Source organism: Diadema setosum, chromosome 3, assembly GCF_964275005.1.
Source record: "Diadema setosum chromosome 3, eeDiaSeto1, whole genome shotgun sequence".
In the NCBI taxonomy this organism is placed as follows: Eukaryota; Metazoa; Echinodermata; class Echinoidea; order Diadematoida; family Diadematidae; genus Diadema; species Diadema setosum.
In genome coordinates this window covers 19,239,861-19,384,039 of record NC_092687.1, presented here as the reverse complement: position 1 = coordinate 19,384,039, position 144,179 = coordinate 19,239,861, and the positions used below count along the sequence as shown (strand labels likewise).

Below are 144,179 nucleotides of genomic sequence, written 5' to 3'. Positions count from 1 at the left end.
TCATTCTTAATAGTGACAGAACTGCGTACAAAACAAACATTTTCTTTTGAGCGTATCAGAAGCTGAATATTTCGAATCTACCATTTTATCGGACGATTAATACATGCCTGGATCGTAAAAGCACCAGAGACATCTATTTCGAGATTTAGAGAGTACATGTATCACGAATGAATGTGTTTGTAACATGACGAACCCACAGGCCTGATTTAATCTTCAAACGAGGTAGCAGCTGAGAAGGAAGACGGTGTGCAAATGATGGGCCTATAAAGTTCAATAAAGTTCAACAAAGTATTCGGGTGAGAGGAATTTTCACTGAAAACGCGGATTTAAAAAAAATCTAATTCATAGCGTTTGAAGGGAGATACTACACTTTCTGTTGTTTTTATGTTAATAAGATGATATTGATCATCTGAGTTAGATACCTTTGGTCTTTTAGGTGGTTTATAATATTGCAACTGCTGACCTGTGAGCATTTGTTTTTGTTTGTTTTCATGAAAGCCATCTTTCATTTTTCTGTATGTTATGAAAGAATTGTTCATATTAATACTTTGTGATCATTGAAGGTTGGCATAATTTTGAATTATTACACTGAGAGGAGTTGGAGTCTGAAAGTAGAATACCTATTCAAACTCAGCATTTGGCTGGTAGGAGGTGTTTACCCCCTACTGCGACCTTTCAAAGGCTGCGTCTAGGTCCTTTTTTCTTCACTTTGTACACAAGCAAAATTAGGAAGCAAAAATAGAAATCTACATGTACAAGCCACTGTTCCGCCGACGATACACACCTGCATAACTAATTTATCCAAGTGGCAATCCACATGAACAGATTTGTTGTTGTTGTTGTTGTTGTTGAAGCATGTACAAAGAATGTGCGTCCGGGGCCTCATTTCAGAAATAAAGATATACTAGAGTCAAGAGTTGCTATTGCTAGAGTCACACACGGCCGGGTCACATAACGGATTTGATCCGGGTGAAAAGGAGCCGGATTAGTCCCGGAATGGAGGGCAATTTATGCTATACAGTCACACACGGCCGGATTTCGAACCAGGTCCATAAGGAATTAAAACCGTATTGATCCGGTTCGAGCCGTAGAGACCGGCATTGACCCGCATCGTAACCCGTGTCAATTCCTGATGGATTCCGGGGGATACCCATACGGCGGTGAAAATTTTTTGGTCATGATCAAAATTTTCTCACGGATTTCATTTCCGTATTGATATCCGAATTGACCCGGTTCGAACCGCATTGACTCGCATCGACCCGCTGCAACCCGCAGCGTAAAACCGTACGGACCCTTGCCGTATACCGCATTGCCGTCATGCAACGGATGATGACAAGGTTTACATCCGGGTTGGTATGGGTCGAAGCGGGTTGACACGGGTCGATAGGGGTCGAAAAGGATTCAGATAAGGATCAAAGCGGATTTTTATACCGTTCGATAAGGGTCATTACGGGTTTCTACGGCTGGAACCGGGACGATACGGTTTTAATTTCTTATGGACCTGGTTCGAAATCCGACCGTGTGTGACTGTAGCATAAATTGCCCTCCATTCCGGGACTAATCCGGCTCCTTTTCACCGGGATCAAATCCGTTTTGTGACCCGGTTGTGTGTGACTGTAGCAATAGCAACTCTTGCTGGAATGGCAACTTCCAATGGCAACAGTTAACCAGGAAGCAGGATTCTTGTTATTTCCATGACAAATGACATTCCTGAAAGAGCTGCAAACATATCGACCTTTTATGAAATGGGGCCCAGGTGCTGTATCATATTGATATGAAAAAATATAAGTTTTTAATCATCAAAGAGCCTCATCCAGACAAGTATCTAACTAACTATAGGTTTTCCCACCCAATTTCATCAGATTTGCATTCCATTTATCGATGCGGTCATTCAAGTTCGAGTGAATTGGAATGATCACCGAGATCGACATTCAAAAAGGTACCCAGTTCATTCAATTTAATGTCATCAGCATGCGATTTCATGAGTTTCTCACACAAGGGTGTAAAAAGGGCATTCAAATTGAAAAATGCAATTGCAACGCATTCAAATTCGCATCAGCACCGAGGTGGAGAGCGTTAAGGAATTCAAATTCACGATAAGGCAAAGAATTACAAAGTATCGGCAGTCTTTTTCGTTGATGTTTTTATTCTTTGTAGTTACTCAGCTGTTTGAATATACAAACTAAATATACCTTGAAATATGATTTTTTACTCATACTAGCTAATAACTCGTCATAACCCCACTTTCAGACACATGTATTATTTTACACTTTATTCATACACGATTTTCGCCGCTGCTACATTACAGAGTATGTGTGAACATCTCGAATACGGACAGATTATTAGTGAATGAAGAATGACTTTGACAACTAGCAAAACTGGTGATATAACCCTTTATAACCCTTCAGCCTAGATAACATTATTTCTAATGTGTTTTTTTTTTTCCAATCAGGATTGCATATACTTTTCAATCTGCGTCGTATTCGTATAAAGGTGAATAAAAGCTAGTATAAGGCTACGGTCACAACCCCCAAAATCAGCCTGCTCGGCGACCGGTCGGCGAGTTTTTAGCCAAAACCGGTCGGACAACGACCGGCGACCGACCAGGCGCCACTGATTTTTGGGGCATCGGTCGGTCGCCGCTGAAGTTTTAGCGCGGAGTTAAAATTTCAGCGGCGACCGACCAGTTTTCACTCGCTGCCCAAAATACGGTCGGTGTCCGAGCGGGAATCGCCCAGGCACTTACCTAATAGAGCGGTCGCTGCCGAGCGATTTAGGGAACAAAAATAATAGAGACAAAAATGACAACAGCACAGTAGAAAACCAAGAGAATAGATCGAGCGGTTGCCGTCGAGCGACTTGGGGACTAAAAATGTTAAGATAAAAATGACAAGCACTGAAGGAAACCAGGGACTAGATGGAGAAGATAATCTAACGCTATGTGGAAGAAGCAGGGGGAGGAATAAAAGGCAAGGAAACCCCACCAACATCTCAGCAACCAACATGAGAGACATGGAAGTCAGAGGCAACCACTTTGGGGCAAAAGAGATGAAAGCTAAAAGTTAGTGTTGATATGTTGACGTTGTAAAATATGGTTTGGTTACCTTATCATTCATTTGGGGCGCTGTGGCATAGTGGATAAGACTCCCGACTCTCCCGACTCCCGATCGGAGGACCCGAGTTCGAATCCCGCCCAGTGCTTACGTCCTTGGACAAGATGATTTTACCCACCATGTCCTTCTCGACCCAGGTGTATAAATGGGTACCTGGCAACGCTAGGGTAATAATAATAATAGCAGGGCCCTCTGGTAGAGCAGTGGCAACACTGAAGAGGCTACCCTGGGTAAATAAGACCTTATTATTATTATTATTATTATTATTATTATTATTATTATTATTATTATTATTATTATTATTATTATTATTATTATTATTTAAGGCCTATTGATTGAAGAAGAAATGAATGACAAGAGATGGGGAAAATTAGAATATAAAATTGAATAGGAATAGAAAAATACTGTAAAAATTAGAAGATATTTTGGAGATTTTTTGAAAATATTTTGGAAAAATCTAATCTATTCTAAACTTTGTTCCATCTTGGGTGTTCCTTCCTTTTGTTTTATTTCCTAATTTCTAGTTATCTGTGGTATCACATAGCTGAGGTTGTTAATTGATAATTTAACTCTTAGATCTTTTTCCTCGAGTTTTATCTTAATTTATTAATTAATTAACACATCACAAATCACATATATAGGTACACTAATATACACAGGTAGCTCGAGAGAAATTTCCGGCAGAGACCGGCGGGTGGCCGTCGGTATATACGCCTAGGGGTCACCGGTAGATGACCTATCGATCACCCGTCGGTACCTGAGCGATTTCGTGAAAATCGGCCGGTGACCGGTGGGAGATCGTCCAGTTGCCGATGGGGCATCGCCCCGTGACTGCTCGGACTCTGCGCGATGCAGATCCCCATATTTCGCCAAAATTTTACTGAAAATCGATCGGTGACCGACGGGAAATCGACAGGGCACTGCTCGGCCATCGCTAGGGTTTTACAGCCTGCTCAGCATCTCCAAAAACTGCTGGGCGGTGCCAAAATTTCAGCAGCGACCAAGCAGGCTACAGATCGGTCGGTCGCCGCTCTGAGTTGTGACCGTAGCCTTAGTCTTGCATTGATTGGCAGAAACATTAAATACTGTCCTAATCTTTTGCTTTGTTCAAGTTGCAGCGTACACTGAAAGGATGTGTGTGTAAATCTTCGAAATGCATGGCCATATTGCTCCTCTTTTAAAAGAATTGTACTTATGTTACCAGTACGACAGAGAACCGCGATAAAATTCCATTGAATGTATGCGAAGAATTAAAGTGGCATAGTCAAAGATCCTGTATAACAGCAACATTATCCGCGGATGACCGAATCACTTTTCAGTCCTCTCTGGCACGAACTTCATGCCGTGTCCCGTTCATTCACACTCTTCGTGCCGTGTTCATGCAGGGTCCCAAACATGTGTGAGCATTAAAAACTGGGTTCAAAACTAATCTTTGATAGCCTTCCCCACATTAATAAAAGGACATGGGATAAACGAATGAAGTGGCAGTGGCTTCATTTGCATTATAAGTTTTCATCCTTATTGGCGCAGGGATCTTTGATTTCATCAGTGTTGGGATCGGTCCCTGAGATTTTGTGTTTCCTGGAATTTTTAGTTTTTCATCCTTATTGTCACAGAGACCTTTGATTTCATCAATGTTGGGATCGGTCCATGAGATTTTGTGTTGCCTGGAATTTTTGTTTCCATCATTTGGTGAGATCCTAGGGCTCGTTGCACCTGGTCCCTCGGTTTAATGTTTTCGAAGAATCTCATCTTTTATTTGCCCCATTTCGCGATCCTTTCGAACATTGCTTATACGTTGTATGATAAACAAGCAAGTACAAAATGAACTATAAAACTTACCTGGCATTACACCCTCTAGAAGCCTGAAGGTCAGAATTTTATAATGCTCACGATATGTCCCTTCTCCAGGCTACCCGCCTTGCAGCATATAGACGCTTAATGTCTCCCCGCGACGCCCCCGGGTACAAGCGGAAGGAAAAAGTAAAGTAAAGAAGAATTGAAAAAAAAAAAATATTTCTCTCTACAAATGAAATTTGTAAGATTGCAAGTGCTGATCTATAATCTTGTCAAACATGAGGGAGACATATTGAAGAAAACTCACACTTCAACCTTCACCCCTCTGCATAATAATCTCTTTCTTAAAATGATTGTGTACCTCGGTGATCCCGCTGGATCTCACTTACAAATTACTAAAGCTAGAATGATGACATCGTGCCTATTCACCCCATACCCCTTCCACTCCGCCATCCGCCATCCATCCAGTGAACAGTTTATGAACGTATCGGATTGTATGTTCACCGACATCGCAACGAAGACATCGACAGCGAGTTACTACAATCTGGGCCTCGTTTTAAGATTCAAGCGGGAGGACCTGAACGAGGTCTTCAAGGCCGTGAATTATGACTCCGCAGTAGCCATCCTGACGATGCTAAGAATGTGGAAGCGCAGACAGAAAGCGGGGGATAACGTTGGACAACTGCTCCGAGAAGCGCTGGAGAAGGCGCACATGGATAAAAAACTAAGAGATCAGTACTTGGTCGACGATTACAAGATGAATTGAAAAGTACGGGACGGGATTCCAACATAACGACAGTAGGAGTAATAATGATTATAACAATAATAACAAAAAAAATCTTCTGAATATGCTGACGAATGAAGTACATTTTGTGCAGGTGGAAGTCGAAAATTGTATCAACAAAGTGTAAAAAAAAAAAAAAAAAAAGATGTTAAGGCCTATAATCAACACAGTAGGAGTAGCCAAGGGAATGCAAACACGTAGGCCTACAATGTACAAAATTCTCATAGCTTTTAACCCTATTAAGCCCAAGCTATTTTGATCTAGAAAATGAGCTACATTGTGCCGCCCCTGTATTTTTTTATTTATTATTATTTGATTTATCATCGTCATATTCAACACATGGGTAGAACAACTCATACTCTACATGACCGTACATTTGAATTTTATCAAGGTCACTTATGGAGGGTGTTATTTCTTCTTTTTTCTTTTTCGTGGTCTGCAATTCGCTAGAGTTTCATGCTGTGGAAAAGGCTGTATGTATGTATATACCTTTTTAGATATAACTTTCTCTAAGGATGAAATAGGCTAACAAATCAGCAACATTATTGTTACTTGACCTGTTACAAAAATGATTCTCCTACTTCTCTTGTTAAAATCACCTATAAGGAAATTCCCAGTTAAAAGTTAAATATAATATTATCCCAACTGACAGGGGGTAACACAGACTGTTCAAGAACCTTATTTTCATATTGTACATTTTGACATTATACCACAGAACTTCTTTTTGGATAATGGATATCTATGTATAATATGCCTTATTTTCAGAAATCATTTTCTTGAAGGATAAACTAAATTAACAAATCAGCGACATCATCTGTCATAAGTCGGGAACAAGAAAGATTTACCTATGGTATGTTTTCGTTTGAATTACCTTTGAGGACATGTAAATATCCAAGCTGTAAATATCTGTGTCCTGATTGACAGTTGATTAGTACAGACTGGTCAAGAAAATTAATGTTCATGTTGTACATATTTATGTTTTACATCTTCTTGTACATTTGCACTGCATGATACCTGAGAGCTCCTTTTTAAATGTCAGTAATGACAACAGTTTTTGAATGCTCCTGGAATTATCTTTAAAAAAGCAAACAAACAAAAAACATAGACACAAAACCGAAAGAAAAAGCAAATTTGTCCACCTTATATTGCCTCGTTGGGTCTGATTAGCATCTACATGACGTGTTGCTTTTTTCTTGAAAGTAGGTTTTTACTTGGAAGGCAAACTGGAGTTCAACGATTGATAAAATCTGTTACGGCCATAGAGGGCGTGCTCCGAGTAGAAGTAGAGGGCACCTCTCTGTATTGATAATCTCTACAGATACACGGCTCCATTCAATTGGGCTCACATGGGTTTCCCCGTAGAGACGTGTGTTAAAATTCAAAATTAAAAAACATTCTGTAAAATTAATAGCTGGGAGAAATGAGGTGTTTATTCTTCACTAACCCGAAAAAAAGTGAGATACAATATACCCTTTCCATCCATCAAAATATTAATTTCCAAGGAGGGTTCTTCAGCTCAAATTCTGTCCAAGGGTTTGCAAAGCCACAGACTCTTCGAGTTCTTTTTACTAAAAAAAAAAAAAAAAAAAAAAAAAAAAAAAAAAAACAACAACAACAACAACAATAACAAAAAAACACTTATTTTCTGTACATGCACCCAATCAAATATACAGTCTCTACAAATTCCATGAGATGAGCTTTCACCTTCCAACCAAAATGCAGCTGTCAAATTAGTTTTTGCCAAACTGCATTTCTGATTTTTAGTTATTTTTTTTTCTTCATTTATTTTAGTATCTTTGGTACGATTTTGTGAAGCGGTCAGGGACATTCCATTATATTTACAGGTGTGAGCCCAATACCTGCTGGTCATGATGTTTTAGCTACAATTCCAATTACGCACACACAGTAATCAAAGATCCTTGGTTAATGGTACAACCCAGCACCTGCCACTCGGTAACACACAACATCTCCTCACATAGCACGTAGGTTAGCCTATAACATTTTGGTATGATCTAAGGCAATACATAATTAATGAACTGCCTATGAAAAATAAAAATATATAATTATTTCAAACAGCCCCCCCCCCCCCAAAAAAAAAAAAAAAAAATACACCCCCAAACAACACCTGTGCATTTAGCAAAAATGATAAAAATGGCTGGTTCCATGCATGCCCCATTCACTTTTTACCATTTCAGCTGGCTGTTGCATGCTTGTACAATCTTGTATAAGTTGATGACAAAATCTTCTTTACTCCTTGTGACCGTTTGCCAATATCGTGAGAAAAGAGAAAGAAAGAAAAAAAAAAACTTCTTATTCAAACTGTATAGGAACTGTTAACAGGAAAAGAAAGGCAATAATGTTATATTCAGCATTTTGTATGCGCTTTGTATAAGTTGCTGATGTGCCATTGAATGAAATGCTTGCACCTGGGTTTATACAGTGTCTTAGAATCTGACTGTTGAGCTCTCTGATCTTAGACTGTTTTACGAGTGTACATGTATTTTGGTCAGAGGAACGCATAGGATTGGAGTGTTTTGCTAGTAATGCGTGTGCATGGCTGCATGTTTGGTGTTGCGTGATCTGCCTAGGATACATCGCGGTGATAAAAGACGGAGTTCCTTCGGTCTGGCAACAGGCTCATCCACAACTGTACTTTTCTCTAGAACCAATCCTTGATTTGCATCCTATCGGAGAGACCCTCGTTGTGCAACAACAACAACACCTCCACCCCCTAATTAACCCCCCCAAACAGAAGACACCTCTTCTATGTTGATTTCTAGATCAAATATACACGAAGGGCATAGACAATTGAGACCCGTGTCAGGGGACGAACAGAAGAGACCGAGGGTCAAGAGACTGAACAGAATCTACACAACCTGTATAAAAAGAATCCTAATGCTCTTTTGCTTAATAAAGGTAGGAGATGGCTTCTTAAAATATTGCATAACATGATTGTCAGGGGTCCAGTAGACTGGTTCTGTAATGCATTAAGATTTGCTGCATGCTTTGTCTACAAAAGTTGCCCTTAACAACCACAATGCTTACCAGAGGCTTGCCCTACCTAGCAACAACTAAGTTAATTCCTGCCTGTGGAACTCAATGGGAGGTAGCGGGTGAATTAAATGCTTCGTTACTAGGCTGAGAGTCCATAATTGTAATACATTTACAGAAGCGGTCTATTTACAATGTGATGAGGGTCTGAGACGTTAGGCCATTTTGAATGAACACCTTGAAAGATTATAAAACTCAAATGCAAGTTTAGACTACTTTGTAATGCTTCATCATTTCAATCCTATAACATTTTGCACCCAAAAGATTAATGACACATTCTTTTTTTCCCCCCAATATGTCTGTACTCAGCAACAAAATTATGAACACTCACTAATGGTTATCAAAAAGGGTCTTAAAGATGTCAATACACTTTAGACTTAATGCTGACCTTAGTTTTCACTTTATTCAAAATGGTCTTTGTTGTAACACAGAAAGAGGCAAGTGCACAGATTATCAAACTTCAAGATCTCACAACACCAGTAAACAACTCCATACCATTCAACTACCACACATAACGTTCATCAAGACTAAATATTATTTCAGGTATTATGCATGCTAAATTAATGCCAATTTTACAGTTTATTCATCACTTTACATGCTACAATCCCATGTTTTCCTTTGGGTTATACACTGCACCATTAACTTTTTTTTTTTTTCATGCAATGTATTTGTTCTCTTACCAAAGCGGGGTGATTCGTCTCCACTTAAACACTGGCTCCCTCACATGAGAGTCATGACCCACAGTAGAAATTTGCGGAATAGACAAGAATTGACTGAAGTAGCTTGTATATAACACAGTGAGGCATGCGATCAGCCCTTTTCCATTTTTGTTAAGCTCTTCAAAATGACATTTAAACTATCTTTTGATATTTCGGAGGAAGCAAACAAATTTGGATGTATGTGTATTTTAAGAACTACATGTATGGATTAAAAATACTGTACATATATTTGTTTATAACTTTCCAATTTTATTCTAAGGGGAAAGATGAACTCTTTTTTTTTTCTTCTTCACATGAGTTTATATTTCCAAGCTGGTGCATTTACATATGCATTACCTGATGACTTTGGAAATATACATTTGAAAAACCTACTACACATTTCTATCATTGCTTGTACTTTCCAAATAGTCAAAGCAAAGTCTCAAAGAACACACTGTACTCTCATAAATTTTATCCATGTGATACTATTGATTTTGTAATTGTAGTTAGAAAGCAGATACTTCAAGTTCATGATTCTAATATCATTACTTCCTTCATAGTCTTAAACTTTTGTTTACTTTTATTTCTTCCTATATTTTTCTCAATTCATGTATCCTTTGCTTTGTCCTTTTGTTTTGGATGCTACAAAAAATCAGCTACTTGTATTTGGCTGCTATGCTCGACAGTTCTCTACTGAAAAAAAAAAAAAAACACATTTTATTCAAAATAGTTTCTCTCTAAAGGGTATCCAAATGAAAATAAAAACATAACATACAATTAAAAAAACAAACACACTCTCTGGTATGATTTCTTCATATCATTGACTGGTGAAGGAGGATTGATTTTGCTGTGACACACATTTTCCATAAACACCTGCCCAAGTTTATTCAGGACTACATGTAGTCTTCAACGGGCTGATCTCATGGTTGATGCTAAAGCTCCAGTACACAACCCTCGGCATAACCTTCTTAAAATGTGAATATCTATCTGTTCAACCATTTCAAAATGAGCTGGGAAACATGAACATGTACCATCCCATCTGGTATCACAACTAATCTAAGCATGAAACACAAATCACAGTCTAGATAATCAAACTTTGGATCAGGGGAAGAGTTTCAGGAAATGTGATATTTGATGAGGATAGACATGGAGAGTAATTTGTGGGTTCCATTTGAGGCAATCAACCCTTTTAAGTCCCAGAGATGACATTCATGTAGTTTGATGTTGTCATCACTGTTCATATATCTTGTTGGAGTTAAAGAAGATAAAGTCAGTTCAATTTATTTCAAATCTATTCAATTTCAGTTTTACTGCAAATAAAAAAGGAGCACAATGTCAGTCAGTCCACAGACTAATATTGCCATGCTTACAAAGAGAAGCTATGATTACAGGAAAGAAACATACACGTGTACATCCCATTTAAAAAGAGAAAGAAAAGAAACCTAACATTATGATACAGTACAAGATATATGATGAACAATAAGGGGAAAATATATTGTATTTGAGTCTTTAGTGGCTCACATGATGATTTTGTGTTTCTATTTTAGAATTTTCAAAGCTATCAATACCTTTACATTTTACTAGTTCTGAAATTGCGACATATTTTCAAGATTTTGGATGAGTTCCTCTCTATCTCTCAAATTGATGTTTCATTTTCCATAAATTACCTTTACATTTATTGAAGCTGACCAGTGCCATCAATCAGTCTCCAAAATAAGATATGCAGTAAAATACATACCTGGTAGTTAATACCAATGTGTAATGATGACAAAATGCTATTTTTTTCAAAATTAAAATTTTCACGCAATTTGATGGGTTTGTAGGCAACTTATCTCTCAAGGGTGCACTGAGTCAGATACACGTGTATGAAATACAACAGTAGTACCCTGATGATAATAATTCTGGTGCAATATGGGTGTGGTCAAATTGATACCATTGCTTGTCTATCAGTATATTGCCTTCTGGAGGGCTTTCCCAATCACCATTACCACATCCCACAACATCTCCAGCTGATCATCCTGGTATCAATGCCATGGGTGTGGTCACATTGACGCAGTCTCCATCACACATGTTCAGCATGTGCCCCAGTCACACTTGGCACAATCTCTGGCTGATCCTCTTGGTATAAATAAGTGTGTGGTCACGGTAGATGGAATCTCCTATCTATCAAACACATCCAGAATCATCCTCTTCAGCTCCATCAAGGCATCCTCCTCCACCACACTCTGGATCATGTCATCCAGGAGCTCCGATCTGGAGAGGTACTCCTGGAAGTCATGCACACTCCTCCCCATCCTGCTGGTATAATGTGGGTGTGGTCAAGGTTGATGGAGTCTCCTATCTAGTATCAAACACATCCAGAATTGTCCTCTTCAACTCCATCAAGGCATCCTCCTCCACGACACTCTGGATCATGTCATCCAGGAGCTCGGATCCGGAGAGGTACTCCTGGACATCGTGTACACTCCGCCCAATCCTGTGATCTGTGATGCGGTCCTGCTGGAAGTTGTAGGTGCGGATCTTCTCCGACCGTCCGGAGGACCCGACTTGGGAGTGGCGCAGGGTGCGCTCTGAGCTCTCCTGCTTGGCGAGGATGATGTTGTAGATGCGGGTCTGGAGCATCGTCATGGCGATGGACTTGTTCTTGTGCTGGGAACGCTCCTGTTGGCTCTCTGCTGTAATCCCTAGAGGCCAAACCACCATAGAAATACAAAATTGATACCATTGTTTGCTTTCAAGTGAAAGTAGTACACTTGTATATTGATAATCTCACAAATCTTTGATTACAGTCCATGCAGGAATTACCAAACACACTTTCTCTTGACTGTTCCTACAAATATCAACAGCATTCAAAATAGTAAATGTAGTGAAATTAAAGGACAAGTTCACCTTCATAAACATAAGGATTGAGAGTATGTAGCAATATTAGTAGAACACATCATTGAAAGTTTGAGGAAAATCGGACAATCCGTTTAAAAGTCATGAATTTTTGAAGTTTTTGTGCAGTAAGCGCTGGATGAGAAGACTACTGCAGTGTATGAATAACTTAGATGTGACATGCGTACAACAATATAAGGAAAATATAAAGAGAATTTCACAAAATTTCATCTTTTGAAAAAAAGTACACATTCCCTTGACTCGTTACTGATGTATGTTAGGGGTAATATTATTCCCCCTGCCTTTAGAAAGAGGCAAGTCAAGTGCTCTTTTATTATGCGAAAAAAAGTAAAAATATGTTGAATTTTCTTTACATTTTCTTTATACTGTTGTACGCATATGACTCACAAGCTGTAGTAGTCTCCTCATCCAGCGGTTCCAACACAAAAATTTTAAAAATTCATAACTTTTGCATCGATTGTCCAATTTTCCTCAAACTTTCACCGATGTGTTCTACTAATATTGCTGCATTCTCTCAATCCTTATGTTTATGAGGGTGAACTTGTCCTTTAAGGAGGATAGTGAAAAAGGCACATGTAAATGAACAGTGCAAACTAAAACTTAACTGAATCAACCTTTATTGTGCACACTCTTACTTGATCTTCAACAATTGCATCTCCTGGTAATGAATTTATAGCATGAAATTTGGCTGGAGATTATGCATGCCATTAAAACTAGATAGGACATGGGTAGACCTATCAGGAGCTGGAAATATGAATGTATGTAATATCTTATTTCATATAAACATGAAGAGTGGACAAAGTTTCCTTGACTTTCTTTTTTTTTTTTCATTTTTCCCCTCAGTTTGCCTAAAAGATATTGAGAGGCTTTTTGCTGCTTGTGTGTTCCTTTTTCTTTTTTTTTAATAAGCAACACAGAGACAGCATCTTTGCTGTTGCTGGTAACAAACCTGTGGGTATATGGGTGATCCTGACTGCACTGTCCGTGGTGTTGACGTGCTGGCCTCCCGCCCCACTGGCCTTCTTTGTCTCAATCTTCAAGTCTTTGGGGTCAAGCTTCAGGTCAATCTATCAAAGCAGATCAGAAGGAGAGTGAGATGACCATTACTGGTACATGGGTATGGTGCCAATTAGAACAAATTGAGATCCTTTTCAACATAAGGATGCTACACTGTACTTGCCAAGTCTGGTAATTATTTGTTACAAGGTTTTTAAGAAGAAACTGTAAAAAGCTGTAAAAAGTTTTGACAGACAGTGCACAACAGACAACATACAGCAGACGGCTGATGATGAATGATCGCAATACGTTTGTAGCTCATTGGGGCCTTTGGCTGAAGTGAACTAACAACAACAAGTATTTTGCTTCAAATGACAATGATACAAGGAGGGTGGTACTTGTCTAGAAACAATGACCTGCTCATTTTTTTTTGGGGGGTGAATCGGTCGCAAGACTGATTTTTCTGACCATTTAATGACATGACATGACACACCAAGATCATGGTTGAAATAGCCTTTACTTCTTCAATCCATAAACTACTAGCTCCTGAAATTATTGCAAACTTTGTACATGCTCCAAAAGGTTTCAGAAGGCTATGCAATAAGGTTGGGTGTGCAATTCATCACTGATATTGAAGGTCACTTATTGGATTGCTCTTGTTGCTATGATAACGACTGATGCACACAGCCTTCATCACCTCCTTTGGTTGCGGTAGCACTGCTATCGTCATGGTGCTCGTGTGGACACGCCCCTGCCTCTCTGTTTTTGGGACCCGTTGCACACGATGCACACCCCCCTCGTGGCGCATGAGTCGGTAAGCCCCCTCCCCACTGACGCTCACTGAAGCGTGTCTCAAGCCACCTGATTAATATTCAAATGAAATGAGTGAAGTTTAAAACAAACACACAAACAAACAAAAAATATCTCATGGGATAGTCTATTGTCTATGTTTGGGTGTTTATTGGGTGGGACTGGCAAAGGCATATGTGACCCTGCACCACAAAACCAACAAAAAGTCAGCAGTCATGAATTTTCAGTTAAGGGCACATTCTGAAAGAGCAGACTCTGAGCTTTTAAGTGATATATAACTCAATTCAATTAGACTCCCCTAACCTACCTGAATACTGGAAAGAAAGCACACACTCTGAAAAACTGTGAACTGAGAAGAGAGGCTCCGAAGTACACAGTCTATTCAAACGCTTAATCTTTACCAAGCCATGCTAGCTGTGCTGTGAAAGGGACAAAACACAGGATGTAAACCACCGGAGCAACAACAATGAAGGGATTATCAGATTAAGCTGAAATTGAGCATGTTCTATCAACACATTCTGCCCATGATTAATGCTAACTTGCAAAGCAGTAGCGTCATCTTTTCAAAAGTTATTCGACTTAAAAATGAAGAGGGTGCAGAGGAATTCAAGAAATAAAAAGCGCCTCTAAGACATACCCGATCATTCTTCTCTCCCCCAAAAAAGGGTTGTAGAAAAATTGCTAAAAACACACTTTCCCATTCATTTTAAGATCCCAAACTGTAGAATAATGTAGAAGAAGGATAGCTCTTTCAGAAAATATGAATACTCAAAATTGACTTGGTTGAACCTTTTCACCTTTTTTTAGTCCTCATGTAAAATGAAGGGGTGCAAATGTTTGTTCGTTTTGTGATGCACGGTCACATATAGAATACAGTCTGACTATTCAACAAAATGGAAAATCTATCAACATTACATATGTATGTCTAAAAATTACCTACACTGTACCACTTACAAACTTGTACGAATTCTGCCTGGAAAGGAAAATAAGCAGTCATGCAACATTGCCATGGTGACAACGAGATGTACTGTTGACAGCCCCTTGGGGAAACCCTTTCTGTGCAAGAGACTTTGGACAGTGTGTACAAGGCTGTGGTGTTTTCTGTGCCAATCATTCAAAGCACACAAAGGATTATTTAGTATTCTTCTGAAGCCAAATGTCACAGGTGAGGACTCTGGACTGAAGACTAAAGGCCCTTGCTTGGAATGTGGCAAAGTTGTTTGTACTCTCCAGAAAGGATGGAAGCATTCCATCCTCCAAATAGATTTAATGGCAGCATCAGTGGTTTGACTAAAACAAGAGACAATTTCTTGCATACTGAAAATTACCATGTTATTCTCTGCAGTTTCACACCGACATGTATTAACACTAGGAGGTGTAAGAATGAGGGAAATTATACTGCCTTGTCGGTGAGGTTGTGAGAGGGAGATAAAAGTGAAAAGAAGTGAAATTATTTCATGTGTCATCACATTCCTCTTAAACAACCCTTTAAAGAGTAGTCCTGAGTATACTTGGGCAGGTATTTATGGGAAATGCATGTTATAGCACAATCAGTCCGTCCTCAACAGGTTAAGATTTAATAAACAAATTAATGTTTCTAAGTTCTTGGTTCCTTATTTTTTTTTTTGGCAAAAAATATGGTTCAAAGAGCCAGAAAATGATAATATCCTGTTGCATTCTAGAAAAATCATGATATATTTTCCCCAACTAATTGAGAATATATTGAGCAATTTTTTCTGTTCATTTTCTGGTTTTTGGCTCGTTTTTCAATTTATTTTTTTCCGTTTTGTTGTTTGTTACTTTTTTTTTTTAACAAAGGGAGTCACTGTACTACTGAACACACTTACTGTCCATTTAAAAGCTCAGCATTAGATCAGTTCTAATAAGCCTACAGTTGTACCAACATTAACCGCATCTCACTGTTTCACCTACCTATATCTGTAGTAAAGTACTCCAGTACATTGAACGTCCAGCCCTGAAAGTTCGCATAGCGCTGGTACATCTCAAACATGTCAGATGCAAACAGCATAGCCTCTTGACCTCCGACCCCAGCAGAGAATTCCATTAGGATGTCATTATCGTCTGTGTCCTCAGAAGGCATGAGTAGCTCAATGAGCTGCAGAAGAAGATCATGTGACCAGTGACTTGATAAAGCTGCCCAATAGTGCATCATGATTCTTATAATTTTTCATCATTTCATATTTTCTAGATTCTAAGCTTTCTCATAGCACATAAATTTGTCCCATTTTACTTCAAAGTCTACAATGAAAGCCAGAGAAGATGAAGACAGGGTTTTGAGAAATGGGTTTCAAAGTTTACAGCCTGCAGGTTCAAACACAATCCAGTAAAGTTCATGAATCAAAAGATAAAATGTCCTATCATTATTTTTTTTTATTATCAAAAATATCACTCATTGCACAATTTGAAATCTACTCTTTATACTCTTTATAACAATCAACCCCTGTAACAATTTGTTAATATAGGGTTGGATATTTAACAACATTGTGATGGCTGACTTACAATATGCATCAGCATCACATTTCAATGCTTCTGTCTTTCAGCAATCTCCACCCCCCAAACAAAACAAAACAAACAAACAAACAACAACAACCCCAACAAAACAGTATGGTTTTCAAGGGCAATTCTGCATTTGAAAGGTGGAAAGTCAACAGCAGTAATATCCGAAAAGCAAGGCTTGTCAAATACAGTATACTTAGCAATTTCACAAGGATTGGAGAACTTTTAACCCGTTCCATACTGAATTTTTGAATCCCCACAGACTTAACGCAAAGGTAACTAGGTTCTGGTAGGGAACGGGTTAATAGCACCATCATTGTCAAAGTTTATGCATTTCAAGGGGATCATTTGTAATTTTCAGTTTGCTCAAAATACTTAATGACTGCACTTGGAGCCTAAAAGCTACAGTGACTAGAGCATTTTCACATTTGTATCAATAAAGTGATTAAAACATTTCTATGGTATCCTGTTCATCATATCATACAGTGATTTAATCATCTACTGTAGAACATGATATATTCGTAGCATGAAATTTTTGCAAATTGGAGCCGACAGCCTTTGTCATGGCATGAAATCTTTTACAAATTGCCACTGGCATTCAATGCATAGTGAAGGCAAGAACATTTGCATGCACTTTAACTTTGCAAATCTTGACTCTCGCAAAATTCACAAAATTAAATGCACTCAAACATTCCTAGTTTTACAGTATAGAGCAATGGTAAACAGAAACTTCATTCAAATTGTAGAATGGCTGATAGTAGTCTACCTCCTCCTTGAGGACTTCAAACCGTGAGCAGAGTTCGGCCTTCTCAGAGACAGCCAGTTCCTGCATCTCTCTGTCCTGGCTGTTGGCAGGTGATCCTAGGGGTGATGGAGAAGTTTGAGATGATATCCTTGATTGGTTATATGGAGTTATGATTTGTTTCACATGGCTACTAGGGAAGCAATGAGTGCTTGGCAGCAGCTGACAGACTGGCTCCTCTATAGGGGAATACATAATGTATACGTACCCCATGTATACCAGGTACATGTAGATGAGGATTTGGTGACAGCAACAATATCAGTAGTTCACATCAGCAAAACATGAAAGTTATCAGACAATCTGTTAAAAGTTATGCATTTTTAAGTACATGTAATACATACTGCCATTGATGTAAGGGAAATATGTGACCCGCTACGACAAAGGGATCCGAAAGTCGGGGAAGGACAATTTTCTGAAAATGGCATGACATTATTCCCTTACTCTTCTACTTTAATTTCATACATAGCACAACTCATAAAAGTATTCGGCTGCGGAGATATCGATGTTTTTATTAGCACATGTCAGGTGGTTGTGGAAATCAGAGTTTCAAGAAAAACGCCTTCAAAGTTTTCCTTCCGACGCTATCATGGTCAAGGGGAGGCGAGACAGTTTTAACTGCTTGACAATAGAAGGCATGCTCCTAACGACCTCCGCGATGTTCATTCAAGCTTAGCGCCAGCAGTCTACGCATGACCAATCGGTAATCAGGATGCCACGCACTGACCAATAAGATCACTCCCTCGTTGCTAGGGGCGGAGTCTAGCTAAGGCGCTAAATCCATATCTTAGGACACATTTCTGTTACATTTAAAGTCGGAAAATCATGGCCCAGAAAAACGCTGATTTCTTACCTTTCCTTTGATCATTTAGCTTCGAAATTTCGGCAGATGATAGACAAAACATTAGACTACAAAATTATGCCAAAAACAGAAATCCGATTGTTTTGACCAATTTTTATGATGTGACTTCAAACTTGATTTTCTCGGCTCAGCCATCAGCGACTTTAGGATCCTTTTGTTGTAGCGGGTCACATATGAATAGGGTTCCACATACACTTATGTACATGTCCATTTTCATTTTTCAAGCATACTAAAAGAACACTTGACTTATCTCCCTGGGAAAAAGAGGGCTAACATTTCTCTCATCTTATGTTGAAAGAAGTCTAGGGAATGTGCACTTTTCATTATTACAACAACAACAACAACAACAACAACAACAACAACAACAACAACAACAACAACAACAACAACAACAACAACAACAACAGCAACAAAATGACATTTTGTGGAATTCTCTTTCTTGTTCATCTACTATGACACCAGAAACCCTTCTTATCCAATGATTCAATCAAGTCTTTTTTTTTTTTTTTTTTGTGAGGATTTTGTCGGATAATGTCGACTACTTTTTTTTTCCCCAAACTGAGATTTCAGTTCTAATCCATTGTCAACTTGAACCTGGTAGGCTTTGTGCAGAGTACACCTGGGAATTTCGGTTCCAAGACATTTGCTCTTGCTCCTATGAAACAAACCTGCATGCTAAGCCAAACATAAGGTCTACCCACACACAAAACCCTAACCCTAATCCTAATCCTAACATCAAACTAAAAACCTAATGCCCTATTACAACCCTAACCCCAAGTCCTTGGAGAAAATAAGACTGGAGCAATTGTCACAGGAGCAAATGCCGTGTCACCGGGAATTTCATCATCTACAAGTATTGAAGAACAGGTGAAAGTGCTTCATAGAAAAGATGTCCTTCAATACCTTCAATCATCTGATCAAGCTCCCTCAGCTCTTGCTCAGTGGCATTAAGCTCCTCCCACTTGTCAATGATGGGGGACAATTCAAATAGCTTTGCACGCATTTTCCTCTGCTGGGAGTCCGTTAACGTTTCTCCACCCTGTGTCAACAAAGCAAATGACATCACAAAAACTTCCCTGAGTCTTGTTTGGCTATCAATGCATCACTGTGTCAGAATGGAATACATTCATGACACAAACAATGCAACTCCAGCAGTGTGATGACAGTATAATATGTAGACTTCTGCATCATGCAGTACAAGTGAAGATAAAAATGCATTTCATTTGACAAGCTTTAAGAAAGGCACAAAGGCAGTACACCCAAGAGACACGAGTTACATCAGATAGATATACTTTACATTGTACATATATGTGGAAAGATAAACAAGGAACAATATCAAAAGTAGGAAAATAATACGATATTCGAAAATGATAAATAGAATATCATGTCAAAATAAATCTTCTAGTTGATAAAATACTATTGTACTACACTAGAACATATTTTGCGCATTTTATATTGTATCAAAGAAGTGGGGATTGGTATGCCAGCATAGGCTCTGTATTGTAGTGCAAGTACGGCAAAAAGTGATTCCCTGATAAAGAGTCACATGACACAAGTTTCAAATGCTGTTGCTGCAATGTCATCCCCCACAGTAGCCTTTTGTCAAGGTCCTCTCGCTGTGTGGTGAACAGAGCCCAGCTGAGTGGGGTTGCGCGAGGGCCTTTTGAGATCTGCTTTGCATCCTTTTGTTAGCCCTTTGAATTACCGACTTTTGCTCCCGATTTCGGGAGCAAAAGTCGACCAATCGGCGTGTCTGTCTGCTCGAACCCGATTTGAATAGAGCGAATGCACGCCGCTGCCGCAGACTCACAGAACCCTTCACACAGAGTGTGTAGAGTTCCGTGGCAGACCTCCTCGGGTGGTCAGTGATGCATGCGAACAGGCATGACAACACCAAGGCTGAGGATGCGGGGAGCGCGCCATTCCATTGGTTGACCGGAACCCATTAAAACGAGTATTCAGAAGGGTTCATGTGTCATGAATAATAATGTGTGAAGCAGATCTCAAAAGGCCCTCGCGCTGGCGCGCTCGGCTGGGCGAGCAAACTACAGCGAGAGGGCCTTGACAAAAGGCTACCCCCACAGTCAAAACTATATTGCTTTATATCAGAGGTAATGTATTTTTGTTGCCACTCTCCAAAATATACCTACAGAACAAAGGGTAATTAAGGCGAAATTTCGTTTTTACACAACCAAAGAAAACTATTTACCTTGCGTGAGTGTTCGCCTACTGTCTGTAGGCTTCATCAGACTGGCGTTGACTCGCCGTAGATGGGGTGTAGGCAGTCTTACAGTCCGAGAGAATGGAAATGTACGCTGAAGATAATTTGTATTGCCCCTCATCACGATTCATATCATGTGTTCCCGCCCCCGTTGTATGTGGATCGCCTCTCTTATCCAACGTGTGAATTCATTGCTGTCTTTGGACACAATCTTGCTCTTTTTTCCCATTCTCTCGGACTGTAAGACTGCCTACACCCCATCTACGGCGAGTCAACGCCAGTCTGACGAAGCCTACAGACAGTAGGCGAAAGCTCACGCAAGGTAAATAGTTTTCTTTGGTTGTGTACAAACGAAATATCACCTTAATTAGAGAATTACCAATCAGATGAACTTCTTCCAAGGAGTACATAGGGTACCAGGTAGCATTCCTCTTGGACAGAAAATGAAGAATGGAAACTGATCATTTTCTAGGGGTGTTTTTTGTTTTGTTCTTTGTTTTGCTCTGTTTTTTATGACATGTCACCCTGATGAAATGGATATCTAGGAATCTATTTGCTGAAGTACACAGTGCAACAACTGATCAATTCAAGCAATCTTTCAAATGTAAATTACAGTAACAATCACTCTTTCAGACCTGTAGTTTTTCTGACAAGAGCTGGTGTTCATTTCTCAGGTGATCCATGTAGTATTTAAATTGCACACTGCTTGGTGAGAGGGGATCACCAGCCTCACTGTCAGATGAAGTTCCATACCACCGTTTCCTGCCACCACTATCACATTCAGAGTGGTGTCCTGTCTTAACGTTGTATCCACTGCACAGCGAATGGTATGCATTCCTCGAAATATGGTCAGGGATCCTTGCTTCTGATGTTTCACTCAGTTTCCCTGACTTGTTGATGGCCGGTTGCACACAAAACATTTTTATCTGCTTGTGTTTCCACTGTCTTGCTGTCAGTGAATTCTCAGAGTTAAGCAATCCCTGCATAACAGGGGTATCAGTCACACACTTTCTGTCTATAACAGCACAGAATATGGGCCTGCATCTCCACGAATACAAAAGTTTCAAGTGTTTCCACATTGTTCTTGGAGTTGAACTACTGGCTTTCTTTAAAACTCCTTCACAATCACACTTTATCACTTTTGCAAAACTGTCCTGAAATGTCCCAATTTTGCAGTCCTTGTGCTCTGTGGCTGGTTTAAGATGATAATCTCTAACACTACTGGACAGTCCAAGGTGTCGTGGAGGTCTAAACGTGGTCCAAAGATGGTGATTATTTGATAGAAGCCCTGAGAAGAATCTCAGCCGTTTTGCCATTTCTGATGTGTGAAGCCAGCTTCACGCCAATGGTAATATGCATCACTTGGCAGTCAGCAAGTCAAGAAATCAAGCCCATCTGGTGAAAGAAATAAAACAAGGATCAAACGAGTGAATTAAGCCCATCAATTTATAGACATTAAGAGACCAGTTTTCTAATTTGGTGATGTATCTATTTACACTGTATATAAATTCTAATCATTCATTGAGCACTATTATTTTAGATACTAGATCTAGATCTAACTTTACATGTAATTTATCAATCGATGATATTATTAACTGATTAGAATCTTAAGTTTCTAACTCTATAAATTTATTTCACCAGTGATGTTGTCCTCATCTGCTTCCACAGTGCATCCCCTTACTTCTGCAATTCCGTTGCATATTTCTTTATACAGCATGGTCAGGTACTTTGAAACGGTTACAGCTCGTTATTCCGAAGGCTCTTTATTCCTGAGATTCGTTATTCCGAAGGTTCATTGTTCCGAATTTCATTTTCGGATTAACAAATCTTTGGAGTAACGAACCTTCGGAATAACGCCACAAATTTTCGGATTAACGAACCCTTTTTCATTTTCGGATTAACGAACCTCTAGGTATAGGGAATTTGCGTGTTTCGGATTAACGACCCTTCGGAATAACGAACCTTCGGAATAACGAACAGCACCCCTTTGAAACCATGGGAGGTCATGCCTATATGTAGATGTACTCTAGTCTGCTACAAGTCTCTAGCTCTTTGATTGTGAGGCTGAGGTGAAGCCAGGCTAAGTACACACTAACCATAAGACCCCAAAACATATGGTAGGCATTCAACAACACATCAACCATGTACACTGTAAATTGAAACCGACACTCATCTGTTTATAGCACTGCGCGTAAAGAACGACAATGGCAATGCACGCACGAGACTACACACAGTGTTCATAAGCACTGGGTATATTACTGGAAAAAAAGATACCGTAATAACTTAATTAGCTTGAGCATAACAATGATAAAATTTACCGTATCTTATTAATACATGTCGGAAAAGCAGTTTGTGCACAATTCACTCATGTACAGTATTGGCAATGCCATGGAAGGTAGGAGTGTTGGTTTCAAATACAGCACCACTGAGTGTGGGGAAAATAACACCAAAATCTCTAATACCATTTGACAGGATAATGCTATTAAGTACTGGCTGTACTGCTTTGCTTTTATTTTGAAAGTTGGTATTCATCATGGACAGAATGTGTTGATAAAGCGTGCTCAATTTCAGCTTAGATCTACACCTTAACCTCATGCTCGAGTCATAATGAGTCATAATCTCTTCATTGTTATTGCTCTGTGGGGAGTGGTGGTTTACCTCCCGTTTCTTGTCCCATTTATCGCACAGCTAGCACAGTTTTGGAAAAAAAAAAGTAACGTTACTTGATTAGACCCTGTACTTCAGAGATTCTTGTCTCAGTTCATACTTTTCTGCTCTAGAGTGACTAGATTTCTAGACCATATCCGTTCTACCAAGTGTGGTGCTTTCTTTTCAATATTTAGAATAGGAGACTGCAACTGGAGTACTGGAGAGTGGAGAGTCCATTTGCATGATTTGATGACTTGAGCTATATTCATTACATCATTTTCAGATTTTAAAGCTTAGAGTCTGCTCTTTCAGAATCTTCCCTTAACTAAAAGTCTAAGTTTATGTCTGGCAACTTTTTGTTGGTTTTGTGATGCAGGGTCACATACATGTATATAAAACGTGTCGGGTTACAGCGCCCCGCCGCGCCGGCCGCCCCGTGTGGTTAGGCACTAACTATACACAGCCCAGTCGCTGTACATGGTACGTCGCGACAGGGCTGTACGCGCGCGACCACCAACCACTAGGAGAGCGACGTAATCGTATTACGATAGCTTTGAATTTTGATACTTAACATCATTTTTGTCACCTCAAACTCAATGAGTATACTTTTCAATATTTACTCTACATCTGATGCTATCAGTATTCAAATGTACGCAATGAAACTTACCGAAATTGATCATCATATCCAGCATGTCCACACGGTACACAATCTTTCACGCCAGGCCTAACTATACACAGCCCAGTCGCTGTACATGGTACGTCGCGACGTACCGACGGTCAGGAATTGCGCCAGAAAGTGTCATTTATTTGTTCCACGGACTTATCGCAAGTGGTCTCCATGGACCCAGTGTGGCGAACTATTCTTCTGTAATAGAAACATGCATTTAACGTGAGTAAAGTATTCTGTTTAAAGGAGAAAAGTATACATTTTCCTAAGTTTTGTAGTTGTGTTGAGGTTCCTCACTTTGAGGCTGCATGCAGCGCTCGTCAGACGCTGTTTTCGCATAGCGTAACAGCGTCTGGTCGGGCTAGTTAGGCACATACATAATGTACACACTAGTACCGACAGCAATATGAACGTATGGGACTCGAGTCTATGTCACCTCAGTTCGTAATATCATTTCAATATATTATGATGGACTAGAATGGTCTACCCCAGACTAAGAAAACATTTAAATATAGCTATAAAACTTCAAATCACATTTTCAGTATCAAATACTCACCCAGCACCTTGTGCCGAGTGATTTGCGATGTACGTTGTCACCTACCCGGAATAAATACTAATAATCTCTCGAACCTCGCATGGAGGTCGCCATCTTGCATATCCCATGATTCCTGAAACAGAATGGTACAACTTCTTATCCTTACGAAACCTCCCGGTTTACATAGAGACTTCAGCATAATGAGATTACAATCTTTCTAATTACGGATGATTGTTTATTGTAAGAGATCGTCGGGCGTAGTTGAGAGGACCCCAGAAATTTTATAGCTAATCTTGCTGTTCAAATCGGATATATCTTCTAGCTCATCTATCTCAAAGGTAAGACCAATAATCTCATGTTTCCTACATGAAGTAACAATAAAATAATGTTATCTCTTATTCGCATCGGCTGGTTCATGACTTATTAGTCACAATCGGACGATTTGCTCATCCTCAAACACTGTCACTGGCCCTACGCTTGACATTCCTGTCTCCCTCTCGGGCTCGCAGCCTAGCCGATCGGTCGGCGGGCCCTTGATGTGTTTGTCGGTCTGCCTACACAGAGGGGCAATGTGTGTGCAAGTGTGTACCACATATTGTGAAGTGTGATTCTTGCGTATGACAGTGTGTCATGGAATATGACCTTTCCATTGATGTTTTCACTACGAGTGCAGTGCGGAAAGGGGCCAACCGGGAGTGTAAGTGTACCTGTACACGTATCATATCCTCATCGACAGGCAGGTGGTAGTAGGAGCACAGCATTTAATAAGGCTCCATTGCCGTTGGCGTTGGCAAGGGCAAGTCCAGCGGATCTTGACCGAAAGGTCAGTCTGTATCTGGTCGTCACGGTATCTGGTCGAGTCGTCACGTCAGGGATATGTGTTCTGTTAACTCTTTGTTCCTCCATAATACATTGTATATAAATGTATTGTAAATGCATTCTCTTATTTTTATACACTCTAATTGTTAACCACATCCACACTGATTATCCATTTATTTTCATTCAATAGCCAACCTGCAATTAATGAGTTGGCACAGTTACTGTAGGGTTCTAGTGTGGTAGCCTTCAACACATTCTTGAAAGATAGGTAAAAAGCAATGCAAGGCCAAGGGCTATTATTGTGTAGTGATTTTTTTTTTCTCTCTCTCTTCTCTCCCTCTCTTTTTTTTTCTCTTTTTTTTTTTGTAATTAGAGATAATGTTGCAGAGAGCCATCATTCATGGGATATCTTTTTCCCCCCTTTGTGAGTGACTCCCCCCCCCCACCCCCATAAAAAAGAAGAGAGAAGAGAATAGAATATCCAAAAGAGGAAAATATCTGCATCATCCATCATTGAGTTCAAATGAGTTTTCCACCATACTATAGCTCAGACTTGACATTCTGCTGCATGACACAGAGATGTGAGAGTTTTTTTTTTTATTATTTATTTATTTATTTATTTATTTATTTATTTTGTTTACTCTGCCCAAAACCCACTTCTTGGGCAATTCAATTATAATTGCAAACTGTTCACACTTTAATGCACTTCATATTTTATGAAGAAAAGAAAAACAAGTTTCTGATTATTTTAACTTTTGTTTCTGCATGAAAGTACCCATACACCCCTGATGATCTTAGCCTGGCCAGCCTGGCCTTTCTTATTGCAAATCAGCACTTTTTGAAGATATTTTTTATTGAAGAAAAAGCGTAACATACAAACAAGAACAAAACAATGATGCATTATATGTAGCTTTCATTGAAATGTCACTTTTTTCATGTTAAATTGCTTCAAATTGGTAGGCCCAAATATTCACTGAAAAATGTCTTTGGCACTCAGATATGACAGTATTAATGGCTTCACAACAAGGTTCCAAACATTTTTAATTTCATTAGGAAGTTTGAACACCATTGTAGACATGTGCACAGCAAGGCTTCTACCAATCAAGTACCATATCAATTTTAAGTCGTTCTCAATTCAATTTTAAAAGGCCCTACAATCCTCGAAAATACACTACTTGTATGCATGTTTGAAAGTTCAAGCTACAGTGTAACATGCTACTCAGTGTAAACACATCTCTGTAATGATATGATATGCTCCACCTTTCGTGCAATAGTCTGCACTCTGCCATTTGGCTATTGTCCAAACATTTGGGAGCCTTGGGGATTATGATTGAAGCCTCTCAGTAATCCTTTAGACAGTCTAGTTGGGGAACTTTTCTGACATTGAAATTCCACACATTCTTCATGGCATCACACAGTACAAGTAGGCACACATACTGCAATGTGTTTACAAGTATGAGTATTTCAGTATTTTATATTATAAAACAAACACTGTGACCTATGCTTGGCTTACCTGTAAATCTACATCCCCCCAATATATGTACTGTATGCCATCTGTTCACCTGACACTGATTATTCTATTAAGTTTGTTTTGTTTGAGTGCTGCTCCCTCTGTTATCTAAAAGTGTAAATACTCCTTAAGATTCTTTTTATGAGGAGGTGGGGTGGGATGGGGGTAGGAAAAAGGAAATAAATATGTTTTTTAGCTTATTACTCAAGAAACCAGGGTACCTAGGTGTAGAAAGCCGGTAGTAGCACAAACTTGACAACAACAACAACAAAATAGTGTACACGTGTACAGTACGTTGTAAAACCAGAAATGTTTGCATGCATGCATTCTATTGCGAATTTGGTGAGCACTAGTGAGAGTCAAGATTCACAAAATTAAAATGCTCAGGAAAGATTGTGTCTACACTATGCATCAGAATGCCAGCTGGCAATTCGCGAAAATTTTGTGCACTGCGAAAAAGGCCGTCGGCTCTAATACTAAAGAAATTTCATGCGGCAAAAATATTTTGTTTCGCAGTAGATTTAAGATTCTTTAATTACTTTCGTTTTCATGTTTGTTATGTGCTTTAGGTTTCAAAGGTCAGAATTTTAAAGAATTCTGAGATTATAAATTTACTGTACGAATTGTATGATAAAGTTCTCTTTAAAAGATGATGTTCATTAACCTGAATAAAAAGTTTATCTCTGAAGTTTGAATGTTGATAAAAATCCTTGTATATAGGGGATGTAAAACACCTTTTGATACAATTCTTTACCATTGTATTCAAAGAAATACTGTGTGCCATTTGTACATGTGTATTTAGCGAGTCTAAATTTAGATTGTAAATAAGGACTTCCCGACGATTTCGCGAATGGTTAAATTCGCGATCTCAGAGTAATTACTGTACTGAACAGAGTATTATATACGTGTGTGTCATATTCATATCAGGATCAGAGTCATTCGTGTGTCTGTAATCTCGCGAATAGCACCTGACTCGCAAAATTCACGAAAATAAAAACTTCACAAAATATTTGCCGCATACAGTTTGCATATCAGTACTATATGAAAGAGGATCTACATGTACATGTAGGTAGATAGAGAGTGGAGAAGAAGGCTTGTACTACTTGTACATGTGTACATTCCTTTGGTTCCATACTACAGTACTTCTGAACAGTAAAAAGTTTGGAAATAATTGAAGAGGATCTAGATGAATGAAGAAATGAGAATTTGTAAGGAGTATTTTACTGACAATTGGTTTGAAGCAGGATCCTACATGTAGTAGACAGAGGGGAGAAGTGAGCAAGAATATTGTAAGAGAGATATATAGAGAGAGTGAGTTCTGAAAAGAACCTTGAAGATGAGTGCTGAAAATGTTACTTTTTTCAGAAAATAGGTCTTAAAGTGAGTTCCATTGAAGTGCACTCACTCACTTAACTTGTATGCTGTTGCTGTCATTCAAGAACGACAATAATCACATCTCCATGGCAACCATCGTGAAGGAATCATCTCATTAACTCAAAGCTTGGCACACTCAGTAAACGTGGCCTATTTGTCAATGTTGTTCCCACTGTATCAGTGCCATCTGACTGTTTTGAAAAATTCCAACATGCATGCTAGGGATTTTGTGAATGCACTGATTTGCCTTTTAAATGGAGAAATACATCATGTACAGTACTAGGCAGAATGAAGAGGCTCATCTGGTCACTGACTCTCATCAATTTCTTTATAATTGCATACAATTATTTACAATGTAAATTTTTAATGGAAAGCCTGTTTTATGTTCTGTCCTACCAAATCATTTACCTATCTAGGTTAAAGTGCAAGTTTTTCTTGTGCAAAGTCGGATTTGGAGTTATTACTTTTCGGAGCATGATGATGTGTCAAATATGATAAAACATAAAAATGGCAGAACTTATTTTGCATTTCAGTGTGTGTGTGTGTGTTTTTTTTTTTTTTTTGTAGTTGTAAAAATATGTATAATTCACACTAAAGAACCCCAAATGACAACAAAACATTTTAATCACATGGTCTACAGTGTATAATTTCAAAGAGTACACTATCAACAAAACATCAGAACAGTTCAAGCATTACACATGTGATTATCTCCCATTCATTAAATAGCTCTGCTTATAAAATACAATCAAAAGTGTGATTGCAAGTTTGATTTTGGTTCTTCTTTTGTCAGAGACTATTAAAAAAAGGGTATACATACGTGTACATACTTGTTTACATGACATGCAGGCAGACTACAGTTCCTGACAATTCCATGAGTGTTCAAATTCAGGATTGTGGAGTAATACTAGAAAATAACTGGAGTAGAAATGAACTATAAAGAGTAGAATTAGAGTATACTGTAGAAATTAACAGAGAAATGAATGCACGCACATTGCATGGTTCATGTTAGGATCAGATCGAGTTATTATTTTCATGTTGTTAAATTTGCAAATTGGACGCTTCTCATGACTCATGATAAAAACACCACAAAACATCTAAGTGTATGGCATGCACAGCAGTTTCATTTTAAAATATAAAGCTATTAATTCGTTTTTCAGGTGGTTGATATGAAATTTGATATGACACAGTCTACATGCCTGATTGAAGATGCAGTGAGTGTACAAGGTCTACATTTGTACAATGTATGTAGGGCAGTGCAGGACAGAGTTGACACTCCAGAATCAAAATTCATTATTGAAGTGTGAAGTATCCCCAAAGGAATAAGATAGTTGGCTTTGCACGAATGGTTTTTCTCCACTGCAGACTTCAGCAAAGTGCTGCATCTCACCATAGTTTCTACACACACCGTTAGGTGCCCAATGGGCTGAGATGGTTTGTGGCGAAGCTGGTTAAAAGACAAGATGGGAATCTTAGAGGAAAAAAAAAGGGATCACTCAGACATTGGAATGAAAATTGATATAACATTTTTTGATGTATACACAGTTGTAGTACTAGCATGTCAAAGTGCTGCATTATAACCCTAGCATATAAATGTACCTACACATAAATCAATGCATATATGTACAGATCTGTACATGTATGTATTTGCCTTTGTGTTGTTGTTGTTGTTGTTGTTGTTTTTTTTTTTTTGGAGGGGGAGGGTGGGGAGGAATATGAAACATATTATTTACATTGTGAGGGAGATTCAAAGAATGTGCTGTGCACTTTTAAAGCAGGAAGTGTGCCTTTTCTGCATTTGATTTCTGACTGATTGCAACAAAAATTTGATCCCTCCATAGCTCTCTGTTGTAGTCCTCTAAATTATACAGATCATGTACAGTGTACAATACATTGTGTGTGTGTGTGTGTGTGAATTGTATGTATACATGCTATGTTTTGCTCTGTACATAGTACATGTAAACTGTCTTTTTTTTTTAGGAGGAGGTGGGGGTCATAAACTGTAAATATTGTGCACTTCTTCTGAATGATACAATTTCTGACTGTGTGGAAACTGAATGTATAGCTGAGTAGAAGATCTATGGAAATCTAGGATGGAAAGAAAAAATACAGCGTATGCTCCAGAACTCATAATTTGTAACCTGTCAATAGATGATATTAAATTGAAGTGAGCATACAAATTGTAACTATGTCACACAGCTTTCCATTGTTGGCAGCGGAGTATACAGACCTTGAACAGATTCATTCACATGCCACTGATGTCTGCAGCGCTACAAAGCCATTTTAGAGGTTGATGAATGCACACATCAAACTGCATGATACAATATTTTGAAAGAGAAACTACACACTGTACACCATGCCTTTGCATTGTACCTAGTTTCATGTTAATCAGTGGGAAAGTTCATATTACATTATTAGAAATTATGATAAATATGCAACAATAATTAAAGGAAATAATCTATAGTGTGTATGATTTTATTTTAGAGGAAATACAAGTGTATGTCACTTCATGTTTAAGTTGATTTTTGACAGTGAAATCTGGAAATGTTTTTTTCTTCTTTTTTTCAATAGAAATCAAAATGGATGTACCTATATCTGTAGCTAGATTGAAATCAAAGCAAGCAAGGCTGAAGTAATTTGATTGTTTCACATTTGTTTCCATACAACAGTGTGACAAGTGACAATGTGAGCATGCCCCAATATATTAATTGCAAAAACAGGAGAAGTGTTTCAGTGATGACACAATTTCCTCAAAATGTAAAATCAGAAACATTTCCTGCATGAAACCTTCACAAATTAAAAACCAATACCCTTTTGTTCTGTTTTGTTTTGTTTCGTTTATGTTGTCGTCTTTTATTTATTTATTTATTTATATATATATATATATATATATATATATATATATATATTTTTTTTTTTTTTTTGGGGGGGGGGGGTGGGTGAGTCATAAAAATATTAAGTAGTAAATTTGGAGTCAATATGACATGATTGCTACAGTTGTACATGTAACTGAATCTTTATCCATCCCCATGACCTTCGTGTTGAAATATCTGTAGATACTGCCCAATGTGCAATCCATAATGAATAATACAATGCAGCCCCGAATAGATGTCAACATCATCTTTAATTCAAACATTATACCAGAGCTGTAGGAGAATTAGCGCCATGCGAGTTCCGATATGCACCTCTAATGTATGAATTCTGCATTGTAGCAACCAATTTCAGCGTGTTCCATCCACGCTGTCTTGTATGATTCATGCTTCTCCCAATAGCAGCTCTAGTCTTCCATCTTCAGACCTCGCAGTAGTTGATTTTGATTAAAAAAAAAAAAAAAAAAATCATACCTGGTATAGGGTGTTTTGTATTAAAGGCTTTTGATATCAGTTGGTAAAGCAATATTCACTTAAAAACTATTTGAGCAGTGCTTGCTAAAAGCTAAGTTGTTCTAAATCCCAGTTTGCATTATTTATGAACATTGACTGTAACTTAAATTTCATTGTAGATCATGAATTCCGTAAATAACCAAAATCATGTCTGATGTGACTGCCAGGTTTATTTACCGTTTGTCTATACAGTGTACTTGTCACGCTACTCCAAGAGGGCATTTTTGCAAGAGCCCCAGATACATTGTACATGTACGTACACTGTATGTACATTTACTCCCAGGCCTGTGCCTACAGTATGAGCTTTTGCACCAGTAATGTGCATTTGCCAAGCAATTCATCGTCTTCCTTTGACACTTGGCTATTAAGCAGGTATATGTAGTTACAATTGTACCCTGGACTGAATAGCAGAATCTACAATTGTGTACATTTCTACATTGTACTGTATATCAAAATACAGTGTATGCAGTAGAAGAATTGAGATTTCTAGGTATTTTCTTCTTCTTTTTTTTTAGTTTGTTATTTGCTATTTTTGCCTACATTCACACAGAATGTTTCTTTATTAATTTGTCATAATTGCTCTCAGAGAATGAAGGATACTCTGCCTTGCACTTCTTTAAACTTGGTGAACATTCCTACAGGTAATGTAGGCCTTATACAGGGTGGCCCAAAAAGAATGGAACACCTAAGGTCTTTAATTTCAGCAATATTACATTGTACATTGCAAATGTAGTTTGCACACTATTGGAAAGGCCATTCTTTTTCCAATAGAATGACACCAAGTTCTTTAATTTGGGTTAATGTGTTATGATTTTAGGACGATTTTTGTCAACCATTGCAATTTTCAAAATGTGATCATTTTGCACTCTCAGAGATTCCGAAACCAGCGCGAATTCGGCTGCCAAAGAACTGGTAGTATTCGCAATGATACTCACAATGACATTCACAGTATTCACAATGATACTGGGCAATAACAATTACGCCTTCCGCCCACATTCCACACCATGCTACTGGTTCTATGGCAAGCCGAATTCTCGCTGGTTTTGGTATCTCTGAGAGTGCAAAATGATCACATTTTGAAAATTGCAAGGGGTGACAAAAATGGTCCTAAAATCATAACGTATTTTAAACCAAAATTAAAGAATTTGGTGTCATTCTATTGTAGAAAAAGAATGGCCTTTCCAATAGTATGCAAAATAATGACATATTTGCAACAATATTGCTGGAATTAAAGATCTTAGGTGTTACATTCTTTCTGGGCCACCCTGTATATAGTTGACTCTCAAATCTCTAGTTGATGTGAAGAGTTTCAGCTATAGATACATTGTACAGATAAACAAATTCACACTGTTGGATGAAAAATTATATCAGGGTAATGAATACAGAGTTGTACAGCACTGTAATTGCATGAAGGCAGGTTTCCACAAATTTTGATGTACTGAACTCATTGTACAATACATTGTAGATTTGTTATGAATATTAAAGTATTTCTGAAAATCTTGTACATGTATTTGGACTATTGGGAAGTTTCCGGACAGATAAACAGTGGAGCTCCATACCAAATAATTCAAGTGCACAAGAAACTCCCCTCCCTCCCCCACACAGTTATCAATGTGTTTTCATTTTGCCTCACCATCCTGCCCCCCCCCCCCATTTACAGTAGTTCTGTCCAAAACACCTGCCTTATTCATTTGAGGTTCAGATAGCAGAGCTCATTAGCAGAAACACTGACAGTCTAGGTTTTAAAGGTACGTGTACTGTTTACCTTTTTGAGCAGTGATTGGGAAAAAAAAAAAGAATTCTGTGATCATATTTGGTGCAATATGTGTAGGTCAGTTGTACATCACAAAATCCTACAATATGAAGATTTTGCAATATCTATAGGCTAAAATGTAAGAATATGTATATCACAATATTTCTCACTAAACCATAACTGTACATAGGTCCTAAGGTGGTTTAGTCTAGAAACAATTTTATTTTAACTAACTGTCACATTTTGTATATTTAACAATACATTTTCAACAACATTGATTATACTGCTTAACTTCTACACTAGTTGTTTCTATATTATTCCTAACTCGTATTTCAGAACTACTTTGAAGCACTAAAGCTGGGTTTTTGTTTCATTTGCAAATGGTAAAACAATGCCTTTAAGGAGCATTCTTTATTCAGTGGCAGAAAAGGATGATCTATGTGTGTGGTTTACAACACAAAGATGGCAGTCATGCAAGGAGAATTATGTAAAGCCATAAATTGCAGTGCATTATTACAGTTTAAAGAGATTATGAATTTCTAAGTGCATTAACATGTCATGTCATATTCTGGGCACTGATTTCCTATGAGAGCTCAGGGAAAGTGTGGGTAATATGTTTTGGGAGAATCAAATTAGAGATTGTTTTGTTGTTGTTTTGTGAAAGAAACTTGTATTATTAGCATACATTGTCCCTTTCATGTTAGAGCAAGAAGAACTGTGATATCAAAGAAGTGCTAATAAGAAACACTGCACACAGTACAACAAACATAGACCCGCTGGGAGCACCCACTAGGTATGTATACTGTACATACAAGAGGTGTACTGTAAGTATTCACCCTATTCTGAGAGGAAAAGAAAATGATAATGTTTAACAAAATTGCATACATTGTATAATACATACGATGTGGAAATTACACCGTTTGTACTGTGTGTATATTGTAGTTTTGTAAAGAAATTAAAATCATATTTATAAATGAATGTTTTGAAGTTAAAAAGTAGGAAGTGTAAAAGGGAAAACATAAAAATAGAGGTAAAGAGAAAATTCATGTTGCTGAGTGGCCGAGCACTCAGGATATTAAAAATGGCTATCATTTTATTAAGTACTACCTTTATGAAACACTTGTCACTTGCCTTTTCCAAAGGCCGCGATATTATAAAGTTTTGCATTTTTTTTCCTAGTTTTGTTGATCATATTTCAATTATATTAGATGAATTTTATGCATTTTGAAGCAAGTGCACTCATGATTGGTTTCTCATTGTCTGGCTTTTTGTAGCTATGAGAAAATCATAAGTTGAAGCTTCTAGTAAAAAGAAAAAAAAATAGGCCAATTGGCACATTATCTTTAAGCTTTTTAAAAACCAAATCTAATCTATGAAGAAACAGGATACTACGTTGTACATGTATGTTTGAGACTACACATTACGTACTACTAGTGATATCACAACGGACCTGTCAAGCACTAGCTCAGCTCCCCCCCCCCCCATTTGCAATTAACCCCGTAATCAATATGTTACGAGCCACAAGCCATTGAGGCAAGTACAGAGGGACTACTACTACAGTTGTACATGTAGGCCACAGCCATAGATTTCAGTCGACTTTTGATATACTCATAATGAGTCCTTCTTTGTCCATTATCATTTAAGAGATGGATACAATGTAGCTCATCACTGTAGAAATGTTGGCAAATGCACATTTTTGTGGCCTGACCTTGTGTAGTCTGCAATTAATGTCATTAGCTACTGTACTAGATGGGTCAGAGGAGTGCTGCAGGGTGTGTGATGGTGCGTGACTGCTTTAAATGAATGGCTGTGGGTAATACCCCTTGATAATTGATGTTTAATTAATTTAATATCTGATGATACACAGCTTTGCACTGATGCTGAAATCAGAGCCAGCAAACATTAGAGCAGTGCACATGTTTAATGTACATGTAGTGAGCAGGCTGTACATCAAATAGACACATTATCAAAACAAAAAATATATCATCTCCTGACTTGTACACATGTATGCTACAGCGATATATGCACAAGTCCCTTCTCTATTGTGTAACTTTACACAATTGTAGTAAAGTCATAGAATTACACACACCACTGCTCCATATCAAATTCCTCCCATTCATTCAACTGGGGTGATTGTACTCAGCATTGAAATCAAATGCATATTCCCCAGCCACAACATTCCACTTCTATTTGATTGTGAAAAAGCTTTAAAGTATCATTCACACATGCACACACACTTTTTTTCAATAGGTACTTGGCTTGCATCCGCATGATGCAATAATACTCAAACACAATGATGCTTTGCTGCTCTTTTAATTTTCTAACATTGCCCATGGACGTTGGCCACGGCGTTTTCCTATTACACCATTGCTCCTCTGTAAAAATGGCATTTAGCCGCAGATCTAATGAACGTTGCAGATGAGATGTATCACCGCTCGGTGCCTGCAAGGCGGCAGCCACTGCTGATTACAAGGAGACAAGCAAAAAAAAAAAAAAATGCAAACAACAAAAACACATCCCACGGAGAACACAAGCTTGAGATTGGGGTTCCATGACACTGGTGTGTACCGTACTTCGGTATAAAAAAAACCTGCTGTGGTGGTATAGCTGTCTGTTTTCATGGATAGTAGAACTCTGTCTCTCTCGTTTGGATTCCCTCCCCCGCACTGCGGAGACTGCACAACGTGTTTTGGTAGCGACACATGATCGCCTTACTCCCAAAGGCTCTCCCATCTTCCCTGTACAATCTTGTGATGGATGTATTGGAATAGGGGTGCACTGAGGCGAATGTGTAATGTGGTTTATTCCAACAGGCCCTTCTTTACAGTACATTTTTGGCTGTATAATTTATAAAAATTGTCAAACATCACGATTCTTGAAGTTGGTACAGCAGCCCAATATCCAGATGTACACATTGTATGCATTGCACAGCATGTACACAATGTACCTATTCAGTACAAAGTACATGTATAGTACATTGTACAGCTTCCTGTGCATGCCAGTGTACATGTGTACTGTAATAGTGCCTTTATTACAAATTAAGTAATGCAGGTCATTTCCATGGCTATTTATGCTCACTTTATGTAGACCTGCTTGCCTATGAAGAAGAAAAATCACAACACCTGCTACAAACTAGAAATTCTGTGGAAAGCAGGATCCATAAAATCAGTAACAAAGCAAAAAAAAAAACAAAACAAAAAAAAAAACAACAAATACATTGTACCTGGACGGATTTACAAATTGTAACCAAATACTGTGCGTTATACCCAATACGCTTAATTATCAAAATGGGGTACATTACAAGGTAAAAACTTTGGATTTTTTTTTCTGAGTCTGCATCAATTTTTTAGGTATGTTTTTTGTCACATTTTCTGCCCTAATGTCGGACCAATTCTGTCATCAGATCCTAAAATAACCATTTTGTCATTATTGATATTTTGTTGCAATCATAATTACCAGTGCCCTGTTGGGCTATAATCATACTTTTTAAAGTCTACGCAAACAGAGTGTTTTTGATTATATTGTGTTTCTTTGCTTTTAAATGCTGCATTGTGACAAGTAAATTATATGTACATTGTAATTTTGATAGCATGGACTCTAGAATAAGGTTCTCCTCTCAAGATACAGAGCTTTCCTGTAGTGCATGAATTTTGGTGAGTAGTTGCTTTACAATCCTTTTTTCTATTTCTTTTTTTTTTAATGAATAAGTGCAGTCTTTTTGCCCATAGCTTGTGGCTATTGAGTACCTTGTAGACGCCACATTCTTCTCCAAATTTCATTTACTATGGTGGATGAGTAAAACCAATTTCTTGAAAGATCAGCAAAACTGCCACAAGCCTCACATTCAATTTCATTATTAAACTCAAATTGCAAGTCGGGCATGGTTCAATATTTGCTGGCGTTGGCGTAGATTCAATTTCCGTGAGATACTACGGCAGGCACTGTTCTACTTTCATTCTTAAAGGCACAGTTTTAAAAGTCCAAGTGCATACAAACTATTGAATACAATTATACATTGTACAATTATGTGAATTGACAGTCATGTATACAGGGTGAAGTGGGGTATTCTGTATAAAGTAGATTTTTTCTTCTCTCAGTGGGATACATTGTAGCATGCAATCGAACACAGAATTTACTCAAGTGGTACAAACTGTATATAGACATGACACAATTGTACATGGAGGGGGTATTTTGCAATAATGATTGATCAATTGCTAGGCAAGCTTTATTCTAATGCCACAGGTAATATACAAATCCCATTCTATATAATTCCTTAGACTTGGGTGTCCTGTGGTAAAAACAAAACCAAGACAAAACCCAAAACAAAAAACAACAACAATTTACAAAGCAAAAACAAATTCTACAGTTTGTAGATGAGTGTGTTGTCTGTAATAGTACAGTTTATGATTTACTTTACATGGACATGGCTGCTTAGTCAGTTTTAGCAGTAATTAGTAAGTCCATGATATTCTCAAATTAAGAGTTTATTTCAAGGCTGCATTCACAAATCCCAATAAAAGGCACTTGGATTGGTTTTCAGGTTTAGATTTCAAAAGCAATTTTCATCTAGTAAACTTTGAATTTCGCTTAGAATTGTGTGCTCTTGTAACATTTTGTAGAGTGGTTTCTTAGTATCTTGTAGAAAGTTAAAAGTTGAATCCTTACCTCAGCCAATACAATACCAATACTATCCTTTTAATGCCCTTTTTTAAACCCATTTAACGGGTGGATCCAGGAATTCCATAAAGGGGAGGCGCCTTTATAGCATAAAAGGGGGCACACGCGCCCCCATTTTTTTCTTTTTATTTCTTTTGTTTTAACAAAAAATAAAATGGGGGGGGGGTGGGCGCACCTGGTGCGCCCCCCCCCCCCCCCACTGGATCCACCACTGCATTTCAAGTCATACCTTTCTTTAATCCTTGGGTGCTTTTCTTTCTTTTCCATTTGTGAGATATAATGTTAAAGTGTGGTTGCCCCTTCCTCCCCCCCCCCCCCCAAAAAAAAAAAAAAAAATATATATGAAAACAAAACACATGAATTCTACATGCAGTCATCAGGTATACTTTGATACTCTCACATCATCATAAAGCAGATTTTTTAATTGGTAGAACACATCAATTTCTTAATCCCTTTCATTACATTTTCTACACAAAGAATAAAGAATGACTCATGAACTTGAATCTAAAACCCCTGAACTTCAAATCCATTTTTTCTGAAAACTACATGTAATGGTGTGCCTACAAATATGATGCTATCAGTTTGCCCTTTGGATGGATTTATGTTAACAGTACGTGTTAAAAAATGATTTTATGTATTTTATAAGTGTAATAATACATGATTTGTGAATATGAAAATCCCTTTTGCAAAAAAAAAAAAAAAAAAATTATCTTTAATATCTGGCTATTTTGTACAGGTGTAGATCTTCTGATGGAATCTTGATAAAATTTTCATGACTGCACACAATGTTCAATGCACAACTTTTACAATATGCATTATGATCTACAGGAGATGTTAATGTAGAGGCACCCATGTACAATGTACATTACATGATACAGTACCGTGTACAGTGTACAGTGTACACTACACCATGGACTTTGATAGCAGGCTGCTTATTTAAAGGCAACATACAATGTGCTTGCCCTTGGCAGGGAAATTCCCTGTTGAGCAATTAGGATATGATGGTAGAATCCAACACCTAATGTATTCATATGAATATGTTGGACCGACAAAAATGAGACAGAATGGGCATTGATTTCAATACACCTCTTTATTTTGTGTTACCTTACAAGTTGTATGTTTTAAATGAAATGCACACATTTAGAATATTTTCTTTGAAGTGGAGAGGAAAAGGACAAGATGTTTTGCTATGCAGTGGATTATAACTTTGAAAAGAGATGCTATATAGTGGATTATAAGTTTGAAACTTAGAGAGAGAAAAAACAAGTCAAAACAAAACAAAATACAATTATCAGCCCTCCCTTTTGCCTGTAGGTAGAACTTTCCTTCTAGTAGAAGCTGATTCTATCATTCATTTTCAGTTGATAGGAGGCTTTCATATGGCTCTGAGTTCACTCCAGTCACAAACTCATTTTCCTCCAGAAATGTCCCACTTTCACATTTCTCTCAAATTATAGATAAAACAATTATTCATTCAGTTGGAGGGGGTTGCACATCACATGAACCTGATTTTGTTTAAATTGTAGTATGTAGTGTATTATGCAAAAGGCGGTGTGATTGTGAATTCAATGCACATTTTACAGTCAGTACCTGATACCATGTACAACATTGAAGTATTTAAGTATCATACTGTACTTTATATATGTACTCATCACACATGTCTATAAACTCAGCAGGGCCTCTACAATTTTGTATGAATCACACAGTTGTCAAAGACTTGTATTGTTAGTAAATTGATGACATGCGTTCATTGACCACCTCGTTTGCATATTATTAGAGCCAGTAGTACATGTCATGGTCACACGGGGTGGAATATGCATGATGACCTGATCAATTCATCACTCCAATAATCCCCAGCTGCGGACCTCAGTACCAGTAGTCTTCTATTCAGACCCTGCTCGCAGTTTTTTTTTTTTTTTATTTTAAGAGCTCTTTTAATTATAATACAATACATGTTACAAACACTTTCTCAGAAACAGTCATTGCGTACAGTTTGCTTTGAACTTCAGAGACTGTATGTTCACAAAGATTCTTAACTGTTTGTTAGACTTGCAAGCAGATGAAAATAATAGCTTTTATAACAATATCCAATCTATTATTATTATTAGTATTGTTATTGTTATTATTATTATTATTATTATTATTATTATTATTATTATTATTGTTGTTATTATTATCAATATCATTATTATAGTTGAATGCATCTGTGAGAGGACCTTAGACTCTGTATTATTTATTCAAATGATTAGCATACAGTGTAAAATGTATGGCAGTGCATTGACTGGTTTATAGTACAATGACAGGGCAGGGAATCTCCCTGTCTGTGCTGTTTCCCTTGGCCTTCAGCCCACCCCCCCCCCTTTGCACACTAATAATAAATGTAGATGCAGAGTAAACATCAGTGTACACCACTGTGTAGTATTTACAGTGCGTACAGTGCAAGGCAATGCATTGTAGAATCCTCTGTATGACCTGTAAAGTACATTTAATATATTTAGCAATAATTTGGGCTGTGGATTTCTAACAATTTACATTTTAATAGTATTTTAAAAGTTCCTGTTCCCACAAGACCTTACAACAATTCACTTGCAAATTAAAAGAAATCTATACAAACCTACGTGCAGTTAAACAATGACTGTATCTCCCTAATGCAATATACCACAGTCTATATTGCTATGATAGTCATCTTTTGTCATGGGATCACTATTTAAAATCCAAATACACACATCAGATGATTGGCAAAGAAAAATGTAGAACTATCACTCCTCTCCTTTATTAAATATGAACGTGTACAGTATGTACTTAAAACATTACATCCTTGTTTATAGATGAATCAATTGTTAGATAATTACAAGGTCGGTAACACACAGGAGATAAAGGAAAGACTTTGGTTTAATGTTCGGAAATGAAGACTTGAAGCACCAAGGCTTTTTGAAACTTTCGCGTGAGTTATGGTGATTTACCCATGATATTGTCATCGATCGCGTTCTTTCCATTAATGGAAATTGCTGTAGTTATAACTTCTGTACATTATCATGATTACCAAACTACTGATTTTAGTATTATATGGTTTTCATGCTGTGTAATTGTTATAAACCATGAAGAAAATAGATGATTATGAGATATTCATGGTTTGGAATTCAGGAATGATACACCCAAAACACCCAATGAAACACAGGAAAATGAAGAAACATTAAAATAGAAAATATGCCCATCTGAGCTCCTGTGTCGGTGCCTGTCTTTTATATCTAATACTGTAGGTGTCATGTACATACAACGTATGTCACATGGGAGATGCACAATCAGGGAATGCTTGGCTTGATATCAAGAGCCAATATCCCCCACTGGGAAATGAAATTGTAGGTCAGTTTTCCCACCAATGACCAGTTTAATAAAATATTTTTGATTGCGTTTTGATATCAAATTGCGTATTAACCTGGGTGGTCATGAATATTGATAGGCCCTACACTTGATGATACATGGACATTAGTTTAAGGTCCATTCTATCGTGAAATATTGAATCTTTTTTTTTTTCATTCTGATTGAAAAACATGTCATTCATGAGCTTGTCAGCAGCTTTATTCAGTATTGAATACAATTTTGTAAATTTTGTTGTACTTGATCATTTTCTTTTGAAAGAAAAGCATGACATTTCGGCCAGAAATGTCCAGAATGTCAAAGCTGCACATCTGTAGCCTTTTAAAAGCCACTGAGATAGAGAAAGACACATTGAGGACAGAATTATGAAATGTTGTAGAAGACACTTTGTAGTGCATCATAATTTCTTTGCACACAAAGAAGATATCAAAGAGTCAGTGTGCCACAACCTGTCTTGCCAATGTACCCATTCATCTTTGTTCATAATGTTCTGTACATGTAGGGTGTTACAAGCCCACTTTGAATGCTGCATGCTTGGGGCAACAGAACTTTCACTGATGGGGCAAGTGTAAAGTGAATGGGTATCAGTTTCACATTTGAGAGTGCACAGACTCTTGCCAGATGAGCAGCATATACACTGTATGGGCTAGCAAGGGGAATATTCTGCATATTTATGTAATGCCCTGCTCAGACAAAATATGTGTAACTTTTAGTGTGGATGGCCATCATTCTCGGTGCACAACAACTGACCGCTGATTATGTCCACTGCTCTGCAACTTCCGCAGAAATCAATACTCCCATTGGAGTTAACCTTTGGGATAACGTCGGCAAGGACAGCCGTGGTGCAATATTGTGCCGACTCCGATGATGTTGTACAAATCACTTCATCCTGAAGTGGCAAATGAAACACATCACATCATTGGCTACTACTGTATATCGTACACTTCAATTGCCTTTTATTGGTTGTAAACTGTGTCGACTGTGATGTAATCGGCCTTGGTAAAGTACAGTGCAGTGTCCTATAAAAGACCACACCACACAAATAACACACACCTTCAGAAAGATCGTTGACTCTTTTTCTTAAAGAGGTTTCTCCCCTCTCGATGTTTTTAAAGACAATGATATTTGGGGTCTCTCTTATAGCTTCTTGAAGACTTGATAAATATGGAGTAATATCCACAAAGTGAAATATTGTCATAACTGGAGATGTACAACTTGTTATAACGAGCTTCAATTTGGACATGTACTGGTACTGTATACAGTACATATCTCACAAATTGCAGAACAAATTGCTTGCAAACTCAACATTGGGTATGAGAAAAAAAAAGCAGAAGAAGATATTACCCTTTAATGTGTTGTGGAGACTCTTGTACAAATCTGTAGGCTATTTACTTTCTGCTGGAGTTGACCTTTTTCTTCTGATTTCTTTTTTTTTTAAGGCATGTGTGTTCATTTGTTTGAAAAACATATTTGAGATAGCACATGGGTATCATGAGAGAGCTCTATACACTGAAGTAGAAGGGGGAAAAAAGCATTTTAAGCATCTTTCACTGATAAGAACACCATTGCATTAGGGCAAGTCCAAGATAATGTCCCCTCAGATGCTCAAAATTCATCTTGATTTTATCAAAAAGTTATTGATATCATCTTGTAGCCAAAGAGTTAAATCATATGTTTCCAGCAAAGAAAATATTGAATTATGCAAATTTATGCAAGAAATATGGCCTTGATTTGCATAAATCAAAAACAAACCTTACGTATGGGACAAATTATAAATATTCATCTAAAATCAGTTGAATTTGTCCTTGACCTAGTTCCTTTATGGACATGACCCCTGTATGAGTTAGTATAATCTGCAATTGGTAAGACAAGGTCAGCACATTAATTATGCAAATTATGCACTTTCCCAGAACATAGTGTCCCATACGTAAGGATTTGAGTATGTTTTTTTAAGTTTTTTCTGAAGATTTGTAACATTGACCAATCATACTTTAGGAAGTTCTAATTTATTCATTTCAACTCCAGATTAGCAAAACTAAATGAGGAAATTTAATTAGTCCTTCATCTTATAACTAATTAAAGTTTGCTTACGTATGGGACAAATGCCTTACGTATGGGACATTACATGCAAAGTGAATGGGAAAACCGCCTTTTGACATGGATGCTATATGTCCTTACATTTGTTTGGTTAATGGTTATCTTTGCACCTACTCTGAAGAATATGTCTATATATCTGCCTCTCCTACTCAGATGACCTCAGGGAGAGTGTAAGAACAGCATTATTGAGTCATTCTATGATTAAGAAAGGAAAATAAAGAATATTCATTTATACTTGTAATTTCTTATTTTCATTACAGGCTGTGCAGCTGGTCTTGAATTAACATTCCCCGTTAACATTTTGATATTGGACATTTTCTTAATTCAGTTATCATTTTCAACTTTACCTCTCTACAAAATGACTTTGTCCAAGAATGGGATTCTCTGAGTGTCATTTTAGGTGCAGTACACTGTTCAGCATGTACCACAGGTTGTACAGCCTCAAAAGCGAAATCAAAACAATTGTGCTTATGGCGCGCATCAATGACAACATTATAGGTCTTACTGAAAAGAAAAATCACTTAAGGTGTGAGCAGGTAACTTTGTCATTACTTGAGTTGATAGCAAAGGAAAAACCCTATGAGAGTACACTTGTACTTTTTATTTTGATATGATTGTTAATATTTCAACTGTTCACCCTCAGAATATGTCATGACTTATCAAGGTCATGAACATGATTTCTGAAAATCCTGTAAAATGAAGACTATAGTTTACATTTGCTATAAACCACAATATCAATACTGGTTCTGTGGTTGGAGTGCTAAAAACACAAATTACACAAACAAATAGGAAATTCAATTTTCTTTTCTATTTTGTGTTTGAAGAGACAGATGTGCTCTGAGACACCTTCATCAACTCATACTTACTTTGTACCCCACATCTACACAATTATCAACATACACTGCAATCTGGTAGTGTATGATCAAATGAGGTTATTAGAATTTATTCAAAATTGTAATTTGCAGATAAGTGAGTTACTTAAGTGTTTCAAATCTAGATTTGAATGTGCAAATGATAATCTTTCCTGTATCACTACACAAGCATGTATGTATGTACAAAGTAGCACAAATTTTGTCGTCTTTGGTTTCATAGACACGAAGCCAAGCAATTTGAAAAAAAAAAACAGAAACAGCATTGGTACATACATTCTTCTATCTCCTTAAAATCTAAAACTTTCATTAAAATTTGATTGATATTGCAGTTCAGCTAAAATTCACATGGCAAAACATGATGATTACAGAGCAAAATGAAGTACTCTTGTTGTTGTGTTTTGTGCTGCATTTCAAACAATTATAAAGCTTTATAAAAACTTAGACAACTTGCAAGGTAAGCCTAGAGCTACTGAAAGTACCCACTTCAAACTGTATCTGCAAATACATTGTACATGACATTTGATTCTAAAGTTGAAATTATCAAGACTACAAATTAGTTATTGTACATGTACATGTATGCTATATCAAGGTCACAAGCTAGAATTTGCTCATTTTTTTTTTCATTTGATGAAAAAATATTGACTAGAGTAATTACAAATGGGCTAGAAATAGAGTGTCAGTATACTATATCTGCATGTGTAGACATCATGAGGACAGTGTTAATGCATGACGGAATCCAAACTAAGACATTTAATTGTAAATTGATAATTACTTTTATTTGTTTTATTTTAGCTTTTGCTGGGTACCTGAACCGGGAAAGTACCCACTTAGAAGTCTATTTCATTTGTTACATGTTGTAGCATGATTTGTGGAACTAAATATGACACTATGGGGAAATTTAAAGTCATTCCCATGAATGCATTTGTGCACTAAAGACAAATGTCCCATACGTAAGTTGAGCCATGTCCCATACGTAAGGTGTACTTTCGTTAATTAAACCAACTTCATGAAAATATGCTTTATTCTTTTGCAGTGAAACTTTGCTGAAAGATACTTCAGTATTGTACCTTTCTTCACTTCCAAACAGAACTTGATCAGTAAGGTACTTTCAGAGAATTTTCAGTTCAAACTTTATTTTGAAAAATCCAGTTTTTCTCTGGTCCCATACGTAAGTTGGCATATTTTTCTTAATAAAATAATCAACCCAAGGTCAAATGACACCAAACTTAAACACAATATTCTTCTCAAGGATACCAGTCCTCCTGATGATAAACAATAAAATCCAAGTGCTCCTTCATTACTTTTCAGAGGTTTGAAATCTCTGAATGTCCCATACGTAAGGTGCGCGATATCTTGGACTTGCCCATTAACGTAGTAGGAGGTATTGTACACACACTGCTTTCTGCTTGCGCGCATGCAGTTAAAATGTGTACAATGTACAAATGTATGTGTGTATTTAATTGTATGTGTGTGTATGTATGCGATACACCATAGCCCGTCATGCAGCGCTGGCATCATCCAATATTTCACTGGCCCAGTGTTAATCCAATTGAAATGCCACCCTGCTCTGCACCCCTCTCTTCTCCCCCCATCTCTCTCCTACTCTCTCCCCCTTATTCTTCTCTCTCTCTCTCTGCCATGGTCTGGCTAGCTTGTCTCGTTTGATATATTTGGCAGGGGAAATTAGCCTGTATTGATTAGGCAAGGCCAATGCGATGCTGGTAAAGATAGCACACGCTATACTCATCTTTTCACTGTAGGTCACATACCCTACTCATGGACTGTATAACTTGTTTTTGTGCAATGAAGAAGGACTGAAATATTGTACAAATTTAGGAACAAAGCCCTGTGATGGTTTTTATTATTTAGGCCTACATTGTCATTATTTCAAAATCAATTTCACATACATAGGTTTCATTGTTTCGTAAAAGCGCATTATATAAAAAGGTACATGTTACAAATACAAGGGATGTATTAGTATTATTATCATTGTTTATTTTTTGTTGTTTTTTTTCTTTTAACTCACATAAAGTCTGGATAATGATGCTGGTTTACTATTCCAAATGATTTTCACTTTGACAATGACAAAGAGAATGAAATCAGATGAGCAAGTAGAATGACAGTGTCATCAGAATTTAATGATATGAAATAAAAGATGGTTTAATGGAATCTTAGAGTTTGATTTGTTTTCACCACAGGAATAATTTTTATGCACATATGAAGCTAGTAGGCATTGTTTTCATCTGCAAGAAGATTCATGTACTTTGCACTATAGAATTTACCAGAATTAAGAAAAAGAGAAAAATCATACAACATGTAAATAATGTACTTACAGGTGTATGTTGTTAAAACACTGATCAATGCACCAGGGGAGAAACATTCATTAAAGCCTGAAGTAAAGGAGCTCAACAATATCTTTAACAATGATTTCTTCTTCTTTTTTTTAACACAACACAATTTATCCAGTGTACACAGTTATTTTGTATTCAGCAAGCTGCATGGTATGTTTTCTTGAAATTATGTTTATTCATTCCATTTGTAAATATAGCATTTTTTAACAGTCTTTACCAGTTAATGCGTGGTTTTGTTTTTGTTTTTTTAATTATGTAGGTTTATCATCATAGCAATGAAAACTCTGCAATCTAGGAAAGGATGCCAATTTGATCGGTATCAATCCCATTGTGCACTGGCAGAGATAGATCTACTGTCTTGCATTATAAAAAAAGCAGAGTGCCTTACATCACAGTTTGATCTCCAGCCAGTGACTACTCAGTCAAATGTTCATATATCGTTCATACCATTATAGCCATCTGCCCACGTGCTGTTTTATAATGAGGTTGCCATTTGGCAGAGACCATTAAGGTGTCATGTCCGATGACAGACCAAGCTATCATACTACATTTTGTTGCACGATCTGCAATAGTCTTTTACCTCATTTTTTGTTTTGTTTTGTTTTGTTTTTTCTCTCCTTCTTTCTCTTTATCCCTTCTCTTCTCTGTCACTCTTGTCATAACCTAGTCCTTTGATTAAAAGGAAAAAGCTGGTATTAGGATTTGTATCATGTACATGATTGTATGTATGCACAATGCATTAACCCATTGAGGACGAGTCCCGAGTATACTCGGGCAGGTGTCTGTGGGAAATGCGTGCTGTAGCAAAATCAAATTGTCCTCAATGCGTTTACACTACCGCTAATTGAGGAACATTGTGGCCAAACAAATTCTAAAGATACTTTCATAAACAACTTTTTAAAAAAGATATGCTACTTAAAGACGTATTTATATAGGGCAGTGTAGCTGTAAACATATCATGTACCGCTACAATGAAACTTGTACAATATTCATGAATAGAAGGAGGGGGGGGGGGCGCAGATCAAGAAGGGGGGGGGGGGGAGAAGTACACAGTACATGTAACAACTGAGCTGATAACCTGGTGCAAATTTGATTAAACCAAAACTTTGAAACCCATCACTTTTGACCAGATTTCTGCATTCATTGGATCCAGCTTTTATGTTTTAATTAGACAATTTTCTTCTGTTGAATCCCCCCTCCCCCATTGTGGGTATTAAAAGCCTTGAGCTTGCAACACCAATCTGCATCACACCCAGTAGTTCTAAATGTAGATCAACTGGCATCATCATTAAATACAGATTGGACTGAAATCACTTGAGCACTACTGCAGCATCCATAGAGTAAATTGTATCCTAGCTAGCTGATGCTGCAAGGATGCTCATATAGTGCAGAATTACTCCACAGTAATGAGGCGGATGGGATTGGGGGATGGGGGGGGGGGGGATAGGGAGAGGGCATGGTGATGCGTCGCGCTTAATGAGCAGAAAACAGCGAGCCCCGCGATCCACCAGCCACCGTGCTCATATTTCGTGCCGGCACCCGGTGATGACGCTGCATGCATTGCTGGCTGGTGTGTCTGCATCTTTCCTACAGGGAGATGAGGAGTAATCACGTGTACCTGGAGCATCAAAAAGGTTACTCACCGATGCGTTCGCTGCATTCTCAGGGGGGTATGGAGAAAAGCGTGATTACAATCAGCACGTCGTATTCTAACATAGCAGGGTGCTTTCAAGCTACTAGCTCGCTAGCTGAGGGCAACTAAAAATCAGTGGTGGGCAAGGAACAAGATGGATACTGTGTGTACATTTTTAGATCCCATGGAAGACAACCTGCCAATGGGTAGTTCCGAGTACATGTACTCGTATGACATACTCTGTCCTGAAGGTGTCTTGAGTGTAATAGCCATATCAACTTATCCTCAATGGATAAAGTGTGGGGGCTTTACCCTACTGCCCATGTGTCCATGCTGGCAAACTTTGTTTTTTAACACCCTTCTGATCCATAGCCTTTCACTTAATACACATTGTACCTTACATGCTTTTTAGCTCACCTGAGCCAGAGGCTCAAGTGAGCTACATATTGCGATCGTTCTTCATCTGGTGTGCGTCGTCCGTCGTGCGTCGTGTGTAAACTTGTTACATTTTCATCTTCTTCTTGAGAACCCCATGACCGATTTTCACCAAACTTGGCAGGTAGCATCCCTAGGGGGAAAGGATCTTAATTTGTTCAAATGGGCACCATGCCCTACCTGGGGGGGGGGGGGGGGGGGGGGGGGGGCCAGAGGGGCCAAACGCCCCCCCCCCCTAGTGGGGCCCAAATTGTACAGTTTTAATGAACTTGTGATACTCAGGTGAGCGTGAGACCCCTGGGTCTCTTGTTTGCCTTGTTTGTCAGAATGGTCTCGTATTCAAGTAATGTGCAGTTTCAGATTAGTGTATTATGGGTACAGTTACAGTGTAGCAAATAATTAAGTTGTATATTTTGCAATCATTAAAGGAGATGGCTAGTTACTGATCAGTGGGAATCAGTGGGAATGCTGGGGGATGATTGTTCCAATCCTTGGGGGATGGTTATTCCAATCCTTGTGGGATTCATTTAAGAGTACTGTATCTACAGTTGTGTGAAAATTATTTGCTTCAGAATGGTCTCGTATTCAAGTAATGTGCAGTTTCAAATTAGTGTATTATGGGTACAGTTACAGTGTAGCAAATAATTAAGTTGTATATTTTGCAATCATTAAAGGGGATGGCTAATTACTGATCAGTGGGAATCAGTGGGAATGCTGGGGGATGGTTGTTCCAATCCTTGTGGGATTCATTTAAGAGTACATCTATTGTTGTGTGAAAATTATTTGCTTCAGAATGGTCTCGTATTCAAGTAATATGCAGTTTAATCGCCCCGTCACTGTACAGGCATGCTAACCTGGAAACATTAATGAATCCCACAAGGATTGGAACAATCATCCCCCAGCATTCCCACTGATTCCCACTGATCAGTTTACTAGCCATCCCCTTTAAGCAGTGGTTAGGCTGTCATTGTGTGTGTGCCTGTGTGTGTTTATTTTTATTTCATAAATTTCCCAATCTAATTTGTACTGGATGTGATTCTAAAGAAAACCTCTTTCTGCATTACCTTGTACAGTCTAAACCAATTGCCACTACAAATATCTTGGTATTGTAAAAGCTTGAGGAAAGTAACTCTATAGATGAAGCTTTGCAGTCACAACTGTCGTAGTAGCGACAGATTTGTTCTCTCCCAAAATTCACACTAAGCCAGCTCCTTCAACCTAATATATAAATTGAACTGTGATATTTGTTGGGCAATTGCCCAAATGTCATATATTTGGCAAATTAAGGCTTGTAAGATAATTTCCCCCAAGAGTTTAAATTGGCCGACCAAAAACCACAGCAAGGAAATGCAAATTTATTTTCTCTCGTCAAGATTATTTTCATCCCTTGAGAGGGTTTGAGATTGCATTCATGTTATAAAAGGGATGGTGTAGTTTTGGTTGGAATAAAATTGTAGGGCTTCAGGTTTCCAACCTTTTTTTTTTTTTGTGTGTGTGTGTGTGAGATGATGAGAAACCTTATTATGAAATTCATACTTGTTATATATGGAAGAGCATAAAAATCTAAGAGGAATTCAAAGTTTATTCAATGAAAATCGTTTCTGAAATGGCTGAGATATCCAAAGACAAAGAAGTCCTTATAAATGAAAGTTGGGACCCACCTTTTATTAGGGTCACTTTGTTTACTTTGTTTTTGGATATCTCAGCCATCTTAAAACTGATTTTCATCTTGGAAAATACACACATGTGGGTCATATTGAGTTCCTCTAGGATTGTGTGCTCTTCAATATTCCATACCCTACATGGTTTCTCTTCAAAACATTTCAAAACATTAAAATACAATCCCCATCTCGACCAAAACTACAGTTGTAATAATGTACCATCCCTTTAAGATATGATGTGACAGTTAGACATGTTCTTGATACGCATGTCATGAATATTGACCAGTCTATGGGATTTGGGGAAATACAGTGTAGAAATAACCACTGTGTGGTCTCCTGTGTATACTCTATGTGATCTAGATTGTCAGGGGGTTACTTAAAGCAGCAAAGTACAATAACATTGACGTAGATCTCACCATTTTTCAAAAGTGCCGCAAACTACACATGTAATGTCTAATACACATTGTACACTATACAAGATTATTACAGAACACAATATCTTTTTATGATGCATCTACATATGTACATGTACCTAATCTGTGATCACTTCAACATAATATCATCAGCTGAGAACCAGAAGGGCGCTATTGCATTATTTGAGCATTAAGATAAAAATGAAATCCAGTCTGTGTTCATGAAATAAAAAGTGAGGCATTGATCCTAATATACAGTGCTCTTATAGTTTTGATTTGAAACATTTTATTGAAAATTAAAGTAATCTACTTAAACACCATAATTTACAGTGTTGAAGAGACTGAGCTCTACAATAAGGGAGTTCACGGTTGCGATTTGTGCATGTGCAAAATAAAGGTCAAATGAGAATGTTTGTGTATTTGCCATTGACTTTCAAACTAAAAGAATCCTCAGGCAAATGAGGATTTGGAATGTTAAGTTGTGTGTTTCACCTTGTTAGAACGTACAGGTGAATGTGATTCATCAATAATGTTTAACAAAAGCTGCACACGCATTTCATTGACATTGATTACAAAGGTGGCATGCTTCAACAAAAAATGCTCTGTCACAGGTCCTTTCCATATTATTTGAAAGTCTGTGGTGTAGGGGTCAAATGAGACATGCGCTAACCATGAACTCCCTTATAGATACCAAAATAGATACCGAATTGCGGCCCTTCTGGTTCTCAGCAGACAATATTTTGGATTACAAGTGCTGTTTGTGCAAATGATTGACAAATTGCCCTACGTGCATCGACGTAAATAAGTGCTGTTTGTGTGCAAGTGATCTTCCTCCGAACCTGAATATCAAATCACAGGAGTTGTGTGGTGCTTCCTCTGCTAATTAGGAGATTACTAGGCTCTAAGTCATGACATAGTAGTTGTGCTGCATGTGCAATAAATATTTGTCGAGGTCTGTTTGTGAAATGCTATTGCTCTGCTGTGACCTTTTGATCAGAAGTGATAATCAGTGGCATGTGATGCAGTTTGTCAGATACTGTGTTTCTTCCTGTGTGTCACAGGCCCCCTTTCCGCACCAACTGAGGAAGGGGGGCGGGTCTTTGATAAGAAGTGACCGCCTATTTATAGACACATCATTGTACGTCCCAGACCTAGAGATACACTGTTCTTTAAACTGTATAGCTTCTACAGATTTTTATGAAATGTACACTGTACAATCTCAGGGATATCCATTGGTTTCCAGCTTTATTGTTCGTAGCTCACAGTTACAGTAACCTGTTGAGGACGGACTGATTTTGCTACATTACGCATTTTCCATACACCTGCCCGAGTATACTCAAGACCTGTCCTCAACAGGTTAAGGAATTATTTTTGAGCTGATTTTGTGTTTAAAGTTCAGACCTGCACTCTAGTTTGCTGCATGATGTTTGGCAGAATGTTTTATTTTGTACATGCATGGGCACTTCACCGTCAACGGATTCTGGACCCTTGCCCAAATGCCACTTTGAGGGAATGGTAGATTTTTTTTTGTACGTTAGACTGATTCATGCTGTACATGTACAGTACATGTAGGCCTACCTACATGAAGTACATTTGTAGATGTCTAAACATTAAAATGTCAAAATACTGTACATTACTATTCTGTATGTTTGACAGTAAATACACCTGAACATTGACTACACATTTTTCTTGAGCTGTATTTAATATAAAGTGTACATTTTCCGTGCATACTGTCACTTTCTGCCTCAAGTTGATCAAGTTCTCAAAACAAGAGGGCATTTATGAAGGTTTATTATCAATAAGGAACTAGTGTGCAGATACTGGCAAGGTCAGAGGAAGTGGTACACTGTATTCAACATTCTCTGAGAGGTTAAGGGTCATTTGCAATTTTTTTTGTGTGTGTGTGTGGTTTAATTTGTGCTGCACAAGTGCGTATACCATTCAAAACACTCTGAGTTGTTTGAATACAGACACTTGTAATGTCGTTGAAACATCAGAGCGTTCTTGCATGAAACTTGCTGTGACATTTTTAGCTTTAGTTTATTTCAAATTTGTGAAACTTCTATTGATATGTTTTAGTAGAGCTGGTTGTAGATTTTTAATCCAGAGCTGAAAATTGTATGCCAAGATGAAAAAGAAAAGAAAAAAATACTTTCTGTTTATGATTTCTAGTCAGTAGAAAGAAGAATACAGGTGGATGTCTTGAAAACAAAACAGACAATTTTATTGAAAGTCAATCAGTGGAGTGAAAATGAAATGAATTTATACTATATTTGATAACCTCATGATTTTATCTTTAATATTCTCTCTCATAATTCATTCCTGCTGACCAGATTGACGCCCGTGGTGCTCACTTGGGATGGAGGTGGGATCCACCGTGGTGGCGCTCTACGACTTCGACACGTCGGAGGCCGGCGAGCTGTCGCTCAAGGCGGGCGACCGCGTGGAGGTCACGTCGCGAGTCGACGACAACTGGTTGTCGGGCACGTGTGGTGGTCGTAGTGGCACCTTCCCCACAAACTTTGTCAGGCCTGCCGATGGGGGACCACCTGCTACACAGACAGATGGACAGGCAGACAAGACCTCATACACTGTTGTCGCCATAGAGGATTTTGACAGCACGGCGGATGGAGATCTGAGCTTTAAGAAAGGTGAAATGCAAAAAAGAAAAAAATAAATAATAGTGAATAAAAATCACCATGCTGAAATATTTGGATATACAAAATGTGTTTTTGTATAATGCAGTCATTTTGTTTAATGTGACCCGCTACTGCAAAAGGATCCGAAAGTCGGGGGAGGACAATTTTCTGAAAATGGCATGACATCATTCCCTTACTCTTCTACTTTAATTTCACATACATGTACTTGTATAGCACAACTCATAAAAGTATTATTAGCGCATGTCAAGTGGTTGAGGAAATCAGAGTTTCGAGAAAAACGCCTTCAAAGTTTTCCTTCCGACGGTGTCATGATCAAGGGGAGGCGAGACAGTTTTCACCACTTGACAATAGAAGGCATGCTCCTAGCGACCTCCGCGATGTTCATTCAAGCATAGCGCCAGCAGTCTACTCATGACCAATCAGTTATCAGGATGCCATGTACTGACCAATAAGATCACTCCCTCGTTGCTCGTGGTGGAGTAAACCGTGTTGCTAAATCCAAATCTTTGGACACGTTTCTGTTACGTTGAAAGTTGGAAAATCATGGCCCAGAAAAATGCTGATTTCTTGCCTTTCCTTTGATCATTTAGCATTGAAATTTTGGCAGATGATAGACAAAACATTAGACTACAAAGTTATGCCAAAAATAGAAATCCGATTGTTTTGACAAATTTTTATGATGTGACTTCAAACACGATTTTCTTGGCTCAGCCGTCAGCGACTTTAGGATCCTTTTGTTGTAGCGGGTCACAAATGTGTACCTTTCAAAACGTTCATGCTCTTTTGTATGTTGTGTGCATTACATATATTCTATCCCAATATTTATCTGCTCCAGTGGTCAACCTGCAACCCTATCTTTCTTCCAGTTCCACACCTACCCCCCCCCTCCTTTTTTTTTACCCTCAGAACTTTTTTACCCTCAGCAATCCGTCGTCTGGCAAGAAGGGGCGGCGTGAAGAGAATCTTGGGCCTCATCTACGAAGCAAAAAGTTCTGAGGGTAAAAAAAGAGCTTCCCAGTACACCTGTACACTGTATGCCTGAGACGTCATTAACGTAATGAAAAAAAAAAAAAAAGAAAGAAAAGAAAAGAAAGAAAATCCCTCTTCGGGATGATGTTTTAACACTTTGGTATTGGGGTACATGAGATGTTTGAAGTGTGTTGATTAGATTTTAACATTGGAATTCCACTTTGTGTGCATTACTACTGTAGTAATGGATGTTAAGCATTATATGGACTGTACTGGCAGAACACTTTCTTGATTACACCCCACCTCCCATTATCTTCCTGTGTGTTTCCCCAGGTGAAGAGATCACGGTATCTCGACAAGTAGATGATCACTGGATGGAGGGCAGTATAGGTAGCAGAGTCGGTATTTTCCCCAAGGCCTACGTCACTCAGGAGAGCTCCAAGCAAGACCACGTTCAGACGTCGGCAGTTTCAGGTTTGTTGGACACGTCGTGTGCGGCATGGCCCACCTGCTGTTGCTAACATAGTCTTGTATGCCGATCTGCTGCTGTTTCTGACAACTTGAAATAAAGTACTTTCTGTTCAGATACAGTAATGCAAAAAAATACAGCACATAATCAAAGCAAAAAAAAAAAAAAATGACATGTATTTAAATTCATCATTTTACTCTAAATTACCTTCATGTGAAAAAAAAGTCTATCAAAGTGGAGGAGTTATGGTCTAACTTCTGTCACAGATATTTGTGGACAATTAAAAAAAATATATCAGTCTGATATATTGCAGTCATAATCTTTATATCTGTCTTTTTCAGCATGTTGACTGCAGGCTGTCTTGGTTATTCTTCCATTTTACAGTAGATCTTGTTTTTAGATGTTATGTAAACTAATTTTTTGTGTCTTCTTTTGTTTTCCCTTGTGGTTCTCTGTTTCAAGGTGTACAAGCTGAAGCCGTACAGAATAACACAGGGCAGCTTAGTGACGAATTAACATTCACAATTGGTGATATCATCACTATCACAGAAAAGGTGGATGATGATTGGTTGCGAGGATCTCTTAACGGCAAAACAGGTGTTCTCCCTGCAATATGTGTGAAAGTGCTTGACTCAAATATACTGAATGGACCAAAGGACAGTGTTCTTGGTTTAGGGTCGAATGCCCTGACCAAGTCATTCCCGTTGAGCAGTACTAAGACTTCAGAACAGCCGTCAGCAAAAACTCTGTTCCCTTTCAGCGCGGAGCGTGACTGCGAGCTCAGTTTCATGGACGGGGAGAGGATTAACCTTCGGCGGCGGATCGACCAGAACTGGCTCGAAGGGGAGCTAGATGGGAATGTGGGGCTCTTTCCGGCCGAATTTGTGGAAATCGTCGTAGACATTCCACCGGGGTATGTCCCACCCGAAGTGAAACCAAAGAGCGGGGCCAAGCCAGTCGCCAGCGCTGGCCACTCAGTATTATCATCAGCTTCACAAGGGGATGTGGCGGTGGTCAAACCCCAACTCTTGGACGTCGGTCAAGGGAAGGGTTCACCTTCCATCAAGGGCAGGAGAGCCAAGGTGCTCTATGACTTCAATGCAGAAACAGAGCATGACCTGATGGCGAAGCAGGGAGACATTCTAACAATCGTGACAAAGCCGGACAATGAGTGGTATGAGGCCAAGCATCCCTCTGGAAAAGTGGGCTTCATTCCCATCGCATACGTGCAATTACTGGAGAAACCCAGGACTCCATCCTTCAAACGACAAGCGCCGCAACCACCTGGTGTGAAACCGTCCAAGAAAAGTGTGGCACCTAGCTTACCGCCAAATGCATCCTCTGATAAGAATGCTAATGAGGTGTTTCCGCTAAATGAACTCGATAATATGAGCTCCAAGAAGCCAAGCTTGCCAGCTAAACCTGTTCAGCCCAGCCAGACCTCCGGTGGAGGGGGAGGACTGGATGATCTGCTTTTCTTTGACCCACTGGTGGGTGGCGGTGAGCCGCCCATGCAACCTGCCCCACCCTCTTCCACTTCCACAGTGAGGGATCCCTCGCTCCCCCACGCCTTCAAACCAGGAGGCACTGCTTTCAAGCCAGTGTCATTTGCCGGTAAGACACCAGCAAACACTGCCACGGTTGCACCAATGTCGGCTGAGACGCAGAGTGCTGCGCCAACGCCTCCACCCCAGCCCACACGGGGGAACTCTCTCCTGGACATGAGCCCTGTGGACAAACCTATGTCCCCAATCCTGCAACCAATGGCGCCAGCGGCCTCCGGCGGTGACAATGAGTCCAGACCAGCTGTGACCAAACAGGAATCCCTCGACAGTCTTTCGAAGTTTGACATCCTGGCAGCCAGGCCTTTCGCCGCCACTAGTTCTAAGCAGATTCGGAGCGTGCAGCGACCGGTGCATAGGGGAGCCACATCAGGGGCCACAGATGCAAGCTCCACCATCCAACCGACTGCTGCACCTGTGGGTGGCTCAGAACCGGTGCCGCAGCCATCTCAGACAGGAGAAATGCTCACCGTGTCACAGGTCACCCAGGACCTTGATCGTGCTATGATGGAGGGAAGTTCTCCAGGTAATACCAATGCAACGTCAGCCCTCCTCACCCTCTCCCAGGTTAACTCTGACCTTGACATGGCCATGCAGGAAGGTAGAGATGTGCCTCCCAGTATCAATGCCACCTTTAGCAATGAGATGGACCCCTTCAGTCAAGTCGCAGCTTCAAGCCAGGAAGAGGAGTACCGGCCTCCAGTACCACCTCGACAGCCTTCCCCAAACCCATTTGCTGCGGCAGTTCAGGACCGGCAAGAAGAGCCGCTCCAGCAACCAGGGTCCTCGGCCAATCCCTTCTCCGCTGTCACACCCCCATTTGATGCCAATGAAGACTTTGTTTCTCCCTTCAATCCCAGCCAGGATATGCTGCCCTCGGATACTGCCCTTCCACGCGATGACAGCATCCCGTCTGACATGTCGGATGATGCCTTCGCCAACGGAATCAACTTCACCATCAACTCGCCACTCAGCGTGCCCCAGAACCCTCAGACTTCCACTGCCTTCAAGCTACCTCCACCCCCATCCCCGGGCAAGCGACCTGTTGCTCCGCCCAAACCCCAGAAATTTGACCCCAGGACTGCCGTGCCACGCCCCCGCCCCCGGACCAGCATAGAGAACATTGATACCGGCATCTTGTCACCCCCACCCCAGAAGCCGGTGCCCCCTCCGAAGCCGAGCCTGGACTTGCTGTCCTCTCAACCAGCTGTCAATCCAGAGCTTGCAAACTTTGAAGCTAGCATCCAGCAAATGTTTGACACCACCAAGTGGGAGACAGATGATTCAGATGTTGCCGAGCAACTGCCTCCGGTCACAAGAGGAGCCTCATTACTGGAGCAGGATCTAGGAGTCATTGGGCAAGGTAAGCAATGACAAGTCAGTGCTATTTGGATAGAAATAAATGAACCTTACCTGGAGAGATACTATGAAGTAGTTCCTAATTCTTACATGGAAATAGAAACCTAGTAAAACTAACCTACAGCCATAACTGCAGTTATTGATGTCACAGTTCATAACTAGAAAAGCACTGAGAGCACAGACCTCCGCCAAGCCAGCAACTCATTTCTACCCTTACATGCATGCAATTTCCGAAGAAAGAAGCCTTTTGTTTATGTCATTGCACAGTGCCTTGCCCGAGCAGAGCCGACACCTAAGTGGGAGTATGTGAACCTCCATTTTGCACAGCTTGAACCCAAAGTTCATTGACCTTATATGCCAAAAGAGGAAAAATCCTTCAAAAATCCATAAAAAATTCCCAGATCACCACCCAAATTGAATGAGGTGTTCATTGTGTCAATATCGACTTTTTATGCAAATTTCATTTTAATCTGTGCACAACTTTTTGAGTTATTTTGCAAACAGACAAATCAACCCCAATGATCACTTAACCTCCTCCTTCCTTGGCAGAGGTAATAAGTTCTGCTTAGTTGTGCAGAAGAATGATAAAACAATGAAGAGCACCAATTTGTGTGTAGCCACAGTGTTCATACTTTTCTGTGAAAAATGTTGCGTTCATGCAGTGTCTACAGAGCTTGCCTTACAAATTCATTGATGTTACAGTTGAATTTTTACACATTTCTGCCAATTGGCTTATGGAGTTACAAGTAAGGATTAAAAGTTTGTCTTAATATGTTGTACATATAGCTTGAGTATATGCAGCAATTTCAGTAGAATGCATCAATAAAAGTTTAAGGAAAATCAAACAATCTGTTCAAAAGTTATGAACTTTTGAAATTTCTGCACAGTCACTACTGGATGAGAAAACTACTTCTGAATCAGTTTATGATATAGTTTATGCTTACATTTGTTCATTTAAGAGCAAAAATTGAGTTTTTGCAGACACATGGAGGCATAATATATTAATTCTACAATGTAATGCCCATCTCCCTGTATGACTATCAAGTCTTGCAACAGCAGTCCAGCCAGAAGGGTCCCCAGACTCAAGCCGCTGTGGGAGATCTCCTGGGCATCGGAGGGGTTGTCGAGGAGACGCCAGCCGCATCCCAATCGAATAAACCGAGTCGACCGGCACCGGCCAGGCCAGCACAGCCAGGTAAAGCTTCTAGGTCCCTCACTCAATCTCTGAATTTCGGGATGTGAGAGTTCAAAGTTCATTTAATCTGATTTCAGATTTTTTTTTAGTGTGCCCAAAACCCACTTATCACTGACTTTCTGGCAAGTCAAATGCATTAAAGAGTTCACAGTTTAACCCGTTGCGGACGAGTCCCAAGTATACTCGGGCAAGTGTCTATGGGAAATGCGTGTTGTAGCAAAATCAGTCCATTCTCAATGAGTTATTCAAATTTTCTCTTTTTTTGTTCTTAAGTTTCAGATTTTGTTGTTCAGATTTTTAATTTTTTTTAATGCAAAATACTCTCACACCTCTGATGAACAGTACTGTATCATTCTGTGTGCTGTCAGTATTTTTTCAATATTCCATTGCTACACATTTTCTGTGGTGTATTGAATCCATGAGAAAATAAGTGATAGAGATGTGATAAATTTTCTAATGAGTATCTAATGAGATACACAGCTCACCTTGTGGTAAGGAACTGAATAGCAACAACACCTTTACAAAGGTAAGTGCAACAAAATTAATATTAACAAAAAATTCTGAGTTATTTTCACCACTTAATGAGAACCGCAACCTACTTTATCAGGACATATTCTAAAATGAAAAGATCAATTTTCCCTCATTGATATCTGAAATTTATAACTTGATCCAAACAAATAGCAACAAACTAGATTTCATTTTCCTAGCAAAGCAGACAATTCCAACCAATCCCAGGAAGATTCTGTACATCGCACAGTGAAAACATTTGCCGATTGGACGTAGTTAGGAGACTGTCCCATAGGGTGACATTGTGCTGATGAAGATATCTAGCTTCTACAAATGTACTAATGCATGCGCTTCATTCTCAAGCCCATTTTTTCCGGTACCCATAGCAGATGTGAACCGTTGCCTTGGATGTAAATTGTTACAAATATTGTGTGTGGTTTAATGTGATATACACGCTGTACATGCTGGGTTTTGTGTGGGGTCTAATAATTGTTTAGTTGTTCACCAGACAGTTATGCAGAGCTCCTGCTTAAGCAGGGGAAAAGAAAACAGAGAAAGAGAAAAAAAAAATGGGAAAGAAAAAAGTTAATGCAGATTTAGTGAAGAGAGATTTGATGATAACTCTTTTAAATGTTGCTGTACTTTGAATTACTTGGCAAGAAATACATTTCAATCTTTTTTGGTTATTCATGTACACTGTATCTTATCTCTTATCTGTGTCTGGGAAGTTAAGGTTATTGTTTGCACTTAATATCTGTGGAATTAAAGGGTATCTACTTTTTTTCTTTCTTGATATCATGTATTTATGTCTTTGTTTTAAGGCATGAAGTGTGGATGCACATGTAGAAGTTTTTTAGACAATTTCTTTTTTTGTGTGTGTGTTACAAAATATAGTCATACCTTTGAGTACACCACAGTGCAAAAATTCATATTCATACGCACCCACATTCATACACACCCAGATGCACACATATTTGTAAGATGCTTCAACCGGGGATATGATAGTTTGCTCAAGGTAACTTGGCATAATCTATTATTTGCTTCTGAAAAAAATAATGAAAAAGTAGTTTCTTTCTTCCGATAAATTGACTAGTTGAAATTGATAACCAGCTTCAGTTAACTAAAAAAAAAAAAAAATCAGGCTTCATGTCATGTATAGGTGTGTACGCGACAATCTAGGACTTGTACATGTACATAAACATTTTTCAAACTTCCCCATTTGCATAGTGTGAAGACATTTCGCCTACATACAGGTCATAAATATGTAAAACAAGCAAGATACAAATTTGTATAGTCTGTACCCTAAGGCCTCAAGAGGGCGCTTTTCCATAATGTGTACTCAGAACAAACGGGCATACAATTATTGTGTGCCTGGTGTGAAATGTATCCCTAGTTGCCTGGAGTGAAACACCACTACAATATCCTAGATTGAGGCAGTTTGTGAGGACACCCCCTCCCCCCACCCCCCCCCAACACACACACACACACACACACACACATTATATACCCAGTAAGATAGAGGAAAAAGAATAAAGAAAAAAGATGCTCAAACCTATTCCAACAAAGCGTGTTTGTATTCTGCCTGGCTTGAAACATACAATGTTCATTTTTTTTTTTTTTTTTCCCCTTGGTTAATTATTTCCATATTGAATAAGATTTGTTATAGACCCAGTATGCCTTTTGGAATTAGAGAACTTTTGAATTCATACAAAGTACCCTATTCAACCCATTGAGGACAAGTCCCGATTACACTCGGACAAGTGTCTATGGGAAATGAGTGTTGTAGCAGAATCAGCCCGCCCTCAATGGGTTAATGGTTGCACACATCTGAAGAACTGTTCACGCAAGGTCATTAAACACAAGCCATGAATGCTATGAATGTGACAACATGTGTAAATAGGAGTGTTGAACCATTGTCATTTATTCATTAGGTGATAATATGATTGCCAGATTTTCTGTAATTACATGCAGTACAAAAGGATAGTTGAAAGAATCTAATACATTATATATATATATATATATATATATATATATATATATATATATATATATATATGCGGCCAACTTCTTTTATAACAATGTCCTTAGGACCAGCATTTCGAAATTCCATTAATGGAACAAATTAGAGTATATAATTTTGAAGAAGTGTAGAAGATAATTTTGGAACCTGAATGTTTACTTCATTGTAACTGGAATTTCATTGTAACCCTGTTTCTTATAAACAGGAGTGCACTGTACAAATGACCACATTCTGTTTTCGGAGGCGGGGGGGGGGGGGGGGGGGGGGTGTTTATTGCTCTTTTATTTTTGTTGACTGGCTTGTAAAGCAGAATAAAATAAGTACAAATTTCATCTCTAATCTCCAGACTAATATTTGATTCCAAAGTATTGTTTTGAAGCAGCCTATAAAAATAATATAAATATATTTCATAGAATTTTGTAATTGGTGTGATGGTGTTTTTACTGAGAACTGTGATTGTGTGGAAATTGTCACCTATCATAGTACAATGTACTTCTCTTTAAAAGTTGTAATGATTAGATAATGACTAACTTGTAGCTTACAGTATTTGCAGTTTGTGAGTAAACATCATTGAAATAACTGATACATGGCAGGTTTCAACTTTGTATTTACACAGTATGGAGGACTTTAATCTAGATAGGTTGCCTGAAAGGTACATTGTAATAGACAGATCTAGTTTGCATGCCTGTTGAGATAAATGGACTATAACTAGTTTTGTTTCTTGTGAAGAGCTGTGTTGTACTGGAGTCACCTCCCTCAATGTGTCTTTTGAAGTGCTGTCATGCAAAGCACATTCCATACCAGTAATCTCTATATTGTTCAGACTCTGGAGAGTGATAGTATGCTTTTTAAAGTGAAGAAGGTGTAGGAGCTGTAAGCAGGAAATTCCCGCTAGACCGGCATTGTAATCTTGAGGTCCTGTTTCATTCGCCTCGTGCCTTGCTGCTGTTTCCACGCTCTTTGGCCGTGTCGAACATTTCGCATTCGCTTCACAGTGTGGTAAGTGACCGTCGGTGCGCAACTACAATGTATAACTGTGCTGCTTTGAGTTGTCCAGCCCTGAGGAAGTATGACTTGCTGCATGCGAATGTTGTTCCCGAAGTTTGTGCCAAAATGTCTCTACACAGGTAGCGCGTCTCTTCGGCTTGCTGTAAATTTTTTACCTACAGTTGAATGTATTGGTTTAGTATCAAAATGTGGCAATGCTGTGAGAAAGCAGGCAGACATTTTATATTATGCAGTCTACAAAGAAGGTTCTTGGTGCATACAGAAGAAACCCTCAATGATGTGTTATTATCACATTTTTGTCAATTTCCTCTTTTAGGACTTATACTGCAGTTTCAAGGATTTGGAGTTTTGCAATGGTTACTATACATATAGGGGCAAAAAAAAAATGGATAGATCTAAGACATTGCATGAAGTTTTATTATTTAGCAACAGATTCTTTCTCAATTATTGTTGCCAAAAAAAAAAAAAGAGCTGTCATGAGCTAATATATGTAGGCCTACAGTAGTTGCTGAAGGTTTAAGCAATGTAGCAGTTTTGTTTTCGTGTGTTTTTTGTATGTCTTTATGGTTGGTTAGCTTGTCGTTGCTGTTTCTTTTATAGGGTAAGATTCAGCCAGAAAATTAATACACGTACACGGATGATGTCATACAGTGTACACTGAAGTTAATTTTACAGTGCGTAACAATACTCAGGAGGTTGAGAAGTGTACAACGTAACTCTTGTCAAAAGGTTTACCTAAATCTGTGCTCTAACATCATTATGTGGAGATACTTGGTATTGAATGACAATTATTAGGCAGCAAAGCAACCATTGGGTTGTACACTCTACCTGTTTTTACTATCGTGGTGTAATATATGATTTTGAGTAGTATGATACAGTGCTCATTACTTACAGTTTACTGAACGGGTATGGTAAGATATTAACTGTTGAGGACGGGCTGATTTGCTACAACACGCATTTCCCATTATACTCGTCCGAGTATACTTGGGACTCGTCCTCAACGAGTTAAGTATAAATGATGATGTAAGTATATTCAGAATAAAATTGAATTGATTTGTTTAACATGGCTGCTGATGAACCAACTCATGCTTGTAATCTAGCAACCATGGAACCAGCAGCGTTAAGTTTCGTCTGAAGGACTAAAGCCCTGTTTTACCAGACCTTACACTGACAACGTCAGGACAATGTCCAGAGAACAAAATTCCTCCATGCCTCGGAAAATAAAACTGCAAGAGAGAACAAGGGGTATTTAAACAGACACACACCAAAAACCCTCTACGGGTAGGTTTCTAGGAAGGGGGGAGTGTCCACTGATGCGACTACCCCACCCTCCGACCAGTGGCATTTATTATTCCAAATTGTGCACATTTAGGTACTAGGCAATCATGTTAGTAAACAAAACTTGGTTACAAAATCCTGGTTTCATCTACATAGAGATCAGTGGTAACAATGTATGAATCCATGCACATGATTTGCGTGTGTTGCATCAATTATTCTCTCTGTCTGCAATATTGTGCATGCCATGAGTGCTAAAAGTATCAAGGGAATGTTACTGCGGGAGAGTTCTAACTAATAGAAGGGTTATCTGGGTAATTTGCCTTGCTGGCCAGGGTAAAATTTGGCAAAAGTTACCTGGACAATGCCCGAGCAACATTTTGCAAGGACCATTTTAACAGGCAGGGTATTTAAAAAAATTAATTAATAAAGAAATAAATATCTGGACGCTAACTGGACATTGTTGCCGTAACCTAATTTGAAAAGCTCTGTTAAAGGGTGTGTACAGTTCTGGTCGAGGTGAGGATTTAGCTTTTAACGTTTTGTGAGATATTCAGAAACCACTCTATGAGATGTCAAAGAGCATGCAGTTCTAAGGGGTATCAAAAGTTTATTAGATGAAAATCGGTTTTGAAATGGCTGAGATATCCAAAAACAAGGTGAAACAAAGAGATCCTAATAAAGTTGTGGCATGTCGCCTTTTATTATTAGCACTTTTTTGGATATCTCAGCCATTTGAAAACCAATTTTCATCAAATAAACGTTGAATCCTTCTTACAATTACATGCTCTTTCATATTTCATAAGAGGCTTTTCACTGTCTCACTTAGGAATGTTCAAATCATGAATCCCCACCTCAACCAGTACTGTACAGTCCCTTTAAAATGGGGCTCAAAGCAACGAGGATAAAGTGCTTTGCCTGGGTGGCACAACTGCTGTAGCCATAGGAATTGAACCAGTGAACCAGGATCCTTGTGATTGACAGTCTGTGGTCTTATCCACTGCACCTCAACAGCTCCTCTTAGTTTGATGGTTTGACAAATGAAATTGCCTGACTTTCACACTTCAGCCCTCACCATGACATTATGTGTATTTCCTGCTGCCGATAAACCGACTCTCAGAGTATTCTAAATGAGCTGAAGCCAAATCTCTGTATGAGAATGCTTCAAGTGGTAGTGATCCACAGAAAGAGATATTCTCGTCTGTTGAGAATAAGAAGGGCGTTAAGTGGTCTTGAACACTATGGGTTTAGTGGCAACTTGAATAACGCCCTTATCATTCTCAACCGACGTTCTGTACTTGATATTCATTGTCCCGTCAATCAGCTTTGATATGTGTCATTACTAAGTGAGCCAAGTTTCGGATTGTTTTCTTAACCAATCAAGGCCCAGTATCCCCATTTCAGTGGTTTTGTGATTTGCCTTTATTACCTCCGCCCAGGGAGGAGGTTATGTTTTCATTGCCGTTGGTACGTTTGTTTCGTGGTTAATTTGTTTGTCTGTGTGCAAAATAACTCAAAAAGTTGTGAAAGGATCTGGATGAAACTGGCAGGAAAGGTTGAGAAAGGTTTCCTTTAAACTGCTGTAAACTTGCAAATGAAGCAAAAATGGGGTCATCCCATGAGGCAGTGCCCAACCACCATACAGTGGATTGAAGCAAATATCCCTTTGAGATCAGCCCAAGTTTCTTAACCCATTGAGGACAGGCTGATTTTGCTATAACACACATTTTCCTTTGATAGACACCTGCCCGAGTATACCCGGGACTCGTCCTCAACAGGTTAACTTACAGCTTTGAAGTACTAAATTTTACTACCAGCCCGTGCTGGTGAAATTTGCAACCAATCAAACTAGCAAGTCTCTGATTGAAGAAAGTCGTGCATCATTGATGCCTGACACCGAGAGCCTGTGGGCGAATTTAGCAATTCTTATCTATCGGTTGATGTGACTAACAGAATTAACTAACTGAATTATTCAATAGGAGTGGGTGTGCCGGCTAGGCTTTCTATCAGCTCACGCGTGATCATTAAAAAAAAAAAAGGAGGAAAAAAAAAAAAACAGGTCCTTGTGCCGACATGCTTGGCTTTAGTAGATTCTTTGCTTATTCATCTTTGTCAGTGTCACCAATATGAGAGGCCTTTAGAGAAACAAGACTTCCCACATGTATGCAAACCCTTGAACGAGATCAGAAATAAAGTCATCCTTCAAAGCACTCTAGGCTTGCTATAAAATGTGAAGGCACATGTATATTTTCATGTGTTCAGTATACATGAATTTGTGGTGTATAAATCAAAAGAGCACACACATACAGTGTATTATAGAGAACAACTTGTAATGTGTGTCTAATGTATACATTGTATGTGTAATGCAGTGTTTGTCAAAAAAAAAAAAAAAAAAAAAAAGGCATAGAGGGGAAGGGGGGGCCGGGGGAGACAGGAAAGGAATGTGGTATAAACTTAATAGTTGAAAACAATCAGAGCTGAATAGACTTGATACAGGACCATGAACATTGATCATGATTGCTAACATTATAGTGGACAATATAATATAAAGCAATACCCAAAAAGAGAGGTTTTCGTACACTACAGTGTACACCTGTATGTCTTATGCTGTTGCTTAACCCTTTCTGTCTCAGGGACTTTGGACAGTGTGTACAATACTATGGGGTTTTCTGTGCCAATCAGCACTCAGAACACACAAAGGGTTAATGATGGCATACATCTTTCTCGTGTACTTCCTCACCTCTAACAGCCAAAAAGAAGGTTCCCCCAGGTAGACCTGGTCCACCCCGGTTAGGAACCAACAGCAGAAAAGATGAAGACACCATGCTTTCCCATCTCCGGCCAGATGGTGGTATGCTTCAAATTTATATTTTCAGTCTTCATTATTATTTTTTTTTCTCATGATAATGGTCTCTGCATTTCTATTACGTGTAGTATTACACTTTAGTATCATATATCCAAGTATTTTGACTCTTGAACCCTGGGTATGTGAAATATTAGTTTTGAAATGCATTTAAAAATGACACCTGTTCAGACATCTTAATTTTTATTATAAACAAAATTAACAAATAATGTTGTACATTTAGGTCAATGATTTACAATGTACCTGTTTCCAGGTATTTGCACTATTAGATTAAGATATTACCCGATAACTTTGTTCAATTGACTTTGTGTGAAATTTTCATCTGGAAAAAGAATGCAGGGGAAAAAAAAAATAAAGTAGATTCATATGCAATTTGATCAAGTCAAACGAAGTTGTATCTATTGTCAAGCTTTAAATGTGAGGGTAATAAGGGAAGCATCTTTTTATTAAAGATGTGTTTCTCCCTATCCCTTTTATCATTATAGCAGTGAATGGAGATGCGGATCATTCCATTTCACTAATGGAGACAAGGATATCCGAACTGACAGAAGAAATTGAAGTAAGTGAACAGAGGAATAAATTTCAGTTAATCTTGATGGGAACACTGCAGGAAACGTGTATTGCCCATGCATAAAATATTCATATCTTCAGTATTAAAATATCTTATCTACGTTTAGGCACAGCATTGATAACCTTGCAATGTGATGACAATGATGGCTACTGACACAAAGCTGAGTAATGTACAAAAAAAAAAAAAAAATGCTCAACGTTTCATGCATCACTGCACACCAGAATTATGATTGGATGTGATATAATGATTTAATATACCATAATATTCTGTATTTATGGTATACTTTATTTGAGCACAGAAAATAGCAAAAGTTGGCAATGTATCTGATAGATATGTGTGAGAAATGACTTCATCTTTATAATTTGATTTTGATTTGATTTAGAATCTGAATTATGAGTCATTTTACATACACTGTAGCAGGTAATGAAGCATCAAATGCCTGTAAGCGAGCAAGCAAGCAAGCAACCAAGGGAACATTATGACTGTATTCCATTCCTTCTGAAGGAATAGCCAGTGAGGATAAAGTGCCTGACATACACTGGTAGATGTAATCAATGTATCACTGCTGTCCAGGGACTTGAACCCGCAACCTCGTAATTTAGAGTCCCTTGTCATATCCACTGACCCCCAATAAGTCCTTTGTATATTAAGTGTACATTGTATGTAACCTGATAACATGAACTCTAATCTCTCTTTTGCTGTACATTCTCTGGTGTCCTCCCTACTGCAGAAGCAGAGGTTACAGAAGTCCAGTCTGGTGCGAGAGTGTGCGTTCGTCACCATGGAGACAGACAAGGCGGAGCTGCAGCAACAGGTGGCGGATGCGGAGGCAGAGATCGCCGAGAAGGAAAAAGAGCTCCGGTCCCTGCAGGGTGAGCGGTAGCGAGCGCCCTTGTAGGGCTCCATATGACATCCATCTTATTGTCAGTTTTTTAGTATTGATGATGATGAGAGGGCATTTGACACACCTCTCTCAAATGTGGGAGAAGGTGGGTTTGATAAAACCAAGTTAGCATTCTCATCAGTATACACAAGTAGTAGGAGTGTTTACTTTTCTTTAAAAAAGCAACTGTTATATATGGAATTCTCTTTTTATAATCGTTGCACTACTGTGACAACACAGAATGTTGTAGACTTATTGTAAACCTACTAAACTGGACTATTAAATGTGAAAATGCCACAACTCTTTCAAACTCCATAATTTTGGAATGCATATCAAATTTTTCTCAAACTTCACTGATGTACATGTATTCATTAAAAAAAAAAATTCTGTATTCACTGTCCACATCCTTGGGGGGGGGGGGGGAAATCACCTCAAAATTAGTCACCGAGTGCTGAGCCAAGTCAGGATCATGTTCACACTCTACTGTCCTTCAAATGCCAATCAGCTCAAATGTCCAGACTATTACAAAGTAATTTTCAAAAGACAGGGATTATGTTTGTCCCCTATAGAAAAAAAGCATTTATAAGTATGTATTGTTTGACTTACTTGGTTGTCTATTTCTGCATAGATGCATTTTATCATGTTTGTTTCTCATTTTCTCTTTTTAGGGGGTGGGGGGGGGGGAGTAGTGGAATGCTAATGAAATATACATTGTATATTTGCAAGTTGCAGCTGAGTTCATTAGCAACTAGAGAGGTTGCCTCGTAAATGTCTGTGTCAACTTTATATGGCATTTGTCACTGCTATTGACTAGGAAGTTTGACAACTGCAGCTTATCTTTTTTCGCACAGAGTTTATGACATGTTATTCACCTGATGATGTTGTTTGAAACAAACACAGCCTCTTGTAATAATTTGTTAAAGACTTCCTTCTCCTTTGCACTCAAGTGAGAGTTCAACTCCCGCAGAACCAATGCTTTCCAATGCCAATTAGTTTTGCACATCATACATTTGCTCATCAACATTCAAAAGACTTGGTGTGAAACTTACTAGGAACTTCTTTTGCTACAAATGTACATTGTAGCGTTGAGAGAAATGAATGTGATATATAATTCTTTGTAGGTATTCCCGGATTTCCACCAAACCTCATCCAAAGCTGATTTTAATCTGTACTGTGGTTCAACTGCCAATTGGCACAGCTTATCTGGAAACCAACTGTCAGTGAATATACTGTAAAGCCAGAAATATTTGTATTCATTTCGATTGCGCGAATTTCGCAAGAGCCAATGAAGATTTTGTGCACCAGTTAAAATACATGTGAAAGTTGTGGTCTACACTGTATGCATTGAATGCCAGTTACAATTCGTCAAAATTTCATGCCACAAAATTAAATATCTTTTTTTTGTAGTCTAATTCCCCTTTCAGTAGAGTCCCTATTGTATCACCATGGCCTTCCTGTTGGACTGAAGTGTATTGCTATGCTAGAGTGGACTTGCTAACCATATGAAGAGCAAAAACCGATAAGTCCATATTTGCCAAATGGAAATATTTGCGATTAAAGGTCAAGAAAAATAAAGAGAATAATAAGAACATTTTTGCTTCTTTTGACCATAACTTTAAAAATGTACCTCTATGTGTAGTGGCCGATACATCATTTGAAAGGTATTATTTTGTACTTTATGACAGAGACCGTACTTCAAAATCTTAAAAAATGGACTTATTGGTTTTTGCGAACAAACTCTTCATATTTTTTGTAGGTCAAGTTTTGATATTTTGTGTAATCCTGAATGCAGGATGGGTGAAAAGGCTTTTTAAATTACCAACTATAAAAAAAAAAAGAAGCAAAGTCTTGGCGCAGAGAGGGTGTAGGTGCTGCAGGCTCTTGTATCAAATTGATACATTCTCTAAAGGGATGGAATAGTTTTGGTTGTAGTCATTATGAAAGGTGGGTCTTACCTTTTGTTAGGACCACTTTGTTTTTGGATATCTCAGCCATTTTAAAACCAATATTAAAAACCACTGACAATATATGAAAGAGGGTACAATTCTAAGAGGAATTCAAAGTTTATTAGATGATAATTAGTTTTGAAATGGCTGAGATATCAAAAAAACAAGAACAAAGTGGTCCGAATAAGTGGCAGGTCCCACCTTTTATTCGGACCACAACCAAAACTATACCGTCCCTTTAAAAGCTCTTACATTGTAGGTTGGCAAAGTTCAGGAAGGGTTGTATACACACAAGCAATGACAGAGAAGACAATCAGTAAAGCGACAATCATTTTGGTAGCATTGTATGACTAATATAGAAAGAATAACTAAGATATTTGAGACAAATGGATCATGTTCTCTCTCACTTTCAATACATAAATCTCATATTTCACACATTCTCTCCTCCCTGAATCTCTCTCTATGTTTCCTAGACTCTGTCCATTGTCTAAATGCTCCTTTACCGCATACTTTTCATCTCTCTCTCACTTTCTATGGTGTCTTTCCATCATTCATTCACTCCACACTTCTCTGTCCTTCTGGTTTGCTTGATGTGTCTTTCCCTGTTCCTGTTAGAGCGTGGAAAAACTTACCGCATGTTTGTCAGTCTGAATACGACCAGCTCTGCAGGACTTGCTGAGACTGGAAACTGTCTTTAATACGTACATGAGGTGCTGCAGTAAATCTTATTTGTGGTCTGGTATCCTCTAGACTGGACTTTCGCAACTGTCTTCGTTGCTGGCCTGCCATCGTCATCAATCAAACGTCTCCAGGCTGTACAGAATGCTGCTGCATGCCTTCTTACAGGCACCGAGAAGTTTGACCATATCTCTCCAACACTCCATGAGATTCATTGGCTGCCTGTGCAATGGAGAATGCAGTCTGAGATCTTGCTGCTTACTTTTATATTCAAGGCTCTTCATAACTTGTCATCTAGCTACGTACATTGTATCTGCACTGATCAGTGTACATCAGTGGTGGCCAGGACTATAAAAAGTTATGCAGGACTGACTCTTCAAGTGTTAAATACCCACATAAAAACCTATGGGGATAGAGCCTTCTCCTCGGTTGTTCCACGTCTGTGGAATTCTCTACCAATTCAGCTTTGGAATTGTAACAGCCTTGATACCTTCAAATGTGAACTAAAGGGCCCACTGTCATATCCAGCAATTTTGTGAATATTGTGTGGCATAGTTGTGGGAGCCGGACACCTCTGAATGTTCTTTGTGCAGAAAAATGGCGCGATATAATGGTGTTCGCTATCATCTTCTTCATCATCATCAATGTGTCCGTCCATCCCTTTCTTATTGTCAGCACCAAGGTCAATATTTGTTCATCTGTTAATTTCTCTCTAAAGATACCACAAACTTGATATCTTTCTTCTTCAATTTTAGTTTGTCTGTCTGTCTCTTTTGTCTGTCTGTCTGTCTCTCTCTCTTTCATGCTCAGCACTGATTGCAATGTTCCTTTCTCTGTTGTTCATTTTCGTCTGAAGTTATTCCAAACTTTATCTCTTCTGTCTGTGTGTTTGTGAGTCTGTCTCTCTGTCTCTTTCTCCCACAATTCATTCCTACATTTCTTTTCAAGAGTGACAGTGCACACTTTATTCTCCCCAGCAGACCAAGTAGTAGCCCTGAAGCCCCAGCACGCCTCGGCCCCCAAGATGACTCTGGCAGACTAATATTCTTCTATCTATCCACCATATCTATCTGTCTATCTGTCTGTCTGTCTATCTATGGTGGAGGTCTATCTCTCTGTTTCTCACAAGTAATGCGTACCTCTTTTTAATGACACTCTGTTCTCCTGACAGACTTCTGTGTATCTATTTCTATTTATCTATCTATTCTGTATCTATTTACCCTATCTATCTGTCTATCTACAATATCCATATATGTATCTACATATTGTATTTATCTATGTGTCTATCAATGTATGTATCTGTCTATATGTCTGTCTACCCTATCTACATATCTGTCTGTCTATCTATCTGTCTGTATATCTATCTATCTTTTGTAAATATCTATTCATCTATCCATTTACATTTGTATATCTGTACCCTATCTATTTGTGTGCAACCTACAATGTATCTTTCTTTCTATCAATATATCTACATGGTATCTCTCTATCTGTATACACATATCTTTCTATTTCTCACAATTCATACTTACATTTTGTTATCCCGACAGACCAAGTAGCAGCCCTGAAGCCCCAGGCCACCCCGGCCCCCAAGATGACTCCAGCAGACTTCAGGGAGAAGGTGGTGAAGGAGCTACTGAAGACCGAGGTGGATTACGTGCGGGACATCAAGCTCTGCCAGGAGGGATTCATGACCGTCCTGCAGGAGAACCAGGTAACGAGAGAGATATGTGGAGAGATATGAAGATCAAGAGATAGATAGATAGGTTGGTAGATGGGTAGATAGATAGATAGATAGATAGATAGATAGATAGATAGATAGATAGGTGGAGATACAAGGAGAGATATGATGATCAAGAGATAGATAGATAAATAGATAGATAGATAGATGGACTGGTGGGTAGATAGATAGACTTGATAGATAGGTGGAGATACAAGGAGAGATATGAAGATCAAGAGATAGATAGATAGATAGATAGATAGATAGATAGATAGATAGGTGGATAGATAGATAGATAGATAGGTGGGTAGATAGATAGATAGATAGATTGGTGGATAGATAGATAGGTGGGTAGATAGATAGATAGATAGATAGATAGATAGATAGGTGGATAGATAGATAGATAGATAGATGTGGGTAGATAGATAGATAGATTAGATAGATAGATAGATAGATAGATAGATAGATAGATAGGTGGGTAGAAGATAGACTTGATAGATACAGTAGGTGGAGATACAAGGAGAGATATAAAGATTTAGAGAAAGATAGATAGATGGATAGAAAGAGATAGAGAAGGGAGTGAGAGAGGGAGGGGGAGGTTGAGAAAAAGTAGAGAGAGACAGAAAGAGGAGCATACAGATTTATGCTAGCTGTACAAACATATACAAACATAAAGCTTGCATACAATGCATTTGAAGAGTAGTCAAGTGGAATACCTGGAACGAGATATGAAGAGAATAAAAGAGAGGTTAGTAAAAGAGGTACATCTGTGTAACTTTAGACATAGAAAATAGTGATTGATTAGTTGAGACAGACAGTCACATAAAGGAGAGAGAGAAATTGCATACAACGATTGTGACAGATAGTGTAGTTTTATGCCAATGTGCTGTACTGGCAAAATCAGGTGGAGATACACACTACATACATATATATGTATGTAGTTTGTGCAATCTCATAGCATTAATAAGTACAAGATTGAGATACTACATGTAAGTTACATTTGTAGAGAACATTGTAATGAATATCAAAAGCAAACAAATAGATATCTGTCAAATGTTGCCATGAAAAAGGAAGTGGGAAAACATTTGCTTGGCTCCTTATCTCATCGTATACCTGTTTTATGTGTTTATTGTCTAGATTAGTTACATGTTATTACGTTATATTTCATAAACAACAGCATGCAATAGTGATGAACTGCTACAAGCAAAACATCACTAATTTATGTGGAGAGAACATGCAATACATACAAATAGAAATCAGGCAAACCGAGCTGTGTAATTTGCCGCTCATGATTTATCCCTCACCAAAGTGTTTTTGAATGTTGTCTTCCGCTTATACTGTTTAATCACACTTGTGGGTAGCAGACACCAATCCATTAGCCATGACTCAGTAGGCATGCATGCCCATTTATTATCTAGTCCATGTGCTTACAAACATTGTACACTATACGCTCCACATGTGACATTTACGATATCATTAACCATTGTCCTCAGCAGTATTACACCGTGTTTGCTTGATATGCATGAGAAGTCAGATTGCTACAGAGCAAACATGAAAACAGATTTCATCTAATAAACAAGTTCATTTTTCATGTGAAGCATGCATTATACTGTTTATGCACATATCATAGCTCAATTTGACTTTGTTTCCCCGTGATATGGTAGGAGCGCAGGAAAATATCATCTCCACTTTACAGGAGTTTGATTAGATACCACTTAAGAAATATGAAAGAACATACATGTACAATTCTAAGAGGAATTCAAAGTTAATTTTATGAAAAATCTGGCCAATAGTGACCTATTTCAAAAATCATTTCTCAAAATCATTCTTTTCCTTGAAAATTTGGAGGTGAAAATGTAAACCTGTATTTGAGATATCAGTTTTTTATTCTGTTTCTAAATATTTGTATTTATCTGTAATAGCCCCACTGTACACTGATTTTAGATTCTGCCCATTCATCAGGCATTCTGTAGGCACATGTCTCCATAAACCAGTAAAAGGCATTAATTGGTACTTTGCTTGATTGGCAATACTCACTGATAATGTTGGCCCATCTTAGGTTGACCAATATCTGAACGTTATTCACCCATGCACTTTGTCCCATCCCATTTCAATACAGTGTACAGTACCTTGTCATTGATCTGATAAATTGACAAGCTTGCAAGTCAATGGACAATAGAAAGTCTGAGAACAATAACTAAATGTTGAAAGATAAAACAACATCTTTAAAGAGTGCATATCACACAACACAGAAGATAAATTGATTAACGAATTGCATTGTATATGTTGTGAATACATGGTGTGTAGATTGTGCATGTCATTGCCCAGCTCAAAACCCACAAAAATTAGGCCAAAATGAATTTCCACCTTTCTGCATAGTTCAAAAGGGAGTAAGCTGTAATCGTTAACATGATATCTTGTTAAAATCGGACCATCCTAACCCATTCAAAAAGTGATTGAAATAAGAGAGAGTCAGAGAGTGCAGTTTCATAGGAAAGGGAGAAAAGAGGATTTTATAAAGATTAGGGTCACTCAGGCATGCTGTGCATGAGTTTCAATGAAAACACATTTTATTTCCCAGTGAAAGCAGTGCCTGGTCAAAGAAAATATGGTACAGGAAAACTCCTAAAACTTGCCTCTATTTCAGTTTTGTTTTAAGTCACCAAAATTTTGACAGACAGAAGAGAAAAGAATACTCTTCCAGGAAGACAAACTTTGAAAATTGGGCATGTCAACCCAAATGGCACATGTATTTAATATTATAAGTATTATTATTATTATTATTATTATTATTATTACTATTATTATTATTATTATTATTATTATTATTATTATTATTATTATTATTATTATTATTATTATTATTATTATTTTTATTGTTATTATTGTTATTTTTGTTTGTTACACAATCCTAATCTGCCTTGTTTTGTAGGTTTTGAGCTTGGCATTCATGAATGTCCTCTGCCCCCCCCCCCCCCCCAAAAAAAAAAAAAAAAAAAAAAAAAATGTGTGTGTACTAAATGGTATACAGTTTGCATACATTACCTATATACAGTATGTTACTTTATGTATGAATGTAGCCTCCATTGTGGTTGCCCTCATTCCCAATTCTTGTGTGTTGTGGCTGTCATGTGATTTGTTTTGTCCAATCAGGTGGAGATCAGTGCGCTGCTAGTGGCGCAGGCTGAGGAAGAAATGGAGCGCACTGGTGAAAAGAAAGCGGTTAGACCCCAATCACATTCCCCTTCAAACTCCTGGTGACTGAAGACTAATCCAAACTCCACCCCCACACCCATGTCTTGCCTAACATCAATATGCCTGTGTCTGTTTCAAACTAACCCAAGCCTATTCAACCGCTGTCACTTTTATAGTCGCTAACATTTTGTGTATATTTAGCATTTCATCCCTCACAGCGTAGGGTAGTGTACACTCGACGTAGTCAGTACCGAGTCTATGGTCTGAATTTACGAAGGTGGTACTCTCTTTGTCCATGGTTTAAACCATGGATAAACGTATGGGGCGCCAAGTTCGCATGTTACAAAATAGACCATGCAACATTTGGCATCCCATACAAAACTACGGTCTTTGTCCATGGTTGAAAGCATGAACAAAGATTGGACCACCTTCATGAATTCGGTCCCATGTGTGTACAAAAGTATGTCCAACTCTAAATGCAAATCTAGTGTGAAAGCTCCTCTACCAGTTCAGACTGGAGTATTCACTGTAGCCAATGCTGTTTCAACTGTCATTTGAGTGTTGAACAAAGCAAAACCAGTCTATAGTCTCGCCGAGGTGCTTTCACTTCCGAAAGCAACAGGGTAGCATAATTCTTGTCTAGTCATCTGTATTGACTCTGTTAAATCCACACAAATCTTGTGTGAAAGCAACTTCACCACTGAATTCAATCTGAAGTATTTGCTGTTGCTGATGTTGTTTTCATCTGTCACTTGTCAATGTTTAACAAAGCAAACCTGTTTATCGTCCAGCCTAGTTGCTTTCACGTCAGAATCCTTGATGGGTTATATTACAAATCTTTAATAATGATGTTAGAATTTTTGAGAAAAGAGTGAGCAATATTAAGACTCGCCACATTCTTGAGTTTACCATCCCTCCTTCACTCTGCCAGACATTGGTTAGTTTCCCAGATCAGAGGGTATTAGCAGACAATCAAAATCCACAATGCAGTGTGGCATAATGGACAAAGTGACAGGCATTGAAATGTAGAACTGGGTCGAGGCGCAAAATACAAATTCAGCCCTTGACATTTAGGGTACACCGGAAGCAAAGCACTTTATTTGTAGTACAGGTTGATTTGAGAAAGATCTAAAGATCAGAATTCATGACAACAAGATGAAGTTTACTTGGTTCTCTTTGAAAGTGAGTACCCACAGATTCACTGCAGAAACTATTATACCTTTGTTGCATCAATGACATTTCACTTTGACAGATTATTTCTGTAGAGAGAGCAATCACGTTGCAAGACCAAAAATATGGAACCATGCATGATACACGCATGTCACAAAACTTGTTTTGCCATGCATGATCATAATTGCATTCCGAATTTACTCATTGCAGACTAACAAAAAAATAAAAAATAACAAAAAGTAATGAAGGATTATTCGCACAGTCGTCCAGTCACAATCATGCTTCATTAACTGTTAAAAGATTGTTCAGCATTTTTGTAATCCTTGATCAGTTAAACTGTGTAGGGATGGGGACAAGTGACCAAAGTAATGTGCATTAATTGTCGTATGATACAGACGCAGCAGTCATAGTACACTATCCAGTGTAATTCAAAACAGTGTTATGTGGACTTAACAAAACACCACCAACAACAGCAACAACACGCTGGTAGATCTTAGCTAGGTGAAACTTAGATTCTTGTGCACAGCAAACAATACCAACAACAGCACACAAGTACACTGTAGATCTTAGCTGGGTGAAACTGAAATTCTTGTGCACAACAACAGCAGCAACAACATCATGCTAGTAGACCTGAATAGCTTGATGCACTTATATTCTTGTGCACTATTCATGGGAGTTCCATTGTATTCTCTGTAACTTCCGTATTGCCACATCATTATAGCTTGAAAAGATTTTCCCCTTTTTCTTTTTTTTTTTTGTTTTTCCTTTTTTTATGGGGGGGGGGTTGGTCTTTTTGTCTGGAATGCTGGATGGAAAAATCAGACTAATCTATGCCATGTCTAACTTATGTGTTTGTTTCTTTCACATGTGTTTGCAAAAGATGTAAACATTAAGACCCGAATTCATGAAGGTGGTACAAATGAAACCATGCTTTAAACCATAGACAAAAACCATGGAGCCCCAAGTGTCGCATGGAATGTTTCGTTATGAAATCAGTCATTTCATTGATGAATTAATGATTATTTTGTAAAGAAATGACAAAATTTTGTAACTAAATGAACATTTCCTCCACGAAATGATAATTTCATTAAGAAAACGGTCATTTTGGCGACGAAATTACCAATTTCGTAACAAAATATTCCATGCGACACTTGGCGCTCCATGATTTTTGTCCATGGTTTAAACCATGGTTTCATTTGTACCACCTTCATGATTTCGGGCCTAAAAGTGTTCTGATTAAAATCAAAGTTGAGAGCAAATTTTGTGAGTTTCTCCTCGCAGGGTACACACAGCCATTAGTCATTAACTGTTTCATTTTCGGTACATGTACACTGTATGTGTAAAGCAAGCACAATTTGATGCAATATTGCACTTAATTAAATCACAATCTAGAGTTGGGTACAGTTAGCGATACATAATGAATTGCAATTAAACCTTCCACTTTATGGCTTTGGTCATAATTGCACTCAGGTGCACTCAAAATGCACACAGGATTGTCCATTTATGTGCTAGTCAGGTTTTCACTCACTAGTCTTAGTAGTCAAAGTTGCAGTCTTTGAATGTATCACAACCTTCTTTATCAGGACATATATTCTAAAATGAAAACTTGTATTGTACCTCACTGATATCTAAAATTTATAACTCTATTCAAAGAAATATTCACAAAGATTTTCATTTTCTCACCAGTCCAACTGTACAATAAACACCGACCTTTGCCATGTAATCGTATTTGGGTTCAGAAAAATAAAGACATAATATTGAATTTTTTAAACAATCATGGATATCTTAATATCAACACCAGAGAATGGATAGCAATTGATTGAAAGCATGGGCATGTGTAGCATGTTGCCAAAAATGCCTTCTTCCAATGGTAATTTGAAGAAGAAAAAAAATTCAAATTTTTGACTTCCGATTGTTGTGCATTGCATGTGTGAGCATGCATCAAAGTTTTAATGGAATGATTCATGAAATCTGTTTTCTTTCATCCGTGCCGATGTGCGGGCGAAGCGGGGGAATTTTGTCAGCGAATGTTCGGTAGTGCTCACTGTCAAGCCTTTCTTATTACTGTTGCTATTTTTGTTTAGTCTTTTGATGGCTTTCAGGGGATTTCACTCTGATAATAGCAAGTGGAATGACAGAGGACCCGCAGAAATCCAATCAGAGTATGCTCTCTGAGAGCAGTGATTATATTCCGTTGATACATCATGGGAATCGTATGTCACCACCTGAGGGTGTGTCATGTTAATTAGGTGCAGACAACATTCTATTCTTTTTGCCCTGTCTCTCTCTCTCTCTCTCTATTGTATTATATATTACGCTGCATCTATAAATCTAAACACAATATCTCTCTCTCTCTATCTCTAGTAGTATACATATTAAACTTAACACTGTATTTCTCTCTCTACGTAGGTCAATTTAGTATACAGTATCTCTCTCTCTCTCTCTTGCTATCTATCAGTCAATATTTCTATTTATCTTTCTATCTATCAATCTATCTATGATCTATTTATCTATCTATCTAAAAACAGTTATTGTCTGCAATGCATCTATACACATGTATCTTAACACAGTATCTCTCTCAGAGGTCAATTTAAAACACAATATTTCTCTATCTACACGTATCTACTGTGTCTATCCATCTATCTATCAATCTATTTATCTATCTATCAATCAATCTTTCTATCTATCTATCAATTTATCTATGATCTATCTATCTATCTATCTATTTATCTTTCTCCATTTCTATCTATCTATAAAAGACAGTATCTATATATCTCTCTCGCTCTCCCCTGTGTGAACCTGTTGCCCCTGTGTATGTATTGCAGCTTTCCACAGGCTTAATAGTAATGTGATACATCAATCTCCATTACCCCTTTCTGTGGTAGGAACTTTGGACAGTGTGTACAATGCTATGAGGTGGGTTAATTGATCTTCCTATCAAGCATCTCATTGTCCTGCTATTTCTATAACTAATACCAACTTGATACTCTGTATTCTCGTGGCCGGACATCCGGATATAGCTGAACCGGAGTAAAAACAAAAACAAACCCACGATCAGTGCACGATCAGGGAATTTTCACGATGAATTCATCTACTTTTCTTCCATAATTCTCGGTATCGCCAATACCTAGGTGCAGTGCGCAGAGTAGCGTTTTAGATGCATTATGGGATAGCTCATGGGACAAACTTGCCCCAGTTTTGGCTGCACATGCACTCGGATCACATTCTGTCTTTATCCAGAGATATTTTTTGTTGAAGATTTCTTCACTTTCCATCATGTGACCAGCACATTGAAGCCTTACAGTAGTGAACCATGACTCTAGTGACCGCAAATCAGTGAAACTTAGAAGCTTTCAACTCTTTTAAGCTGAATGATAGCCAAGAAAAAAAAAGGGGTAACAGCGGAAAAGCAGACAAATAACTCCATTGAATCGTATGGGAACTGCGAACCGCGTCAGACAACCAGAAGCGAACAAGGGCACCGAGCTTTGTGACAGAGCTTTTCAGCATGCGCAAAAGTTTTCTGCGCATTGGCGATACCGAGATTGGCCTTTAAATTCTATGAAACCGTCAGATATGATCCATCTTAACATTTCTGATAGCCACAAGAATTGTATTGATAAATTATGTAAAAGAATGGTAGATGGATGATTTCGAATGCTGAAGCTGTGTCGTCTGTATAATCACCACATAGATCCATATCACTGCATTCACATCGATTCACACTCCGGCTCTGCACATGTACTGTACAATATGTGAGCTGCTTGTTTTCACTCGGCTATACCGAAAGTAAGATGCAGAAATGTACTCATCACAAGGATTGGAATACTAGGTGGTTGTGTGTATTATCATCCACTGCAACTACAGAAACCACAAACCTACTGTGCACCATGTAGTCACACACCTCTCTTTCTCCCCCTCCCTCTCCTTCTGTCTATATCTCTTGTCTGTCTTTCTGTCCATCTTTTAATATATATCTCTCTTTGTCTCTATTGCTTGCTTCTCTTTGTATTTGTCTCTGTCTGTCTGTCTGTCTGTCTGTGTCTCATTCACATCATTACCCATAACCCAAACGTGCACAGGAATGTATATGACACATCTGTCAATGTCATGTTCTAGTCTGTGGATGCTGCACTATACATAGAGAGAGAGAAAAATACATATACATATATTTCCTAACATACCTTGTATTCACTGTGGGTTTTTTTTTCTGTTTTCTTTCTTTTTTTTTTCTTTTTTAGTCTTCACTGCTGTATTATATAATATTCTGTATTTCTGACCCGAAGGGTTTCCTTCTCTCCCACAGCTCTTGTTAGGAGACGCTAGTGATGTTTTCTATCACGTGTTGATACAGATCTTTCCTTCATGCTTTCAAAGTAGAAGAAGGCAGATTTCTACAGCAGCCTTCACTCTCTGCTTTGGTGATGGTTCTAATGAGGCTTACTACCACTAATAAAACCGTCATTCTCTTTCTTTCTGCACAGATTTTTCACCGTCTTCCACTCTTTAACTATTCCATCAGCACAGATCATAATTATGTTACAACTGTATAATGTCAATACTTCATACAGATTAGATTTGCAATTTGTTGGGTGAGAATGAAAAGGGTGTAAAGTTGCCACTAAAACCATAGTGTTCAAGACAACTACTTGTTTTAACGCCCTTCTCATTCTTAGCCGACGAAGTTATATCAGTCACCTGTTATATGTTTTCTTTGTGAAAGAAATGTAGAGGCATCATCATTTCCAGAATAGAATGTCAAAAAAAAAAAAGCAAGGAAACAGAGAACAGAAAGTCTATTTTTTGTGTCTAGTTTCTGTGGTATGTGGGGGAAGTGTCATTATTTGTTCATTGGAATCATGAGACATTGCAAGGGGTTTAAATCTTGTCATCTGAACTTTGAAATACAATAGATTAACTTGCAAACCATTTCATGGCTGATCCAAGTTGCTTCCCCAGCTCACCCAGCAACGTGGCAAGGAAGTAGTGTATACTACATATTAATTATTCAAAACTAATGCTACTCTACCAGTCCTGTATTTCTTGGATTAATGAAAACTCACTTTACCACCAGAGTTGTTAATATCATCATATTTTTCATGTACTGTCCTAATTTTTGTCCTGGGTAATGTGGTAGTGGTGGGGCACTGATTTCGGGGGGGGGGGGGGGGTGTTAAGCATTTTTCTCTGTTTTGAATTTTATTATATTTGTTATTTGTTTCTTTTCAGAAATGTCTAAAAGATAGTATTTCAAAGATTAATTGCAGGACTGCTTGGAATCCTGTCCAGTTTTTACAGAGATGGTACTCTGACACCCTTTCTGTATTACTTTCCTGTAGACCAATTTATTCATGTTCTTTCACTGTCAGTCATGGTTCAACCATGATCACTTGATATCACTTATTTTTTCTTTTCCTTTCACCAAGGTCGAGAGAAGAACCCTTGCTTTCACATTAAGTTATTGTTTACTAGAAAGTAAAAACTATCATTGGAAAAGTTGCACTGTGCAGGAATAGTTATGACAATTGGATGCCTTTCGTTGTCAAGTCAAAGCAAAAGCAAGATTTTTTTTCTGATCTATATTGAAATATTTTGCATGACAACAAATACTTTTCCCTAATGACAAGAAAGCCTTTCCAATCTTGTCCTAACCTAGCAGCAACTAATTAATGCCAAGTTAATTCAGACTCAAAAGGTTAACCCTCTCTGTGCTAGGGTCCATGGACAATGTTTGCAATGTAATTTCGGGTTTTATGTGCCAATCAGCACTCAAATGGTTAAAGCATTAGATCCATAATGAATGCACAGCAGTTGGAGTGAATGCCAAATACTCTGGGATCATCTAGTCAAAAGAAAAGAAGATATATGAAGAAAGAAATCACCCATAACTAATTGTAGATCAGAATACAGTATGAAACCCTCTTAATATTACTTTTCATTTTCAATGCTTTGAAGGCCACGCAAACATAAATGTAATGCTTTGCAGCCGAGAACTTATATACATGTACATCACAATAACTTAAAGGGAAGATAAACCCCAAGAGCAATGTGGATTGAGTGAAAGCAGCAACATTAGTAGAACACATCAGTGAAAGTTTGAAGAAAATCGGACAATCGATGCAAAAGTTATGAATTTTTAAAGTTTTGGTGTTGGAACCGCTGGATGAGGAGACTACTAGAGGTTATGACGTATGAGTGGACAAGAATACCAAGAAAATATAAAGAAAATACTATAAAAATCCATTTTTCATGAAAATTACAAATTCCATCAACTTGATATTGACATTTGTTAAGGGTAGCAATTATTCCCCCTGCTTTCTGAAAGCGGTTGGTCCATTGCTCTTTCATAATTCTAGAAAAGTGAATTTTTGTCGAATTTCCTTTATATTTTCTTTGTATTGTTGTCCACTTATACGTCATATCCTCTAGTAGTCTCCTCATCCAGCGGTTCCCACACCAAAACTTTAAAAATTCATAACTTTTGCATCAACTGTCCGATTTTCCTCAAACTTTCACTGATGTGTTCTGCTAATGTTGCTGCTTTCACTCAATCCACATTGCTCTTTGGGTTTACCTTCCCTTTAAGTTCCTACTGTACATTCTGCTTGAAACTCTTGTGCTGTACACATACTGTCATTGTTCTCCTGTTTCTTACTCTTACAAACATGCAATATCAATGTTGATTTCATTATGAATCTGCAGCTATGTGTACATGATGTATATTAAAGGACAAGTTCCCCTTCATAGACATGTGGGTTGAGTAAATGCAGCAATATTAGTACACATTGTAGAACACATCAGTGAGGGTTTGAGCAGAATCGGACAATCTGTTAAAAAGTTATGAATTTTTGAAGTTTCTGCTCAGTCACGGCTGGATGAAAAGACTACTAGAGCTTGTGATGTCACATAAGTACAACGATATAAAGAAAGAATAAAGAAAATTCAACATATTTCCATTTTTGTCGCGTAACAAAAGAACACTCGACTTCTCTCTTTCAGAAGGCAGGGGGAATACTAATATTACCCTTAACATACGTCAGTAGCAAGTCGAAGAACTGTGCACTTTATTCAAAAAGTGAAGTTTTGTGAAATCCTCTTTTTATTTTCCTTATATACAGCTGTAGTTGTACGCATGTGACATCATACACTGTAGTACAACTGTAGTCTTCTCTTCCAGCAGTGACTGCGCAGATACTTAAAATATTCGTAACTTTTGAACGGATTGTCAAATTTTCCTCAAATTTTCACTGATGTGTTCTACTAATATTGCTGCATTCTCTCAATCCTTATGTATATGAAGGTGGACTTGTCCTTTAAATTCTGCAGTTTGTACATAGTACAAGGAAGAAATTGACTTCTCTGATTGAATAGTGCACATTTCCTTCCTCTTTTTTTTTTTTCAATTTTAACAGCACAGCATGCAAACAAACTTCTCAGTTTATTAGAGAGAACAAGTATTTCCTACAGTAGATTTAGCCAAAGAAGTGATGTGTATTATCACTGCATCTAATTCTATTCTTGATTACTGCGGGATAATGTGTAATAAGGTACACATACTGAGATGTAATCTGTAACTATTGCAGACACGCCCACCTTTGATGTAACTTTCCCCCAAATCTGTAATGATAGGTTTGATTTTAAGGATGAAATTTTGATGTCCTTTCTCTCTCTCTCTCTCTCTCTCTCTCTCTCTCATTCTCTCTCTCTCTCTCTGTATACATGATTTTCTCTGTCTGCTATGACCATCAATCTATAATTCTGTCTACCAATCTGCTTAAATCAATTCATCTATGTGTTTCTATTTCTGTTCTCTCTCTCACCTTTGACCTGTCCACCCTCGTAGGCCAAAGGCCTGGAGCTGGATGTCCTCTTTGGCAACATGGAGCAAGTCATCCAGGTGGCAGAGAGCTTCATGAACCATCTGGAGGAGACGACGGAAAAACCAGTGGAGGACCAACTCATAGGTCAGAGGCGAGATGAGACAGGAGATGCTCTTCTTGAACCTATAGCTGCATTAACACGCACTCAAAATTTGTGGTTTGCGAGAATCATATTTTGCACCATGATGCTTGAACCTTTAATTCTTTGTATAGATGCACAAAAAGATTAGTTTACAATGAAGATACACATCACAATGCAAAATTCATTCTTTATGTTTTGTTTGTTTGTTTGTTTGTTGTTGTTGTTGTTGTTGTTTTTTTTTTTTTGGGGGGGGGGGGGACAATCTCACTAAAAATTTTCCTGCGTGCCACATATGAGCAGTACACAAAGAAAACATTGTTTATTTTTTTTTTTTTTTGTCCCATACTGTGAGTGAATGTGACCTATGCATATTCCAAGGTGCAGTTGTTACTTTGCTGTGGTAATGACTGAAACATAAAATTGTATGCAGCTCACTGCAAGGCTACACTGCTTAGCAACTAGACTGGACACTACACTGCACAGCTTTACATTATGTAATCAACTAAGTTTTGAAACCAGCCCAAGGATACTGAGCACTATTCATTGTAGAGAGGCCATTTGAAGTTTTCAGTTTTGTTGGGCAATACAACCACTGTTAAGATCAATTTCAGCTATTACAGAAACCTGTGACCGTTACATTGATACTCACATTCTGATTTGTCCTATAAGATTTGTAGTTTAATGTGTCGTGTTTACTGCCATTATATCCCCAACATTTGCCAGACATCAGCACGTACTGAACTGCAAAGAAACATCAAATCTCTATTAAAAGCAGGTCAGATGAGCTAACTCTTGGTTTATTGTCACTCATTGTGAAAGAAATGTTGAGATTAATGATGTCTTGATTCCAATTCTCCACAGGCAAAGTCTTCATGGACAACTCCAAGAACCTTCATGAGGCATACGCACAGTACTGTCGTAACCATGACGACGCATCAGCTCTTCTTGAAAAGGTATGTATATAGTAAGGCAAAGACAAGTTTAGTAGTCATCCAGAATACTTTTTTCTCCTAAAAAGATTGATATTGCTGTTGTGTATTACAGAACTCAATCTGCCTGTTCTCAAATGTGAGTCAGCTGTTGGAGTTAATGTCTAGGTATACGTACAAGGTTGTACATCATGCAATACAATCATGTTCATGTTCGAGGACATACAATGTACGGTGTAGGCGATCTTGGCACAAACTCCCAGTTCTGATTTTAGTGATGTAGGTCTGCAGGGACTACAGTATGTATATCTGAATTATTCCCTCTGTTTCTATTTCTTTCTCTCTCTTTCGGCCTTTTTGCTTTTTCATTTCAGGCATTATGTGACATTACGTGTAGAGCAAACGTTACAGATTGGTGTGAAAAAGATTACAATTATTTTTTGTCATTTTTGTTTCCACTACAAAAACTAAGCGTTATTGTCAAATGATGTGTTTTGATATGTTTTATAGGGCAACAAATTTTATGCATTTTGTCAGTGTGAAAACGAAATGTACACAGTTGTATCACTGTATGTTGTCTGTAGAGTTCTCTCTCTTCTTTTCTCTCATTCTTTGCCACTCTTATTCTCTCTTATTTATTATCCCTCCCTGTCTCTGTTTTTTTTTTAATAGTTGACATTGAATATAAATGTTCAGAGATTAATTAGATGGTGTCAAAAGGGGCCTGAGCTGTCAATCCTAGCTGAATCTTTGTCAGAGGCAAAATGACAAACAGACAGGGAAAGCAATCACATGTAAAGGACTTCACACAACAAGAACAGTCAGGGACAGGCTATGGACAAAGAAAACAAAAGGAGAGGGTAGGAGGTCATGGGCAAGGAGCCCAACAGGTAAAGGGAGGGGGATTAGAGCAGGAGGGTGGACAGACAAAAGGCGGAGGAAGGTCAGTGATGGACCCAAGGACCATGGAGGCAACCATGGAAGGAAAATGGATGAATAGGGAGGCAACATCAAACAAGATAAGGAACAACAGAGGGATAAAGAAAGGAAAAGAGTGAAATAGCAACAGCCAGGGAAGGGGGGGGGGGGGGGGGGGAGGGGGGCTGAGCAAACAGCAAACCCTAATAAGGTGTATCAAGAGGAGGCAACAAAATGACTGTGAGAGTCAACCATCAAAGGCAAGTAATCAAAAATATCAAAGTATATGTACACAATAATGATGATAATAATAAAAAAAAATTAAGTAATACTTTACTTTGTCTGCCTGTTTTCTTTCTATTCCTTGGTATTCCTAAGATAATAATAAATCCACCTGTAATCCCTATTATTTCACAATTATTTGTGTGATGTTTTCTTTTGTCTTGTAGTATGAGGAAAACCCAGAAGTACAGGAATACATCAACCAGGGTTTGGAGCTGGTCAGGTTAGTGATTTCCTTTTGTCTGTTTTCTAATAAAAAAAGAGAAAAGAAAAAAAAGAGTGACTCATGAAATCAAATTAAAATCATGTTTATAATCCCTACACATGTATATCTGATGTTGTAAATGCTGAAATTTCAAGTTATTTTTAGTCAGCCACAGGCATGACAAACGGTTAGATGCTGGCATTCCAGAATGCATTCGGATTACCCTCTAATCTCAGTAGGGTGCATTTCATTGAGAATGCTCACATTCTTACCCCATTCCGGGCCACCATTCAGGAATGCTCAGCTTACTGGACCTGAGGTAAAACTGGCATTCTGGAATGAAGCCAAGAATGCTTCAATAATGCAGGCTGACCTTGTTTAATCCCTTTATTGTCTGTCAAAACCTGACGATAACAGGATTAATTCACCAGGGTTCGCAGCCTTTGTCTTCTAGAATGCATCCGATCAGCCCCATGCTTTCATCAAGAGGCACATGGGCTATTATACAGCTGGCCTCGTACCTCCTTGCTCTTGAACGCCTTGAATAGAGGATTTCATAATCCCCATTCTCAGAATAGGAGGGAATGCTTCCATTCACAGGACTGAGGGGATTAAAAGAAGGGCATTCTCAGTGCAGGTAGAATGCCTGTGTCTGGGAATGAAGTAGAGAATGCATGCATGTCGTATGTATTCTGGATTGCCAGTGACTATGAACTGTCTGTAACGCTTCATAGAAGTGGTGTACAGGGTGTATCAAAATTTTCCATCATATTGTGTGTCATACCTGTATGTCACATTTCACTTCGCTTCATTTCTTTTGTTTTACAGACAAAGCACAAATTGTTGGGATTTGGCGTCCTTCCTCATCAAGCCAGTACAGAGAATACTGAAATATCATCTCCTTCTGGCAGAGTTGTATAAGGTACATGACTAGAGAAGCACTCTGAGAGTGCATACCTCTGCCAATCAGCTCATTTGACCGATTGACCGATTTGACCGATTTGACTGATGTGTTGGCTCAGTGAGTAGAGCGGCTGCCCTCACAATCGGGAGGTCGTGGGTTCAAACCCCGGCCGCGTCATACCAAAAGACGTTAAAAGATGGGAGTTGCTGCTACCTTGTTTGCCGTTCAACAGTTGAAAAGGTTAGAGCAACGTCGATCTGGCGCTGCTCAGTGGCTGCCGGGCCCACGATCAATTGGGCAAAAAGAATTTCCATTCTTGGACAATAACATTTGGAGTTTATATCCAAACAATTATTATTAAAAATTTCTACCCACTTATTCTTCCATAGAGATCAGTGATTGATTTCCACCCACACGTACTATGCATGTTGTATAAAGTCACCTGATTTCCCAATATAGAAGCCTTCTGTTGCATCATCAATGTCCAGTTGCCCGATGAGCCTCGCCCTAGCAGAAACTAAAGCATGCACTCTAGTATGCGTATGAAAACCTAAAAAATGCACAACTTGAACTCCCAAGTTTAGTGACCATACCTGCCAAAATAATGAAAATTTTTCATAAAATCCACACAAATTTCTGGATCACTACCAAAATTCATTCTGTTCCTTGTGTCATTCTCAACCTTTGCTGCAAGTTTCATCCGAATCCATTCTAAACTTTTTGAGTTATTTTGCACAAGGACAAACAAACAAACCAGCAGTAATGAAAACATGAACGCCTCCCTTGCCGAAGGTAATTATTCAAATTGCCCTATTTCTCACTAGCACAAAATAGGCAATGCCTGAGCTCTTGGAAGATTGTATTGAATACATTAGTGTATGTCTTTAAGCATTCACAATGCAGAAATTCCAACTTTCCAACTTTTACAAAACTGCTTTTTGGCGGGGAGATCTCTAGCTTTGAGACCATTTTGTTACCAAATGATAGTCCTCAACCGTCAGTAGAATGGTGAACTGTTGTCAAAGCCAGTTCAAATGGAAACAAGCAAAGCCTTCTACATGTTGTACAACCGCCATAATAGGCAATTGACGAAGATGTCATTGGGGAACCATTTGTATACCAAGTAATTCCCAGAACTGGAGCCAATGTACAAGCAGCCTGTGAGACAAGACTATTAGTATGTATATTTTATAGTTTGTGTTTTCTCTTCTCTCAGCATCACAGTCACCTCATGGATAGATGCATTGATATGAAAGCATCCATGGTCTTGCTGTACACATAGCAATTATAGCTACATGTACCTTCTTTAATAGGTACTGCTATGAAAAGAAGTGCTTTTGGTTAGCGAATGAAGGCTTGAAGTGCTCCTTCAGTGATCTAATCATCATCGCATTCCTCTCATGAATAGATGCGTTACTATGACAACACCTCTCACACTCTCACCATCCTCCCTTATCCCACACAGTACACAGAGGAGGACCACCAGGACAAGGCCACACTCAAGCTGGCTCTGGCCACCATGACAGACGTCGCCACCGACATCAACGAGTTCAAGCGGCGCAAAGATTTAGGTAAGGAACACTGGCTGAATGGCGGTGATTTGACTCAGTCCGTGGCGCGTCCAATCTCCAGATCCAAAGGACCCGGGTTCAATTCTCAAGTCTAACCGAGTACATTGTAATTTTGTGTGTAATCATACTGTCCCCTCTTGTAAGAGGCAAAACACTCAAATGGCTTTAATGTTGTAGTTGTTGTTGTTGTGTTTGAGGCGTATCATTCACATGTGAATATTTGCGCCAAAATGGCTTTAATATTTGTAGATGCATAGTCTTCTAACCAGACTGGGATGCATTTTGTTTTCTCTCTCATTTCAGTTTTGAAATACAGGCACAGAGGACAAGAAGCTATCTCAGACAAGCTTGGCAAGCTGAACCTCCACTCCATCCGCAAGAAGTCACAGCGCATCAACCAACGCTTCACCCAGATGACTGGGCTGAGCACTCAGGTTAGAGGTCAACTCATATTACATCACAGACAAGCAAAACAAAACAAAACAAAACACAACACAACACAACACAACACAGCACAGCACAGCGCAGCACAGCACAGCACAGCACAGCACAGCACAGCACAGCACAGCACAACACAACACAACACAACACAACACAACACAACACAACACAACACAACACAACACAACACAACACAACACAACACAACACAACACAACACAACACAACACAACACAACACAACACAACACAACACAACACAACACAACACAACACAACACAACACAACACAACAAAGATCAAGGTCAAATCCTAAAATTTATCTGTTTACGTGATAACTCAAAACTGGATGAAGCAGCTTTCACCAAACTTGGTCCGAGGATGATGTATGTTGGGACAATTAGTTGAGTAGATTTTAGTGACATTGGCAAGAGGTCAAAGGTCAAAAGGTCAAGGTCAAATGCTACAAATGTTGCAATTTCCCACATATCTATGCAATGCCCGAAGGTATTTTCTTGAAACTTGGTGTGGACATATACTACTGCGTAAAGATTCTCCAGAGAGAGTTTCATGTCATAAGGTCAAAGGTCAAAAGGTCAAAGGTTAGGTGAAAATGTTGCAATATTACTTTTCTCGCAAATGGTTCGATGTATCTTTGTGGAACTTGGTACATATGCATGTACTGTGTGGCAGGGATTATCTAGGGAATTTAGGGGTCATGGGTCAATAGTCATGGGTCAAAGGTTAAGGTCAACTCCTCAAAATTTTACTATTTCCCTCATATACTAGTACATGCAATGCTTGCATTATTAGTTTCAAAACTTAATACATGCATTACCTAATGGAGATTCTGCGGGAAATTTCCAGCCAGAAGGTCAAAGGTCAAAGGTTAAGGGTCAAAGGCCAGGTTTCAATGCCTCCCCCCCCCCAAAAAAAAAAGTCTATTTTGTACCGTCATCACACTCTTTCTTCGTACCTTGGAAATTACTCAATGCATAAACTTCCCCAAAATTCCCCAAATATGTGTACCTGCACTCTTAGAAAATTATAGCAAACCCAGTTCAAAACATTTCTGACAAACCTGTCATTTCAATATTTTGCCAGTTATGTGAAACTATCATGGATCACACATTGTGAAGACATTGTACTATACGCCTATTGGGAGAATCATGCATTATGGCGGAGGCATCAGTCGCCATAGCGACATTTCTAGTTTTTTTTTATAATCACATTCAGAGCTCTGAATTTTGAGCATAATGGGGAGTGAAGTTTTTTTGGGGGTCTGGGATTTTGTTACATACTGTATACGGCAAATATTTCACGAGGTTTATATTTTCACAAATTTCGCAAGTCAGGTGCTTTTCACAAAATTATAGACACATGAAAATATTGACACTAATCCTGATGTGAATTTTACGTACGCGTATACATTTCTCCGTTCAGTACAGGACTCCACAATTGCGAATTTAACCACTCGCGAAAATTGTCGAGAATTCCAGATTTGTGAAAATTTAGACTCGCAAAATATATGTGACCCGCTACAACAAAAGGATCCTAAAGTCGCTGAAGGGTGAGCCGAGGAAATCGAGTTTGAAGTCAGATCACCAAAATCTGTCAAAACGTTCGGATTTCTGTTTTTACATAATTTTGTAGTCTAATGTATCTTCTACGCTTGTATCATCTGCCGAAATTTCGAAGCTAAATGTTCAACGGAAAGGCCTGAAAATAGCATTTTTCTGGGCCATGCTTGGCTCGCCCGTCAGCGACTTTAGGATCCTTTTGTTGTAGCGGGTCACATATGGAGTGTATAGTAATCCATTTGCATACAATATTAATTTGACTATCTTGCAGACGATCGATGAGGACTTTGAGAAAGCGGAGCGGAGGTTCCACAACTTGGAAAAGACAATCAAGATTTTTGTGAAGGATGTCCACGCATACTTGGAACAACTCAAGGTACTGTGCCAAAATAGTCCTCTCTGATTGCAAAGTTCATGCAAAGACCACCAGTAGAAAAGCTTGCAATCAAATCATATTTATCCTCGTTGAGAAATGGAGACAGCTTTACCTTTAATACTTCATTCACAGGGTAGAATACTTCATTCTAAAATCAAATATACAATCATGTTGTATTATGTTATCAGCTTTGTTCTGAGAGAATGCATTGTTTCTATAATGTATCCAAATTCTGTTGATGCTTTGTTCATTAAAAAAGAAAATGCCTTAGCAACCACAAAGCTTGCTAGAGGCTTGCCCTACCCAGCAACAACTAATTAATTTATTTTGATAAACCTGTTGAGGACAAGTCCTGAGTATACTTGGGCAGGTTTGTATGGGAAATGCGTGTTCTAGCAAAACCAGTCCTTCCTTAACGGGTTATAAAAGGGGAATTTCTGCCTACTTAATAAAGAATTAAAAGCTTATTGAAAGTAGGTGAGTAAAATGGTTGTTTCTAGGCCGTAGGAAAAGAAACATCATAAGATTTTAAATACCTCACTGAAGTTGTCTATCAAGTTGTAGAATTTAATGTAGGCATAATTCCAAGTATTAGAGTAGAACTTGTAGGAGAGATACGCTGATGTTTTTACATCCATAACTTCTCTTGTGTGCATCCAGGAAGCGACCGCTGTAGAGGCGACAGTGGGTAGCGACATCTCAGATTACTACGCAAACCAGTCCAACCTACACGAGGTCAACAAGTATGAGGCAGTACAGAACCACCTTGCCAACAAACTCTACAAGGACTATGTAAGGATGCTAAAAAACAAACAAACAAATCCCTTACAATTAACCCTACATGGTTTAACCCTTTTAGCACGTGAAGATTCTGTATAATTTTATAATGGCCTCCTGTAAGGAGTAGCAATGTTGCTCTCATTTTGACACCTTTCTGAATGTGACCCTGCATCACAAAACCAACAAAAAGTTGCCAGACATGGATTTTTAGTTTAGAGCAGGTTCTGAAAGACCAGAATTTAAGCTTTAAAATGATGTATAACTCAAAAGTCAAATGGACTCTCCTAACCTATCCTAATACTGGAAAGAAAGCTCACACTCTGGAAAGTGTGAACTGAGAAATGAGACTCTCAAGTACAGGGTCTATTCAAGTGCTTAATCTTTACCAAGTCACACAACCTGTGCAATAAATGGAACAAAAAACAGGATGTTAACCAACTGAGCAACAACAATGAAGGGATTATCAGATTAAGCTGAAATTGAGCAAGCTTCATTAACACATTCTGTAGATGATTAATGCTTCTGACAAGAAGGTTTAGAGTGAAAGCCATACTACATGTACAACAGTAGTGTCCCTTGCACAGAAAGAGTTAAACAGCTTTGGTGATAGTCTGTCTTTTGAGACCCTGCTTGTGCAGCAGAGGGTGATGTCCGCATTCAACAGCTTCCTCAACATGCTCCAGGCATTCTTGGCTTGATTTCTATCTCTTAACCCCACCAAACCCCAAATCCCCTTGTTATCCTACATGTATGTGCTTTGAGTGCTGCTTGACACAGACATCAGCATACAGTTGTAGCATTGTACACACTGTCCAAAGTTTGTGGCATAGAAAGGATTAAAAAAACATCAATTTGGTGTAGTATTCTTCCTTCAGACCCTGTTTGTGCAACAGAGGGTGAATGATGTTCCTACTCAACAGTCTCCTCAACATGTTCCAGGGCCCCAAGCCCCCTTATTCGCCCTAACCCCATGACACTGTGCACACTATTGAAAGTCCCTGGCATTGATAGGATTATGATCCTTTGATGTGATATTCTTCATTCCAGACCCTGTTTGTGCAGCAGAGGGTGATGTCCCCACTCAACAGTCTCCTCAACATGTTCCAGGGCCCACAGAAGCTGATCCAGAAGCGCTTCGACAAGCTCCTGGACTACGACAGCTACATCAACAAGGCTGAGAAGACTAAGGACAGGGACCGTGTCAAACAGGTGAGAAACCATAGCAACAGGACGTTGATGAAATGCTGGTCCATGTGGGAAAAAGAGAAACATCTTCTCAATTTGTTGTTTGTTTGTTTTTTCCATGCTCATTGAAATGCATTTAATAGTCAAAACTACAAGGACACACAAACTTTGTGAATGACTTTATTTCCAATGCCAGCTTGTACAATGTATGTTTACTTGTATATAATGTATAATGTACATTGTGTATGTACACAAGTACATACTGGTGTATCCTCACACATGCACTTTATACAGACATACACAACTGTAGACTGTCTTGTATTTTCTAGAGAGAAAACAGTATCTTTCATCCTATTATTATCAATATCAGAAGCTGTGTTGTTGGTTTTTTTAACATCCTGCTTTCAGTGGATTTTAAGATGGACAGTTGTATTGTAACATCGACACACACTGCTTGCTTCAATTTTGAGCCCTGTTTTCTTATCATGCAAGAAATTCACATACACTACATGTATGTACTGTATCTCATATCCTAAAGACAACAATACAAATTTTGCAGTTATTTATTTTTTTTTTTTTTTTATATTTAAGTATTTGAATATCCATGCTTTTTAGCTGTTTAGGAATAGCCTTGGCTGCTTTCCGAGTACTTGTGCTACCACCTTGTAGAATGTACATCTAGGTTTGCATTGGGTACATGTCTTTTGTAGTATGAAAGTAGTCATCTACAACTAGATGCAGTGTACCTTTTTCATACTTGTGCAGTGTGTGGTATTTTCGTCCTTGCTTGTAAAGTTTGGTCGAAGATGAACACAGGAAACAGTTTTGTGTTGTGATGTTGCGATTTGACAATATGTGCTATCTCTTCTCTGCAACAAACTTCAGATAAAGTTAGTATTCTATGCCTTCAAAGGAGTCAAAGAATGAATAGAGTTGATGAAATGAGTCGTTTACTGTCACGTACACTGTACAGTGCACTCCCGTTATAACGAACACGGTTATAACGAAATTCCGGTTATAACGAAGTAAAAATTCGGGCCGTAACGTTAAGCACTTTATGTATTTTCATTGTTTATTTGTTCGGTTATAACGAAATTTCGATACAACGAAAGAAAACTGCCGGTCTCGAGGACTTCGTTATAACGGGAGTCCACTGTACGTACAATAGGATGGTTGAGAAGACTTGCATGTCATGCCTTTCACAGCACCATTTTGTTCTGTGCATTCTGTTGTGATGTCCCTGTTTAGATTTGAATGTTTGTACTACTTGATGTGATTCCAGGACATTCGCGTCTACAATTGCTCCCATGAAATGTCTGCATGCTACAGTGTATTAAAGCCAGACACAATTTCTGCCAACAGACATGCCCCTTACCCCACTCCTCACATCAAACTAAACCTAAAGCCCTATCACAAACCTAACCCTTATCCTAAGTCCTTGAAAAAAAAAAAAGACCTGAGCAATATTCAAAGGAGCAAATGTCATGTCACTGTTTGATGTATGTACACATGTACGTGATTATTTATATGTCTTTCTAGTGCAATTTGTCTGTCCCAGACCAGTCTGATGATTTGATTGCTATTTTTTTTTTCTCTCTCTCTCTCTCTCTCTGTCTTTTTCTGTCCTCTTTTATTCATTCCCACTTCTCTTTTTTGTTTTTTATTTTCTATTTCACTCTCTCTCTTTCCTTCTATATTTCTATTTTTGTATGTTTTCTCCTATGATTATTTCATATCTTTCTCTCTCACACACACATGCACACACTGTTCAATGGTTCTTAGCTCTATAATGCTATATAAAGTTGTAAGTTGTGAAAGATGTCTTGTATGGAAAATATAAAACCATGAAGGGAAAAATTACTGAAATTTTACTTGATATGTGTCCATTTATTTTTCCGTCTATCATTTTTTCCCCATTAAGATGCAGGCATTATATGCACACAAAATGAGCACAGAAATTTGTGTTACCAATAATCATGCATGACATGTCTTTTGCAGATATATGAAGAGTTTGTTTGCAAAAACCGATAAGTCCATTTTTGAAGATTTTGAAGTACGGTCTCTGTCATAAAGTACAAAATGATACCTTTTAAATGATATATTGGTCACTACATATAAAGGTACATTTTTGAAGTTGTGGTCAAAAGAAGCAAAAATTGTCTAATTATTTGCTTTATTTTTCTTGACCTTTAATCTCAAATATCTCCATTTGGCAAATATGGACTTATCGGTGATTGCGAACAAACTCTTCATATGTACATGTAGATTGTTCATGCACAGTTGTTCCTTGGGACTACAAATACCTGTTTGTGAACATTGTACAGCAGATTCAAATGTGACCGCCCAGCTCAAAACCCACAAAAAGTTGCAGATTGGGATTCTGTGTAATGGAGCATGATAGTCATGATTTGGGTTGATTTTCAAAGCTTGCCTTTATACCTGGGAGAGTAATCTTTTCTCTACCTACTGTCAAAATTTGGCGGCTGAAAACAAAGCCAAAATCACAATATTAACAGTTGTTTTTGTTTGTTTTTTTCTGAACCACATCTTTTTTTTTGGACAGTAGTTTCTTTCACTGGGAAATACAACACGTTTTCATTCATACATGTACTTCTGCACAGCATGCCTGAATGACCCTAGAGTCTTTATAATATCCTCTTTTTCTCCCTTTTCTGTGAGACTGCACTTCTTTTTAACTGTCTTTAATATTTCAATCACTTTTAGAATAGTTAGGGATGGTACAATTCTAACAAGTTGTATATAGTCAAGCGTAGAGCTCTATGTAGATCTCTTTTCATCTGCATGTATGTAGAAAAATGGAAATTCATTCCGGCCCACTTTTTGTTGGTTTTGAGCTGGGTGGTCACAAATGGAGGAAAGTCATTTTCAAACCCAGTGACTACAGCTTTGATGTCTTATTTCTCTCCCCTGGCAATTCAGTTCAGTATATCTTACTCAAACAGCTGTGAAGAGTCTCAGGTTTCCATCAGTCAGCCGGTCAAAGTGACCACACCCTCGCGAGCTGCGGTAATTATCGCTGTTAAAGTTTGGCAGCTGGGCACAATCACAATTTAAATTGGCACAACGTCAATTTTGCACTCAGATGCATCTAGCAGGTTGCTTCTCAAGGTGGAACAACAAGCCAAAAAGTGCCAACAGTTTTTGAGTTTGCAGCTACACATATCGGCCATTAAGCAAGCAATGCACCATTCAAAACAAAACAAAAAAGCAAAAACCAAAATTGTGTGTGCTCTATTATGATGTGACGTGATTGCTTTGTACATCAGTACTGCCACGTGACTTTTGATTGATGTTCTCACAAGGCGTGGATTGTGGATAGTCGGCACAGATTGCCAGTCATACCCAAAGCAAAAGGGATACTAAATTAGTAGGTTTATTGCCACTTGGGCCCCGTTGCTAGAAACCTGCGTTTAAACGCAACTTGCAACTGATTGTCACTGGCCAATCAAAATCATTGTTGCATGCATGTCTTCTTAATAGGGCAGACCCTGAGCCAATCAGAATGGTTGTTTCAAAATTAGCAATTATTTGCAATTGATTGCAACTTTCTTGCAACGGGGCCTTGGTCTACTATCAGATGGTCTACTTCTCCGTTTATCTAACACCACTACGGCTAAACTCACTCGGTCTACCATCAATTTCGTCTAATGCCCGTTTGGTCTGGATGTGCACGCGTATTTGTACAATGAATATGTACTGGTATTAAAAGCAGTACACAGTACACGAACAAGGTGTGTGATAAGATCGTTCTCCGCGATTGCAAATTAACCGCTCTTGAAATTTGGGGGAAATGACGATTCATTGAATATCAGACTGGCAAAATACATATAATATGGCAGATACAGTAGATGTGAGAAAGATTTCCTGTAGACTTAAATGTTTCATAAAATGCACATTCTGCTTTGAGTAGTACATTGTTATTAAGTGCACAACTTGTTAGGCAGAGCTGTAGTGGTTAAGAAGATCTTGCAATGTGTGTACAGCTCGTAGTGTTGTACCAGTGTGTGTTTACACACTGTTGCACATATAATTTGTCATGCACTCTTATACGCATGTGTGCATGCACTCACTGTTGCACATGTGTATGCACAGACTGTTATGCATGCCTGTATGCATGTGTACTGTTATGCAACTGTGTCATATGCCCACACTGTTGTACATGTGCATATGCAAGATGTGTACTCACACTGTTACACATGTGGAGAATGTACAGTGAGTGTATGCACACAGTCATTTACATACCCATGTATGTACTTAAATTATGCAGTTACACTGTACAACTTTTAGACAGTGTACAGTGGGAAGCATTCTAACACCCCAGTGATGGGTATGCACAAGGCCTATACACTGTGTGTGATACATATGTAATACATTTGTGTGCAACATATGCTCTGTGTGCACAGTCACATCACCATACACTGTGTACATTCATCTTTTTGCATTCATCAGTGAATGTCACATGAAACACGTTTCTGTGTCATGCATCAGTGTATCACACATGAATTACATTTTGATTTTGCTACACACATCTACACTGTAGTATACAAGTACATTTACCACACATGTATATAACTTTGTCATAAAATGCAATTCCTCATTTCAAATTCATGATTATCAAGACTGTAGTCCATCCATTGTTTTAGTTTGTGGTTTGGTCTGGCTACATATAGCTCTGTTACAGTTTTAAAGCTTTGCCCTCATCAGAAGCACATCTACAGCTGTGCATTGTACAGTGGATATCTTTCTGTTCATTTGATCATGATAATTTCATGGGTAGAAACACGGCACTGGAGTTTAGTAAAGACTTTGAGTCATCAATGCCGATATAAACTGACAACTTGAAAGATCTTCTACATTCATGTGCATTGTCTTGTTTTGGAGTTTAATTTGATAAATACACTTTTAATTGGCTCTTTACGACCATAAATCATGCATTTTGCTTTTAATTGTTTGTATTTCAGCTTCAGCCATGATATTCCCACAAGCTTTGAAAGCATCCTCATCCTGTAAACTTTTGTTTTTTAATTGAATGAAGGATAAGTAGAAAAATTAAAGCTAATTAAAGCTGTGTTGACAATAATCCTGATTTATACATTGTAGAACAAATGACTATAAGAGATTATTAAAAACAAATTGTCAACTATCAAAATAGTAGAACAGAAGGCTGGTGGCTCTCTCATGATACACGATACACATGTAATGCTCAGCGTACTTGGAGGTACACACCATGTACGTACTTCAAGGTACTGTCTAAAACTTGAACTTCACTTTCATTGTAATACTCAGCATGTAGGCCTACAATTTGCACACAATGCACACAGGGTACCTCACAGTTGGTTTACTGTATGGTAAGTCCAGCTCTTGAGTTTAAGATGCCACTTATTGGACATTTTAGGAGGAAACAAGTGGTCTGTTGTCATGGAAACTTATTTCTGGCATTTGACCCTCACAAGGCATCAACATCATTGTGGTATTGATATTGCGTGCAGACAGATTGCTGGTATGGTAATGAAGGAGTTAAATGAAAATTGACCGAACGTCATTAAAACTTTAATTAACTTTAATAAAGGTTGGGATTTTCCCATGACAGGTGTTTGTTTTTTTCCTCTTTTTTCCATTTCCTAAAAATATCCTTTCAATAACTTCTCATCTCTTTTGCACCCTTTTCGTCCATCCATTTTATCCATCCTTCCATGTTCCATTCATCCATCTATCCATCCATCCACCCTTCTGTCCATCCATCCACCCTTTTTATCTTTCCAACCCTCGTCAGTCCAAACACAAGAAAAAGGAGGCAGATAGTGATGAAGATGAGGCTACCACGGTCGGTAGCCCCCGGCGACTGAAGGAGAAAGTCCCGAAAGAGGTTGGGAATCTCATCTCTTGGCATGGACTGTTTGTGTTAGCTTCCCCCACAGTGTTTCCCCTTCAATTTCAAACTAGCAAACTTGTGTGTCAAATTGTCCATTTTGTTGTTGTTGTTGTTGTTGTTGAATATTTGTTTTTGTGTTGTTTGTTTCTCTTTACTTGTCATTCAATATTTTTTTTGTTACTTTCTTTCCTGACATCCTGGGCCTTCATTTCATGGGAACAGGTGTTGTATTGTCCCCATTTTTTTCTTTCCTTTTTATAAGTTTTTGTATGACAACCTCTAAAATTTCTTGAACTTCCACCTAGCATAACAATGAACGCAATACACTCATGTGGTGTGCTTTTATCTTTTTAGAAGATCTGAAACAAAAATGATCTTGGAGCCTGCAAGCACTCCAGAAATGGCCCAGCTCTTTCTAAACTGTATGTTTACTGTTAGTTGCTATCAAGAAGATGCATTTCTATTCATTTTGAATATTGAAGCATGTGTAAAAGTAAATAAAAAAAAATACACCTGTTGAGATTGCTCTAGTGGTATTAGTTTGATGCATCAGTACATGCAAACAACACAATTCTGTATTTGGCACAAACGATTCTTAAATGCAAAGCAAGTCTTAGAAAAAGATTGTTCTATTTCAAAAGTTGCTATTGAAGAAAAGTATTTCAGATTATTTTGATACTAAAGAAAAACAAACTAACATAAATAAATAACATTTGATTTTTCTGGTTGCAGTTATTGTGGCTTTGCTCTTACTGCAGGCTAGCAAGTGTTTAGTAGTCAATGTCACCTGAAACTTGGCCTAGATGTATACCAGATTTTGTCCTAGTAGTTCAGTGGTCAGTGTTTGTATTCACTATGTACAGTATGTTGAAGTTAGCGGAGTAGATTTGTGATGAAAGTACTAGATGACCAGATTATATGTTGTACACGTGTGCATGCTCCCCCAAAAGTGGCTTCCTACTTCAGGTACATGTTGCTATTAAAGGATTGAAGTGATCCTCGGCTCTCATGCTGAAATTGACTCAAACAGTTAATTTTAATTTGATCTTACAGAACTTTTGTACATTGTGCAGAATTTCAACAAAAAATGAATGAAATGATCATGTCCATATTTTATATGATACATGAGGTAAATTTTAACACATCTCCTAATTGGATTGTGATTGAAAAAAAGAAGAAGATATATCTTGTCAAGCATTGATAATTCAGCAGCTAAAATCTCCTCTCACTGGAAAACGTAAACATAATTTTTATTTAGTTTGATGATGCTTAATAGTTTGATAATGTGTCAAATTGTAATGAAGCTTGTAGCATTCTTTTTGTTTTCCTGGTAGTTTAAACCATTTCATGATAGTCAACTTCAACCTGAAGTGGGATTTCACTGGATAGACCTTGCCTAACCTAGCAGCCTTGTTTATTTGTGAGTGTAATGATGTCACATTCCACAGAACAAACTTCTCCTTCTGGCAACATTCACTTGTTATTTGGTGGTTTGGGCACCAATATGGGGTAGACTGTTGCACTGGATATGCACCCTGCTTTTTACTTAGAATTGAAGCAGGATCTAGTTTTATGTACACCCTGTACCTTTATCATGACACTCACAGGTATGGAACCTCCACTGTACAAGTACAATGTACAGTGTATGTCTTACATTGTATCTGGAGGGACAGAGTGTTTTTGCATCTCAGTACTACACTGTAGTCCTTGCTCGTGTAGATTCACTGGGACATGAATCTACTGCAGTTAGGTTGCAAGAACACATCATTGAGACTCCTCAGTACTCTGTGCACCAAACCTTAACAAACTTACCTCAATAACGGTGACTCATTTTAATGATACGGTAGCAAATGTTTTAGCTGATCGTAAGGTTATTGCAAGGGATCATTCACAGCATCAAATATGTTTGGAAATTCATCCTTCAGCATCAATTTTAAGAAGAAGAAATACAAGGAATAAAGATAGAAAGCATTCTGTGCTACATGTAACTCGACGTGCAAATGCATAATATTGGGCTATTGAAGGTGAATGGGTTCTTTGAGTGTCTGTTAGGTTGCATGATGGATTTCTGTGTTATAGACAACCTCCTTTTAGCACTACTTAGTGACAATTTTTCTATATATTTTTTGCTTGTTTGTGTGTTAATTTTTGTCACAGTTTATAGTTATCATGGATGTTGGTTTGATAGTTTGTTGTACTCTGTAGAGTCCATGAGTGTATACATTCATTGTTTTTGTTCTGTTTTATGATATTACTACAATATTAAACTGTAAATGTTCTTTGAGAAGTAACCAATTGTCTTTGTACATAATCTCCTATATAGTTACAAGTGTATGTTTTATATCCTTAATGTTAATGATTGATCCATAGCAGGCATATTTGCATTAGTTAGACACTGCGCAGGATAGGCCTATGCACTGCTCTGCAATTCATAAATTTGCATGTAAAGCAAAGTATTGGTACACACTACACAGTGGCTACTATAATGTACACGTACATGTGTATATCTAGGTTTTATTCTACTCCCATACACTATACTTTTTGTTACACTGTGTTCATATTATGATCCGTAGCTGTTCTGGCCCACTGTACATTGTAGCTGCAACACCGCACACTGCAGCTGCTACTATACACACTGTGTTTATGCAGTGCAGCTGCTTCACTGTGTTAGATGTCACACTGTGTATTGTAGCTGCTGTACTGTGTTATAGAATGATGTTTCTCTGTACACTGTAGTTGCTACACTACACCGTGGTTCTCTTCACTGTACATGTAGATGTTTCACTGTACACTGTAGCTGCTACACTGTGCCTTATTAGCAGTTGCCTCGTATAGTACTGTAACCACATTACCTCATGTACAGTGTATAACATGTACATTGTATGTACATTACATTGTATAATATATAACATTACTGAGTTACTGTGTATACTACACTGAGGATCATTTTTCAGTACACTGAGCACTGTATCAGCAACATCCCGCAGTACATTTGTATGAAAACGTACACTGTACAGGCAGACATGTCCACTGGCTATTTAATCAAGAGCTGCCTGCTTTCTGATTGGTATACAGACTGTAGATACCATTGTAGGACACCGGTTGCTATGTAACACTACACCACTACAGTGCTTTTTCATATATGTGTCATTTTTCATTTAAAAAAGAAAAAAAAAAAGCAGTGTCAAATCAAAAGAATTTTAGTCAGCAAAACTGTCATTATCCATTACATCAGTGTAGACTCCAAATTTCTGATTTAGAAATCAGAATGTACATTAGCCCTTCAGGAAGGACCATCATATATACTTTGTATGAACCCATATTTTTATTTTTTTATTTTTTTATTTTTTTACTTTTTAAAGTTCATGATGTAAAGTCTCATATAAAATCACATCATCTGTTCTACTGCCATGTTGTGTTTTCATTGTTTCTTCATGTGATATTTGATGTTTGGACTATGCTAAGGAATTTCATTGGAAGTCTGACATTCCAGCCTTGTGAGGTTCCATACCGTGCTTCATACGTAACTCTCTGTCTTCTACATGTTCCTTTTTTTTTCAGCTCTCTGCTGCAATCCTGAATTGCTGAATAGTTTAGACTATCTGGAACATTTGTGTGCTATTTGTAGTTCATGTATACATGTAGTTCATTTGACACACAAAGATGATGTTATCTGTATATTGATGATGTGTCATAGAACTTTAGCTGACACACCCACTCTTGCTCTTCTCCGCCCCGCCCCGCCCCGCCCAACCCCCCATGACCATTTTCCTTACCCCCACTACCACCACTTGTCCGCTATTGTCATTGTCTCACCCAGTCCAAACATAAGAGGCTTGAGGATAGCGCGAGTGAAGATGAGGCGACAACAGTGGGGGCGCCCCGACGTCTAAGGGAGCGCCAGCCCAGAGAGGTTTGGATCCAAATCGAGAGAAAAAAAATGTGAAAATGAGAAAAATATCCTAAACTTCACACACTCATGCAAAGCCCAATATTAATATATGAGAATAAAACTTTATGTCTAGAGAAACCAGCTAAATTTGGTCTCAACTTTCAGTTTGAATTCACAAATCTTAAAATATTCTGCACACTACATACCAGTAGCAAACTTATTGATATTAAGGAGTTGTGTGAACCAACCTGAAAGTGCACATTCACACAAACTAAAATACTATAATAGTTGTCAAGTGCGCAGACCAGTTATCAATTTTTACTCATAAAGGAATGAGATTAGTATCGTCATCTGACAGTTTTGATGCCTCTCTGGAACCTGATTTAAGCAAAGAAAAGTTAAAGTCATATAACCAAGCTGTGTGTGAAGTTTAGGCCCTTTACATTATTGGTTGAAATGCCTGCTGTGTGTCTTTTTCTCCCTCCTTCCTATTGGGACTGGCAGTTTTAATTTTCTTGACCCACACACACAAACTTTATTGCCTGAACCATTCAATTCTCCTGCCAGATCCGTTCCTCTTGCAAGCAGCTGTCTTTTGATGTTTGTCTGTGTCAAAACGGAGAATGGGCTGCAGCGATGGAGTACTCTGTGTATTACTGTATACGCCATATATTTTGCGAATCGGGAGTTCCCGATGATTTTGCGAGTGGTTAAATTCGCGATCGTGGAGTCCTGGACTGAACGGAGAAGTGTACATGCGTACGTCACATTCACATCGGGATCAGAGTCAAATATTTTCGCATGTCTTTAATTTCGGGAATAGCACATGACTCGCGAAATTCGCGAAAATAAAAACCTCGCAAAATATTCGGCGTAGACAGTAATCTCTTGCGGACTGAATGCTGTGTTGATTTGTATTCCCCTCATTTGCCATTGTTGTTGTTGTTGTTGTTGCCTGCATTGAGTATCACACAACACAGCTTTGTATTCCTTCACACTGTATACATAGCATGACACACCAGGGACTCCATTCATAAATTACTATTTAATTCAAATTATACTTGCTACGTGTATGACACCAACTCTTACTGGAATGTCAAATGCCATGGCAACAACAAGAATCAAGCTTCCTGATTGGATGCTGCAGCAAGGATTTGCTCTAAATAGCAAGAGTTGCTGTCATAACTTTTTTTTTTTTCCCCTCAACCCATTGAGGATGGGCTGATTTTGATGTACCGTAACACACATTTCCCATAGACACCTGCCTGAGTGTACTTGAGACTAGTCTTCAACAGGTTAAATGAAATGGGGCTCAGAATGAGAAGCTGTTGTGGCCCAGTGGTTAAGACCACAGACTCGTAATCACAAGGTCCCTGGTTCAAGTCCCCTCACTGCAACACCTGTGCTCGTGGGCAAAGCACTTAATCCTCCTTGCCCAGTCCTTCATAGGGAACTTCTAAATGCCCTTGATTTCAGGGTTCCTTGCTCATATCAAAGCTTTCATTGTTTTCCTCACTAGTGGCCATGTAAAGAAAATTGATTCGAAGCAAATCAAAAATCAAATACCCTCTCCTGTCATGTACAATTAATTTATAGTACCTAGGTGTATGTTTATCTACTGGCATCTGTGATATCACAAGCACACACACACACACAGAGCACAGTATCTACATTTGTACACTGTAGGGCCTATCATTATTTGGAGTTCCATATAAGTACCTGCCTTCTGACACCCCCCTCCCTAGAAAATGTTTCTTTTCTTGCTGTCGTTGTTGTGTTTTTTCCCCCTTTTCCTTTCTATAGCTAGCAGTATTTATGTCTACTGTAATCACGTTACAACACTTTTGTTTTTTCAAGGACCAAGCTACAATTTTTGTACATGTACAACAACTACTGTTATCATGGGCATGAACAACCCTCTACCTACATGTAATAGATACAAGCACAAATCCATGTGTGTAAACCATGATGGCAGTTGAAAACTTACATTGTACTCTTGTAAATGTCTTTTGTATGGCATATTTGCTTTTTGTTTTTTGATGATTTATATATTTTCTTTGTTACAACACCTTAACAATAAATCACCAGTAGGCCTATAGGAGGCCTTGAAAAATCAAGCGATCAACCTTTTATCTCTGCTTTTTGTTTTATATCAGATGTAAAACTGCATTCATGGTCCACGTTCATGCATCCAATTCACTGCATTTTTTTTTTTTTTAATATGGTAAACTGAATTCTTTTTCAATATAAAGCTGCAGAGTAAAGGAGTCATGTGATAAAATTTCCAGGTCCATTTCTTTGCACAAGAAATGTTATATTTGTGTTTCACTGGTTGCACACAGTACAATTTGGCTCCGCTTTTAAAGAGAGTTTTGCAGGTTTTGTTTGTGTGTGATATAGATGACAGTTTTATATTTCACTGCATGTGCTGTATTCAACACACCTCTCATCTGGTCCCACATTCATTTACTGCATGACTGTTCTTGCATATTAAAAATAAATGCACTCATACATCATTTTTTTTTTCTTTATTCTTACTCAGTCTTTTTTTACTGTTTTCTTTTTTTAATTATTTATTTGAGGAAATGGCAGCCAGTGATCATTGAAAGTCATGTGTGTACAATTTTTTTTTTTTTTTTAATGAGCTTTATGTCATTGATACTTAGGTCTTATTTCATGCTATCTTTTTTGTTATTGACCCTACCAAATTTGTCAATTTTTAAATTCATTTTACCATCATTGTGTGTCTCTACCTATGCCAATATGTTTAAATGACATATGCAACCAATTGTGATGTGGCCATTTTACAAATTTTGTGCAATTGTTTTCATTCTGTGTGATTCAGAATATGATTTTGTGTGCATCTTGTGCTTACGCTGTGAAATCTCAAAAACAAAGAAGAAAAAAAAAGAATTGTCAATATGTACCAAACATACTTTTGTGCTTGTATCAATATGATTTCATTAATGTGAATTGGCATCATTTTTGTTTCAGTGTTCAAGAAAAATATTTTGTTGTTGATATGAAGTTATGATTTAACTAATCCTTGCAGACATTGTTATTATTCTTGTTGTTTTGCTCATTATTTTTGCATAATTCTTACAAAACAAATGCATTGTATTGAAAGCTCTTAGCGTGAAAGGAAAAGCTATCCTTTCTGTTTTTGTACAGTGTAGTTATTATGATGAAAATAACTTTAATCCTTGTTAGTGTTATTACTATTATCGATAATGTCATAAATGTTTCTATAATTATGAACAGCTTCCACTTGCCTTGTAGTAGAATGCACACACTAATTATTTTCCCTTTTCTACGCTGAACTGGACAGCAGGCTGTCCAATTAGAGCAGTAGTAGTACTTTAAAAGGTTTAAGGGTATTTGAAGATATCACCTGTTTGCATGTTAGATACACACAATTTTATCACCAATCTCCAAGCATCTTTCAGGTGGTACAAAAAAAAAGAAAAAAAGAAAAAGAAAAGAGAATTGGATGTGTGGTGTGTAGCTGAGATGCAAAGCAAAATAGATATACCATGTATACCACTTAGAAGGAGCTTATGTCTAAAAACAACTGGACTTTTGTACCACTTCTTTTTGTAAGTGTAAGTTTGTATTCTTTTTTTTTTTTATGATTATTTGAGTGCAGCACCAGAGCAGCAGGTAAGGTAGAAGTTGTCAATGAAAATAGACTGTATTCACCTTGGAAAGTACAACTTTAAACATTGTATTTAACTATTCACCTTCTTACCATCCAAGCTCATTACAATTATAAGCTCAGCAGTATACACACAGGATGGCGGTGTACAAAGTTGAAATGCTGTGTGTGTGCTATAATAGTGGCATGATATGTACATTTTTTTTTTATTTATTATTATTATCTACATTGCCAGATCAGTATTGATGCATAATGATTTACATGTATGTGCAGAATGCAAATACAACACGTAAATACATATGCCACCTTTATTGTGATTGCCTAGACACAGTTATTTTTCATCTAGATTGGCCATCTGTCATCAAAGAGTTAATGATATCTTGATTGGCTTTCTCATAGCAAAGAGTTAATCTGGATTGGCCATCTTGTCCCAAAGAGATACAATATATATGGATTGGCTGTCTCGTGGCAAAGAGTTTTATTATCTGGATTGGCCATCTCATAGCAAAGAGTTTATGATATCTGGATCAGCTGTCTCGTAGCAAAGAGTTTTGATATCTGGATTGACCATCTCGTAGCAAAGAGTTAATAATAACTATATCTGGATTGGACATCTTGTAGCAAAGAGATGATAATAACTGGATTGGCCATCTCACTCTCTCTCTCATTGGCTGCCAGGTGAAAGATGAGAAGGAAGTGGCGAGGAAGAACTACGAGGCCCTCAACATCCAGCTGAAGGACGAGCTGCCGAGACTCTGTGAGATGGCCATGGCTCTCTTCAAGAGCTGCGTCATCTCCTTCATCGAGGCGGAGCGAGACCACATTAACTCCACACTGAAGAAGCTCTACCCACTCATTGAGGTTTGTTGCTATTTCCTTCTTCTCCTTATTACCTTTTTCTCCTTATTACCTTGTATCATCATACGCTCACATACAAGTACACTTGTAGTTTGTATTAGCGGGGTATGCATGTTATGTGACCGCACAGCTCAAAAACCCGCAAAAAAAGTAGGCCAAAATAAATTCCAACTTTTTTACATAGTTTAAAAGAGTCAAGCTCTAAGTTTTAAGATGACATATAACTTGTTAAAATTGGACCATAAATCCATTTTAAAAAATGATTGAAATCAGGGACAAAAAGGAGGGACAGTTTCATAGAAATGGGAGAAAAGAGGATTTAAAGATTATGGTCACTCAGGCATGCTGTGCAGAAATTTATCCTGTTTGCCAGTGAAAGCAGTGCCTGTCTGAAAAACACGGTCCAGGAAAACTGCTGATATCTCAATTTTGACAGGTAGAGAAGAGATCACTATCCCAGGTAAGGCAGACTTTTCAAGTTTGAGTCGGTCAACCTAGATGGCACATTTTGGTCCATTATAGAGGATACTTAATCTGCTACTTTCTCTGGGTTTTGAGTTGGGTGGTCACATAGGAATCACTCATATGTCAGGTGGTCAGTCGGTCAGTCTGCTGCAAAGTCTTGTGGATCAAACTTCTCCACAAGATAGTACGTAAATGTGCAAAACACATTTTTCTTCAATGTGGAATGTTACATTGCCTTAGTGTCAACATTCTTGGAATATTAAAAAAGCATTAAAAATATTCTGGATTAAGCTCTATCTCTCTTAGTTTTTGACCATTTGACTTTAGATCTTGTACTTAGCAGCACCACAATGCTTATGGTAGTCCCTGCCAGTCTATTTTTCAATTGCTGGTTATTTTTGTTGTTTTTTTATGCCCCCAGCACAAAGTGTTGCTGGAAACGTAGTGATTTGGGGTTGTTCCTCAAATATCATAGCAAGAGTTTATGAAAAACAAATTTCCACTTAGCGTTGAGTCCTCGTTGCATCAACGTAATGGTCATTTCTCATCAAAATCCAGCTGTCGATTGTCAAGTCCAACAACATGCTGTCCATCATGGCGGACTTTGAGGTGTGCCATCAGCAGGCGTCCGAGGCCATGATGGTCTACACCTTTGTCCCGCGAAACTTTGACCGCAAGGTGGAGAAGTCAGAGAGGAAGTCCCGCAAGAGCATCGCTCAGCCGACGGTCCCTGCAAGCAAACCGGTAAGTACAACTTGATTTCACTCAACTTGATTAAGCTGAAATTTTGCATAGTCTATTAATATTCTTTCAATTTATGACTTACCTGGATACTAACTTTCAGAGCAGCAGCATTATCTTTTCAAAAGTTATTACAAGAATGAAAAGTGAAGAGTGTCTATAGAGTTCTTTTGAGATGAAAAGGGTTCTCTATTAAAGGCATTTAACCTATCGTACCAAAGTGTTCTAGAAAACTTGCAATAAAACATGATTTCCCAGTGTTTGGTGATCTCAAATATTAGAATTATGAAGATAAAGAATTGTTTTTTGGGGGAATCATAAAATACTAACGATTGACTAGATTGACCTTTAATATGTATTTCACCTTTTTTTGAGTCCTCACATAAGATGTGGTTGTTCAACTTTTTGTTAGTTTTGTGATGCCATGTTCACATATTGTGTGTAACATTTTTCTATAGATACAGACCAGGTGTCACAAACCCATTGGAGTGCTTGCCCTTGATAGTGGTAAAAGCCGATTCAAAATATGAGAGCTTTTTCAGAAACCTCATTCTGGCAAACAAACTCTTTGTGGCATTGCTGTGATTGATGTGTTCAAATATTTTCAAACCTGATGTTATTTTCTCCTTATCCATATTTTCTGATTTATTGTGCATGTTCATTAGTGCCATAGATCTATTCAGTAGGAATTGGGTATGTAAAGTCATAACTTACCTCAAATCAGAATGCCCCTTATTCACTCTTTTTAATTGGGCTCAAGTTGAATCTTTGTAAGTTTAGGGAAGTGTCTTCTTGCTACCTCAAGAACACAACGTAACATCTTAATGGAAGCAAAGGGCAACTCCTGGCAGAATATTTTGATTGCATTGGAAGATGAAGGCAATCAAATTCAGCCTTGCATTGCAATGATTTGCATAGCAATGAAATTGCATACAGTTGGTTTTGCTGTCAATCTGTACATTTGTATGTGTGTTAAAAGTGTTGGGGGGGGGGGGGGGGCTTTGCCTGTACATTTATATGTCCAATTGAATGTTGTGTGCTCTGATATTGAAGATCTAATGGTTTGCCTCTCTCTCTCCACCCTACCACACCTCTTCCACCTACCAACCACCGGGGTTCGCTAGCCGTCCTCCAAGGCCCAGAGCGATGCCCAGAGGCAGGGAGTCCTGACCCGATACCAGGTGGGGCGGGTGTACCAGGTCCGGTCCAATTTCATCGCCCAGCAGCCCATGGACATCAGCGTCTACAAGGGTAACCTAGTGGGCATCATCAAGGAGCAGGACCCAACGGGCAGCTCGGACCGGTGGTACGTCGACAGTGGAGGTGAGTCATGCCCTGGGCAAATTGAGAACTTTTCTGTTCTGTGTACCCTTTAAGTATTGCTATTTTGAACCCAGAATGTGCCCACTGAGTTGTACAACGTAGTATTGGACCTCAGTAGCCTAATCTGGCAGTGCCAGATTTTCTGGATGTTTTTTGATAAACTACTGTAAGAGCAGGTTATTCCAGCAAAAGATATATCCAACAACAATAAGGTAAAACTTGGATGCTGGGGGATTATCCCAAACAGTGAAATTGGTCACCCATGATACAATCCAATCTGCCAGCATCAATGAACGTAGACAATAATTGCACACTTTGAGGTTGTAAGCATCAATGTGGTACTCCGACGGAGATTAGCAGACATGAATGTGGTGTGTAAATGATTGATGAAGAAATGAACACAGACTGTGTGATGTTATTTCAGGTTTGCTCTCGTTCAATGATTGTTTGTTGGTTTGTTTTCTCAATTGACAGTATTGCCTGTGCATTGCATGTTGGATTTAGATACCAGTTACAATTATCATTATGATAGTGAAAATATGCATAAGTCAGTGAGTAGATGATTACAAAATAGTAGACTTTAATATTGATCTACGTACTGTTTATCAAACCTGTGGTCCAGCTAGCTGGCTGTGTCGACACAGGCTCTCAAGATGAAGCCAGATGTGACCAATTTAGAATTAAGAGCCTAACAAAATGTGTGGAAAGTTTTGGGAATGTTCTTGGAATTTATGTGCCGGTACGAAGGATGCACAAGGATTTGTGTGTACAGATGAGACACTAGTATATTCTGGACTTTTGAACATACAATACCAGAGATACTGAAGAAGGGTGATTCAGTGGAAGTACATTTGGGTTTCAGTGCGAGAAAATGCAGTACCTCTTAACGCTATGCATACAAATTGTACATGTTGTTCCAAAACTGAATATGTTTCTGTCAAGGGCATCATGTAAGCATGTATGTACAGTACATCCTGCCCATGTTTGTGTTAGACTGGCATACCTAGATCAATATTTAACTAAATTGTTATTACATAAGCATGATTCCTGCAAACTTCTACCCCCCCCCCCCCCACTCACAGCATCCCAGGGGTTTCTACCGAGCACCATCTTAGCGCCTTACAGCCAGGATGCTCTCTCGCCCAACCCCCCGGCATACTCCAGCGATGATGAGGCTAATAGAGGACTCTACAGCGATCTCAGCTCACCACAGGTATATCTTTAATTTAACCCATTGAGGACAAGTCCCAAGTATACTTGGGCAGTTGTCTATGGGAAATGCGAGTTATAGCAAAATCAAACTGTCCTAAATGGGTTAAATTCAAATTGGAATTTGATTTGCAATTCTCCCTTATTCATAAGAATATAACGTATTATCACTAGTTGTACGATGGCCATACACTGCGTGAGATAATCTTACGCACCCATGCGCAACACATGGAGGTCAAGCGAGATCACACTTTCGGTGTTTGCTTGTGCACTTTCAGAAATACAGAGTTAGGCATGTTTTAGCAGGTGCTTTTGTAGCAGGTGCAGGTCACACCAATGGTGTTCGCTTGTGCACTTTCCAGAAATGCGGAGTTATTGTTCAGCAGGCACGGGATAAATTGTTTTGCCTCGCGGGACAATGACTGCAGTCAGGGGACTCGTAATTGATAGTCCATTGTTGCATCCAGTGAACTTCAAAAGTACCTCAGTGATATACAAGTAATTCTATCATTACCACTGGTAATCTAGAGATAACCATTTCTCTCACAATCAAGGTATTTTCACTCCATAAACCTCCTCTCACTCAGTTCCTGTTATCTTGCAGGTTAAGGAGGGTAAAGCCAAATGCATTGATATTCTACAATCCAAGTAACTTTTACCCAAATATCTGGAAATATTGATGCCTTTATTAGATCAAATCCAGACATTTGCGCTTGAAAAATTCCCATATTAGAGAGCATATTTAATATGGATATGACATGAGAGGGTTGAATGTAATTGTCTCAAAACTGACATCTGTGTGGAAAAAATTCCTGTATTAAAGAGCATACATGTATTTAATGTTGATATGACATGAGAGGGTTGAGTGTAATTGTCTCAAAACACACACTCAAAAAAAAAATCAAACAGAAATCTTCACATTTCCCAAATGTAACACACATGGCAGACACCATAGTATTCAAACATGCAATACGTTGTTTCCTATGTTTCAGTATTACTACGCTGAGTGGGCCTTCACTGCCAGTAGCCCCAACGAGCTGACGTTGACAGAGGGCGCTGTTGTAACAGTCATCGCGGCCCAGGACACGGAGGGCAACTCGGAGTGGTGGCTGGTTGAAAAGGACGGCCAGCAGGGGTACGTCCCCAGCGCCTACTTGGCCAAGGTGTAGCCAAGGGGTGTACGGGAGGGGAGCGACCACGCCCTAGTTTTCAAGGGTGGTGTTCTACCAGCACCTGTTGGAAGACCAAAGGGGAATGGTGATTCAAACAACCTTGTGTGTTCCCTCCTGATTGTGTTAATACCCCAAGTATATGTACCCATATTGCAAATTGTATGAAGGGGAAAGGAGTGACCACACTCATCTTTCAGATGGTATTCTACCAAGAGCTTACTGTTAAGTTTCCAGCCATGCAAGCTTACTCCATGACGGGAACGCTGAGTAACCATGCCCACTTTTCGAGTGGGAGTCTACCCTTAAAACTGGCGATAGATCAGAGGGGTTTGTCAATTCTCACCATCTTTTGTGAGCCTTTCCCTCGATCATGTCACCAGGCAGCTGTGTTCAAATGGTGTGAAGGGAAAAGGGAGTTAGGGAGACCATCCTTCAGACAAGATTCTCACTGTAGCTCTTTAATACAGGTGACCAGAGGAAGAGGTTAATTCTGACAACCTCATGTTACCCCTTACACACATGTACAAAGTGCATGAAGGGAAGGGGAGTGACCACACCCAAATTCCAAGGAAGACTCTACCGGTGGTTGGTGGTAGACCAGAGGAGCATATTTCTTCACACGACCCCTCGTGCAACCTTTCCAGAACTATAAAGTTGTCAGACCAATACACCTGTCCTGTTTGCACAGAGACAACCCTCTATACCAAGTGAAACATACACTGTAATACATGCATCGATCTGGTTTCGTTGAAGTTGTTCTGCTGGTTTGTTTTTCTTCATAATGCATTGGTCAATAAAAACTGTTGATTTCTTCTTCTTGTTCAAGAATTTTTTCCTCTTTTTTTTTTTTTTTGTATGGGTATGTGTGTGTTTTTATAAATGAGTTGAATAAGTTTTGGTAATTGCCTGCCATACTCGATGTGAAATCTGTTATTGATGTACCTGTAAACTCCCAACTGTGATCTGATGAGGTTATAGTAGTTCCTGCTTTACTGATACCGGCCAAAATGTACAGTGTACGAGTAGAATGTGTATTATTTACTGAGTGTATGGTGCATAGTTTACATATCCATTTAGACTATGTCTTTACAAGGTACAGAGTAGTTACATATTTGTTAGTATTATGCATTCAGTATCCTACGGATATAGAGTTTCATGATTATTGTACAGGTGTGTAGAATTGTTGATTTATGCACTTTCATCAACCAAATCATTCTGATATCTATAATACCAAAGTTACTTCCCCGATAAGTTTACCTCATATGCAAATAATTTGAGTTTCAGTGAAAAGAAAAAAGTTTGTTAAAATGTACCGTGTCCTAGACGATGGCAATGCATGTTCCCTATTTGTACAAACGGCTTGACATGTATGCTGAATTTTGCAATTATGTTCCATTCCATTCAAATATGAGCTCATCAAAGGAAAACATTTATGTCTATCATTAAGTTGTTTTGTGTTTGTTTTAACCCTAAAGGGGCCGGGCTTTTTTGGCTATGCTCAGACCGGGGGGGGGCGGATTCCGCCCCCCCTGAGATCTCGGCCATCGGTGGTGCGATCGCGATGAAATTTTGCATGCGTGAGACCCGCGTCATAATCTACAAGATTGTGTTATAAGATTTTTTGAAACAATCAATTTCTAATTTTGATTAATTAATTATGCAAATTAAGCTCAAGGTGATATTTTAGCTTAATTAAAAGCATTGAGAGTCTAATTTTTGATCTGTAAATCTGTTTTAGCATATTCAACAATTGTACATCACAAAAACTTCAAAAACTCATTTCAATTCTTATGTATTTTATTGTTTTCAGAATTTCTTATGTATTTCTTTGTTTTTCAACTTTTGTTTTTTCTTTGTTTTTTCATTGGAAATTGTCACTGACCACTTTTCTACCATAATTAGCACAAAATTAATCAATGAAAGTGATTAATTGTAAAAATAATCAGGTTTTTATGCCTTTCATGACAGAGCACTGTTTTCCATAGGAAATGTACACAAAATCACATAATTGTGCCCGTTTTGGAGTGACATTCCGTTACAAAAATGGGCGTGGCTTCGCAAAAGTATGCGCGGACGTTGCAAATTTGGTCTCAAAAGTTGCGCGAGACTTGAACGAAGAAAGTCAAGAAGCCTCGCGATGAGGCCTTCTCGCGTTACAGAATTATAGCGCGAAACGTCGAGGGGGGGGCGGATTCCGCCCCCCCCCCGGCCCTTTTAGGGTTAAGGGGGCTACAGCTGTATATGTGTTGCTGTGATATTTAAACTCTGAGAGGAGAAGAAGAGCAAACTTAAAGAAACATTCCGTGTTTACCAAGGCGCACAGGGCAGACTGCCAGGGTCAGACTTGTAGGATGTGGTAGATATGATTAGATCAGAATTTAACACTGAATAGGAGCTGCAATGGGTATAGTGTTTCTTTGTATTGTGTTGTGTTTTTCATTCCAAGGAACACAAGGAAATACTTCCTAAGAATATGCAGGCAAACTTTTGTCTGTTTTAGACAGACTATGACTGCATAGGGCAGTACCATATGTGACCGTGCACCTCAAAACGAACATAAAGTCGCACACACTGATTTTGCGTGAGGACTGAAAATAAGTGAAATGGGTCAACCTAGCCGAACTTGACTTTTTCATATTTTCTGAAAGAGCGGGTCTTCTTTTACATTATGCTAAAACTTGGTATCATAAAACGGGCAGGAAAGTGTGTTTTTTTTTAGCATTTTATCTCAAACATTTTTGGTAGAATAGTGTGATTTGGTGTGTCTTTAGAATCCCTTTTTCATTTCTGAAAAACCTTGTCCACACTCTTCACTTTCAACTCTAATAACTTTTGAAAGGATAGTGCTACTGCTTTGAAAGTTGGCATTAATTATGGACAGAATGTGTTAATGAAGCCTGCTTAATTTCAGTTTAATCTGATAATCCCTTCATTGTCGTTACTCTGGTGGTTTACTTCCTGTTTTTTGTCCCATTCATGGCACAGCCAGGACGATTTGGTAAAGATTAAGCGCTTGAATAGGCACTGTACTTCAGAGCCTCTTTTCTCATTTCACACTTTTCCTGAGTTTGTGCTTTCTTTCCAATATTTAGATAGTTTAGGAGAGTCCATTCGATTTGAGTTATACATCATTTTAAAGCTTAAAGTCTGCTCTTTCAGAATATGGTCTTAACTAAAAATTCATGTCTGGCAACTTTTTGTTTGTTTTGAGGTGCAGGGTCACATATACTCCATACATTTAGCGAGTCTCTTCTTTTTTTTTCCCCGTGAATCGAGACTTCCAGAATATTTCCTGAGTGGTTGAACTTGCAATCTTGGAGTGCAGCGACGAAGAGAGGAATGCCTGCACGCACATTGCATCATGATCAAGATCAGAGTTGTTATTTTTCACGCGTTGTTGAATTTGCGAACAGCACCCAATGTGTGAAATTCGCGATAGCGAAAACCTCACAAAATATATGCCGTATACATTAGTATACAAACGAATTAATGTGCATTACACAAAAAGAATGATCCATGTGATTGTAACCTTTGGAACAATCAGAAATGCACAAAGGTTATTAGCTGATTCTGTGTAGGACAGTTCAAAAGTTATGAAAGGTGGATAACTTTAACCCTAGTGTCCAACCGAGTAACATGCATTATTCCACATCAGCCATTTGTGACAGATTCCATGCTTCTTTGACATAGTTGTATGTCAAAACAAGACCTTTATTAACTTCTTAATGTGGGTGCATTAAAATTTTTCAGAATGGCTATTTCATATTTTTACCATCAGTATTCTGACCTTTTAACAAAGGCGGTAGTGTCAACTCAACCTTTCAATATTGATGTGTGTCCTTTTCATTTGAAGCTCATACAGCTGCTTTAAGGGGGAATTTTTATTATTGTTTTTTTGTGATTGATTTTGTCACGCTCATCCCAATAGGAAAAACTTGGCATGCTTTCAGGTTTTTGTAGCAGATGACTCTTTGCTAGTGAAATGAAAATTCTCATAGGTAATGTACAATCATAGAAAAATAGTCTGTCAGTTTGATTTGGCATTGTTAGGTTTAAGAGCAAAGTGCAATAAATTGGTCCACATTATCCACATTATTGTCATGTGGAATTTTGCATGGTCAATCAAATTGACACCAGATTTTACCATCTTTTCATGGAACTGATTTGCAAGAACTCTATTACGCTCTACTTCACTTGGCGGTGGCGGTATATTGCCTGTACTTAAATACATCCCTATTTCACTTACCAGAACTGTATTTAGCTTTAACTAGTTTACCAGAACTGCATTATGCTTTTTCAAACTTTGCTTTGCAGCAGTGGTATCATGGACTGTACTTATTGCATCTTTGTGTCACAATACAGGCTTTTTGGCCATTTATGCTAGACACATCTTATGGTTCCTTGTGTTTAACTTCTACAACAAAAAGAAAAAAAAATCTGTATTGGCCACAAAAATATAAAAAGTAACTAGTGAATATTAGCAAGTTTTATGTTTTAGCATTCTACTTGATAACATCTACCTCCTGGGTTTTTCTTTTTGTGCGTCAGCTGAAAAATTATGAAATTCATGTGTGGTAGGATGCTGCAGGAACATGGGAAAAACAAGAGAAGAACTAAGTCCAGATAGTATTTTGGTTAGTCAACGGGAAGTCAGGTGTTGGATCGACATGTGTTAGTCACTGGAATGCTCGTTTTGTCTATTGCCCTGGGTAGAACATTTTGTTTTATTTTCCCTTGGGAGACATACGGAACACACAAAGATACAAAATGTTTTTTGTAGCATTATAAAATGTAGTTCAGAACACTGAAGGCTAAGCAAAGTTGTTTCTTTTTTTTTTCCGGGGGGGGGGGGGGGGGGGGGGGTGGGGGGGATGGGAGTTATGTGAAAGGTACAAAAAAAAAAAATGTTCTCAGAACATGTGTATTAAGTCATATTATGCAACAGATGATGAATCCTGTTATGGTGAGCACACCAAGTTTTCTGTCCTCAGGATTTCAGAGACTATGGCTGGGAGGTCCCTCGGCATCATCAAAGTCTTATAACCTTCCTCAGTAGGATTTTGAACATATCAAGGCAAGTAGCCCCCGGCTAAATACTGTTTAGTGATAAGGTTAGAGTAAAGATTAGGGTTAGGGTTAGGTTTAGGGTATAGAGTTTGGGTTAAGGTAAGGATTAGGTTCAGGACTAAGATTAGGGTTTAAGAGGGTCAGGGGAAGGGTCTGGGGTAATTGCCCACGGGGTAATTGCCCTAGACCCATTCTGAAGACCTCATATGGAACATTATGTGTATTCCCATCTCAGTTGCACCCATCATCAATGTAAAGGCAATGCTGTATCTTCTTTGTCCATTCTTGGCATTCAAAGTTGAACTTGAATAATAGCTCCCTCCCCCCCCCAAAAAAAAAAAAAAAGATAATAGCTGCTTCACAATAATGCCGCATGCTCTCATGAGGCTTACTTATATATTCCATTGTTTGTTTATGATGTTCTTCTTCGACTTGTTTTGTCATTGGTGGCTAACATCATTATATTTCAAGTCATACTGCTATCTAAATGTGGTGCATAGTGAAGTATGTACACTAGTAGTGTATGTGTGTGTGTGTTTGTGTATATGCAGAGTAGCACCCATTGCTAATAACCCTCGTGTAATACAGTGTATGTGAATATATTTGCTTTAGATCTATATTTTTGGTGCATTATATATTTGTATGAACTATTGGATGTATATACATGTTTATTGTAGAACTGTCACCGAGAGTGTATTGTACATATGGTGCTCTGAGGAGCATATATACAAAAACAAAAACAAAAACAAAAATGTTTATGATAAAAAACCCCAGTATTGGTATATTATATAATTGTTCTTCATGTGAGCTGCTCACGTATTTGTTTGCTGTGCTATACATGTGATATAAATTACTTCAGTAGATTACCTGTGTATGATTTCTGATTCTTCAGTATATTTATATGTGTTTTAAGATGAACATTTTGCAATACATGTACCTACAATTGAAAATTACATGTATAAAAAGTAATACATGTATAAATAACAGACAAAATAGGAGTTAAAAGAGAGTTCTGTTTTTTCATTGTAAATTGTGTTATTTTGTTCCTAATGTACATTAATAGTTTGCTCATCAAAACTGTGACTGAGCAGTCAATACTATTTGTGTAACGTGCAATGAATATAGTATATATATGATGCCCGATTTACAAGCAAAGTAGATAAACTTGGGATCATATTAAGTGCTCGGGAGAGGCTACTTTGAGAAGCTACTGTCATGGGTATCTCATTGGCTTGGATACTAGGTGGCAACGTGGTTGTGAATTAAACCCTGATTGTTAAGAAGTGGACGCGGAGACAACTTCTGGTGACTAGCATATTCTCCAGGGAGTCATGAGAGAATTGAACATTTTCATTTTTTCAGAGACTTTTTCCAGTCTTCAGCTGGTCTCAGAGACGTCTCTGCGACATCTCTTTAGTCGCTACCAATTTGCAGCGACCAGTTTCTCTGTGACCTTGCGGAGACCCATTGGTGACCCATCGGAGACGTCGCGGAGATGTCTTCATGATCGAGAAGATCTTTCTGAGACATCGCGCCAACATCTCCGCAACTTCCAGGCGAATAAGTTGTCACCTTGTGTGGAAATGTCTCTGACATTGTCCTGGAGTCGCAGTGACTAACAAGTTGCAGCAACTGCTGGGAAGTCTCCTCCAACGAGATAGGCCTTTATAAGGTGTGGTTAAAACAAGCCATATATGAAATAATTCTTTGTCAATCTGCATCATCTGTCTCTACATGTGATCATCTGCTACGTAAGGGAGCAGGTTTTTGAGTATTTGTGTGTCCTGAGTGAATTTAAATAGTACAATACATAGGCCTACCTTTGAAAAAAAAAAGGAAATATGAATTCATCATCTTGGTGATCAGCATTTGTGATAAACATACAGTGTATGTAGGAGCAAGGAAACAGAAGATACTCTTGCTGCGTGGTAGGCTCAAAGAAGGCACAAATAGGTGTAGTCGCTTTGCTAAAAACTGGTAGTTTCTATGAGGACGCTGTGTAGGAAAGCGTGAATGTGTCATTTAGTTTGTCACAAAACGATTTTGTTCTGGTTTATTTCATGTCACCTGTATATGGAAGCTCATTGTGTTGCTGTGTATAAATATGCTGCTAGTGAGTGCACGGATCAGTTTTGTAATGCCCTATGAGTGTCTCATGGAAAGCCAGTTCGGTTATGTAATGATAACTAGATAGACCTCGTGTGTTTATGAGGTACATGCGTGTGTATCATTATTCAGGCTGAATGTGCATGTCATAGTTCATACACACTGAATTAGTACCCTTCGAACATTGTTTCGTCCAATATTTGCTACAGTATTTAATATTGAATACAAAATGTCTTTATTTCGCTCAACTGGAAAAAAACAACAACAACAACAGTTGGTGAACACGATGGATGCATTAAAACATGGTGTCAGTGCAAAGCAATAATGAATGTTTTACTTGTAATTCAATGATTAATCACACATTTAAATCATATCTGATTGGTTTCTCGGTGTGTGTCTGATTCTAATAATCTTTGCTGTTTTGTCATGAGTGTGTACATTATATGTACTCTTAACTCTGTGCAAATCTATATCTTGATCTGTTGTGAGAGCACACACACTGGATATGCAGATACAGGTAGCTGTATTTTAATGTGCAGTAATATGCAATTACAACTTTGGTGTACATGAATGTGTAATTAATATTGGTTTTAAAGAGTACGCGCCTCTTCATAAAAGTGTTTAAATCTTGAGATGCATATTGAAAGAATAGTTTGACGAACATGTGTCATGTGGATATGAATGAAATAGAAACATGTACGGACGGTCCAAGTGTAGTACGTAGTCCCTCAAGCTGTCGCTGTGAGAGACCGTAGGTGACCCTATTTTTGGCTAAATATTTCCTTTTTTGTGTGATAAACTGATAAACTGAACTATGGACTGTGTGTAAATGATTGGATGTGTTCAGATAGCTACTGCAATGACTTTCTTTGCTGCTGTATTTAACCCTTGACCTGCCGCATTGATTACCTGACCATAGGTTTGTGTGTGAAATTTGTGCTCATTTGACTTATTGGCACAGAAAGGCTTAAAGGGGAATGGATCCAGAATTCAAGAGGGCGCTGTTGCATTACGCATCTGCTATTTTCTTAACGTCTTAATAAATCTCATTCCGACAGTGAATAGATTGTAAAATTGTCAAGATAATGCCAGTGTCAATTTGTCGCTTGATTTTGCCGTTGTTACTGGCTGGTTCCGTTTTCATAACATTGATCCTTCCGAAGGCAAAATTTGTTTGCCAGATAGCCGCGGTATTAAACTTGCGTGTAAATACTTTCATTGACAGTTAACTAGCTTTACCTCGTAGATAACATCTCCGTAATTAAGATGGTGGTGATTATGACGTCATCCACCAGCGCCCTCTAGAATTCCGGGTCCGTGAACCTTTAACACGAACAATGAGCAAATTAATGCCCTTGCAGATGACAATAGATCGTGAAGGCCAGTCAGTGCAAGACTTGACTTGACTTGACATAACTGCACGACACGCCACGGATGATATGCGATCGTGTGTTCATGAGAGAGCCACAACGCATCCTGTCAAGGGAGCATTTGAATGCTTGGCCTGATGTATAAAGTTTGGAGATTTGGAAAATACGCACATGGGTGAAAATGGGACCTATCTTGCATGTCAATCTCCAAGACAAGAGTGCATGCCGTATATATATTTTATGAAGACGGGGAAAAAAAAAACTGTGCCATTGTATACAAAAAATATTTCAATCTTAATCAGACAATGTGTAGCTTACAGTGCTTACAAGTCCTTTTAGTAAAATTATTAACGTTTCATGGTATGAACAGTAATATTTTATGTCCCCACCGTGTCTTTGTCAACGAACCACGTGTATCCTCAATCCGCTGTGGTATAATGCAAATATAACAATATCCATTGGTCACAATGATATGCCTTGGCCCGTGGTTTCTACATTGCTGTTTATGTTTGAAGTTTCAAAGTACCGGTAATGTCTAGGTTCGTAGGTGTATACGGGATATTGTTCAAACACTTTCAAAAACGCATGCATTTGTTGTGCTCCTTTGTTTTGATAACTAATAGAGAAAGTTGTTACAACCACGATGTATGAAAGATGCGTTAATGAACATGTACAATGTACTTAAACATACGGCGTACACTTTTACTGAAAACAATATCTGTGTACACGCTTTGGTACTTCGCATTGGCCTTTGCTTCTTCGAACTCCAAATCAAAATAAGAGCTTTTCTGATGTAGGGCCTACAATGTATGTACAAGGGCAACGGACATTGAGAAGCGTTTTATAGTGAGCTTAAGTGTTTTCTGTAATTACGCGCGCTTTTCTAAATTGCATGCAGTGGAATTCGTATTCGTACACGACGGAGGTTCAGCTTTTGCGCAGGTGCAATGCGCCATTGTAGAACCTGATATGCGGACCGTTTGGGGTGCGTTGAATAATTGCCTATCGTGATTGTGCAATTGGTATTTCAAAATCATTTTCAGAACTGTTAGATAATATAAACACACTACCATTTTCACCTAGAGGATTTTCGTGTAGAAAATTGGTACGCCACGTGTAGAAGCATAATTATAGGCCTTCTTTCTTTATTCTAACATAATCATATCAATGTACAATGCCCTTTATTTTTTGGCTCTTGGAATTGCTTTTTTTAATTTATCCACTTATGCTTATTATGATTATTATGTATTTTTGTCGGGGTGAGATTAATTGGGAGGTACTGTTAAATAGTAAAATGCCAGCTATATATAATGAGCTAAATTTCCGTGTCTGGGGGATTTCGTCGTAGGGAGATTCTGCTTTTTGAGCTCGTCCTCCTGTCATGATGGTATAGACCCACTCACTGATCTCTATCGGAAGTATCTGGATGTCTCATTGGCCATTTGCTTTGAAGCCACTGTACCGCCATCTTGTCACGCACATTTGCCCATGGATTATAAGATACTCTGTGTACGGAGCTCATGACATCACGTGAACGTGGTGACAGTCTCTTCTGGAAAATGTGTGCAAGTTTCCGTATAGGGTGTGTCTGGTAAGTTGGCGGTGCGGCGGCTTCAATTGGTTGAACGTCGCTAATGAGCCAATGAGATGTGAAGATACTTTCTATAGAGATCATGGATCAATGGATATACCGCACCCCCATCATTATCTTTCTATCACTTCCGTCTTCCCAGCATTCTCTCTTTCATCTTCCACCCCTTCCTTGTGCAATGTACCAATCCATTATATTCATTTCTTTACGAGCTTATCCATATTTATGTGGTGATAATATTCTTTCTTGTACAGCTCCGCCTCCTACTTCTGGTTCCTCTGTCCTTCGTTACACTTCTTTGCACCCCTCTCTAGTACCCCTCCCCCCCCCCCTTGACCTTGTTGGCTGTTTTTAATGTTATTCTTTTTATTATCACTTTTAGGCTTCCAAAAATAGTTATTTATAAATATCAATAGTCCCTGCCACTCTGTTTTGTGTGTCCCTCTCTTTATCTCACCAACCCTTTAGTTACCAGCTACTTATGTAGTCATATAAATTAGTCATCGTTGTTATTTCTATGGGGACAGCCGAAATTATTTTTCCATGCGCTCTTTCTGTTTAGTAATATTTGCATATTATGTACACGTGTAGGTCTATCCGTCTAGTGATCCTTATCTTTCCATCTCTAATCGTTACCATTGTTACCTATGCATACTTCTGTAGGTTTTTTTAAACCGTATTATGGGTGAAAGGAATTATACGCCTACCCCTCCCCCTTTTCTCTGTCTGTCCTTTTTTCTCTTTCTGTCTTTTTCTCTCTCTCTCTCTCTCTCTCTCTCTCTCTCTATATATATATATATATATATATATATATATATATATATATATATATAGATAGATAGATAGAAGATAGATAGATAGATATTAATGCCCTTTCCCTATCTCTTCTAACCCTTTATAGAAATAGAATCTGTCAAAAACGTCAAACTACAAAGGATGAATTACATTAAAATCACGATAGATGTGTAGGTATGCTGCCATCGGCTGTATTTTATCATGCGTTTGTTGTCTATTCAGCGGCCACACGACTGAGCCTCTCAGTCTGTAATTGCATTGTGTAACAACCTACATACCGGCTACACAAACCATATTAAAAGCATTAATATTGCACATGTTTCCCCCATATAAGGCTAGCTGTCATGTTTATTGTAATGTAGCGAGATACAGTATAATGGTAGATATTTATCGTCAAGTCATATTCCTTATATGCAAAGTTCAATATCTCTCCAAGAAAAGAGTATAAGTAGCAACTTGTGTATTTCAAACATCAGCGAATAATAAACTAGGGAGTTTGTGTATTTATGTCTAGAGTGTACCTGAGACTTTCACCATTCCCACAACGTTATTTATTATTACAGTATATGTTTTGGAATTGCTTGTTATTTTTATGTGTGTAGATTTGAGCGATGAGTGTGTGTGTGTGTTTGCTTGTTATTGTACTGCCTGCTGTTTCTTTCTGTGAATATATTTATATTGATATTGTCAATATTTTGTAACAGATGCATTATAAATGTCATATTTGTCAACCCGAGTAAAATCCAGTACTCTATACGATTTTGTGAATAAATATTGTGCAAATATTTGTGAAATTACTTTAGAAAAGGCGTCATTCTTCATCAGAAGTACTGCTTCACCTTCGTCTTTTACTGCGTAATATACATTATTATTAGATCCGCGTATTGGCAGTAACAGTGATTATAGATAAAGTAAAGTCACGATTGAAGATTGTATTGAATGTCAGTTGGTTTTTATTCGAAATCATCCCGTCGTCAGGGATGAAAAGTGCTATGAATTTTCATCTTGTATGCATAAGATAACACATTTTTTTTTTTTTTTGTATCATGGAAATTCATAAACACTTTCATCCCTGGCGAAGGCGGAGGCCCCCGGAAATTTGGATTTCGAATAAAATCAATTGTCATTTGATGTATTCTTTTATCGTGACTTTACTATATATACAATGCATATATTATATACACACATATACAATGTATATAAATATATATATACATGTAACATGTATAAGCGTTTTTCTCTTCCTTAAATAGTAGAAATCTTCAGATTCTATGCTTTTTATCCTTGTTTTTATAATTCTCCTTGAGGGCAAGATTATTGGTTGATATAATGATTTTATTTCTGCATTTTGTCATACACAAAATATAACACAAAGGCAATATCACACAAGATCACTGAGTATCGTTTACAGATGAAGTAGGTACATGATTATTCAGTACACTGTATGTACATTATTATTCCACGATAATACACAATGAGAACAGGCAGGTGTTTGTTTTGTTTGTTTTTTTTTTATGTGTGATCCATAACAGACATGACAGAGCTCACCATATCCCATCAGTTTCTATAACAAAATACAACATATAATGATATCAAATGAATTTTATCCAAGAAAAAAAAAATCCAAGAAAAATATCTGGAATGTTGTTTCTTTATTTCTACAGCCAAATTGGTCAGGGATAATATTAACAGCTATTTATTGATATTTAGAAGAATACACAACCGCTTATTAGTAATCTTTTTTCTTTTCTTTTTTTTTTTTTGACCAGGGTAACTATTAGAACTAAGGTAATTTAGAAATTGGACTGTGATTGGTTAGGATCGAAGGATCACCTAAAAAAAGGGGAAAAATCCCTTGCAGAAATAGGTAATATTAAAGTCTAATCAAAATATTTCATTATACTGGCAATAGCGGTGTTCAACAATTACACGCTAAGTCAGTCATAGCTGGTTGACCTGGTAGACTTACAGGTTCTAGTAATTTGGAACAATTTTCTTCCTCCTCTGTTGGGGTATTAAAGAAAAAATGACTTGTGCAAATGTAGAGGGGAAAAAAATTGAACGAAAAAATAATCAGACTTTTTGACAATCTTTCATGCTAGTATAGGCCTATGTCGGTAAACAAAGTGTTTAGAGGACGGGATATATCATAGGATTCTGTTGGAGTTTTTAAAGGCATAATTTACCATTTGCAGATGAAAGCATTAGTGCTATAAAATAGTTCTAAAATGTGAGTTAGGGATAGAAACAACCACTGTCAAAATTTGAATCCTTATAATCGATGTTAAGTGTTGTTAAATACACAAAATGTGAACAATAGTTATAATAAAAATTTTTCCAGACTAAACCGTGAGTTACGGTTTATTGAGAAAAACCCTGATATCTCCTTATATTTTAGGTTTTATTGCAAATATTTCATATGGTAGGATGTTTTATGATACAACAGACCTACACATATGCATCAAATATGATATCTTGAAAATTTTTGAAATCACTGCTCCCAAAGGTAAATGGACCTTTAAGTTATTTTCCATTCATAATATTATACAGAAATGTTTTTTTTTTTTTTATTCTCCCTGTAAATTTATGTACGGTTTCCCCATATTGCCATTCGGGTTGTTTGTATGGTTTTCAAATACCTGAGAATAATCCATTTTACGTGACAATCCAATCCTGGGTGAAATCAGATTTTAATGATTCAATGTTTTCATTCGTTCCTTTTCTGTGCAACTTCTATGTATTCCTTTTTTATAATTCTGCAATTCCAACTTTGGTAAGATAAAAATTGGTCAGATGTTGAGATACCTCATAGTAAAGTGCATCATTGGTAAAATCTACATCGATACCACTGGAAAAAAAAAAAGATGAATCTGAAAGTATTCTACTATTTATAGATATTATAGTCGGATTTATGATGTGAAAGTGAGAAGCAAATGGCTTCAGTGTATATTAACGAAGAAGCTTCAAAGCTATTCAAAATCTCATTTAGGTGCAGTGTATTCTGAAAGAGCTTCAATTCGGGGTGGGGGAGGAGCGTTATGACAAGAGCTGTTATTCTTCTTTTGTTTTATCTCCCTCAAGTGTCTGATGGTGATTTATCTATGGAAAAAAAGTAATAGGTACTAAAGTATTTAGCATTAATGAGCACATCAATATACACTATAGAAATTGCTGAACCCTTCTGTAATGATGGTTATCATATCATGAGAAACAATCGTCATACCAAATGAGGACATTGTTATTCAATTAAAGAGGGCAGAAGCTAAACTAACACACACACACGCACGCACGCACACACACACACACGCACACACACACACACACACATATATACATACATACGCACACACACAATCAGTCTTGCAATATTGAACGTTTGAAAGTATTACATTTATACCAACACTATATATGCGATATACATGTGTATCTTAGGTTGATTATACTATGCAAAAATGAACATGCCAAAGGGCATTATAGTTAAAGGGGGATTTATCACTTGGTCTTCTCCCACTTAGTCCAATACCCTTTTCGTCTCAACCCACATGGTCTAATCCTAGTTCGTCTACAACCAGTTCGTGTAGTTACCATTTAGCCAAACTGGACATTAGACCAAGTGTGGATTAGCCCAAATGAGCATTAGACGATACTGATATAGTAGACCAAATGAGTTTAGCTGTTGCGGTGTTAGATGAACTGGGAAGTAGACCATCTGATAATAGACCAAGTGGCAATAAACCAGTGAAATGCAGCGCACACAAAGGTATTTAGAATGGTGTAACATGCACGAGGTGAAGCCGAGTGCATGTTGCTCAACATTGCTAATGCCCGAGAGTAAGCTGAATTTCCACCATATAATCGTCCCGAACATACGCCCGTGCATTATTTGCTTTATTAACTGGTTTTACAACTGTTTTTCATTCAGCACGTTTTATGGGTAGAAATAAAGTAACCTTCATGTCGAACTTACTTTTGAAAAATCCATGATATCCAAAGATAAAACTTGATAATACGTCTACTCTATACATTCTACATGAAACACTATTACATTGTTATCATGTAAGCTTGACGCTTCTCAAAACATTTCTATTTAGAGAAAGTATTTTAAATGGGTATAACGGTACATAAAGTGCATTCTTTTTCCATTTTGAACCCTCTCCCTTTAAGCGCATGCGTTATAGATTAGTAAGCAAAGTAATATATCAGAAATAGAAGCGAAATTGTAGATTTCAGCATCTTTTCATCGAATTCAGCACGATATACAGACCATCGTAGTTATATACTCACTAACTTTTGAAATAGGTCTATTTTATAATTGTACGGACATTTCCTTCGTGAACATGATTCAACCCACACCAACTGCATTCCATACATAATTCAATGTGATATATAGCTGCATGATATAATTCCGAGTATTATGTTTGTGATATAAATATGATAAACGCTGTGCATTTAAAGGGGATGGCTAGTAACTGATCGGTGGGAATCAGTGGGAATGCTGGGGGATGATTGTTCCAATCCTTGTGGGATTCATTTAAGAGTACATATCTATTGTTGTGTGAAAATTGTTTGCTTCATAATGGTCTCATATTCAAGTAATGTGCAGTATAATGTTTCCAGGTTAGCATGCCTGTACAGTGACGGGGCATTAAACTGCACATTACTTGAATATGAGACCGTTCTGAAGCAAATAATTTTCACACAACAATATAGATATAATGTTCTCCTAAATGAATCCCACAAGAATTGGAACAATCATCCCCCAGCATTCCTACTGATTCCCACTGATCAGCAGTTACTAGCTATCCCCTTTAAGTCATTTTTTTTTTTTTTTTTTGTTCGTGGGCATAGTCTACCTCTCCTTCCCCTTCTTCTTCATACACTGCGTGCTCAATCTATCCATGTAAGACAGAGCAGTAGAGTACAGTGCACTCCCGTTGTAACGAACTCGGTTATATGATAACGAAATCCCAGTTACGACGAAGTAGAATTTAGGGTCACAACATTATCAACTCTATGTATTTTTTGTTGTTGTTTATTCATTCGGTTATAGCAAAATTTCGATATAACAAAATAATGTTGCCCGTCCTGAGGACTTTGTTATAAGGAGAGTCACTGTATACACAAAATACAAAGTCCAGCATGAGGTGCAACATGCGTCATTATTGTGCACTGCGCAGTTACTTTTATGGTCTAAACTCGCATAAGAAAGGTAAGGCTATGTCGCAGTTTCTATCAGCATAGTGGTTCACTGAATGTAAGACGACACAGTTTTCCCGCTGTCCCCCATTTGGTTCCTTTTGCCCCCATAACGCATTTCCACGAGGTAGCGTACCACCAATACCCGTCCAATTAAAACTCCCTCGGAATCTATGTCATTCAGTCCCGTCCAGATTCTACTGTGTGAACCGGATTCCTGGGGAAAATGCCTAGTTAAAAATGTCTTAATTGACGTCATTTTCTCTAGGGTCTGGATGGCGACCAGGTTCCCGCCATCTTCGATGCATCTCTCCCGCGCTGTAAACCATGACATTTTTTTGGAGTGGTAGGTGAAACATGACTGGTTGTAATAGAGGCGAGGGGTCCACTGTGACGGGCACTCATCTATTAAGTAGATATTAACATGATCGATGGAAGAATTGTGAACTGAAAAGAACTGAACTGATCACTGAAGAATATCAACGGGACCATGATCATCCACCTGTCGAAAACAATGCCACCATGACAATCAATTCACATACGTCTACACCCCCCCCCCCCTCCCCCATATACCAAGCCATATCAAAATTAATACATCCGTCCCTTGCTTTGGTACGTCTTAACAAGCAGTTTGCCTACGTTACCAGCTAAAGCCACGTGATAATTTTGATATTCTACTTTATTGTAGAAGTTGCCATTTCTCGATGTATAACTCGTGGAAATCGAAGCTGTATGGATCGTACAGTTTCCGTTGAGATCTAACTTCAGGTTTCTATCATTTTTGGTGAGATAATGTGAAACATCTTTAGTTCTGAAATATGGAAGAGCATGTAATTGTAAGAATTCAGTGTTTATTTGATGAAAATTGGTTTTTGAAATGGCTGAAATATACAAAAAAGCGCGATCGTAATAAAAGGTGGGACCCACCTTTTATTTGTTTTACTTTGTTTTTATGTACCTCAGCCATTTCAAAAACGAATTTCATCAAATAAACTTTGAACTCCTCTCAGAATGGTTTTCGGCTGTACAATTTTCATATATTATGGTTTCTTGGTATCTCGCAAAAGGTTTAAAAGCCCTATTCTCATCTCCACCAATACTATACCATCCCTATATCCTACCCCCAGTGTTGGACTTTTTAAAGGGATAGTACAGTTTTGGTTGAAGGTGGCACATCAGGATGATTTTTTTTTTGGGGGGGGAGGGGGCAAGATAATGAGAAACCACTTATGAAATATGAAAGAACATTGAATTTTATGGGGAATTCAAAGTTTGTTTGACAAAAATCGGTTTTGAAATGGCTGAGAAATGCAAAATATAGTCGTCCGATAAAAGTGTGGGACCCACACTTTCTTCCGTGATACGACCTTACTTCCCTTTACCATTTGAATTTGACTGCACTGGGCTTGAGGCTTTTTCATACGTTATCTTCCGCACACACGAACGATGTGTGCCACACGCGTTTTATATGTTAATAATTATGCACTGTCATGTCAAGTACAAAGGGAGTTGATGTACCCTGAACGCTGAATACGTAGATAGTTTATTCCGATCAGAGTGTTAATGGACACTTTTCATGATTTATAATGCTCTCTTTAGTATCAATTCTGTTTGTACTGACATTAGTACCGATCTCTAAATGCTTCTTTGTAATAGTAAAGGTTTACATGTTAACATCATAACGGTGCTCAGTTTGTAAGGTAGTCATTTCAGTTCGGAAGTATAGAGTGAGAAAGTACAAAGAGGGCGATGAGTTTGAAATTGAACTTACAATATTCACATTTCTCCCCAAGGAAGGGTGGTGGGCAGCGACAAGAGAAGCCATCTAAAATTTTCGTACAGATCCCTCCATTAAGACAGGGACTCGATAAGCAAGCTATTCAAAGGAAAAAAGTTACAATATACGGCCGTGTCTTAATTCAGTGTTCAATAATGTAGACAGATTCCATCAAGCGCATTTTCGACGAAGGTAATTGCTCTCAAGTGACTGCACTTTGGATATGACCTTTGTGAATTTTTACAACGCTGGTGATAAAAATTACAGGTCTATCCTTTTAAGGGGATGATAAGCAGGGGTTACTCTATACGTACAAATGGGACTTGGTGATGCAGAATTAACCTGAAATATTTAAGGAAGTGAAGAAGAAGAACGAGAAGCAGGATGGGGAATTTCCTGCATGGGTGAAACTTCCGGAGTGGATAGTCGCTATGTACATTAACCCATTCTTTGCGGTAGGCTACAAGGTTACTATTTCTTCAGTCTATTTATCACGAAAACATTGGGTTGATACCAGTTGTGATTAAGTCAAAAAGTTACAGGTAAACAGTCATACAAGTAACAAAAAACAATCTGAATATACCATGTACAAGACCTCCGTGATGTAAGTTTGAACTTTTTTTCTTAGGAGTTATCTAATTCATTTACACTTAAGGTGTATATCGCTGTAATTAGAATATTACATTCATGTGAAAAAACAACAACAAACAAACAGAGTAGCACTATATCAAAGTATCTTATCTTACAATTACAGTCCTTTTCTTTGAATAGCACATCACATAAAGTTCTCGGTAGATTAAATGTTTGTGGCAATACGCAAACAAGTCAGCTACCAGAATGATTTATAAATGTATGATATTGTATCAGGTAATTACAAGGCAGAACGCAGTGTTTGTTGGTGCCTCCCGCACATTCACGTTTAAACAAAGTGTTGTAGATCGGATGGTTGCGTGGAATGTCCTTTGCGCGAAGCTTGATGTTTTCACCAGTCCCTTGGAGCACTATACTCGAGCATATTGAGTCGTCCAATTTCGTGGATAAGCTTAGCCACAGGGTTAGAGTCTCTCCTTTGAAAGTGAATCAATCAAATTTGGCACCATTAATGACTAAGGGTGCGTGCACACCAAGAGTTAAATGTAGAAACGTACGAGTCATATTGTCATACATGTACACGAATCATTTTTTGTCGAATGTGAGAGAGGCATGCATAAGCAATAGACCATCAACAGTGTAATAGATGGCAAAGGAAGAACATTTTTTTCAATCTACATGTGTTGTTCAAGAGGGATATATTTTGGTCACTGCCTTGTACCATCAACTGCAGGTGACAAGGATATTTCTATCTTTCGTGATGCGATACATTTCCATTTTTTTTTGTCATATTGCCATGACGACTAAGACGACTCAATATTTCAAAGTGATAAGATTTGAAATTTACTGAATATATACGTTTATCGTAACTGGTGCCCTCTGCTAAAGAAATAACTTCTATCTTGACTATGTCGACAGAGCTTGATATAAAAGACAAATAGATACAACATGCTTAAACATGTATGGCTATTGCCTACTCTCAACATGCACGTAAATGAGGACAGTCTTAGACATGTCAGAAAATAATTATTATACTCTATTTCTTCTTTAAATAGAATTAGTTTAATACTAGCATACCTGCTGTAAAACTGAGCGCAACAAGGAGAATGAAGAATCCTGTTAGCCGAACCTTACAACAGCAAAAAATAAATGAACACATAAATTAATTAATATAAAAACAACCGTTACATCACACGATATTTTCATAGGTTTCGGATCAGTCAATAACGGTATCCGTTATAAACTTGTGCGAGCAGTACCACAGCTGACGTGTTTTTGTACTGTAAAAATAAGTTAATTTCCTTTTTGAAGGGCGATATAATCCGCAATAATTGTTTATGATATTTACATGATCATAATTAATCACCATTATGCCGTGTAAGTGAATTGGTGAGGAAGAAGGTTCTGCACGAAGGTAATACTAAACTAGTTTCAATGTTGTGGCAATTCCAAGTCTCTAAATAGTTTTTTTACCAAATTTTAAACTTTTCACAAAATGTTTTTAAGTATGTTTGGTCTATGCACGTAACTAAATGAGTTATATTAGGAGCTAACTACGTCAAAGCATTACATCTATATACATTTATATAAAAGTGGAAACATCTGAATTTGTCAACATTTAATACTTTCGTATACTTCTTTTTGATCATGATGCAAGCTTCGTTAAAAGCTTCCTTTTTTAGAAAGTTTCGCTATCGTCGATATCTCAACTTTCCACGAGCAATAAAACGAGCAATTAATTTTTCATTTTATATTAGCCACTCGTATTTAATGTCGACTGCATATTGAAAACAGAGATATGTTGTATCTTGATTTCATCTCTTGTGACAACAAAACAGTATACACTGAGAGGATGAAACTTGCCACGTTTTCTTTACTCATTTATATTTGTTTATTTTCGGAGCTATAGGCACTACAATTCTTTTTTTGATTTTTCAATTACACTGCTCTCGTTACATAAGGAATAAACATTTCTAAGATATTTCTAAAATTGTCACATAATGTATATATATATATATATATATATATATATATATATATATATATATATTAGTTTCTCTGCTTTTCTATCAAATCTTAAAATTCTTAATTGAATATTAGTGGATGCATCTCTTTTCGGCAATCAAACTTATGATGCGCTATGAGTATATATATATATATACATTATGAGCTGTGAAAGCTCAGATTCTATCAATTTTACTAACCTTCTCCATACTCAACATGGTCCTGTCGTACTGTCCCGTTTATCCGATGAATGTCTTCAGGTACGAACACCAACATCATCAAACCGTAATTAAATTTAAGTATCAAAGTGGTAACGGTGACTAGATTTAGAAGGAAAATAACTCTTCGACAGAATGTTGCGCAGTAGGGAACAAAGAGAATAATTTCCCTATACCGACAGGAAGAAAACACTTGGATACAGTGGAGCTGAGCAGTGGTTAATATGAACACCACCGATGGCATGAAGTACAAGTGCTACCATCGTCCTAATGTAGCCATCGAATGATATGAAAAATCCATGCATGATTCTGATCATCATGATAACATTAAACTCATTCCAAATTCAAAAAGTGGATTGACAGAAAAGAAAGTAGAGAAGATCTTCTGAGGTAGCAAGAACATACATGTTCCTGCGTGTGAGAGTGACAATTTTAGTCCAAGATAGAAGAGATTTGAACAATTGCTTATGAGTGTTTGCATTAAACAACTGGGAGGAACGAAATTGAATGTGAAATAATCTCAAATCTTTACATCCTCAAATTGGTAACAGATACAGATTTTAATTTTGTCGAGAAACACATAATTGTTGGTCTCACCAGTTGGCGACTAGAGGAAATGCAGTACAATATTATTGATGAACAATATTGTTCCGGAAATTCATCGACACTTGGCGGGATTTGAGCGAATAGTGAAGAGAAACATACTCTGGTCTGTTTGTCTTCAAATCATGACCTGTTCACGTGATAATGACGTCATCATTAACAGTGATGGTGAGGGCGAATGAAAAATGAGTGATGGATTAGAAAAAAAAAGTAAATGCCCTTACATCCATTCTTTGAAAGGGTGTGTAAAGAAAGAACGTGACAGAAATGTCCAAAGTTATGCTAATTGGGGGGAGGGGGTTAGGACTGCCCACAAGATATGTAATGGGATAGACAACCACGCCATATCACAACCCTGAGAGCGTTAAAGCTCAGTTCTTAAATCAACCAGCTTCAATGTTTCAATTTCCAATTTCACTCTGAATTCAATCTCGTCTGTTACTCACTCCTTCAAGAATAAACATTTTCACTCGTTTGTTTGTTTGTTTGTTTGTTTTAGAGAGTAAGGTTTCTGAGATATTCAAGATTTGTTATATTCATAGTTTTTTTAGCATTTGGCTTCAAATTTGCCACATGTTACCACTATATTACATAGCTGTGCAAAATTGATCCTTCGTCATTGTTGGAAAATGTGTTGCCATGGTAACAGCATATTGTGAATAAAAATCATATTATATTATTGTGAATTCACTTAACTCCCTCAGCTGTTGAACATTTGATTTGATATTTGGCACATGTGACAGCTATGATAATAGTTGTGCAAACTTCAACTTTTTTTCATTGTTTTCTTGATGTCAAACATTGTGTTGCAATGGCAACAGCATTCTTTAATAAAATTCATTGAAATTGCTGAATTCAATACTTTACTCAGATTTTTAGCACTTGACTTGAGATATGGTACATGTGACTATCAGTGAGCAGAGTGTGCATTTGTTCAATGTTGAGCCGCGGTACATTGCCATGGTAGGTTTTTTTTTTTCTTTCTTTCTTTTATTCCCAACAGAAAACATGCAGGTAATCATTGCTGGTTGAGCTGGCTATCTGGGTGTTAGGTGGGGTGTTAGTCACGTTGAGTGATAGGTCTAGTTAATTATGAATTTATTCCATTTTTTCTCTCTCCCGTCTTTCTCTCTTTCTTTCTCTCTCTCTCTCTGTCTCTCTCTCTCTCTCTCTTTGCAGTTCTGCTTTGTTCATTGTCCAATGCCATTGGACAATACGCTTGGCGCGAGGACAATGGCTTCAGAAATAATTGTCTTAACAATGCGACATAGTACACACCGAAGTATTTTAGAATAAATATTCAAGTCATCACTCACTGAGTGGCGATAAAGGGAGAGAGAGAGAGAGAGGGGGGGGGGGGGGGGTAAAGAGGAGAAAAAAAAATAAGAAAAGAAAAGTACAGCAGTAAGTGCAATGTGCAAAATGTGAGGTGCTTGCATGGAAATGAATTGTAGACATGCTACAATGTTACTATTGACAGGCTAAATTTAGACCGATCGTTAGAGGGTTTGAGTAACTGTCAATAGCTTCACAGTGATACTGACACCGACACAAGACTAAATGCAGAAAAGGTTCAAATTTATGAGATTAACAAAGATTGAATACAGCACATCATACAATCATGCTCCATTAAGAAAATAAAATACAAGGACGCCAATTCAATTTTGAATTTTGTTGTGTATAGGACCCTACCCTAACAAGGCGGGGGTTATATCTACGTTTAATATCACAGCGCGTAACAAATGGATGGCCCATTAATGAAAAAAAAAAAAATGTGCCAGAAACATCTATGTAACATCTAAGCATATTGTCTCGTATTAATGCTGTTCACTTAATCAGGCCATTGCAGCTGTAGTTCTCACGATTAATTCAATTTCCATAGTGATGGAAGTAATACTTGTTGTTCCAAAAGTTAAGAAATCTTGAGAGATCGGTCGTTTGCACAGATGGAATCAATTGCCTCGTATCCGATATTCTAAAGAATATGTCGAATGTTGATTGTTTCAAATCTGCTCTCCATACCCTTTAACTTGTAGAAGCTTTTGTTTTGTTTTTACTTTGTTCTAGAAGCATAACTCAAATGTTCGAAGTATTCATCTAACCGTATTTATGAGAAACTCTGCTCTATGTAGTCTCCTCGTCCTTCTCGGTTTCTTCCATCTAACCAGGGCTAACCAGTGACATTTTGTAAAATTCATATGGAAGAATTGTGTATTGTCCAGTACTTCCTGTTGTTGTTGCTGATACAATATTTTGCGTAACTCAATACTTTCACAACTCTAACTTTATAAGACTTGTCTAAAGACGTATGACTTTCCAATGTATTATGTCATCCTCCATTGTCAACTGGCAGATAATCGCAACAAGAGTGAGGTAAACATTATTGATTTAGTCTTTACATGCTACGTTCATCACAGCTACGAAATACTAAACATTATCAATGTTAGTTGCCGGTTGACTATCAAGTTTTAGGTGACCAGTTCCTATATAAAGAATTAATAAATTAGATTTATGTCCATGGTTACTCAAACACGCTTGCTCCACAAGTACACACACAATTTGTACATGGGTGCGCATTATACGTGACACCACAAACACGTATACACAGAACATACACATATACGCGCACAGGAAAGTATCATTCACTCAAACACACACACACACACACACACACACACACACACACACACAGACAGACACACACACACACACACACACACACACGCATGTTTGTATGTGCACTAACTTGGTAGGACAGCACATACCATGCACACGGCAGGTGCGCTGATATACTAGTATTTTATACATTATTCATGAGATAATCTCTCGCTTGGTTACGGAAAAATAAGGCGCTGACGGCGCGCTAGGCAAAGACAAGCCCGCGCAGTGAAACGTGTGCGCCAATTTAAGTGATATTAATAAAGAAACAATTACTTGTAAAAGTGTACAGGAAGCAACTTTGAAAACTTATATCAGAGCTGTAGACTTACTTCATTGCTAATTTAGGCTTATACTGTAGGTCGGTAAAAAAAAAAAAAAAAAAAAAAAGTTAAGTGGATGGGTTATATCATTTCTCCCTGTAATTTCATTAACGGTTTCCCATATTATTGCAATTCAGGTAGTTTCTGTTGTTTTCAAATCTCTGAAAATGCTTTTAACGTGACAAACACATCAATTTATTCAACTTTGTTTCTGCATTTTTCATACTTATCAAAACTTTTAAGAAATATTGAGTAATAACTGCTAATTTACACATGTCATTGCTTGTTTGAATTGTCAGGGTGCATGATTCCAGTTGTGATACAAGGGTGTCAATTCTTTACACATTTCGTTTTAAAACTGACATCTTTATAATACATAAACCCGCTTAACAAGAAACACCATAATATGCATTATCTGCGTCTGAATCAAGAAAATACCACTCCATTGTTTCTGGATGAAATCGGATTTTAATGACCCAATGTTATCGTCCGTTTCTTTTCTGTACAACTTGACACAATTCTGCTACAATTCCAACTGCTGTGAGATCGTAAACTTGGCAAATGATGAGATACGTTATTATAAAGCGCACCATTGGTGAAATAATCTACACCAATACTACTGAAAAATGAATATCCGATAGTGTTCTTAAATCTTTGGATATTCTAGTCGGGTTTATGATATGAAGGTGAAAAACGAATGGCTTCATATATATATATATATATATATATATATATATATATATATATATATATATAATATATATATGTATAAGAAGCCAATATATATATATATATATATATATATATATAATAATATATATACATACGCCTATTAAGAGGCTTCAAAACTACTCAAAAGCTAATAGAAAGGGGAATATATTCTGGCAGAGCGCAAACTCGCGTGTGATTCTTACAAGAACTGTGATTCCATTGGATATTATTTTCTGCAAGAGTCTGATGGACCTTTACCAATGAAAAAGGTAACGGGTACTAAAATATCGAACATTGATCACATTAATGAGAACATTTTCATACACATTACTAATTGACGTACTCTTTTTTTTTTTGCGTTTGTACGTTGTACAAAGGTCATACGTAATGAGGAAATTAGAATAATTCAAAGAGGGATGAGGGAATCGGAATAGGCTAATCACACACACACACACACACACACACACACACACACACACACACACTCACACACTAAAGATAATACAATGTGTACTATACAAGTAATGCACAGGCCAAAAAACGTTAGTGGAGATTCAGCGCACTTGAGAGTATCCAATGGTGTGACAAGAACGAGGCGCAGCCCATAGTGCATGTTGCACAACATTGTGCGTACCCGAGAATATGCGCAGTACCTCCACACGTACTGTAGTTAAACCTGTTCTTTGTTTTTTGTTTGTTTGTTTGTTTTTTTTTTTTTTTTTTTTACTTAAACACGGGTTAAAGTACTTGCACTCAGCCGTTAGGCTGTATTTTAGCAAGTCCGTATGATATAAACTGTACAAAAAAGAACCCATAATGTATAGTATAATACATAGACAATAATCAATATAACGAAACAAAAAGATGAGAAAAAAATACATAGGCCTATACACAACACCCTTTGGCAGAATCAAATACAAAAACAGTAAAATGCAGAAAGAAAAAAATCTCGGAAAGGAAGTGAAATCAAAACGAAAATTATTACTGAGATATAGAAAACATATAAATCAAGTAAGAAAACAAAATCGATATCCTTCAGAAATTGTTCTAACCTTGTACATTTTTTCGTGGCTTTCTGTGCATTATCAAATTATTACTTATTTTTTTTTCTTTTAGAATGGCTGTCTCAACTATCTTTCATTCATTTGTTTTATGGATATATACCAGTCATCGCTCGCTTGTAACTGACTGTGGGCACATTCCTTAACCCATTAAGGACGGTTTGATTTTGCTACAACATGCATTTCCCATACACACCTCGGTCGTGTTTTGGCAAAAAGGTGTATTTCTGCCGTTTTACAGCAACTACAAAGTCGAGAAAATCGACTTTAAAGTTTTGGCAGTTTCCATGACCGTAGAAGGCATCTAAACTATGCAGCGCTCAGGGATTTAATTTCAGGATTTAGTATTCACTTCAAATTTCATTTCCTGATAATTTTCTTGCATCAAACTTTAAAAATACCTCAGAATTAGCACTTTCAGAGACATATACCTTTTTGCCAAACCACGTTTACAGGGACCGCAACTCACGCTATTTTGGCAAAAAGGTGTATCTTCACATACACCGTGAGAAATCGTGCAATTAATTTAGCAAAAAGGTGTATGTATACAGATACACCTTTCTGCCAAATCAAAAGCAGGAAAACTGATAAAATGATACAGAGATAGCCCCAAATATCTCGGAAACAAAGGCTCGATGACTTACGAAAGTTGGTGACATGAAAATTTCGGCATCGAAAACCCCCCTAAATGATACAAAACCAAAAACATGATGTTTTTCAGATATACGTCTTTTTGCCAAATCACGACCGACCTGCACGAATATACTCTGGACTCGTCCTCAACGTTCAATTGTGATTTCATTGAACGTGATTTCGGTTAAGCCGCAGTCATACGCATATCCTCTGAACGGTAGTTACTACCGGTCATTAGTACGCGGTCAATGGTAAAAATTTATTTCCACTGGGCATGTTAAACAAAATTAAAGTCTGGTAACGTGATTGCTTTTAGCAAATTACTTGATAAGAATCCATGTAACAATCTTACAAGGAATGATATGCCTATATGGAAGTATGTAAATGGGATATTTTTGAAAACATACAATGTATGATTATGCTTCATCACTTTCAAGATCATTCTCTTGTACCTTTCGGAGGTTCACAATCTCACTTCTTACAATATTTTAAGTGACATGTGCTTCAAAAACACCCCTCTCGAGGTTAGTAAAAAAAAAAGAAGAAGATAATAAATAGAAGAGAACTGTAGATTTCAGCCTCTTGGAATTGACTTCAGCGTTATTGTATGATAACCGTCGTAGTTATAATGCTCAACCAACTAACTTCTTACATATTTTATGCTATTTTCCTGACATCTGCTTCATGAATATGAAAAAAAAAACCGCACCAACCTATATTTCTATAATAATGGAATGTATATGCGGCTGCTTGATATATTACTGCGTATTGTAGTTGTAATGTGAATCCAAATAAGTCACATTGAGTGTTAAATTCAATGTTGTCCGTGAATATGTATCTAAGCTTCTCCTTCAGCTCTACGCGCCATGAAAAGCAAACGTCAACGGCAAGCATCAGCTGCAACATGATGTGTACCTTGTAACATTGTTGAGTGCTGCGTATCTTTAGTTATGCTTAGAACTCGCATACGTAATGGTAAATGGAATAGCAATTTGCAACTGCATAGTAAAAGTTCACCAAGGCGACACAGTTTCCCAGCTGTGTCAGTGTAATGGGCTTATCTTGTCCCCATAACGGACTTGTACGAGGCAACGTACCACCAACACCCGTCCAATTAAAAACTCCCTCCGAGCCTATGTCATTCAGTCCCGTCCAGATAAAATGGGGTAGGCCCACTGAAAGGGGGAGATGCGAAGTAATAAATTCCTCCATCGACGTCATTTCCTCTTGAGTTTGGATAGCAACCAGGTTCCCGCCATCCTTGATGCACGCCTCCCGCGCATCGAGCTATGTCATCGGTGTGGAGTGGTAGATGTAACGTGATTGGTTGTAGAGGAGACGGGTCAACAGTGACGGCCATTCATCTAATAAGTAAATATCAACATGATCGATGGAACAATATCAACTGGATTATGGCCATCACCAGTCGGAAACAACTCTACCATGACAATCAATTCACATACATCTACCCCTCCCCCCCCCCCCCACACACACAAACATGCAGCAAGCCATATCACAGTCAATAAATCTGTCCCTTAGGCCTACTGTGGTACGTCTGAAAAATGATTTTGCATGCTAAACTAGCAGTAGCCACATGACGGTTTTTAATATTCTACGTTAATGCAGAAGGTACAATTTGTCGATATATAAATCGTTGAAATAAACGCTTTAAGAAGCTGCCCCTGTTATCGACTTATTTAAGCCACACGCATTCTGTTTGTTTGTTTCAGAGTCTCATTGGAGTTATGACGATATTACTTTACTACTCTCTAAATTACTTACACTAAGTTAATCTGTAAGATTGTGACTGGGGAAAGATACCAAATTAGACTCAGAAAATAGATTGACTTCTTAAACTACTAGATTGAGATTTTGAAACTTTTATGAGTTTTTCCTTCCGCTAAATCTAAGGAATTGAGAGAGAAAGCTACCATCACGTGTAATATGATGTTAAGTAATAATTACACAGTCTCTATCGCACTTAAATGTGAATTACAATGGAGTTGAATCAAACGGTAAACACTGACTACGAACATTTCAATTCTAGTGTCAATGCACACTTTTCATGATTTATGAAGTGCTCTTTAATGTTAGCTCATTTTGTACTCACTGACTAGCAACGATCTCTATGACAAAGTTGTTGTTCTTTGTATAAAACGGCAGACGTCAACATCATCACGTTGCTCAGTTTGTAAGTTGTTAGTCATTTCAGTTTGTATGCGTAGAGTGGAAAAAAATAAAAAGAAGGCGATGAATTTGAAATTGAACTTACAATATTCACATTTTTCTCCAAGGAAGAGCGGTGTACAGAGACACGAGAAGCCATCTAAAGTTTCCGTACAGATCCCTCCATTAAGACAGGGGCTCGATAAGCAAGCTATTCAAATGAAAAAAAAAAAACAACAACAACAACAACAACAACATACGGTTATGGTCTCATTTTGTGTTAAGTAATGTAGACAGATGCCATTAATCGCATTTGCGACGAAGGTTATTGCTTTAAAGCGACTGCACTTAATGAAATGGCCTTGGTGCGTTTCACAATTCTTCCCTTTGTATTAAAGGAGAAATAGCTAGGAGTGACACTGTGCGCACCTCTAAAAGTGCGACCGGGTGATATGGAATTAATCTGAAAGATTTAAGAAGCTGAAACAACGGGAGTCAGATTAGTGAATTTACTTAATGGGTGAAATAACCTTTCAGAGGGCAAGGTCATATACGTAACACACTCTTTTCGGGTAAACACATTAGGTTGTCTTGTCGGCAGTTTGTTCACCTTGAAAATATCGAGTGATAGAAGTTGTGATTTCTTTTAAAAGTTACAGCCCAAAAGTCACAGAACAGGCAAACAGACCCTGAATATTAATGAGGCTTCCGTATATTAGCTTTGAATTTGTCTCTATAGGGGTTAAACAATTCCTTCCTTTTCTAAAGCACATGTCGCTGCAATAAGAATATTACATTGTTGTTGTTTTTTGGTATGCGAAATATCAGATCTCACAAGTCCTCTTCTTCACCGTATCACGTAAAGTTCCCATTGGGTTTTAGTATAACACAAAAACAAGTCAGCAAATAGATTGATTTAGATGTGTATAATATTGTATAAGATAATTACAAGGAAGGACGCAATGTATGTTGGTTCCTCCGGCACAATCATGTTGAAACACAGTGTTGCAGATCGGATGGTTGCGTGGAATGTGCTTGGTCTGCAGCTTGATGGGTTCATCAGTCCCTTGGAGAATTATACCAGAACACATGTCCAATTTGGGGACTAAGCTTAGCCACGGTGCTAGGTTTACCGCTGGGATTTCTCCTTCGAAGGTAAATCAATCAAAATATGACACCATTAATGATTGGAAGTCGGTGCACATCAAGGGCTGTACACCCACGAGCCTTATAGCCCACGAGTCAAACTGCCCGCGAGTTATACAGCTCACGAGTCATACACCGCCAACGACTAGGCAATAAGCAACCGAAGCCCACGAGCTATACTAGTATAATTATGGTCCCCGGGGTCGAGGAATATAATTTATGGGCTCTTTGAGTCGTGGGTGTATATCTCATGGACTTTTTTCAACGTCTAACTCGTGGATATCCAGCTCGTGGGGTGCCCCGATTGATGCTATGTTTAATATCGCAGCGTTTGTGAGATATACACAGCAGGGGTTTACACTCACTTGTTTAATTAAGATAATACGTGTGTAAACGTGCAAGAGTGCCTTAGGGGCTTGAAATAATTGCTTTAGAATGAATATCCATTTGAAAAATTTTGCAGATAATACTGATATCCCATATTAATCAAATTCCACTTATTTTAGATTATTAGACTTATTTTGTCATACATAAATCATTTATTTTCAAAAGTGAGAGAGGCATACTTAAGCAATCAGTATATAAATTACCAACAGTGCAGTAGCTGGGAAAGGAAGAACAAACTGATTATTTTTAAAACTATTTACAAGGAGGGATGTAATACCAATATTTTATTTCGGCCACTTGTACCAAGAACTGATAAAGATGCAAGCAGAAGACAATGATTTCATTTTTCGTGATGTGATGCAATTGGAATCTTGCTACCGCCATGTTGCCATGACGACTAATAAAACTCAAGCTCTCAATGTGATGAGCTCTGAAATCCACTGAATTTGTGTGTTTCTCCAAATATGCTCAAAAAATTTTTCCTATCTTGACAGGGATTGATATGAAAGACAAATCCATAGACACAATAGTGCCTTCTCCTAACATGAATGGGGGCATTGTCGTGTCAGAAGATATTTATTACACTCTACATTCTTTATAAAATAAAAGGGGGTTTAAGACTAGCATACCTGAAGCCCA

The 144,179-nt window shown here is 38.0% G+C and overlaps 2 protein-coding genes and 1 long non-coding RNA gene across 3 annotated transcripts in view; 1 reads left to right on the top strand and 2 right to left on the bottom strand.

Moving 5' to 3' along the window:
- Positions 1 to 11,778: 11,778 nt before the first annotated feature.
- Positions 11,779 to 21,893, bottom strand: LOC140226242 (peptide chain release factor 1-like, mitochondrial). The gene is made up of 7 exons (XM_072306727.1): positions 21,182 to 21,893; positions 19,229 to 19,364; positions 17,431 to 17,525; positions 16,080 to 16,263; positions 14,035 to 14,198; positions 13,291 to 13,408; positions 11,779 to 12,127 (listed from the first exon to the last, which is right to left on the bottom strand). The coding sequence occupies exons 1-7, from the start codon at positions 21,860 to 21,862 to the stop codon at positions 11,781 to 11,783; spliced, it is 1,725 nt and encodes a 574-aa protein (XP_072162828.1). The 5' UTR covers positions 21,863 to 21,893; the 3' UTR covers positions 11,779 to 11,780.
- Positions 21,894 to 24,724: 2,831 nt separating this feature from the next.
- On the top strand, positions 24,725 to 113,134 carry LOC140226241 (uncharacterized). The gene is made up of 26 exons (XM_072306726.1): positions 24,725 to 24,735; positions 53,084 to 53,401; positions 54,713 to 54,853; positions 55,311 to 57,773; positions 58,815 to 58,964; positions 66,524 to 66,622; positions 67,123 to 67,196; positions 67,939 to 68,080; positions 72,263 to 72,426; positions 75,586 to 75,654; positions 84,641 to 84,761; positions 85,621 to 85,712; positions 87,056 to 87,111; positions 87,922 to 88,015; positions 89,463 to 89,568; positions 89,872 to 90,002; positions 91,860 to 91,964; positions 92,625 to 92,756; positions 93,792 to 93,953; positions 99,724 to 99,816; positions 103,643 to 103,735; positions 108,048 to 108,230; positions 109,251 to 109,436; positions 110,558 to 110,756; positions 111,839 to 111,969; positions 112,958 to 113,134. Exons 2-26 carry the CDS (start codon positions 53,110 to 53,112, stop codon positions 113,132 to 113,134), a joined length of 5,655 nt encoding a protein of 1,884 aa, XP_072162827.1. The 5' UTR covers positions 24,725 to 24,735; positions 53,084 to 53,109.
- A 27,429-nt stretch (positions 113,135 to 140,563) lies between these two features.
- The window catches only part of LOC140226240 (uncharacterized), a 3,648-nt gene continuing 32 nt past the window's right edge, over positions 140,564 to 144,179 (bottom strand). The window contains exons 1-4 of the long non-coding RNA XR_011900920.1: positions 144,170 to 144,179; positions 142,957 to 143,154; positions 142,114 to 142,218; positions 140,564 to 141,205 (exon numbers count right to left, since the gene is read on the bottom strand). The exon at positions 144,170 to 144,179 is cut by the window's right edge and continues 32 nt beyond it. This is a non-coding gene — a long non-coding RNA (uncharacterized lncRNA). The remainder of the gene's footprint in view (positions 141,206 to 142,113; positions 142,219 to 142,956; positions 143,155 to 144,169) is intronic.

Bases quoted from the DNA above. Each gene is read 5' to 3' on its own strand.
- LOC140226242 (XM_072306727.1), bottom strand. From the start codon at position 21,862: ATGGCAAAACGGCTGAGATTCTTCTCAGGGCTTCTATCAAATAATCAC. The intron at 16,264-17,430 runs GTAGACTACTAT...CTTCTTCTGCAG, and splicing joins TTGAAGTCCTCAAGGAGGAG to CTCATTGAGCTACTCATGCC. The intron at 14,199-16,079 runs GTAGGTGAAACA...AATATTAATCAG, and splicing joins GTACTTTACTACAGATATAG to GTGGCTTGAGACACGCTTCA.
- LOC140226241 (XM_072306726.1), top strand. From the start codon at position 53,110: ATGGAGGTGGGATCCACCGTGGTGGCGCTCTACGACTTCGACACGTCG. The intron at 72,427-75,585 runs GTAACGAGAGAG...TTGTCCAATCAG, and splicing joins CCGTCCTGCAGGAGAACCAG to GTGGAGATCAGTGCGCTGCT. The intron at 87,112-87,921 runs GTTAGTGATTTC...TTTGTTTTACAG, and splicing joins CAGGGTTTGGAGCTGGTCAG to ACAAAGCACAAATTGTTGGG.